This window comes from Procambarus clarkii, chromosome 13, assembly GCF_040958095.1.
Source record: "Procambarus clarkii isolate CNS0578487 chromosome 13, FALCON_Pclarkii_2.0, whole genome shotgun sequence".
In the NCBI taxonomy this organism is placed as follows: Eukaryota; Metazoa; Arthropoda; class Malacostraca; order Decapoda; family Cambaridae; genus Procambarus; species Procambarus clarkii.
The window spans coordinates 11,794,531-11,907,030 of record NC_091162.1 but is presented as its reverse complement, the minus strand read 5'-3'; the positions used below and the strand labels follow the sequence as shown (position 1 = coordinate 11,907,030).

Here is a 112,500-nt window from a genome sequence, read left to right as displayed (position 1 = left end):
AGAGAGAGAGAGAGAGAGAGAGAGAGAGAGAGCAGTCTCTCAAACCGAGCTTCATTTAATAACTAGCTATGCAATATCATATATTCATTATACATTTTCAAAATATAAATATATATGACAAATACTCAGTGCTGCATTATACCAAACTAGTATTAAATTTAGCATTGAACTTTGTTTTCTGTTCTTGAAAAAGCTGACATTTTTTACTCCATACGAGTCATCAGCAGGGTCCTTGGCGCTCTGTTAAAGCAGTGCCAAAAAAAAATATTAAAAAATGTTATGTTTACATTAATTTTCTCTGATTTGCATCTCCCAAGTTTTATATTTTGTGCCCCGCCCACCACGCCCAAAGCTCTCTCAGTCTCCTTACGCTTTCAACTTTGCATTGCAGAATTTCTTTGACCCTTTCCTGTCCAATGAATCTCCAACTCTATCCCTTGGATCGTCAAACATGTGAACTACTTTTAGCTAGCTGTAAGTATTGGCATGATTATGGGACAACACAGATTGTGTGGACCTGTACGTGGGTTTACCTTGCAGGGTAGTTCCTCCAAGTAAACCCCCGTTAGAATCTAGATGTAGATTACTGGAGCCTTTTTCTGTGGATATGCGGAGGGCTTCGTCATTGCTCACTATAGGTTGAGTTATAATAGATATGTTGTTGTACATGATCACATTTTGCTAGTGAGAGAGCTGTTCAATGTGAATATGTAAGTGTGTCAAGATTGTGTTCGACTTAAGTCTCCGCATATTCACCAAAGCTCGCAATTAGTATGTCCTGTCTCTCTAGAGTATTAATATGTAAACATCTTCTTTTCCAGAATTTCATTAACGCTCTCATGTCCAATGAACCTACAACTATACCCCCTAGACACTCAAACATGTGAACTGCTTTTGGCAAGTTGTAAGTATTTTGAGGAAAGACACATTACCAACCGTGGCGTGCCACAGTGTGGGTTGTTACTGCTGCTGTTACTGCTCTCACCCGCTACGTGAATGTTGGCACCCCTGCTCTGGTCTCCACCACCACTCTTGTCTTGCACTCTTGCCACATCAGGTGCCATTCTTGCCACGACAGGGGGGCCACTCTTGCCATCTCCAGACATTCGATGGTGGCAATTGGGACTCCTTAGCATTGGCCATTGACCGAGTGATCCGTGACTAGTGCTTCTCGTCGGCAATGATCCCATTGGCCAGTCATTAAGATAACTGGGACCAGTGGTTGATGTTGGCAAGGACCCCTTTTAATAACAATGAAAGGGGGGGTTCAGGGCGGTGCTTGCTGAAGCGTTTGGGCCCCCCAGGCTAATTTTCTTTTGTCTCATTGCATAGTTGAAATGACACTCGATTTCTGTCAAATTTGTGTTAGACCGAAGCCCAAACACTTCCACAACACACCCGACAATAGGGCTACGAAAGACTTTTGTGATAATGCAGCTTTTGAGACATGTTCCATCCATCAGCGATATTCAGTTATGAGATATTTTACATTCAGTGGAACATCTAGTGACTGTAGATGCCCTCGTATATACATTCCACATATCCAGAGCATGAATATAGTGTCGCCTTTAACTTAGCTACTGAGAGTAGCTGTGCTTCAAGCTATTTCCGTCGGGCGGACTAGACTACACCACCTTGAAGACTTCAGGAAGCAGCTCCCACAACATGAGGTATATCGTGACCTCCTCCCGGGGGTTATAAATATATATATATCTCGGGTATCTTGATACTGATATCAATACCGGCATTACAGTTTGTTCCAAAGCTGTCAAACGCTGCATATATATATAATATATTGTGACCCTCTGTATGACTTTACTGTGACTGTACAAGGGTCTTACCAATGACTTTTGTACAGTCACTGTGGTCGAGTGGTAGGAATAAATCTCTATATAATATGTTGTGACCCTCTGTATGCAGTGGGCAGCATTCGTCACGTTGCTATCACGAACCACCGCAAGTCTCGCTTCACTACCCATAAACGAGGGAGCGGAGAATCACCAAGTCTCGTAGTAAACTCCAGTAAACTAATTTAACCTCTACGGCCTAACATAAATCTTTGAAGTGGACAGTATAGAGGAGCTGAGAGGCTTGTGTAGGTAAGCTGGGCCTGATGTCATCTCCCACTCTAGTACCAGGCAGTGTCACTCTTGTTTTCACACTTGTATGAATGCAGGAGTAGCACTGATGCTCTAACTTACTCTCCCTCACACTACTAACAATCACGGCATCGTTTGTCTCGTCTCTGACAAGATCATGTCAAATGAAAGTCTTTCGTGTCCTATAATCTTAATTATTTCTTCAATCTTCATGTTGGCTGTCATCTTCTCTGTTGAGACTTGCTCTTCCCCTTCATCCTCTGTCTCTGTTTCTCTCTCTCTCTCTCTCTCTCTCTCTCTCTCTCTCTCTGTCTCTTCTCTCTCTCTCTCTCTGTCTCTCTGTCTCTCTCTCTCTCTCTCTGTCTGTCTCTCTCTCTCTCTCTCGTTATCCTCATCTGGCATCCTTCCCAACTGCCAGTTTCCTTTCCTTTGATGTGAGAAGTTCCTTCTTTCTACGCTGGCAGCCCCCAGACCCCCTGCCCCTCCTCTACCCATCCTGGGGTACTCAGATCCAGGCAGCTCCCGAAACCCCTTCCCTCTTTCACTCCCCCTGGGGACCGTCTCCTTTGATCTCAGCTAGACCCACACACACACACACACACACACACACACACACACAGTCACACACACACACCAGAATTCATTCATCTCGTCATGAAAACCTATTTTTCTGCCTAAGAATTTTTGAACCCCCTCCTAGTCCACATCTCAAAAAATGGGCGCAACCTTGTTTGGTTTCCTGTGGCAGGCTACACACCCCATCTTCCATTCCTATTGTATTCCAGTAGTCTACCCATTGTTACATTATTGGGGGACGTGGGAGGGGGATACTAATTCCTTTTTTTTTCTTTAGTCGCCCCCTCGTATTCTAGTCTTATTCACCTCAACTTAGTGACAACCTTCCGTCCCTCCCTCCAGCACCCCTTGACTTGATCTGGGGACCCCATTTTTATGTCTTGTAGTAGCCTACTTGCACCGTAGTATAGAGCTGTTGTTACTCTGAGGCCTCCACGCCACCGTACTCTTGTGTTTACATTTGTTGCTCTCAACCACTGGAGATGGCGACCCTCTTCCATTATGGTACTGCACGCATATCCACCACAGTATCTAGACTCGGAGCACTTGCTTGTTACAGAGACGCATTTTTTTTATTTATTTTAGTCTTTGATGTTCGATAAATTGCCCAAGTAGGAAGGATCGGAGCCTAAAATAATCGAGTCCCACCCCAGATCATGTGTTGTATTAGTTTCTAATTGATTATATTTTCTACTTTTTGAAGCACAACTGTGACTATTGTGTTAATTGCACTTTTATGCATTCATATATTATAATAATTATCATATGCATTTGATTTAAGCTTAATGATTGATTCTGCTGCTTTAGTTCTGTAAGCATCGTACATCTGGGCATTTGCTTAGATACTGTTCACTCCACTCTTCATGCCCCGCCCCCTCTACTCTGATTGGCCAGTTCAAATTCACATCATCTTAACTACATACTCTTTCATGGTTTCAGATGAGAATGTAAACTGATAAATGGTTGGTGTAATTGCTCAAGATTTATATTAAACCCTTATTTTTGTTCTATTTCATAATAACATTAATGAGGGACGATGTTAGAAAAGGAACCTAACTATATGTGGTCCTCTTCCTTACGAAGATGTGTGACTGAAATATTACCGGCTCTCAGAGTTTGCTCTCAACGGCTTGTTGAGAGCAAGCAGTTGCACATACACACACACACAATGTGTGCGTGTGTGTGTGTGTGTGTGTAATTACCTAAGTGTAGTTACAGGATGAGAGCTACGCTCGTGGTGTCCCGTCTTCCCAGCACTCTTTGTCATATAACGCTTTGAAAACGTGTGTGTGTGTGTGTGTGTGTGTGTGTGTGTGTGTGTGTGTGTGTGTGTGTGTGTGTGTGTGTGTGTGTGTGTGTGTGACAAGGCTCCTTGTCACAGGTTGTAGAGTTCCTCCAGCTTCTCGGATGGCGGACAGGAACCATGGATGCAGTGAGCATTTCCTCTCTGGATCACCACACTAAGGCACTGAAAAAGGAAACTGGCGGCTCTAGGGACTCTAATTTCTTTCAATTAGCTTACAATCCAGCTCCTTCAAGAAACTAGCAGCACTTTTACCCCAGCCACCTGAGGCAATGGTGACAATATTGTAGTGGTGATCAAAATCTCCGAGACAGCTGGTCGGTGACACTCCTGGTTTTGGACTCATGACAGAACTGCGCTTTTAAACCACTTGCAAGATTAATTATATAAGGCATTACTGCTGCGCCAAGAATCATTTAGCCCCCTGTGCATTTAAAAATAGTACTGGTGGCCGAATTCTTTTAAATTATAGTCTTAAACTGCTATAACTGGTATTGTGTGGACCCCGAATGTCATATTTAGAATGAACTCAACATACATTTACATTTCTGCCCGAAACGCTTTGCGTAATAGTGGCTTTAGGCATTGTATATACTAGCTCCATCTATAAATCGATCAAATTATGTAAAATCTCTTGTATGTATGTACCTTACCTGAATAAACATTTTATTTTATTTTAAAATATTTTGAGCAGCCATAAATGGTTTTAGGTTGATGTTATTATGATGCTCGTGGAATGGCAAGAGGAGAGTGGGCGGTCACCATGGCAACAAGCCCCGCCCCCCACGCCTGCCGCTGACACCATAACACCAGCAAGAAAACCTCTCCTTATATATCTTGACAGAGACCACCGCCTCTTTAATTATATTGTCATAACAATTCCCCCAGAATAAAATCTTGAAAAGAAGTCAAGTCGTTTACTGGGAAGGGTTTATGTTAGGCTGTAACACCCGCCTTGGGTATAATTTTAATTGGTTATATGTAATTTAGAGAATAGGTCAACACCACTATTATCGCTAGGGAGTGGTAACCCACCACCGCCATCACCACCACCACCACCACCACCATCACCACCACATAGCTGTGCGCCAGGCCTTGGGAACGTGGAAAGGGTGCGTCCCTTGGGGCTACTGTAGCCAAGCATGGAGATCTCGTCTTCAATAGGACAATACGGCTTTGGAGATAGTTCAACACGGGGGCGACCAAAATCCAGTTCAAGGAAGCCACAATGCAGGACTGAGAACAGGAGATGCTCTTTCATCCACAGGGTTATAAACCCATGGAACCGCCTACCCGCCAAAGTACTAGCTCTATCTATAAAGCCAACAAACTTTGTAAAATCTCTTTATGTATGTACCTTTACCTAAATAAAAATTATTATTATTATTATTATTATTATTATTATTATTATTATTATTATTATTATTATTATTATTATTATATAAAGCCATAACTACCTTTACCTTACTGGATAAGATTCATGACAAATAGGTGGACATTTAACAAAGCCACGGGCTTCCTATCCTCCTCTCAGGCCATTAGAGAGAAGTGACCCTCATGTAAATTCAACTGTAGTTGTTTCCCGAAGGAGGTATGGCATTACATTATATTAAGGTCACTCAATACGAGACTGAGAGGACTTGTCCTTAAAGATACTGACAGAATCCTGGGATACTGAATCACAGGATATTGAAAAGTTGTTTCAGTATTCAGAATGGTTTTGTTAAAAAGGCTTTGTAAATTTGTGTAAATCCTACGGATATTTGTTGTCTAGGTCTCTTCTTTATATAAAAATATAAATTGAAAAGAAAATAATAATTAATTTTGTCGGGAGACATGTTGTCTGTGATATATGTGTGTATATATATATATATATATATATATATATATATATATATATATATATATATATATATATATATATATATATATATATATATATATATATATATATAATATATGGGTCATATGTTAAATATGACCGAAAAGGTAAGATTAATAATTCTAACACGAATTTTCTCAATATTTCTTATGTTTCTTTTCACTGTCGATGGTAACTGAAAAATCAATTCTCCAAAAATTCATTTTTATTTTTGAATTTTGGAGAATTGATTTTTCAATTACCATCGACAGTGAAAAGAAACAAGAAATATTGAGAAAAATCGTGTTAGAATTATTAATCTTACCTTTCCGGTCAACACCACTAGAGATGGTTGGTGTTGAACTGCCTGAAGTATATATAACCCTTGAAAATGAAGGAAAACGTCGTGCACCCAATTTGCTGCCCTGTGAGGTTAGGTGTTCCTTCCGTACAAGTCTGTGGAGACTGGTCAGTGGTGTAGGCTGTGGCCCCACACATACACACTACTCACCACGTCCAAGACCTGTGGTGTTGCAACACGCTACTTGAAGGTGTTAGGTTTGCATTAATCAGCTTGATCACTGCACCACCACCATCATCACTATGCTGTCATTATCATATTCCAGTGTCGCAATTTGTTCTTATAGTCACCACAGCCAAGCATTTCTCTGTCTCTCACGATCACTAATGTTTCACCACTACCACCATCATCGCTTCCACCACTACAGTCACCACCACCATCACCAGTATGACCACTACCACCATCATCGCTTCCACCACTACAGTCACCACCACCATCACCAGTATGACCACTACCACCACCACTATTACCACTATAAGCACCACCATTACCACCACCACGTTGCAACCCGTTCTCGCACTTTCTTACAGTCAATATTGACTTATTAAATACGTGCATATGTGACATACTAAACATACTAGTTTACCTTGAAAAGCTTCATAGAAAGCACCGACCTTACCTAACCTTCTTAGTATGTTAAGATAAGCATGTTATTGCTTCGTAATTACAAAGCAATAAGTTTTCTATGAAGCTTTGGTCGGTGTTTTCTATGAAGCTTTTCAAGGTAAACCTAGTATGTTTAGTATGTCACATATGCACGTATTTAATAAGTCAATATTGACTATACGAAAGTGCGAGAACGGGTTGCACCATTACCACTACAAGCACCACCATTACCACCACCACAAGCACCATCATCACCACCACCATCCCCAACACCGCTTCACCAACAGCCCCACCTTCCCCTCCTACAGACGGGTGGACGACTGAAGACTTGGTCTTCCTGTGGCGTGAGGGAGACCCCGTCCAGATCACTCAGAACCTCCACCTGCCTCGCTTCACCCTCGAGAAGTTCCTTACAGAGTATTGCAACAGCAAGACCAACACAGGTGAGCTTTCACGCGTACCGTTAATAGAATTGTAGCAGCAACAGGTGAGGTCTCACTCATATCGTTAACAGTATTGCAGCAGCAGCAACGGGTGAAGTCTCACTCATACTGTTAACAGTATTGCAGCAGCAACAGGTGAGGAGGTCTCATGGGTACCGTTAACAGTGTTGCAACAGGTGAGGAGGTCTCATGGATACCGTTAACAGTAGTGCAGCAGCAGCAACGGGTGAGGTCTCATGCATACCGTTAACAGTATTGCAGCAGCAACGGGTGAGGTCTCACTCATACCGTTAACAGTATTTGCAGCAGCAGCAGGTGAGGTCTCACTCATACCGTTAACAATGTTTGGAATAAGGCTTGTTCGTGAACTTTAATTTTTTTTATCTTTGATTACCTTACAATAAATTATCAGTTTTTATTTTAAATTCGTATTATGCGCCTGTTCACAAGGTTGTCAATATCCCAGAAATGCAGACTATATAATCTATGGCAACTCATCTCTTTAGATTCTTAGGAAATAATTTAAGCACAAAATCATCTGTAAAAGATTGTTCCCACTTACAAAATCTCTTCTACGTGCGATCGATCCCTCAATCGTATAATTGATCTACCCGTTGATCTGTGCTTTCGTGTAATGGAGGTTCTCTCTGGTGTGTCCTCACAGGAGCCTACTCGTGCCTAAAAGTGGACCTGCTGTTCAAACGGGAGTTCTCCTACTACTTGCTCACCATCTACATCCCCTGCTGCATGCTGGTGATCGTGTCGTGGGTCTCCTTCTGGCTGGATCAGAACGCTGTGCCTGCTAGGGTCTCTCTCGGGGTCACCACCCTCCTTACCATGGCCACTCAGACCTCCGGCATCAACCAATCGCTACCTCCTGTCTCATATACCAAGGTATTCCATTTGCTCACTCCTCTTTCCTTCTCTCCCTTCCCCATTTCACTCTCATCTCCTCGTTTTCCCTCTCCCTGCTCCTCCCACTCTCTCTTCTAGTACAAGCCACACCCAACAGAGGGTGACATTGTTCAATCTTCCAGGCCATCGACGTGTGGACAGGGGTGTGCCTGACCTTTGTCTTCGGGGCGCTGCTGGAGTTTGCGCTCGTCAACTACGCCTCCAGGTCAGACATCCATCGGGAGCAGATGAAGAAACAGCGAAGACAGTGGGAACTGGAGCATCAGGCAGCCCTCGAAGCTGAGCACCTCGACTCAGACGGCCCCACCACGTTTGCAATGGTAAGACAAGGTTGTTTGGCTGGCGGGGGGAGGAGGGAGTAAGGCTGCATAGGGAAGCAGATGAAATTACATGAATTACATTAAACCTGAGGTTCTTACTGGAAGAGATAGGCAATGGATACAGAAGCATGTTTTAAGGGGGAGGGGATAGGTTAGGTGATGATTGCTGGACTTGGATGTCGTTGACTCCTTAAGGTAATTGGATAATCTTCAATGAACAGGAAGCAGTACAAATTAAACCTGAGCAGGTAAGAAAGAGTGAGTGAAATTTGAAAGAGGTGATATAGGAAGATAGGTGTTAAATTTGGCAAGCAAGTGATTTTCATCCTCTTGGCTGGAAATTATCTCTAGTGTTAGAGCCAAGTTTGACCCAGGAAGCCACTGAAGTCGTCCAGGGACCTCCCACAGGGACACTAACAATTCAAAGGTATGGGAAGATCTCATCAGGGACTACAGGAGGGAAACTTTACTCTAGGCCAAATAGTGAGCAATTTAATATATCTTTTATAAAAGATGCATTTATAGACCTTATTATATGTGAAAGAATTGATAATCCTAATGGTATTTCTTATTCATAAAGCTCTCTGGTTAAGATGTCTAACTTATACAAAATTATTAAACATCTGTTGATTGGTGCTGTAGGAGCAGCAAGCTTGTATTCCCTTGTGAGAGTTGTTAGTGCCACCTGTCTCAACTTGTGTGAGCTGTGTCTTGTGTTAAACTGTGTCCGTTAGGTTGGCAGTGCTTCGTCTCTCAGAAATTTACATTTTAATAATTTTGTTTTGCTAATTCCTTGTGTGGTAGCTCAACTTAGGTCACATAGCGCCATTCTCTGATGACAATAGATGGAAAGAGCCCTGCATGTCCTAGCATGTCCATATTGATTTATCCCGCCGCCTTGTTCTAAATGTAATTACTGCCGTGTCCATTTTGAGTACCTTTCCTCATTGTTCAAAATCCAAACAGTGGGTTCCTTAAGTCTCGAATCTACCCATGTCCTAACTACATGACTCGGTGCACCCATGTCTTAACAATACTTGTTCACATGTCAACTTTTTTCTGATGTATGCTGTTCTGCCTTTGTGTCCTTGTAGCCTATGCTTCTAATTATTTTCTTAGTGTCAGTATTGCAAAGATTAATAAAGTTAACAAAATTCATGACAAAAAACTAGTAATTATTGAAGTATTTATTTGCTAAAACATTTCATTCCTCTGTTGGACATCTACCTATCCCTTAACCTATGTTTGATCACCCCTATACTCCTTCGACTCCATCACCTTGCCCCGTACTCCTTTCACGTGCGTATTTAATCCAGATTTGTACCTCATGTATTCATTCTTTAACTGAAGATGTTCCATAGAGGAATGAAATTTTGTGGTAAATAAATTCTTCCATAATTACTAGTTTCTTTACCAAGAATTTTGTTAACTTTATTGCTCTTTGTAATACTGACACTAACGAGAAGCATAGAAAGTTTATACTATATCTTCCTATCATTTGCAGCATTATCAATAGTAGGCAGGATATCAATATCTTACCTATTGCAGCAATGCTGTTATATTTTACCCAATACTGCATATGTAGGAAGGAATGCCTGATTTAAATATTACATTAGATTCAGAATTGAAAATTAAGCTCAAGTGAGTATTTTCAAGCCTTGTTGGCCAAAATAAGCATGGCAGCATTTTGCATTATTTTATTTTTAATGATCAATGATATACAGTATTATAATATGACCCTGTTACATTAGGCACGATATTTATAAGACAGTTGCCTAGTAGCTTGTAAACGCAGCCCATGTGTAGAGGAGCAGTAGCCTGGTATGCTCTAACATAGCACCTTGTATATAGAAAATTTTAGTCTAGTAACTTGTAGCTAAATCTCATATAGAGTAGCATACTAATTTGTAGTGTCATTCGCAGAAAAGAAACAGAATTCAAGTAACTTATAGAACTGTCCCATCTAGAAAGATTGTTAACCAAGCAACTTCTAGATATTTGTAGCCTATTTCCTATTACTGCCTCTATTCTAGGTACAGTACTGTATATGTAGACAACTTGACATTTTTTTATAGCCTGTAGCTCTGAACAAGAAGCTTTGTTTAAGTGGCCGGGACCTGTACGCTCTCAATCTTCCTCAAACACTCAATTTTTTGGTGTATAATCCACATGCTCAATGCTCCAACTTTTGTTAACGGATCATTGCTCATAAATGAACAGGAAAATAAAAATTGTTTTAAAAAGTGAAAATTGCAAAAATTCAAATTGCTTTTACGGGTCAAAAATTTCATCAACATTGATGGAAGTAACACACATTGGCATAGGGCAATGTATTTATATGATACATAACAAAATACAGCATAATTACATACTCATTATTATTTGTTATTATGAAATACTCATCAATGATAGAAAGGCACCAGCTGCATATCCAGTTTGTGGACCTTCCTTACTACTAGTCTTCTTCTTTGTGAGTCGGACAGGTGCTTGCATCTCTTTATTACTGCATTATCCCTCTGTTTCATTTTATAGGAGCTGTTCTCCTTATCATCAAAACCTTTTTTTTTGTTTTTTTAATATTCACAAAATCCATTTCTTAATATATTGGGATGAAACTTTGATGATGCTTATGGCAAATAATTTGAGTTTATTTTTAACATTTTCAAGTAATTTTCATATAATTTGAATATTTGTTGAAGTCCCAGCCCCTTAATCATAGTAAAACATTAGCCTAATACAGTATTATTAATTGGTAGCCCAGTGCCTTTACTGTCCCACCATAATATAGATTAGTGATCCTGTCATCTTTTAAATTATAGTGAAGTAGTTATAATTCAGCAGCCCAGCTAATAATAGTGTTATGTATATCAGCCACTAGCTAGGTGTCCACAGTAAAAGCCAAGTAGGCATCACTCTGTAACTAAGTAACCCCATTAGCCCAGTAGTACCAAATATTAGTGCCACCTTCCCCACTACCCCTAAAAGTGCCACCCCCTCCCCTCCCACCCTGGTAGCCCAGAGTAAAGAGTTTTGCATAGCTTAGTTTGAGTGGTGATGCTGATGTTAACAGAAGCCTCTGATGCGACAACATGGGGACGGTCTCTCCCTGGACAAGGCTCGGCAGTGTGAGATCCACATGCATCCCCAGCCTCCGCGTCGATGCTGCGGCTCCTGGCTCTCCAAGTTTCCCAGCAGGAGCAAAAGGATCGATGTTATCTCCAGGATCACCTTCCCACTCGTCTTCGCCCTCTTCAATGTTGTCTACTGGAGCACGTACCTCTTCCGCGAGGAGGAGGAGGCTCCGCCGCACCCTTAGGCAAACCAAAGCGAAGAGGATGCACCTGCCCTTCCCTCGGGTAAGAAAGAGGACAGTAGAACCTCCCGAGGCACCTGAGGGGGAAGGGTGTCTTCCAGGGAGGCACCCATCAAACCCTACGGCATGGGAGAGGAAATAAGAAGCATGTCCACAAGGATTTGACTTCAAGAGAACACCAGTAAGAAAGAAAAAGTTTCGACCAAGAAAGGTAAAAGTGACGGTTTCTCAAGGTACATGTATCTGTCCTCTTTGCCTGTGAATAGGGAATTGTGCGGCCTTTAATACCAAAGGGGAAGTCAGCCTGTCAAACGCTCACTTGCAATACTGTACTTATAACTCTCAACATAGCTTTTAATGTTTATAAACAAGGTGGAGAATAAATGTACTTTATACAGAGTTGATCCTTTATGGAGATATTTTAAAGTGCATAAAGGAATTCTGCTACATGAACATGTAGAGGAAGGGATGTGACATGCATATGTTACATAAACACCACGACACACACTCAGCTTCAAATGTTGTCAAACAAGAGAAAGTAAAACAGCTGTTAAGTGAGGCTGTTATATGTCAATAAACCTCCTTTCAAAGCTAAATCATTGTCTTGTACTACTGTTAAAATGAGACCTTTGTAAGACAATACAATCACAGCAGAAATTCTCAGACCAATGTGGAGGAAGCTTAGGAAGGGAAAATAACTTAAAAAATTAATACAAAAAATTACATTTGCTCACGAAAAAATAGCTCATTTCTAGGTAAACCCATATTCACAGGTTATAAATATATATTGAAGCTCATTACATGAGCCTTTGCATTACAATGTGTGGCAGCACAGTTAAACATGCTACTTTTTTACTGTACATCATTGTCTGGACTCTAGAGAAACATAGTTGTACAATGATCCATTCAACAGTTTTCAACACATGCTAAACCTATCCTGCACCAGAACATTGTCATGTTTATGGTGATCCAAGCTTTGACCAGCTTAGACGATGATAACCATGAAATTGACCCTTGACCATCAATACAGTGATGTACACCACTGTATTACTACTTGCTTGGTTTACACAACACTCAGGTCTTGGTTCATACATGAAACACTACATAATAAAGTGTCCCATTGCACACATCACTGGCACATCAAACACTTACATTATTCCATAGAAATATTGCAGTAAACCAATAAAAGTACAGTATCTCACTTAAAACAAACAACTTTCACAAAATTTTAAGCAAAAAATAGTTCCTGAGGTTCCTCAGCTTCCTCGGCTTCCTCAGCTTCCTCAGCTGGGCTGCGTCAAGAGTCACCAAGCACTCAGTGTCCACTTACCACACCTGTACATCTTTCCTCAATCGTGGGATGTTTGTTTATATTGTTTAAACAGTTTATGAGCTCCAAAGCACTATGAGGTTGTTTATAACAGTAATAACCTTGGGTTGGTTAGCTCCACGCTTGTAAAATATTTAATAAATATAGAGGATCGAAAAAAGGTGTACAGGCTCCATAAGTGGACAAGTAAATGCTTGGAAAATCCATGCCCTGACCTATGACACAAATTTCCATTTTCTAAGATGTTTTCGTTGAGGCTTAGAGTTTAAGGTCTAAAAGCGTCCACCTCCTGAGCACTCCTGCAATGATGGTTGAGTCTACAAAGGCTTAACATATTCTCGAGTGTGCTCCTTGCTTGTTTTGTAATACTTATGACTTGCATTCCTGGTCATACAAACTGTTACTCTTTTTAACAGGTGGTATGGGAATATGGGACGAATACAGAATCATGTAATGCCTTATTTATATGTGGAGAATATAAATGTGTGTGTGTGTATAATATATAATATATATATACTTATATATATATATATATATATATATATATATATATATATATATATATATATATATATATATATATATATATATATATATATATATAATATATATATACTTATATATATAGATAGATATAATATATATAGATATATGATAGTGTCAGACCACGGAGGAAGAATTAAAACAGGAATTTCCTTAAGTACTTTCATATTTAATTATACATCTTCAGAAGGGTGATTTCCTTTTTCAATTCTTCCTCTGTGGTATGACACCGTCACATTTTTCATCACGTGTTAACTTTCGAGATTTACACTTTATATATATATATATATATATATATATATATATATATATATATATATATATATATATAATATATATATATATATATATATATATATATATATATATATATATATATATATATATATATATATATATATATATATAATGTCGTACCTAGTAGCCAGAACGCACTTCTCAACCTACTATGCAAGGCCCGATTTGCCTAATAAGCCAAGTTTTCCTGAATTAATATATTTTCTCTAATTTTTTTCTTATGAAATGATAAAGCTACCCATTTCATTATGTATGAGGTCAATTTTTTTTATTGGAGTTAGAATTAACGTAGATATATGACCAAACCTAACCAACCCTACCTAACCTAACCTAACCTATCTCTATAGGTTAGGTTAGGTGAGGTAGCCGAAAAAGTTAGGTTAGGTTAGGTAGGTTAGGTAGTCGAAAAACAATTAATTCATGAAAACTTTGCTTATTAGGCAAATTGGGCCTTGCATAGTAGGCTGAGAAGTGCGTTCTGGCTACTAGGTACGACATATATATATATATATATATATATATATATATATATATATATATATATATATATATATATATATATATATATATATATATATATATTATATATTTGTATATATTATATATTTGTATATATTATATATTTGTATATATTATATATTTGTATATATTATATATTTGTATATATTATATATTTGTATATATTATATATTTGTATATATTATATATCTGTATATATTATATATCTGTATATATTATATATCTGTATATATTATATATCTGTATATATTATATATCTGTATATATTATATATTTTGCTGGGTGCTGCATATCGTCTTCTTCGAGGACTGAGGGGTCCCTACAAACAACCAGAGGTGGTACCCCCCTTTATATATTTATATATATGTTATATATTGTATATAATATTATATATAATATATATTATACATATACAGTAGTACTGTTAGGAAATACTGAGCTTTGAGTGCATTGTGTAATTAATTTTAAATGGAATGATGCAGAAAACTACTTTTGCATAAGAAAAGTGGCGAGCGGATTTGTGCTTAAGAAAACAATTGCCAGGGTAATGTATAATGTTTCCTACGAGTGAAAGTCCCACACACACGGGGGGGATCGTGCCCTTAATGCACGAGTATTAACAGAAATATGAAAAAGCTTTATATATGAAGTTCCTTTTGTAATGTTGAGCTGTTAGGACGTATCAGAAACTTTGAGCTTCTGTGCTCAGCAAGGAACAGTTAAGAGTAATTATCAGTATCTGGTGGTGCTCAAACTTCAAGTGTCAGTGGTTGGGAGATACATATGGTCATGTGTTCTCTTGAAGGGATACATATGATTATATGTACTGTTGATGCAATACATATGGTTGAACTGTTGATGGGTTACATATAGTCATGTGTGTACTCTTGACGAAGTAGCAAGACAAACTTTCATATCAACCTTATACTGAAGGACTCATCAGGAAGACACGTTGGGTTCAGTGCAGGTGTTGTGTTGCACATGATGTCAACATTACCGAGCCGTGTGTAGGGGGGGGGGGGTCAATAAACACAGTCTTCTCTCTCTGAGCTTATCACACAGGGATGTTCTTGTTGTCTCATGCATGTGTTTACAAGGAAAATGTTCTCCATCTCCTATGTAAACATGTAAATTATTTGTGTATGTGTGTGAGGAGATTAATATTATATATATATATATATATATATATATATATATATATATATATATATATATATATATATATATATATATATATATATATATATATATATATTATGTTGTACCTAGTAGCCAGAATGTCATACTCGGCCTACTATGCAAGGCCCAATTTGCCTAATAAGCCAAGTTTAACTGAATTTATATATTTTATGATTTTTTTTCTTATGAAATGATAAATCTGCCCATTTCATTATGTACAAGTTATTTTGCTTAAATTGGAGTTAAAACTAACGTAGATATATGACCGAACCTAACCAACCCTACATATCTAAACCTAACCTAAACTAACACAACTAGATCAGTAATTTATGTTCTTAATATAATATAATAATAATTCAAATAAACTAATTGGAAACAATTTATTGAAAATAAAAAAAATCACTCGGCCTATTAGGCAAATCGGTCCTTGCATAGTAGGCCGAGAAGTGCATTCTGGCTACTAGGTATGACATATATATTGTGTATGTGTGTGTGTGTGTGTATGAATATGTCTGTGCAGGTATGTGTAAGGGAATGTAGGTGTATCATAATACATTCAGTGCTATACCTTTCACTGCTTCCAGAATATGAATTAATTGTACACATTATGCACCTCTTATCACTGGAACATACCGAGCAGTGGCATCAAGTTGACATAAATGTGCGACATAATTCAGCAATACACTTTCAGGAAGGACTGCTCTTAAATGTCAAGGTCCTCAACACTTCATAACATAGAAAATATTATAAGCATTTTTGGTTCTAAAATCAGCATGAGGACAATAATAGTTCAGTACCTATTTTGGCAAAGTACCACTTCGATGATCAGATCAAATCTAGCTCACCTAAGCTCCACTGCAGTGCCAGCAGTGTGCGTGGCTACAGTGTCCACTGCGGAAAGAACTCTAGCTCTACCCAAAACAAACATTAATCACTGTGTGTGTGTGTGTGTGTGTGTGTGTGTGTGTGTAATTATCTGTGTGTGTGCAGGTGTCAGTCACCAGTCTCACCCCCATCATTCATCACTCTCCATAATCTTAATCTTTAATGTGTATTCCTCTTTATTGACATTTCAGTTTGTGTGTGTAAGCTTGTATTTATTCTGTCAGTATTAGTGGCATACAAATATGTATTTCTTGCTAGGAGTCATCCAATTTCCAGTTTGGGAAAATGATGTGATAGTTCTTAATTTATGCCAAAAGTGATGATATGATGTACAGTATAATTTATCCATGATGTATATTTTGTTCACTATAAATAATCATTATGTTGTTCCATGTGTTTTTTCAGTGTTGGATAATCAGTGTTGAGTTGTTCAATCCATCAGACATATAATAAATATACGCTTAAGCAACTCATACTACTGAACTTGGCTCATCTATAATGTATTATAGCAGATATACAATAGGCCTTTATTGTATTTTATGAAACCATGCCCTGGAACTTGAATGTGTAGTCACAAGTTTATGATGAATACCCTTCCACAGTAGCCCATCCAACACTGCTGCTTTGTACACCACATTACCCTTTCAGTGCCGCTGCCACTCTTGTTACACACCGTCTACGACACAACCTGTATTCTACCTGTAGCGGGTTTGTTTAAAACACCTTAATAGTATCTTAGTGCAATGTCTGTAAGGTTAAGATGTGTAGTTATTTTGGTTGGTTGGTTTGATTTTAGAACACTCTGAGGTAGCATCTAATTTGTCTAGTTCTAGTGTGTTTTAAGAGTTTCATAGGAATTTGAATTACTCCCATGTAAAAAGATGCAAAATTGTTAAGCTTCTGTTCACTTTATATTCACCTCTTTGTACAGTATGCTGTGTATAATACACTGTATATAGTACATTGTGCATAGAATGCTGTGTACAGTACTTTGTATAATATGCTGTGTACAGTACTCTTTGTATAATATGTTGTGTACAGTATATTATGAACTCTAGAGATCTGCTCAAATAAAACTTTGCATTTGTACAGTAATAAATTTGTTATCTAGAGCTCTTAAAGAGCTTCCAGTGTACGTAGATATAACCAAGAGTGAGGCAAACACATTACTTTGCCTCTAATCAACCTGTACTCCTACAAACAACATCACATATCGCTCGTATACGTCACATAAGGCCAAAAATTGTTGTACTAAATAATGGGAGCAGCTCGCAAAAGTGATGTACTGTCCCGTTTTTTGTTTTAGGTTCTCTGGTAGGTTAGGGCACTTTAAAATGGCCGTTTTCTTGATGTTGGGAAACCTTAGGATGGGCTGCTTTAATTACCTAACTACCACTGACTGCAAAACACATTACAGTATTTTTTGAGCAAATGTATTCTATTTGGCAAACAAAAATTTCCAAATACAACTGTGTGAAGTAAATCATTCTAAATCAGCGAGCATTTCCAAAATAGACTTTGGCATCCTTCGGTGCTATAATAGAGAGTTCGTATGAAACAAATTGATGTTAAAAGTATTATTACTTGCATTCTTGTAAGAAAACCATAGGTATAGTAACATTATTTGTAGTTGTGGTTAAGGTCGTGAGGGTTGTTAGACGTGCAGTTTTGTTGTGGATATGAAAAGCAGATCATTCACACATCTCACTCTGTACAACTGGAGCTAATGTGAAACACAATCATCATGATTTGTTCTCTTTATATGAGAACTGGCTTTAGAGTGTACCATGAGTTCTAGATCTGATTGTACCATGGGTCCTAGATCTGAGTGTACCATGGGGTCCTAGATCAGAGTGTACCATGGGTCCTAGATCTGAGTGTATCATGGGTCCTAGATCTGAGTGTACCATGGGTCCTAGATCTGAGTGTATCATGGGTCCTAGATCTGAGTGTATCATGGGTCCTAGATCTGAGTGTACCATGGGTCCTAGATCTGAGTGTACCATGGGTCCTAGATCTGAGTGTACCATGGGTCCTAGATCTGAGTGTATCATGGGTCCTAGCTGTGTATCATGAGGGCTAGATGTTAAGTATATCACAAAGATAAAACAAGAGTGTGTCACACAGCTTGTCTGAGTGTATCACACATGCTGGGTTCGACAGTTCCCCATCAGGTTAGATTAGGTATTTAGGTTCTGTTGATAATTATTTACATTTGAAGTACACAAGTGAAGCATTTATGGAGTTACAATTCCAACAGAGGTCATCAGCAAAGCACTGATGAAAAATGAAAAATGTTTGATCATCATCATCAGCCGAGAGTCATGAATATATAGTTTTTCATTCATAAACAAGGTAGCTTGCAGGCAGCTGCACAGAATGAACATTTGGCCTTTGTTGATGAGGACGGACTAGTTTTGAGCCAGTAGGACAGCACTGGAATGTCCACGTTGGTGGGTTTTGAGTCAATAGTGCAGCCCTGGAGAGTCTAGGAGTGGGTTTTGAGACTATAGGGTAACAGTGAAAGGTCCATTGGTGGGTTTTGAAACGTTGTGACAGCACTGGAAGGTCCATTGGTGGGTTTTGAAACATTGTGACAGCACTGGAAGGTCCATTGGTGGGTTTTGAAACATTGTGACAGCATTGGAAGGTCCATTGGTGGGTTATGAAACATTGTGACAGCACTAGAAGGTCCATTGGTGGGTTTTGAAACATAGTGACAGCACAACCCACCATTGTGTTCATTGGTGGGTTTTGAGTTACCTCCTGGAGGGGTGAGGGGTGGATTTTGAATGAGTTAGGTCACATTACATTCTTCACAAAAGAGAAGATCTGCCGATCAGGGTGTTGCACATTGTGGTCGTTGCTGCTGATCAAGAAAACGGCAAATAATCTTTCATAAGTTACTCTCAGGATTAAACTCTACATACTGTATTGGGTCCTGTGTATGTTTACTCGCCTATTTGTGCCTGCAAGATCAAGCATTAGCTCCTGGACTCCACATTTCCAACCTATGGTTGTCTTAATGCTATGACTGCTGATTTATTTCCCCATCATATCTACTTTTAAAATTATGAATGGAGCTTGCTTCTACATCCTGCTCCTTAAGTTCATTCCATTTTCCCTCTACTCTTATGCAAAAAGAAGACTTTCTAACATCTCTATTACTGTGAGTCTCAAGCTTCCATCCATGTCCTCTTGTACTCAATATTTCCTCTTATTTTTTCCCACTCTGTAAATCTCCCCAAAGTATTTGATATATCTATTATGTATCCCCCTCTCTCTACTTTTCTATGAGGTTTAGTGCCTCCAGTCTCCCTATCTTATCCCTAGGAATTCTGGGATGAGCCGTCTTACAAACTTCTGAATCTTTATGAGTACTCGCCTAATTGTACTTGCAGGGGTTGAGCTTCAACTTGTTGGTCCTGGCTCTCAACCATCTATCAACTGATGTACAGGCTCCTAAACCTATTGGGTTTTATCATATCTTTACATTTGAAACTGTGTGTGGAGTCTACCTCCTCCACATCACTGCCTAGTGCATTCCATCTGTTAACTAAATATTCTTTCTAATGTGTGTGTGACTCATTTGGGTACAAAGTTTTCACCTGTGTCCTCTTGTTTGTGTAACACTCGTGTTAAAAATTTGTCTTTGTGTATCCTGTCAATTCCCGAGAATATTGTAGGTGGTAATCATGTCAACCCTAACTCTTCTGTCTTCTAGTAATGTGAGGATTAATTTAAGTAGTCTTTCCATTCACCTGAGCTGTATGGGTCGCGAACCGTGGAACCCATACATATGAGGCAGACGCTCTATCAACTGGGCTATGAGCAGTCTTAAAAAGTTAAGTTTCCAGAAGCAGCATCCAGCTGCCAAACTGCAATTTTCAACTTTCCCTGAGTACAGTACTACACTTGCTGGAGTTAAACTCTAGTAGCCTTTTGTTGAACCATTCCTCGAGTCTGTCAAGGTCGTCTTGTAGTCTCTTCTTAAGTCCTTCTCGTAATTTTTGCATTATCAGCAGACATTGAGAGGAAAGAGTCTATACCCTCTGGAAGATTATTGATATATATCAAACAGGATATATATTCTGGTTCTGAGTACAGAACTCTGTGGGACACTGCTGGTGACATCTCGCCATTCTGAAGTCTCCCCCCTTGCAGTAACTCTGTTTTCTGTTGCTTAGGTACTTATCCACTGGAGCACCTTACTTGTCACTCCTGTTTCTCCAACTTATGAACCAGCCTCTTATAGGATATTATCAAATACTTTCTAACATTCCAAGAAAATGGAGTCTGCCTGCCTTTCTCTTTAATGCTTAATTTTTGTCACCTGGTCATAGAATTCTATTAACCCTGTGAGGCAAGCTTTGGCATCACTTAAGCATATCAGTAGTGTTACAAAGTCTCTTCTCCAGATATGCTACAAAATCATTCCTCACGATCTTCTCTGACACTTTGGATAGTATTCAAGTTAGGGACACTGGCCTATAGTTCAATGCTTCTTGCATGTGTGTGTGTAATTACCTGTGTGTATGTACATGAATAAAACAAAGGGAGTTGAAAACAGGTGATTTTAATTGAGCTGATTATTAAAGTAGACTAATGCTAGGTAAGGTAGTTATGCACAGGTTTTGTCGTAGATAAAAACAATCTTTTCCTTCTGTACTTCATTCTTGCCCTCACCTTTCCACTCGCCCCTATTACACTAACTCACTCACTTCTCCATCACCCTCCCCTTAACCCTTCCATTCTTACTCCCCACATTCACCCTTCACCATCACCTTTCCCTCCACCCTCACCCCACCCAAATGTATCCTGCTACACATAACTTTCACTAGCCATCCCTCCAACCCCACAAACACTAAATACTGTATAACAGGGCTGAAGTCCTCTGCAGAGACGACCTTCCCTTCATGGTATGTTTTTGAGACTGTAGGGAGTCCGGGATCCGGCCCACGCATTAGAGAGTATTCTAGCTGTATTCCAGAGTAAAAAATACTATTGAAGTATTCTTTAAGATGTTAGGTTAAATATCTGTTGCGTATTTGCAATGATCATATTTTATCGCGTACAGGCTGCTCTACGCATAGGTCAATTTATATGGGTGAAACTTAGGTTTTCAATTATCCAGGTGTTCCTTCTAGTCATGTAACCATTTTGTTTGAGAGATTTTAGAACTAGTTTGGTGACAATAAGTCTCAAATTTGATGCTTTAACAGATAATTTGTGACTGGTTGAACCACAGCCGAAATCTCCAGTCAAGACTATTAAATAATATCCCATTAAGCTGTCAAGTTTCCAGAACTGTCAACAAAATTTTTCTGATATTGTACAGTATATAAAATGTATATTATTTATATACAATATATATATATAATGTTGTACCTTATAGGCCAAGTTTTCCGGAAATTATATATTTAAAAAAAAATCTTATAATGGAAAGCTTTATCATTCAATATTCGAGTTTAATTTTTTTTTTAATTTGAATTAAAACATAGAAATTTGATCAAACCTAACCTAACTAACCTATCCGAACCTAATCTAACATAACTAAATCAGTAATTTATGCTCTTAATACAATATATTAATATTAATTGGAATAAACCAATTTGAAAACCAATACTGTACTGTATATGAAAATAACGAAAATCACTCTTACGTAAATCTGACCTTGCATACTTGGCCAAGTAGTGCAGCCTAGCTATTAGGTACAACATTATTATACAGTATATTATATTATATAATATATATATATATATATATATATATATATATATATATATATATATATATGTACAAAGTACAAAATTCAATAACCTATAGCCAGCCAAGATATTTAAAAAAAAATAACATCTTTATTCTACATTTGATAAACCAACCTCATCTCGGCACTAAAATAGGAGGAATTCTGCTAGCATTAATTCCACCTCTTATGGGACTAAACAAAATATTTTGTACCAGTTAATGAATTTGAAGTACAGGGTACCGAGATAAAAGTAGTGAGCGTCCCTTAGGAGGTGAATGAGATGCAAGCGTGGCATAAACATAAGCATAACCTGGCCGCGTTAGAGTGCCTGTACAGTCATAGCGTATAAAAGTACATTCTTGCGGTCCCGCGACACTTGATAACCAGGGCGGTCAGGGAACACAGGGCCAATACGAATGTATGGCAAATGAACCAGAAAGAGCCTGATTGGTGCACCAGCAAGCAGTGATGAAGCATAGCATTAATAGAAGCTTAAGGCTAATGGACCAGTAAGAAAGCCTGATAAGTACTGGTATATTATTTATAACCAATACATTGAAGATTGCCCAAGATATGGAGGTACGCAATCAACCTTAATTATTTTTCAATGAATTTTCCTCTGTATATTCACAGAAATTCCTGAGTCAATCTTTCATAATATTCATTCACCCTTCTCTTATACCCATTGTGACGGTCTGGTTCTCATTCACTCATTAACGCAGCAATTAACTTTAGCTTCCACAGTACTAATGCCAGATTTCTACAGAGTGCCTTTTAGTTGTTCATCTTAGTTTGTATATAATGTAATCAATGAATTTTGACTACCTATTATTAAACCAAGTAAATTCCTAAATTTTAAAATTTCCAGTATTGTATAATTTTAACCTATTTTTGCACCATGTAAATTAATATGTAGAACACTCTTTGGTGCAACCTATCAGTGCTCTGTTATAATCTAAAGGTACATTTTGTATATAAACTAATAAAACTCCTCTATATAGGCATGTGTGTAGGGGGTGGGAGGAGGCATGGAAAAATATGAGAGGCATGTGTCCAAGAGTTACCCATTTGTGACAGCGGCCTTGTGTTTCTCGCGTGGGTTTGCTCCCAGGACCGCCCAGGTCCTGCTCGTGTCGAACGGGAGCAGACAAGTTCAAAAATTCGGGTCGCTATTTCATGCACTTTCGCTTGAGAGCCCCCTTATCCCAAGTGTGTGTTTGCCTCCAAGTGTGTGTGCGCCTCAAGTGAGTGCTTTGTGTTCCCACTGATCTGTGAGTACTAAATCCTTAGTTTAGTAACTTGATTCTTTTTTCAAATGTGAATTATACTGTATGTACGAGTTTTATTTCTATGCTTCATTTATTCAAGGTTAACAAAGCCTCAGATGATTTTTTTGTTTTTTTTTAATTTTCCTCTTGCTTTGAGCAACCAAATCTCTTTCGTAAAATATTTATTTTTATTGAACAGCACCGTTATTTCCCCCCTCGTTAACTTCATTATTTCCTCAAATTCGTTATTGCCTCCTTGCTACCCTGTAATTATTGAATGCTTGCTTACCTCTTATTATTCTTTCCTTTCTTCCTTTATTATTCTATTCTTGCATATACAGTAACTTAATATTATATCCTTAATATTTTCCCTCCATTATCTTCTTGCTAACCTCTCAATTTGATTTCCTTCACGTCTTCATTATTAATAGTGATGGGACCAATTAGTCAGAATTGGTATCGAGAATCTGAAAAATTAAGCATTTTTCAGTAATTGGAATCTAGAGAAATCTATAATTTTTCCAATTCTTAAACTATTCGTTAACATTTAATAAAATTAATTTTTTGAAGTAATAATTTAAATTTTTTTAATTATTATCATTTAACAACTTTAGTATTATACTCTAAAGTGTTGTTTTATAACCTGGCAACCAGCTTTAAAGTCATTGATAAACAAATAAATGGAATATAAATGACCAAGAGCACATATAATTCATAAATATATTGGATAAATGATAGCTGTTGACTTAGAACCTTTATTGTAGAAGATATGGAGTTTACAAGACTCAAGACTTCAAACTATCATGAACCCAAATTATCAAATTCCTTCCAGAAAATATTAAAAGAATATATTGTGCAGGATATGTATATGAATTTTAGAAACAAGATACAGGAGGAAATTAAGTTCTACACATTTATCCTTTACTTGTGACTGCTGGACCAACAGAAAAGCAAATAATCATTGGATTTATCAATTGTTTTCTATTAAATCTATTATATTATTAATACAGTTACCATGCTCATAATGCCAGTCATTAATTTTTTTCCAAACTAAAATACAAACTTTTCAGAAAAATACATAGCCAATTACATTTTTGGAAAGAATTGGAATCAATAATTTTATTGGAATCGAGACTTTATAGTGGAATTGGCATCAGTATTGGAATCGTTAGAAATTTTAGGATCATCTCATCACTACTTATTATTCCCCTCTTGTCTGTCTTCAACCTATCTCAATTATCACTGCCTCCTTCACTGTTATTATTGCTGCCTCCCTTTCCTTATTTGTGACTTGCTATTTAAGGCAGTTTCAGCCTAAAATATCATTTGACACTCGTGTAAAGTTATACTTAGAAGTTCATTTACTTGGAACCCAAATTGGTTTTAAATTCACATATTATGTTCTTGCTTTGTTATATTACACATCCTGAGCTATAGTTACCTGCGGAAAATTAGCAATAAACAGTTTCTTGCATAAGCAGTTTTTAGTGCAAAACAAAACATAATTTTTTTCCCTCCTAGTGAATGTGAAGATGACTGTGGTTAAAGCTGCAGAGATCTTGTGATATTTCTAAATATTAATAGGATCTATTATTAGGCAAGTTTTTACCAATATGACAAGTGTGTTGCACTCGCACTGATCGTGAATGTTGTGAACATTTGTTTGCAGCCATCATGCTGTTTGTGAGATTTTACAACAATGCCTTCATTGTTATAGGCAACCCATTTTGACTACCAGATTGCTGTTATATTTTTTTAAAAAGATGAACAGGCAGATATGATGCTGCTAGCTTGAGAGGTGGGGGGGGGGGAATTTGTGATGTCATGTATCCAGTAGCCAATCTCCTAATCGACCACCTTTCTCTACTATTTAGTAGCCAATCACATGCGCACTCCTCTTTCTCCATTGAGTCGAGGGCTACGTGGCATAGTTAAAATGTGTTGAACTATAATACAGCAATGATTTATTGAAATTGTGTTGTACAAGACCAATTTCACCAAATTTGCAGGCACTCGCCTTCATAATGAATAAATCACATATACTAGGCGTCTCTTGAAAAAGCCTCATTTTCCTTTTACTTACCACTTCTTGTACACGAGATTTATTCACCGTTTTCAAGTTTCCAAATATTGCACCTTGAGTTTGTGGCTGCTGCAACAAGTGGTGGTGTGTCTATTATGAGTAACATCACTCAAGCCTCTGCACTCAGCATGGTGGTGTGATCATAGTACAGTATTTTGTTAAAACTACACTATCATGAGAAGCTCTCACTGCTTGTTCCATCGACCCCAGTTTGTTTGTGTGTATGTGTATGTATGTATGTATGTATGTATGTATGTATGTGTGTGTGTGTGTGTGTGTGTGTGTAGCCTGTTCCAAACCGTCTTTGTAAATGCACGTAGTCATGAGACTTTTATAAGCATAATGATATTAATCTGGGAAAAGCACGATGATCTCCATCATTTTATATATATTATATATATATATAAATATATAATATATATATATATATATAATTATTATACCTAGACAGATGACCTGGCATTGGTGGTTCTCTTGTTGGTGTAGCTTAGCTCAGGTTGCCTCCATCCGTTACCTCACAATGTTACCGTTTTCTCTCGGGGTGTTTTGAAGCCCAGTCATCCATTTTCTTTAATACATTTTAAAACAAATGTAAACAAAATATGTATTGAATCACAGTGATAGAAAAATATTTTACTTTTATTCAGCAAATCTTTTTATTGTATATATATTGCTTTTAAGACAACCAATGAGGTCCATAGTTCCCAGCAGTACAGAAGGTATTAATGACCGGTACCAACATGATAACCACCAACGATAGCCATATACGTCATTGTGCAGGGGAGTGTTGTCATGTAGGATACAACTGTTGTATTAGGCATTTACACAAGAAGTTTCCGATTCCTCAATTTAGAATTCATTTACCGGTAAATGGTTGTGCTTGCAGGCAGAATGCTCCTTTGTATGGGCCTTGTAAATAACAAGATAAATTTCATTACAATACATTGGTTTGAATTTGTAGTTTTATTCTCCTTTATGCAAGTTAATTTTAAAATATTTGATGGAATGTTTAATGAAGAATGCATCATTATTATACAGTAGCTGCCCATAATCAGGTAAACAATAATAATATTAAAATAATTAAATGTTTATAGTTTCTAAAATTAGAATTGGTTTTAAGAATACAATTTGGTTAGTTTGTAATCAACTTGTATCAAATTCAATTATAAGAATATATAGTAATGACCAAAAAAATTTGTCATCGGTATTTACTCACCTCCGTTATTCTTTTAAATAATTTCTCAAACATCATACTGTAGATTGTTCTGATTGTGAAGAACACACAAATTCAAGGAATTATTGCCTCATTCAACATCCACACCTCCAGAGATTGTCAAGGTTAAGAAAATAAATTCTATCTACAAAATGCATTAAATTATTGTACAATTAAGTAACTCATAAATAAGAAATAAATAAGATATAACAAATCCACAAGTTTAACAGTATAGAAAGTATTTGATTTATACATTTGATTGAAGACATTCTCATGCTACATACAAGTCACAAGTGCATCACAGATGCATCTCTAAAACTCTGCCTCAATCTTACAAGTAATATCAAAAGCTATTGTAGCTTGAGCACGTTCTATGTACAGTTTTTAAAATTAGTACTCGGCAAAATACAACATGGCAAAATAATACTTAAACACACACCCGCAACAAACCATCATCCACAACACCGAGTGGTGCCACCAGTCATCAGTATCGGAAATATCCAGGCATTACATCCAACAATATATGATGAGCATATTTGCAATATCTCATGTCCATAAAATATATTTTAATTTCTTTAATTACAAAAATACAAAGCCTTTGGAATGCTTGAAAGAATTGATAGTAGATGCCTTTAGAATCTACACTTAAACTTATTTACTTAGGACATAAGAAAATAAAAACCATTTTTACTTTATAAATTAGCTGCATGGATTAATAATATTGGTTTTGATATTCTGTAAATTACAAAACTAAAACAGCATGAGAAAAGACGAAGTGCACTTGAAAAATAGCAGCTTAGTTATGTTAACAAACCTTGAAGCACTAAGCTTATGCTGTAAAAATCTTAAAAGTTAATATTCAATATTGTATTATTACCTGTGATGCATACATTTACACATTAGACTTTTAGCTCTTGTGCTAATGCAGTTTACAGTGCTGTTTTGTAGACTATATTAATGCCAATTGTGCTTGAAATTTCCATTTAAATTATTTTCTGGTGGCTATACCTTCTTTGTAACAATTTCCAATGCTCAATTTTGCATATGTATTGTACTGCCCATAATTGTATAAATACTGCAATAACCTTGAGATTCCCCATATAAAAATATTAAAATATATCACTGAATATATTGAACTTTGATCTTTAGGTATATATATTATACTCTAAAATGTAAATGTGTATTAATTTGCTAAATTACATGCAAATATACTGTACTGTATATATAATACTGAATATGACAGACAGGGTGAGATTAATGATTCTAGCATGAATCTCCTCTACATTTCTTACATTTTCTTCACTTTAGAAAGACATTGAAAAGTTAATTTTACTGTTTGATTATGACACTAAGAGATGCATGATGACCAAACCACACACCAGAAAGTGAAGAAACAAAGACGTTTCAGTCTATTCTGGACCATTATCAAGCCTTGTAGAAACTAGACAGAGTGATAATTGTCCAGGATGGACCAAAATGTGGTTTCTTCACTTTACATTGTGTGATTTGGTCATTTTATCTTCAGCCACGTTATTGTGACCCATTGTCTGCCTAAGAGATGCATTTCATTGACCCTGTCAACATTTTCAAAGACTACATACATACAAGTACATACAAGTGAATATAATTTGGCTTGAGCAGCTAAATACATAAATGAGAGTGAGGTGAAGTGTCACATAGACCAATAGGCCCACCACAACTTACCAATCTCCTGTGTTTCATTGATGACTGTTGCCATCCAACTGGGGCCTCAGCCATCATTAGCCCAGCCATACTGCCCAAGTCATTATTGAAACACAGGAGATTGGTAAGCTGCAGTGGGCCTAATGGCCCACTTGATACTTCAACGGTTGTCATATTGGCTGAATATGACGCGATTGAGTATTCAGCTGCAGCAGCCAAATTATATCCTTTGAAAATGTTGACAGGGTCAACAAACTGCATCTCTTAATCAGGCCACCTTACCTTACCTTGAAGCCACAATGAAACTGTAAAATAAACTTTGAAGAGTTAATTTTTCAACTTCCTTTTCAAGTGAAGAAAACCAAATACAGAAAATCTCACCCTTTCTGCCATATTCAATAACATGTTAACATGTATCTACAAGAAAGACTGGTACCAAAATTTATATACTGTATGTATATGTGTGTGTGCGAGTTAAACATATAGTACAGCATACTATATATAAAACTTACCAATTACGATACTTTTTGTGGAATAACTTTTACAACCTTTTAAAATGAAAAATAACAACAATGACATATTTACATAACAAAGAGGTAATTGTTCTGCCAAAGTGGGTCCAAAAATCTAAAGTTGAGCTATATAACATTAACAATATAACTGAACCATTGTACCAAAAGCTCCATATTTATTTGATGCATATACTGTATATACACATATGAATGTCTGTGCAAAGGTGGAGATGAAACACACTGAGCTAGCCTTGCCCAAATTTGTTGGGGAAATGGCCTAGGGTATGGGGTAGACATAGGCTGATCGGGGTAGGCTAAAGTTAAATAATTTTAAAAATACATTATTCGTACTTATTCACACCCATCCATTTCTCATGGATTCAATTCTGATCAAGTGTGAAATATTGGTTGAGATTCCTGAAGAGTTTTTCCATCAGAAAAATTGTCTCCTAAAATCCATACTCTAACTTCACTGCTCTCTAATATTATATTTTACGAAAGGGAAGATGGGCTAGGCTTAGGGAAGGGGCAGGTGTGGGGGGGGGAGGGGAAGAGTGAGGAGGAAGAAGGGCAGGGATTATATTTTATGAAAGAGACAAGGAGCTAAGTGGGATGTGAAAGATGAATGGAGGGAAGTAGAGTGTCAAAAGAATGGGGGGAGGGGAAGTGGAGAGGTTGACGGAAGGGTAGGAAGTACAAGGTTAGGGCACCGCCAGGTATGTGTGTGTGTTTTACCCAACGTTGTCTGGGTCTTTTTGTGTGTTCAGCCGTCCGTTTATATATTCATCTATCTACCCATCTATTTTCTTCTCTCAATATATATTATTAAGAACCACTGAAACAACTGTATGGGTCTAAGAAATTACTGTACATTGTTATGATAACTCCACATTAAACATATGCCATATTTCACACTTGACTATGAAAATGGCCTAGGAGTGTATATAATTGTTAATATTTCTTGAAGCATTTAACTTAGGCCAATCCCAACCAGCCTATGTCCGTCCCATATCCCACATCACTTACCCTGCAAATTTGAGTGAGGCTAGCCCCAGATGTTTGACCTCCAACTTCGAACAGACATTCTTAGAGGTATACTGTATATTCCTTTTTTTGAGGAGGAAGAGGTGGTCAGGAGAGGAGAATGCTCATATAGAACATCTACTGTTATATTTGTTTTAATCTTAGAACAGATTACTTTATTCAGCAGATGAATTGAAGAACACATACAAACCTACATTATTTAAAAAAAAAAATTGTGCGCATTGCCTGCTTTCTACATTACTGTACAAATGAATGTTAAGCTTTGAAAATGTTTCTTTCAAAACTCCTGCCCGGGAAGTGTGTGGCTCCTACTGCCTGATAAGCAAATTTGCAAAAAATACAAATTAAACTGTTTTCATACTTGACTCATTTGTAATTTAAAAGAAATACTGTATGTAAAGGAAAAAAAAAGTTTCTTGTTACACAAATAATTTGTGAAAATCCAAAGTAAACATAAATTAAAACATCGTTAATATCTCTCCACATAATGGGACAAGAAAGGACATGCACACAATTGAAAACTTATATGAAAAGGGTTTACAATTTCCAGGGACACCTGACCAGTCATAACTGCTTCTGTAGTTCATAGCATTGTAAGACACAAGTACGACTACATTTTTGTATTAAAATCTTGAGGACAATTTTTAAATAACAAGAAACCAGCTTGTATATTGCCTCAGGATTGAACATTATTGTTGTAAATTATACAAAATCTCATTTTGTGGATGAAATACAAGAATAGTATTTTTACACTATAAAAAAGTATAATAATAAGAATATATTATGTAGGAACAGAATGATTACAGTATCATAAAAGCAGGATACAGTATAAGAATACAATACAGTACTACTGTATTAAAGAACAGCATATAAATTTTGAGGGATACCTCAGTTTCTAAGTTGACAAAGGGGCTAAAAATAGTATGAAACTGCTAGATATATAAATGACAAGATTTAACATACTAATCAAGTGCAAGAGTGCACTAGAAGCATGTGAGAAGTCAATTATTCTGAATAGGAAACAAAGCTAAACACATTTCCTAAGTAACATCACATGCTTCCTGTAGTAATATTGGGACCAGTTGATCTACCCATAAAATCACACATCAGTATAATTTCAGGCAAAAAGTGCTAGAAATTTTATGTTTAAATAGTTATCTAAACTAATGAAATTTGTTTATATTTTTAATTACAAGATTCTTGTAAGAAACAAAAATTGCTAGTTTAAGCAATTTACCAAATTAAAATCTATTACTGATTAAAAATAGTCTGCATAACAAGTAAACATCAGTGAGAAACGTCTATGCTGCAACATCCTATATTGTTATCTAAGAACCAAACATCTCTTATTGTCCTAAACATCCCCCTTTTTCTCCCACCTAATCTTCCCCCTACAATCACCACATCCCTACCCTTCTCCTAGCATTCTTTTTAATCCCATACAATTTCATACCTTGTTCATTACTCTTGTAGCATCCTCATCATACGAGCCTGCTCATCGGGGTTGAACTGGTTTGCCACAGACCGAACCCCCCTCTCTGTCAGTGTCCAAGCCTTGTTCACGATGTAGTTCTTGAAGCAGAAGTAGGGCGAGAGGACCTCCTCAACGACAGTGTCGTCCACACGACCCAAGGAGCTCAGCCGTGTCACTTCCCTGATAGACGCTACACCGCTCTCGCCAGGCGCCTGAGAGAGGAGAGACAGTCAGAGACACTGAGATACAGTTATGGTAACAGTTACAGTGATGGATGGTAAGAGGTATAATGGTATTGTATACCATTATTGGGGACAGGTCCGTTAGGTCTACCTAGGTGCTTCTAGCCATGCGTGAAGCTGTCCATGCAGTCACCCATCCAGTACTGTACTGGCAATAGTTATATTGACTGACTTGCACAGTGATGTATTGACAATAATCCAGAGACAAACACACTACATGCAGGCTCACTGAGTTATGAAATTTATTAATCAATTCATTGTGTCAGGGGACAGGAAATGAGTGTATTCATACACGTTTGGCTTCTGCTAGGGGAAGAGGCATTAGGTGAAAGGAAATGTTCCCACCTGGGATTCGAACCTGGAATTCTCAATTGCATGTCGAGAACGAACCTGACTGTACTACCGGGATCCTCCTGGTAGTCATGTCAGATGCCTCTTGTGGCATCATGTTTATGATGCCACTTTAAATAATACTGTCAGGTGATTGTTCCAATTATATAGTGACAGTTCAAGTTATACAGTAAACAATATACTGATGATTCCAGTGATATATTAATGAATGAACACAATTTGAAAAAGTGATGCAGATTGTAAGAATTGTAAAAATGTAAGAATAAAGTAAGTAATTATCAAAAGAATTGCAATAATAAAACTAAAGTTAGATGGCATACATAGAAGAGTAGCCATGGTATACAAATTATCTTACTAAGAGCAAGCAAGATATCCAAGATAATCCTGTACCAAAAAATACAAGTTGTTGTTATTATTATAAAATGCTTGACATCCAGTCTAGATCAGCCTGCTGGCATAAAATACAAGAAATACAGGGCAAAGGAAATAATTACAGTACTAGTATACGCTAGTCATTAGTATGAAGGTAATGATTTTCAATAATTGGTAATGTGACTTGTACAGTGGCAGTATTGTGGCTATGCATCATCTCATCTCAAGATAACCTCAAGATGCAGGTTTCTTTCCTTTTTTTTGGGGGGGGGGGATATGTTCCAAAATTTTAATTTTAGAATTAGCCTACACCACAGTAAAGGACTAATTAACCTCCTATTCCCTCCTGTATTGTATTCAAATCCACCAGCATCCATGCTGAGTTCATCAGCACCCACTCTAGACTCAACAAAAGCACCCACCCACTAGACCCACCAAATCCCACCTTTGACCCACCAAATCCCACCTTTGACCCAACCACACCCACCTTGCCAATAATACTGATGAAGACTGGTCGTATAAACTCCAGAACCATGTCAACAAAGGTCTTTGTGTCGTGTTTCTCCAACACCTGAGGCTTCTGTGGCTGTTTCACCACCTGTGGCTTGGGGCGCGAGACCTTCTGAGGACGAGGAGAAGCAAACAGGAGATTGAGAAGGTCGCCAAAACCCGGGGAGGAGGAAGCTGGTTTAGAAGCTGGAGGTGGCGAGGAGTTGGTGACAGGGGCACGTGTCGGTGGTGGAGGCGATGGCTTGCTTGCAGCGTTTCCTAAAGAAATACAAACACTCAAATTAGATTATAATGCATAAGCTTAACAAAATTGATGTAATAATAAAATTGATGGCATTTTAATAATGTTGAAGTAATTTTGTTGAAGGCATTTTAATGATGTTGAAATATATATATTATATATATGTATAATGTAGCTAGTTAATTGTTTTGGGTGTTTAATGGGAGAAATGTCATACTTGTGTTCATCCGAGATACTGTAGTTTAATGGGTAAAATAGGTCCAGGAGCTATAAGCTGGAGTCCACTACAGGTATACCAGCTATGAGATAATAAATGTTATGAACAAATTGTGTATTTATCGAGACAAAAATAATTTGTCGAGAACCATTGGCCAACTCGGACACTTTCAAGTCAAGTAATATCTGAAGGGTAAGTCAAGGGATAAGGTCAGTTCAAAGAACAATCTTTGCCAGAGTAGCAAAAACACATTTGTTATTATGAGAATTCTGTTTAGGTTTTTTCTCATGCATTACATTATATTTCTACAAATTTTCTAAATTATTTCATTTGACCTTGAAGGATAATATTCCACAATGTTTTAACGTGTAACAATGTCATAAAAATCAAAGTTACATTTTTAGCCTAGAAAATTGTAAACAAATTGTGTTGCTAACCAGGTAGAGAAGACAGGTAGTTGCCCATGTAGTATCTGAGGAACTCTAGCACCATGGCAGTAATGGGAGAGGAGGCAGAAGCTCCTCCTGAAGAAGAACTGGATGGTCTAGGTGTGGTCTTGGTCGCAGGGGCAGGCTTCACGCTCAGGTCGGTCCATTGTGTTGGTTTACTGTTGGTGTTGATGGCATTGGAACTCTGGGATGGAGTCTGGACCTATAAATGTAGGCAAGTAACTTAGTATTTTAGTTAGTTTCGGATGTTATTAATAATTGTGAATGATTTCTTTCCAAGGTGTAAAAATGAACATTTTTAAGGTGAGAAAAGACTGCTCATAATCTTGGGGTAACGGGCAAACTCACGTGGGCGAGGTAGGGTCCGAGGGCCTGGGAGATGAAGGTGGTTATAGCTGATGACGGGTCGTCAGAGGTGTACACCTGGAGCACGAGGGGCATCACCTGTCTGATAATATCAGCATATTGCCTGGTGGTGGGCGACCCGTCCAGCATCCCAACCAGCCCGTTCACCACACTCTGTTGGTGGACACGGCTTTACTCAGGAGACAATACTCTGTGCTCACTCAGGGGGAGGAGGGAACCCATTGTGTGCTCACTCAGGGGGAGGAGGGAACCCATTGTGTGCTCACTCAGGGTGAGGAGGGAACCCATTGTGTGCTCACTCAGGGGGAGGAGGGAACCCATTGTGTGCTCACTCAGGGGGAGGAGGGAACCCATTGTGTGCTCACTCAGGGGGAGGAGGGAACCCATTGTGTGCTCACTCAGGGTGAGGAGGGAACCCATTGTGTGCTCACTCAGGGTGAGGAGGGAACCCATTGTGTGCTCACTCAGGGTGAGGAGGGAACCCATTGTGTGCTCACTCCGGGGGAGGAGGGAACCCATTGTGTGCTCACTCCGGGGAAGGAGGGAACCCATTGTGTGCTCACTCAGGGGGAGGAGGGAACCCATTGTGTGCTCACTCCGGGGAAAGTGGGAGGCGTCACTCCTCGTATTCTAACACTTGATACAGAACAAAATTCAGATTGTGAACTGTACATGAAAATAATCACTTAAAAAAAATTAAATGATACCGAAATTGTAATTTTGTTTACATATTGCATAATTACAGTATTATTAAAATTATAATGTAGATTTTACTACACTAATATGTAAAATAGTAATAAAACCTTTGTTAAAATCATATAAATAATTCTTGGTATGAAATGGCATGTATACATAATTAGCTGAAGTACTGTATTACTTGTAAAGTCTACGTGTGGCATTAATCATTTCACAGGGAGGTAAGCAGCACAAAATTTTAAAATTATAAATTTGTATTTCAAATTCAGCACACATTTTCAACATGCCTCACCTCTATAGCAGACATGCCAGGGCTCTTAGAGGCCAAAGCTCTGGCCTCCTGTAGAAGTGCGACGAATTTCTCCTCCAGGTCATGATGTCCCTCCAAGTCCCAGGCCTCCTCCTCCACCACCTCCAGGGGCGTGTGGCGCCGGATACGCTGCAGGGAGGAGAGGGCGCCATCCTGCTTAAAGAGGCTGAAGGTGGTGAACTCCATATAACACTGTCCCATAGAGATCTCGTCATTGTATGTCTGTGGAGAGACGAGACAAAGATCAGTCACCGGGTGGCAGAGAGAGAGTACATAGATTATTCAACAGCGGATATAGAAAGTCAATGTTATTAACATGAGTTATAATTATCAAGTCTGTACATCTTTTGTGTGATCAAAATTGGAATATGCAGCGGTTGCATGGTTTCAAGGCGTCATATGACAAAGTACTGTACTAGGAAGAGGGGAAACCACGAGTTTTCCTGTATTTCCTCTTATCCTGTAACGACATTTATATAATTACACTTGGGTAATTACAAACTACTAGGTAATTAGTGCTAGGTGGTTACTATTGGAGAGTGAGTTCTGGTTAGGCTCACTGACCTTCACTAAGCCCTGGACCTTGCCAGGCAGAGAGAAGATGTCAATATTCTTGACCATGTCGCCCACACTCTTGTAGCCGAAGAACTGTAGGATGTTTGCTAGCCACGATCCACCATCCTGCAGGAAGAAAACACAAGTTGATTATCCTAAAAGCACGTGCTCATTCATCTTCTGGGGCTTACCTGAGGTTTTTACTCACCATTTACTCACTCGCTGCTAATGCTCAGTTAATGCTCACTTACTCTCCTCCCGAGGTGCACTCACTCACTAACCTGAGACTCTGGCTTGGTGGCTCCCTGTATTTCGTTGTTCTCAATGGCGTTCTGGTTGGTATGTGTGTCTATCTTCCGATGGGCCACTGGTGTCTGGCGGTCCGCCGCCCGGCCCTCCTCTGTAGTCTCCTCACACCTGACAAACACATACATTATATGTGTTATACATACGACTGCAGTCTTGTGATGATTTATCGTCTATATAAAGTTAATAAATACCCGCGTGTTGGTCTTGGTTAAAATCCATTAGCCATTTCTCCGACTTTTCTGGAGTGTTTAGCTGATTTTGTAATGTACTGAAGTGCACCCCAGTCGTGATCCTTCTCATTCAGGATCATCAGCAAACACTGATGTGAATAAACGTGTTTTCCTCTATTAGATGATTTGTGTATTCTAGGAACAGGATGGGGGACTGATACTAATCCTTGTGCTGCTCATTACCTCTCGTCATCCTGATCTCTCTCTCCTCTCATGGTAGCTTCCTGCCTCCTTCCTATAAGGTACACTTAACATAGTTAAGAACTTCCCCGAGATAGGAAATGTATATGTTTATCTCTCAGAATGTTCGGTAATATGTTTATTGGTTGTGATGTGTGTATATGTATGTATTAACACGATGTACTGAACGGGGTGAGAATAGCTTGAGCTACCTCATCCCTTTGTGTGTATTTTACCTCAATAAACTTATTTCAATTTTCCCGAGATGTCAGCATAATTTAGTTATGCTGACATATTATTCCTCACAAGCGACACGGAAGTCGCTTGTGAGGAATATTATCAGTCTGCGATACCATCTTCCTCGTGTGTGATTATTGTTGGCGTTGGACTCTTAATATTAAAGTTGGTCAATTTACCTTCACTGAATCCTTATTAATGCTTGAAGACTATGTGGAATACCACAGTGGAGCTCTAGGGAAGAGTTGAGACCTTAGTTGAATACCAGTTAGGTGCTTGTGAAGCCTTTTCTTATTACGAGTATTAGCCCGTCCTCATGAAAAACTGACCAAATGCTCGTTACTCTCCACATATGTCAGTTGCTTAATTTAGAAACTGTACTTGTGGTCGATCTCGAACCCATTTATGATGTGACGACTTGTACTGAATTTTGTAATTAGCTCATCAAGATTGTAACTTGCTTAGCTAAATGAATTGTGGGGTTCAGTCACTGAGCCCATTATGTGCCTCTGTAATCCGTTCCACTACCGCCCACAAGATGGGTATGGGGTGCATAATAAGTGAACTAAACTACTAATTCGTTAATCCAACCATTTATATGACAACATTATATTAAATAACACATTTGTTCAGACTTTCGCCGACTAGCGCATCGCTGCACTCCTGAATGACAGCCGCGCCTCCGTAACTGCTTCACTCACCTACTTCAAATACAATTACCAATAAAACCAAACACTTACCCTAACTTATCCTAGGTCTAAATTGTAATATACAAATATGAATATATATATTCTCGTGAAAATATAGTTTTTGATTACATAGTATTGTACGTTAAAACTAACGAATGTTTCTGAACCTTAAATATCATGCAAGGGATAGAGAACTACTGTGGATAGATACTGCGGGAGAACTACTGTATCTAGCCACTATGATTTGCAATTTTTATGATATACGGTATGTACTGGCTAGTTGTAGCGACCCAGAAGGTCTCAGGCGGATAGAGTAGTAGAGAGTTTGCTATGACGAAGTCTATTATCACTACAAAACAGCATGAAATGTGTTTATCATATTCTGTCACACTACGCAAGTAATCCCTACTCCCCCCCACCCTCCCCTCGGCTTTACCGTTTTATACAGTGTGTGCTATTTGACACATATTTTCCATCGCTGACCAAATGGTCGGGAGGTAAGCGCGGAGACGTTCTCAGCTGTCGACCCTCAGTGCTGTGGTGGAGCTCTCTGCCACACAGCGGTCAGAGAAAGCTGGGCTTGGGGGAGGGGGAGATATCTAGGTGGCACGCACACTGCACATGGCTGCTGGGCGGACTGAGGTGTATTGCAACATGTCTCGCTAGTCTTCCGTAATCAAATCCTTAGCCCCAAACACACAGTATTAGAGTAAATATGATGGGAGTGGCTACGACGCCGACCCTCCCTACAATACACTCAAGTTGGCGGCTTTGTGTCCCCGTCGAGGCCAGAATACAGATGGTGGCCCTACGGTAAATTAAAATAAAACATACTTAAAGAAAATTAACTTCACAACAATACTAACATGGCTACAAATAAGAAAAATCCTGTAAATCAAAACTATTATATTTAAACAATACAATGACAAGGATTGACGAGAAAGTAAAGCGTGATGGACTGCATAATATTAGTCAGAATCACACTAAGAAATCATACTGACGTGATATCATTATGCGAATATCATTGGAGCACTCATGGGACTCGAACCAGCATTTTGGGTCTCCCCAGCTGCACCCTTTAACCCAATGGACCATGATATGCTATTAAGTAATTTAACCTGGAGTTCTACTGAATCCCCTTGGGGGGTTTTGGGGCAAGTGTAACCATCAAGGAAGGCTAAATCTTGGTTTTAAAAGCAGCAAGTCCACACGCTCACTAAATCTTTTTCTCTCTCTCTCCCATCCCTCCTACTAACCAGACAGGGGTGGAGGTGGTATTGCTGCAGCAGACCTGGGCGCTGCGCTGCTCAGAGGCGGGGTACCAGTGCTGGCTCCCGCACACACTGTAGAAGGATGCGGTGTGAGCTGGAAGAGCATCGCACGGCAGTTCCTGGCGTGGGTGGTACTCCTCCAGGATCTGTGGCTGCGTCCTGAACACCTGGTTGAGCGCCACGACCTGCGGAAGATGAACGATTATTATTCACTTTGTTGCTGCAGACGGCCAGGCCACTGAGGCAGGAGGGCGAGAGGCTGGGAACCGAGCGAAGAGAGGCAGTAATAACGCCAAGATAACGCCCTAGAGCTACACAACAAAGATGTCAACAGAAAGATGGAAGAAACCCCACACAAACCAGCGTTAAATATCACTCATTCTCTGAAGTTCGCAGTGATATTCCCTCCTTAGATGCGACAAATGTATCTATCCATTCACCTCAACTATCCTCTCTTATCAAACTTCCCCCGCCCCCCTATCTTAAATGGCTATCTTGAACCATCTCCCCACTCTACCCCTCCCCACACCTGATTTACGACCTACTCAGCCGTTCCAGTATTCCAATCTGGATCAGCTATTCAATCCCCGACCGTCCACAAGTGATTGGCCACCATTCCTTTCCCCTTGACCCATCCCAAATCCTTACTTATCCTGATCCCCTTCCAAGTTCCATATAGTCGTAATGGCTGGGTGCTTCCCCCCCCCCCTGATAATTCCCTCCCTGCTCTAGCGGCCGTCTGGCTCACCAACTATTGTTTACAACCCAGATCCGGGACGAGTACTTGCAAGCAACTCTGGTTCAGTCTACCTCACATCCGGGTCCTCCGCGTCTTCCGCCACCAGCCATCGCTGAATCCACCGACGGTGAATCCACTAACAAATTTGTGCCTTTCTCTTTTAGGTTAGGAGCTACATTTGTTTTTGTTTGCAAACAAGCTTTTAAGAGCAAAAAACTTCCACCAATTAAGAGGTATTACTGGTACACCGGTGAGGTGGTTCGTGTGTTTGTGATTTAGATTTCATGCAATTTGATTTTGATTGTAAGATAGCGATGTTCCAGCCTTTTGTATCTCCGTTTTCTTTAATGGAAGATCTCCCCCCCCCCTTCTTATAGAGAACTGATCTTGACTCAAAGTCACAGCCCCGCTCCTGTGCCAGGTAAGTCCACTACGGGCTCACCATAGCCCGTGCTACTTGGAACTTTGTGTTCCCAGTAGCTGAATCTAAAACAACAACAACAATTGAATCAGATATAGTCAAGCCGGGCACAAAATAATTACTTGAATTTACCCAAAACCCACTAACACTAGTGGCTTCGACGAGGACAGGAAGCTGGCGGCTTGTCAGAGGTCTCCCCATTTGATCTGATGATCTCCCCAGCTGGATTTAAAACTGAACAGAGTTTAGGCATTTAGATAATTAACAGTGAAATTACTGAATATCTGTACAGCCTCTAGTGTTAGTACATTATTGGCTCAGTCACTGATCTAGACTGTGAAGCAGTATCCTCCCCCGCGATAACAGCTTGATGGGTAAATGCAAACTCAATACTGAGAAAAAACAAATTGTACCACTTACGGGCTATTCATGCCCGTGCCACCTCTTAGGTGGCTTAATCTTTATCAATCAATCAGTCTATTTCCATCCTCAATATGCACTGACGCATTCCATCGAGCCAGAATTATGACTATTCCGTCGCAATATTCAGAATTCAGGCTAGAATTAATTTTTTTCCTGAAACATAAAACCCTAATGTTAAATATTTTATGATTATTACTATCATTATCGAAACTTCATTATCATTATTTTTGCATTTATAATTAACACACACACGTTTATTCAAAGTCGAGAGGCGGGACCCAAGAGCCGAAGCTCAACTCTCACAAGCACAACTAGGCGAGTGCATGATGGGAGCTATACAAGTGAGGCCGAGAGAGAGATTTTGATGCCAACTTTACTGATGAAGTAGTGATCCAGCAGGCTGTTCCCACCATGTGACAAGCATACCTGCAGTGTACCTGGTCCATACCTGGAGAGGGTTTCGCAAGTTCTACTACTCCCCGAGCCCGGCCTGGCGACTTGCGATAACTTGGTCCAACAGGCTGTTGCTTGGAGCGACCCGCAGGCCCACATATCCACTACAGCCTGGTTGGTCTGGAACTCCTTGCAAGAAGCTGTCCAAGTGTCTCTTGAATACATCCATCTTCGTTCCGGCAAGCATCAAATGTGTTGTGGTATAGTTGAGCTAGAAGCACACACACCTAGACAACCACCTACACATCCAAGACCTTGATCATCAGTGTGAGAGAGAGAGAGAGAGCGTGAGAGGCGAGAGAGAGAGAGAGTGAGAGGTGAGAGAGAGCATGAGGGGTGAGAGAGAGCGTGAGAGGTGAGAGAGAGAGCGTGAGAGACACTACCACATGAGCGCCCCAACACACACCAGTAACACTCAGTGAGAAGGTGAAGGAAGCAAGGCGCAGGCCATGTCACACAAATAAGTGAAAGTACTACCATTACATCCATGGTAGCGACCATGGCATTTCATCCTCCTCCACTCATGGTAGCTCATCCTTCCCCCACACATCCCCTCATGGCAGCACATCCTCCCCCAGAAATGAGAGATCACCTCCACCTCTTCTCGTGGCGTCTGGAGGAGGTAGAGAGCGTATATACTTTACATTCCTTCCCCTCCTACCCTGCAGGAGCCACAACATGGACAGGAGAAATGAGGCAACACTACCACATGAGGAGAGAGAGAGAGAGAGAGAGAGAGAGAGAGAGAGAGAGAGAGAGAGAGAGAGAGAGAGAGAGAGAGAGAGAGAGAGCGAGAGAGAGAGAGAGAGATAGCAAAGGGCGGTAGGGAGAAACGGCAGAATGGAAAGAAAAGAAGAATAGTGAAGGGAAAGAGGGAGGGAGAATGAAACGAATGGTTGGTACAAGGACAGAAGGGAGGAAAGGTGAAGTGAACCAAGAGTTGTACGGGAGAGAGGGCGAACTGAGGGTATAGGCCTACCTGCGGTACATACTAACAATAACACGATAATAAGCTAAACAACAGCAATTACTGACCATCTTCAAGTAATGACGTTGTCTTAACACGTAACACACACGTGTAACCCCGGGACCAAATGCTCCCTAAACAACCCAGTGATAACACTAGTTTCTTACATTATTTCCATAAAGGGAAAACAAAATGCCATCAACAGAGCACAACACGGCCTTGTTATGGTGGTGTCGAGGACATGTTGAGGACATGAAAACTTCGCTACTTCCCTGCAAACACAAACCAAAACTGTCTCTATTTTCCGCTTGTTACAACTTGACATAAAGTTGTTACATCTTGGCTTAACGTGTTTATGACGTATTAAAACGTTGTTACAACTTGCTAGATTGGTTGTTATAACTGGTTAGGAAGTGTTAAAACTTGTTCGAACGTTGTACCAACGTTATAGTTTCGGTGTGTGTTTGGCGGGTTGGGTATAGGCGCCCTTTTGAGGGTCATTAAGACCACCACAATACCTTAACTGACCAAACAAGTCTACCTTAGTCCTAACATAGTCTAGGGATAAAGTAATTCCCTAAACCTAAATTGTTGTAGCCATGACGACACCCTTAACGGGTGTAAATGGTACTCCCCCCCCCCTCTCTCTCTCTCTCACACACACACACACACCAGTTGATTGACAGTTGAGAGGCGGGATCAAAGAGCCTAAGCTCAACCCCCGCAATCACAATTAGGTGAGTACACACACACACACACACACACACACACACACACACACACACACACACACACACACACACACACACACACACACACACACACACACACACAGGATCCGGGATCCTATTAGGCGGGATCTAAGAGTCAATGCTCAATCCTGCAAGCACAAATAGGTGAGTATACACACACACACACACACACACACACACACACACACACACACACACACACACACACACACACACACACATGTGTCATGGTAACATTCACATTAAAGGTTTTTAATTACAGGAAGTACGTTAGAAATTGCACCCAGCTGAGAGCCTCCAAGCGTAACAACGGCCGGGAGAAAATTCAACTACTCTTAATATTCTTAAGTCTGACCTCCAACCCTATTTTCTTTTAAATCTGTTGTTGCCATTCCAGGCTCCTCTTGAATATCTCTTAAATAATACAAATACTCAATCAATTTCAGACAAAAGCTACGATAAAGGAGGGAACAATCAAAAGCCCATCTACAAACAATCACCGCGTCATTGACAACAGTCGACGTAAACAAGAGCGTGGTGGCGGGACTCCGCCCACTGAATGAATGAAATCACGTTGGTCTTCTTGCCAACACGTGCTCCCATATTTAATTTTCCCTCCCCCCCCCCTTACTTTCTTTTCTGAATTACGACGTCAGCGACTTCCTCCAAACCTTCATCAACCTCTATGTTTTTCTTTTTTTATTGGGGGGGGGGGGGCGAGAACTTTCTCGCCAAAAATATGTATATATTTATTTATATAATCTACAAAATACGTGTACAGCACTAAGTAAAAAAATAAGTCATACATTAACCATGTTTTTTAAATTAATTTGAGCCATATAGAGAGAAAGGAAGGAAAGGAGGGAGAGGGGGAAAAGGGGGGAGAGGTGGAAAGGGGGGAGAGGGGGGAAATGGGGGGGAGAGGGAGGGAGGGAGGTTCTTTCACCCTGATGCTCCTGTTTACCTAGCAGTAAATAGGTACCTGGAAATTAGACAGCTGCTACTGGCTGCACCCAACCACTCGGGGTAGACGGTAGAGCGACGGTCTCGCTTCATGCAGGTCGGCGTTCAATCCCCGACCGTCCACAAGTGGTTGGGCACCATTCCTTCCCCCCGTCCCATCCCAAATCCTTATCCTGACCCCCTTCCCAGTGCTATATAGTCGTAATGTCTTTGTGCTCTCTCCTGACGGACCTCTATTGGAACTATCCAATAGTTCCAATGACCTCTATTGGAACTATCCAATAGTTCCAATGACCTCTATTGGAACTATCCAATAGTTCCAATGACCTCTATTGGAACTATCCAATAGTTCCAATGACCTCTATTGGAACTATCCAATAGTTCCAATGACCTCTATTGGAACTATCCAATAGTTCCAATGACCTCTATTGGAACTATCCAATAGTTCCAATGACCTCTATTGGAACTATCCAATAGTTCCAATGACCTCTATTGGAACTATCCAATAGTTCCAATGACCTCTATTGGAACTATCCAATAGTTCCAATGACCTCTATTGGAACTATCCAATAGTTCCAATGACCTCTATTGGAACTATCCAATAGTTCCAATGACCTCTATTGGAACTATCCAATAGAGGTCTCCGTCGTCCAAGCAAAGACTATGTAAAAGAGGACATTGGACCTCATTTTGACCCCATACCAGGGCTTTGGGAACCAGGTCATGGCCATTAACGAGATAACGACCCTATCTTGAGAGTCATCTTGAGCTTAACGAGCCACAGGGAAGAGTTTGCGAGGTCATTAATCACCGAGGTACTTACTCCCAGTCACAATAACTCCCAAAACACAACAGTGGCTACAATAAGGTCGTCCGTCAACAGGGATTCAGAGGGACTGAACGACCACACTAAACAAGGTCACGAACACCACAAAAAATGACTGGGAAAAGGTCAAAGTCAGAGACCATCACGGAATGTTCCTCTTGAGAGACGTGTAGATAACATGTGCATTTTGTGTAGTGTGTGGAACAGACAGACACGACCTCCATGTCTTGTGCACACTGAGTGTACACTTGTACACCCCTGAAGGTCTAGTCTACACCTTGGTGGTACACACGACTGACAAACACAATGGATAGTTATGATTGTGAGGGTGAGTGAGGGTGAGAAGATGCGTCTGAAAGTTGTTGACTGTATTTGGGTCATACCTCTTCCCCCCCAATCCCCCCCCCATATCCTATACTCCCCCCCTTACACCACACACACACCCCAAGCCCCATCTCCTACACTGCCCCCCTCTATACAATACATACAATACGTAATACATCTGTTATACAATGTATGCACTAATAACCTGAGCTTGTAAAAGCTTAACCACCTTCAGTGGTTACGTGTTTAATATCACACTAGTTTCTATAGAAGCTATCTTGTCCTGTCAAAGATGGAGAGACATAGGTGTATGTATGTATATGTGGATGTGTGTAGGTATGTGTGTTATATGTATATATGTGTGCATTTGTATACAGGGGTATGTGGAAGCTGGTCAGACTTGCATTTCACCTTTGTAAACACACATTACACTGTAAAAAGACACCTCCAACACTGTTTATGTAGGACAGACTGTTACGGACCCGAGCCCAGCGTCCGAGCACGGAGCAGTGACAACCGCGCCATCTGTGGGTCAGCTCCCGAAACACCCTCCGAATGGACGACGCCATCTAGTGAGGACGAGATATACTGGCCACAAGGGCTAGTTTCCCGTCCTGATCAGCTCATAACACAGCCGCTGCTGACCTCTGGTGAGGTGACGCTTAGACAGCAACGCCATCTATGGAGTGGATAGGTGGGCGTTTGTGTCTAAGCCTGTAAGTGAGGTGCCCTAGAGTGTAACTAGTACTGATGACGTGTCTGATTACAGAGTCGACCTGGGACTGCTGTAATGAACGTTGGATCAGTCTACCCAAGGCAGCCGTAGAATCTCCAAGTGTTAGCTGCAGAAGTTGTGAGTCACCCCCCGGATGAACACTGTTGTGTTAGCCTGCCTGTGACGTGGCAGTTGAGGATTTGTCGTACCCGGGGCTGACTGGAGGAGAAGACTAACCACTGGGGTGTTGTGGCGAGGAGAGTGATCTGTGGGATCACACGAGGCTCCTGCCTAGGGCTCGCAACCCTAGTATCGGTCGTGGAGTGGCCTAACCTGTGGAACTGATTGGAACCTGCCAGCTACAGGCTGGATTTGTGGTTGAAGGCCTCCACCACGGTGCCCCCAGTGGAACTGTGATTTGGCTGGCCTGTGGCCAGGGTAGACTCGAGAGAATCGTGATTCATCGTGAGGCCACAAGAGGACCAAGAGCTAAGCATCGTTGAGCACCGTGGAACACTCCGCGTCTTCAGAGGAAGACCAGATTGTATATAATAGTGTTTATACCTCCCCCGTGTGATAAAATATATATTATTTATGGTGACGGTGATAATTATATATTTAAGTTTTTGCCTTTGTCTCCCTTCCCCTTTAATTTACTTGCGTTACGGAACACACCCCTTGAAAGTCACTACTAACTTGGGGCCGGATACCCAAACTCTATTAACATCGGAGAAAGAACCCAATTGCGACCCAAGAGGGCCGTAACACAGACGTAAATCTGTGTGCTTATGTTTGTACGTTAGATTAGCATTTTAAAAGCACTACAGTCACCTTCTGTGGTTGATTGTTCAATACATCACTGAACTATATGTTCATCAGATCTCTCACCCTGTCCATGGAGGACAGAAGAAAATTTTGTAACTAGCTCATCAAGATTGTAACTTGCTTAGCTAAATGAATTGTGGGGTTCAGTCCCTGAGCCCATTATGTGCCTCTGTAACCCTTTCCACTACCGCCCACAAGATGGGTATGGGGTGCATAATAAACGAACGAACGAGAGAGAGAGAGAGAGAGTGAGTGAGAGTGAATGTGTGTGTGTACTCACCTAGTTGTACTCACCTAGTTGTGCTTGCAGGGGTTGAGCTCTGGCTCTTTGGTCCCGCCTCTCAACCGTCAATCAACAGGTGTACAGATTCCTGAGCCTATTGGGCTCTATCATATCTACACTTGAAACTGTGTATGGAGTCAGCCTCCACCACATCTCTTCCTAATGCATTCCATTTGTGTGTGTGTGTGTGTGTGTGTGTGTGTGTGTGTGTGTGTGTGTGTGTGTGTGTGTGTGTGTGTGTGTGTGTTTGTCTGTCTGTCTGTCTGTGTGTGTGTGCGCACGCGCGCGCATTTACCTCATAACAGCGACCAAAGTCATTGTATAACGCGGCTGTCATTTTCTCTTCTAACCTACTTAGCCACGTGGCTGTGTGCCCACCTGACAGCCCCCCCTTTAGAGGAGAGGTGGGGAGGTTATCTTGAGGGGGTGAAGGGGGGGGGGGAGAGTAGAAGAGGGTAAGGGAGGTAGGAATGAAAGGGAAGGGGGTTGGGACACAGAAGAGGGGGAGGGAATAAGTCATTGTGTCGGGGGGGGGGGGGGCAGGAAGCCTGCATGTATTCATACAAGGTGAACACCCCCCCCCCCACCCACACAAGAAGCTGACTAACTCCCCCGTACCTACTTACTGCTAGGTGCACAGAGGCATTAGGTGAAAGGAAATGTGCCCAACCATTCTTGTCCCGCCCGGGATTCGAACTAGGAATTCTCGATTGTGCATCGAGAACGAACCCGACTGTACTACCAGGGCTAGTGGAGGAGGGGGTGAGGGAGAGAGGGAGAAAAGGGAGAGAGAGGGAGGGAGGAAGGGCCAGTGTCGTCGTCCATACTAGACCAAGTAATCTCAGGTCACTAGCCTCTCAGGACACGCACCGTCCTAGTCTATACTGGAGGAAACAAATGCTTACCGCCCTCGCCCCCCCCCCCACACGTCTCGCATTAAATAAATAATAAATAAATATGTTTATTCAGGTAAGGTATATACATACAAGTGATGTTACATTAATGGATTGATATATAGATAGAGCTAGTACATACAATGCCTAAAGCATTACGCCTTATCACGTTACTGAGACAACAATTAACTCCGGCATATACTCACCTCCTCCTCACAGCGCCTCCTACAGTCCTGACTGGCCTGCCGGGCGTCGGAGCAGTTCACCTGGTAGGTCTTACTGGTGGAGAAGGCCAGGTGATCCGGCCGCCATGTTTGTGACGTCACCAGGAAGAGGCCGCAGTGGCAGTGCGCATGCGCGAGGCTGCCCGCCATTCCTATCACCGCTCCCATTAACCACATTAACATGTCTGCTGAAGGAGAACAATTACACATTAACACGTCTGCTGAAGGAGAACAATTACACATTAACATGTCTGCTGAAGGAGAACAATTACACATTAACACGTCTGCTGAAGGAGAACAATTACACATTAACATGTCTGCTGGAGGAGGACAATTACACATTAACATGTCTGCTGAAGGAGAACAATTACACATTAACACGTCTGCTGAAGGAGAACAATTACACATTAACATGTCTGCTGAAGGAGAACAATTACACATTAACATGTCTGCTGGAGGAGGACAATTACACATTAACATGTCTGCTGGAGGAGGACAATTACACATTAACATGTCTGCTGGAGGAGAACAATTACACATTAACATGTCTGCTGGAGGAGGACAATCACACATTAACACAAAACATTCTTCACATCTGAAAGAATTATTGTGTAACATTTTAATGACACATTTAATTGAATGTTGGTAGAGGTCATGAGTAGTTAAGCATATATAGGTCCTAATTGGGGGGTTGAATTTACCGACTATAGGCCTACCGTCCGGTCAGACAGTAAGGACACTGATTAGCGATCGATTTTCTAGAAAAAATGGACAAATTGGATTTTAAAAACGGCATCCGTCAATCATTAACACAGATGTTCTTAAACAGATATATTAGTTCAGCGGTTGATACTCAACATATAGGAATACGTGAGACAGACCCGTCTGTCACAGGGGGTAGTGAGACGGTCTGTCACGGGTGACAGTAGACGGTAGGTATCTTTAAGAGTGAGTGCGACTCCAGATGACACCTTCCAAAGTCACACAAAGTGTTGTCGTAGTTCAACCCGTCTCTGACTCGAGTCCATTCCATCCAGCGGTCGACCCCACGGACGCATTATTAAATTCTTACATGCTGTTCATTCAAAACGGTAATTTTCGCAAATGTAAATATTATATTGGCATATTGTGCATATATATAGGCTTAGGTTAGGTTAGGTGTTTAGGTTCTGTTGGCGATTATTTGTAGTACGTGGGTGAAGTATTTACAACGTTGTGGCTCGAACAAAATTCGTCAGTGAAGCACTTGTTCCGGAAGTGTTCGAACGAAATCAGTTGCGAGTCGTGTGTAAACTGTTTTTCATTCATAAACCATCTGGGAATGAGCGGGTGCATGGAATCACTTTTGGATCTTTGGAGGACGGGCTAGGAGGTTACTAGACTGATTGGATTAAAATCCGCCAGGAGCCGGCGGCTGGTCGGACTGTTACGATATATCGTATCGTGTTATTTCATCGCATAAAGGCACGATTATTTAAGTCATACGTTCATTATTACAGGAAGAACGAGGTTAACAACCATGGAGGTCGTTAACTGTCAGCACGGTATGGCTCGTCCGGTGGCGGGAATTTCTGTTAGCCAATCAGAACCACCGGGCGAGGTAACGTGTGCTGGCCGGAGCATGTGGAGAGACAGACATCTACTCCCCTCCATTGAGTCAACAGGCTGTCGTCGTGTTTGGATGTGTGACCAACGGACCCAACTGTTAGTGTGCTCCACCCTCATGAAGGAAGAGGACCTCGAGGCATGGTCGACGTTCTTGAAAGTTATGGAAGATAACAGCTTTGAGATTTAGAGGTCGGCGTGGAGGTAACGCGCTGATTTTCCTGATAGCGGTACAAATTGCAGGAAAGTAGATGATTTATAAGTGGGAAGATCAATCGGACCAGAGACGACCGTAGCATGGTCGTAGTATCTCTATGTCGTACCTAATAGCCAGAACGCACTTCTCAGCCTACTATTCAAGGCCCGATTTGCCTAATAAGCCAAGTTTTCATGAATTAATGTTTTTTCGTCTACCTAACCTACCTAACCTAACCTAGCTTTTTTTGGCTACCTAACCTAACCTTACCTATAAATATAGGTTAGGTTAGGTAGGGTTGGTTAGGTTCGGTCATATATCTACGTTAATTTTAACTCCAATAAAATAAAATTGACCTCATACATAGAGAAAAGGGTTGCTTTATCATTTCATAAGAAAAAAATTATAGTAAATATATTAATTCAGGAAAACTTGGCTTACTAGGCAAATCTGGCCTTGAATAGTAGGCTGAGAAGTGAGTTCTGGCTACTAGGTACGACATATATATATTTAACTGTACTTGTGTACAATGCACACACACTAATATATATATATATATATATATATATATATATAATGTCGTACCTAGTAGCCAGAACGCACTTCTCAGCCTACTATGCAAGGCCCGATTTGCCTAATAAGCCAAGTTTTCTTGAATTAATATATTGTCTAATATTTTTTTATGAAATGATAAAGCTACCCATTTCATTATGTATGAGGTAAATTTTTTCTTATTAGAGTTAAAATTAACGTAGATATATGACCGAACCTAACCAACCCTACCTAACCTATCTTTATAGGTTAGGTTAGGTAGCCGAAAAAGTTAGGTTAGGTTAGGAAGGTTAGGTAGTCGAAAAAACATTAATTCAAGAAAACTTGGCTTATTAGGCAAATCGAGCCTTGCATAGTAGGCTGAGAAGTGCGTTCTGGCTACTAGGTACGACATATATATATATATATATATATATATATATATATATATATATGTATGTAAAATATTGTATATAAGGTGATAAGAGATATATCCATGATGAAGTTTTATACCATCTTATTTTCTTGTCCTTTGTCAGACCTCAGCACAAAGTGTGTCGCACCTGACAACAGGTCCGGCTGAGGCTGACACCTGTTCAGATTCATGTACCCCGTTGTAGTACAACGAAGCATTAGGATAAACATTCAGAATAAACCTAAATTAAATGTGTTGGGTTGTCAACAGTTCGATCCCAACACAGAACACTTGACGCGTGATCTGTGGTCCCGGGTTCGATCCCGGGCACCGGCGAGAAACAATGGGCAGATCTCTTTCACCCTGACGCCCCTGTTACCTAGCAGTAAATAGGTATCTGGGAGTTAGTCAGCTGTCACGGGATGCTTCTTGGGGAGTGGAGGCCTGGTCGAGGACCGGGCCGCGGAGACACTAAAGCCCCGAAATCATCTCAAGATAAAAAGATTGCCAGGCCAAGATTCATTAAACATTTAAGCAACCACCTTACGAAACCGGTACATCTTTCAACAATCATGGCGGCTTTGTTTACACTTTGTAAACAATTTATGAAGTCTGAAGCTACCCCTAAGCTATTTATATACAACCAACGAGGTTGTTTATAACAATAATAACATTGGGTTCTGAGGTTCCAAACTTGTAAACTGTTCAATATATGTAAACAAAGCCGCCATGATTGAGCAAGATGTACAGGGGCCAGATTCACGAAGCAGTTACGCAAGCACTTACGGACCTGTACATCTTTTCTCAATCTTTGGCGGCTTTTTACAATTATTAAACAGTTAATGAGCTCCGAAGCACCAGGAGGCTGATTATAACAATAACAACAGTTGATTGGCAAGTTTTCATGCTAGTAAACTGTTTAATAAATGTAACCAAAGCCGTCAAAGATTGAGGAAAGATGAACACGTTCGTAAGTGCTTGCGTAACTGCTTCATGAATCTGGCCCCTGATACTTGTACCCCTGTTCCGGCCCAGCCAACCTCCCCCAGCACACGCCAGGTGGCGCCTCGGCTCCCTACGCTGCTAGACCAACCTGTCCTCCTACATAGACCGTCGCATTTCGATCGTATGCGTTACACAAGGCCAAAAATTCCCCCTACTATAAAATGGAAGCGGCTGGCTCAAGTGACGTACTGTCCCGTTTTCTGTTTTGGGTCCTCTAGTAGGCTAGGGGAGACCACTTTAAATTATCCGTTTTCTTAACGTTGTGAAACATTAGAAGAACGGGCTGGATAAACAACACTAGTTTGTTTTTCTGTTACAGAACTGTTCCCGGCAACATGACTGTACCAGGCAATTGGCGAGGATGTGTTGCAGAGATCTGACTCATGTTGACTAATGGCTGAGTGATGTGTTGAAATCTAAAGCGTATTGAGGTGTTTCCTCTCTACCGTCTCATCCCCATTCATTCCTACTTGGCATGAGGTAATTACTGGCAGGAGGGGAGAGGTATGGGCTGGGAGATATGGAGGGGTCGGGGGAGAGAGGTGGGGAGGGGGAGAGAGATGGGGGGGAGGGGGAGGGACGAGGTAAGGGGGGGGGAGCTGCACATTCCTCTCTGTGGGTCACTAACACAAATTATTCTCCACAGACAAGCTCAGAGCACTAGTCCGTGTAAGGGGGGTGGGAGGGGGGATCTTGGTTAGGGGAGGGAGGGTATGAGACGGAGGAGAAAGGAAGATGAAATAGAGGGGAAATGTAGTTAGAGAGACTAAGGGATGGAAGGGAAGAATAATGATGCCAGGCCGCCGCCGCAGACTGAGAGCCACATTAACATGGATGCCGACGGCTCACCAAGCCCCCCCAACCACGTCAACCTCAACCACGTCTCCACACGCCAACCACGTCCTGCCCCCCCCCCCCAAACCGAACCACGTGCCCACACCCTCACCGACGTCTACCTCATGGTGAAGAGCGGAAGAGTTGACAGGGGGACGGGGACGACACAGACGGTGGTGGACGAGGTCGTGGATGCCGCAGGTGCTCTGGCCAGACAACACACCTCTTATACTGGCCCTGGCCCAGGCACCTCCTATTTGAATCCACCCGAAAACTCATTCCTACACCATTTGGTCACCACTTGGTCCGGGAGACATCTCCCGTCACGCAGGGTGCAGTTGCGCCTCCACAGATCTCCAGTATCATCTTTTGATACTGGTAATGGCTCGAAAGGGCCACCACTTACGGGCTATTCATGCCCGTGCCACCTCTTGGGTGGCTTAATCTTCATCAATCATCAATCTCATTCCTACAAGTCTAACCGACGCTTCAAACAACCCAGCGCTGCCCCGTTTATTGTCTTACCGGTAATTTGTACCATAGCTATGGCGGAGGCGAGGGTGGTGGTTGTTATAGATTCAGTTACTCGGAACAAGTTCCAAGTAGCACGGGCTATGGCGAGCCTGTAACTTACCTGGCACAGGAGCGGTGCTCGATGGGATGTGCTCCCTCAGGACAAGTTTATATACACAATGTGGGACAGGAGGCAGGACGCGCCACCTCAACACTCGCTGCTTCCTACCAAAGAAACCACCAGAAATATTTTCCCACTAAGAGACGTGCAATTTACGTACAAATATTTCAGAAATGTCGGTCAAGCTGTTATAGCGTCATTTCTTTTACGTGCACACGCACGCCAACACACACACACACACACAAGAATGTGTACAACACTCTTCGCTGTACAGACTGGGGGGTTGAAATGTCTGGGAACAGTTTCCTAGACAGGAACACGGTGACCCAGTCATTCAAGGGGAAAAAACATGGTGCAATTTTCAGCCACTCGCCAGGCAAAATGACTCCTATCTGGACCGGCTACCGTTATCACCGTATAGCTCCGTTATATCTGGACCAACTACTGTTATCACCATATAGCTCCGTTATATCTGGACCAGCTACCGTTATCACCGTATAGCTCCGTTATATCTGGACCAACTACTGTTATCACCGTATAGCTCCGTTATATCTGGACCAACTACTGTTATCACCGTATAGCTCCGTTATCTGGACCACCCACACACACACACACACACGAGGGAACATTAGTCTCAGTCATGGCCAAAGTAGACAATAAAACAATGTTTATCCTAAACGGGGATAGGATAAGAGCAGTGCGTTTATTTACTCTATTATCGAGGCCATTATCATGCCGTGGGCGAGTCCCAGAAATGTGAAGCCTCGCACAATTGTTCAGGAACTGGACCACAATGTCCTTCAAGCTAAGCAATTTGCATTTGTAACTACATACATACTTTAGTAAGTGTGAATTATTATCCTTTCATTCAGCCGACACCCATCCTGTGTGAGGCGGTGACAAGGTTAGTGATTATTATGAGTTCGCTAAGTCTTATTATTCTTCGTTATATACAAACTTGTGGAATTTGACGATTTGGTGCAATATATCATTTACATTAAGTATGAAGATATTTGTTTAACAGTAATTTTTATTTGTTTTCCTTTGTTTATATTGTATGGGACACTGATTCAGGAAGTGATGATACCTTCCCGCCAATTTCCATTTGGTCAAATCACCCAGATTGATTGATAGAGATTAAGCCACCCAAGAGGTGACACGGACATGAATAGCCCGTAAAAAAATCACCCAGAGGTACTGCAAACTACATTAATAATTGAAAGCTAAAGTATTATTTACATATTTCATTATTACAGTCATTATTATATCATTGCTGTGCTAAATATCCTTTTCAGAAAAATAGTAATAATAGGGATGAAAGCCTATTGATTCTCCAAAATAAATTTAGTTTATCCCAGTACTAGCATTATACCTAATTAGGCTTCAAATATAACATCAAATATATTACTCGTGAAAATCACACACAGCACCGCTCCTGTGCCAGGTAAGTTACGGGCTCACTATAGCCCGTGCTACTTGGAACTTGTTCCGAGTAGCTGAATCTATAACAACATAATACTCGTAAATCATTAACAGAATATAAACTGTACACACATTTAGATCATCATACAGCAGCCTCGTATCTTAAGATAACTCCATTATACCATTCTGTTTGTAATCTGATTTTCCCAGATCAATGACTCTAACCGAGGCTGCTCCAATCATCAAGTATTCTCTAGCGAGACTCGCTACTCTCTCCTAAACGAGGTCTCGCTCATATGAGCCGTAGTTCACTGCTTCAGCGACTGATACCCACATTTATATTCTATCCAAGAGGCAGCTAGTCAAGCCACATTATGGTATAATTATATCTATAATACATACGACAGTGTGTGTGATCTTCCTGTCCGAGTCAATCCGTGTAAGCAATACTGATATATAACACTGTAGAATATCAAGTCATAATTAACTTCTCGATGTTAAACTTCTTCCCCCCAAAGAGTTTTCATTTTAACTCCTCAAAGTTAATTAACAGACCTTACACCAAGCACCAAATGTACCAATAAGCCGAGATTCGTAGCCTAATATACCGTGTATCTTCACAGATTTTAGTATAGTCCTGAATAATATTTAGCACTAAAGTATACTCATTGGTTGGTTAGTAAACTACTCTGGTGGCTTAATCAAAAGCTCCTAAAGTGATGGATTTAACCACACTGCTAACCAAACCAATCAGACTCCTGTGGTGGGCTTAAATATCAAATCCAGCGGTTGATTGGTTTGGTGTTGGGCCTAACACATCAAGATAATCGGTAAACCCGTCCATACCCTACAGGTAGGGGCACGGCGCCCAACTTTCTCTTCTATCTTGGTTCTTTTCTGTCTGTATTTAGACCTTGGGTCAGGGGACACACTCCCCGTCACAGCCCTGATCCCCCCTGTCACAGCCCTGATCTTCCTCCTTCCCCCTGTCACAGCCCTGATCTTCCTCCTAACTTAAGCAAAACAAACACCCTTAACCTAGCTAAGGGGTTAAGGGGCTTGTTTTTTTATTTTACACCGTTAAAATTTCGAATAAATCCCAACTGACCACTTAATACATTAAGGCATCATAATATCAAATATACACGAATGGTACATGTATGATACATATATGCTACATGTATTTATATGCATGATACATATGATATACGTACGATATATACTGTACATACACACATATGTATGGTATATATGCATGGTAATCGTTCTCTATATTTGGTACAGATCATTTAACAAGTCGCAAGCTTATGGAATCACTTATTTCTTCAAGTGAATCATGCAAAAGAATTAACAACGGTGACGCAACATGCGCACACACGTGTAACGTTACGCATCAGACTATTTAGTGCCGTCACTCAACTGCTACTCGCCAAAGAACATTAAAAAACGGTTTAAATTTATTATCATAATAGTGTTGGCCCGGTTCATAGTGGCGGAAGAGCGCCGTGTCCGCTGGCGTCAGTATGTTACCTCTTCAAGTTCCAGTGACTGACTTACTGACTTCTAAAGGGTCAAGGATACGCCGTCACCGTACGACACTTTCTCTAACGCTGCCGTAACGGAAACTGATCCAACAACGCCCTGCCAGACGCGATTTTTGTGAAAATCTACTCGAATGTTTGAAAATAATAAGTAATAATGTTTTCCCTTACATTAAAACATTACTTCTCTCTTCCCAAATGATTACAGACGTTTGGATAAAGTTACATCGTGAAAAAAAATCAACAGAAAGTTTCTCCGGAAAAAGCCTATGGTATCCTAACCGGAAACGTCACCATGATTGGTGAGACTTGAGGGGCCTATCAGCCAATCAGAAGACAGCACACATCTACGGACGTTACTTAAAGACTGAATAAGTAGAAAGTAGACATTATTAGGTCACACAATTATGACGTCACCGCCTAACTACTATAATGGTGGGTGATGACTGATGACGGATAACGCTGACAGCTCATGTCTAGATTCCTGGAGTGTTGGCTATCTACAGTACAAAGGACACATCTCCGGGCTGTGTAGTACACAGAGCACATCTCCAGTACACAGGACACATCTCCGGGCTGTGTATAATACAGTAGACATAACTTTAGCCCCCCCCCCCGACCACACATACACCTACCCAGAGTAAGCGGTCCCTCCCTGGAGCCCGACCCTCTAGAAAGCTCATAAGGAAACTTGAAAAGATACAGTGGTTTACAACGAGGCTCGTCCCGGGATTATCAGGGGAAGGGTATGAAGAAAGACTGAAAGGGCTGGACCTAACGACGCTAGGAAAAGAGGAGGAACATGATAGGGACGTACAAAATACTTAGGGAAGATTGACAGTGGAATAAGAGAAAATGTTCACAATGAACACTACAGAACAAGAGGAAAAAGAGAGATGGAAGCGATTGAGAAACAGGGGCCCAGATTCACGAAGCAGTTACGCAAGTACTTACGAACCTGTACATCTTTCCTCAATCTTTGACGGCTTTGATTACAGTTATTAAATAGTTTACAAGCATGAAAACTTGCCAATCAACTGTTGTTATTGTTATAAACAGCCTCCTGGTGCTTCGGAGTTCATTAACTGTTTAATAATTGTAAACAAAGCCGTCAAAGATTGAGAAAAGATGTACAGGTTCGTAAGTGCTTGCGTAACTGCTTCCTGAATCTGGCCACTGAGACGTTAGAAAGGTTTTTACCGTTATAGTACCGAGAACATGGAATGGACTTCAGCTGCTGGCAGATGGAACTCCATTTATACCTTCAAGAGCAGATTTGATACAAAATTAGATCTGCAGTCATTGCATTAGACGACTGTGTCTGGAAAGGTGGGTTCCAAGCGCTAAAGCCCTATCCTATAGGCACAAAAGGTGAGCACACACAGGAGACTAACTGTAGGTCACCACCACTCTGGGAACTGAAGGGCCCAGGTAGTCCCCCAAGACTGGTAGTGGTGGTTACTATTGAGGCAATTGGAGGCAGACAACAAGAAAATCACAAACCAGCCACAGATGCTATTGTTAGCGTGTTACCGTGCCCCGCAGGCCTTGAATGTGGGACACGTGTGCGCACGCAACCACACGCACACACACACAGGATGCATAAAACGCACACACATTGTGGCCAGCACTTCGCAATTTGTATTCACCTAGTTGTGCTTGCGGGGGTTGAGCTTTGCTATTTCGGCCCGCCTCTCAACTGTCAATCAACTGTTACTGCTATTTTTTTTCCACACCACACACCCCAGGAAGCAGCCCGTGACAGCTGACTAACTCCCAGGTACCTATTTTACTCCTAGGTAACAGGGGCATTAGGGTAAAAGAAACTCTGCCCATTGTTTCTCGTGACTGCATTGAGAGTGGTGAACACAATTGGGATGGGTGGGAGCAAGACTGGGTAGGACTATGGAGTGATTAATTAAGATTACTAGAGTGAATGTGGTGGAGAGAGATAAACAGTAGCTTCCCTTTGCACTCTGGAACCTGGGACCAGATTCCCGAAGCAGTTACCCCAAGCCCTTACGAACCTGTACATCTTTTCTCAATCTTTAGCGGCTTTGTTTACAATTATTAAACAGTTAATGAGCTCCGAAGCACCAGGAGGCTGTTTATAACAATAACAACAGTTAATTGGCAAGTTTTCATGCTTGTAAACTGTTTAATAAATGTAACCAAAGCCGTCAAAGATTGACGAAAGATGTACACGTTCGTAAGTGCTTGCGTAACTGCTTCGTGAATCTGGCCCCTGGAGTCCCCAGTTGACAGTCTGTTACACCGTCTACGATACAGAGGGTACTAATAATGTCAGTCATTATGATCATCGAAGATTCGAATTCAGGTCTCAAAAGAATTAGCGTGTTATCCTACCGACCACTCCATGGACGCTCGCAAAAAGGGAAATAAATCATAGGAGAGAAGAACGAATCCAGCTTTAAAACAACCATTCAGTTACCTGGTTGATGGGGTTCTGGGAGTTGTTCTACGCCCCAAGCCCAGCCCGAAGCCAGGCTAGACTTGTGAGAGTTTGGTCCACTAGGCTGGTTCTTTAAAGGTTCAACCACCAAATCCCACAACAGCACACTGCTGACAGTAATCCCCCCCCCTCTCCCCCATATACCCAAATTGCATCTGCCTTTACGCAACACACCCACCTGTTCTAGACAGGCCAACACCTGCCCCATGTAAGCAGTGCGGCAACAAGAGTGGTTGCCTAATTGCTTTTAGAGGTGAATCTCGACCATATGTTATTGTCGCATGTTGCCATCTCTTTGAGAAATGAGGACACGTTGTTTGCCAGATTACCTTCAATTGCCTTTATTAAATGCTACGGGTATATTTATTTAATAAGGATACAGGTAGGCCCACTTGTGAGCAGGTGTAATTGAAATATAGAAAAATTTAAAAGTTACAACAGGAGGCACAGAATAACAACTTACACCAGCACAAACTTTTACACAATAATAGTACTATTAACTTGTTTTATTATTATTATATCATATACATCTATATATATATATTTTATAAAATCAGCAACCTCGGTCACCACTGATTCTTCAGTAGTGATCAAGCTTACTGGAGACGATCCTTGACCTGGTTGGTAATTATTTTGATTGTAATCCGCCGTTAGGCTATGCTCGTCCAAGCTCCGGCCCATCCAAGGTGTTGTCATGTAATAATTTGGTGTACTGTTAGGCCCAGGGTAGGTTAGGTGTTTAGGTTCTGCTAGCAATTATTTGTATTTGTGAACATTTACAGTGGTGCGATTCGAACACAGAAAGAGAGCAAACTGTATGATCTAGACAATTTCGAACGTCATCAGTTGAGTCGCGTGCAGCGTTTCTCGTTCATAAACAGTAGTAGTTTGGCGGGTGAACAATTGAGCATTTGGCCAGTGTTGATGAGGACGGGCTCAGCATTTGACCATTATTTATGCTCTTCCAGAGAAACAGGTCAGCGACTGGAACTCCTTGGACGCTTGGCTTGTGTGTGTATGAACGACCGAGTCTTGAAGCCGCGGAGGCCGCATTCTCACGGGAAATTCGCTCCTAATGAATTTTTCCCTTACGAGTGTCTACCCACCATTGCCGCCAGACCTGTGCCGAGTGCAGTGCTCCGTCGTTCACGAAAGCTGAAGAAAGATGAACAAATTAATTCGATTATGAAGTTGGACAGATTAATCGCTTAATTTGGTAGGAAGACGTGATATCGACTTCAATCGTCATTTTGCGTATGAATGAACATGCGATTTTTGCAAATCGGTTTACTACTTTGTAACAAAATATATAAAACAAGTAAAAACATATGATTCACGTGGTAATTCTTGGCAGCAAAATCATTATAACAGTTCTCAGTTTAATTTTATGGTGATCAGAGTGATTATTGAGACCTGAGGCTATTGGAGAACCAAAATTGTCTTCTAAAATGATTAAAAAAAGACAAGTTCTTGCGTCAACGAATTATCATTACACTCAATATACCAATTAAATTTTCACCGCACATAACTGCTTCATTAGTAATTATCACTGCAAGTAATTACCAAATGTCACTGAATATATTAGCGTCTCAGCACTACCAAATGCTATTTGAAATAAATCCATAAAGGTCAAGCCTATTCCGCCATATATATCCTACAGGATACTTGTAAACTCTAAAGCTTTAAATCAACACCAAGATGCTACAATTGAACCCAAACAGACAGGATTGGATTCCCCACCGGCAGACTAGAGGAACCAGCGGCCTGGAACCTCCACACTCATGGTCTGGATCACACTGGAAAATGACCACGAGGCTGCTGGAAAGTAGCAGACTCCTTCTCACCCTATAATCATACGCCTGGCACCTCCAGCTCGACATCTTGGGCGTAAAATATGGCGTACGACACAGTAAATGTGGCGTACGACACAGTAAATGGGGCGTACGTCACAGTAAGTGTGGCGTACGTCACAGTAAGTGTGGCGTACGTCACAGTAAATGTGGCGTACGTCACAGTAAATGTGGCGTACGTCACAGTAAATGTGGCGTACGTCACTGTAAATGGGGCGCATCTTACCGTTGACAACAGAGGGCAATAGCAGATGATATCTGTTAAAATGCGTGAGACACAAAGCTGAAATAAGCGAGACGTTAGGATTTACGTTAAAAATCTTGCTTTATGACATAAATTACTAACAAAAGCACATTAAATGCTGATGAAAGAGGTTGATTGATGAAGATTAAGCCACCCAAGAAGTGGCACGGGCATGAATAGATGAATAGCCGGTAAGAAAAAGATAATTAAGCATCTGTATATACATTAGGCTGCGCTGCTTTACCATCTGACTCAGGTTATATAAGCAAGCTTATATAAGTCATTAAACAACTTACATAAACGATTACTAAATAAGACATTATGTAGAAAATGTTGTGAAAATAACAAAAAAAAAGTGGGCAATTTGGCGAAATTACAAAGGAAAACGAGAAGAGAAAATGTGGCTGACTTTCAACACAAGTGACCACCACTAGGCCCCGGCATCACGCGTACCAACCCTTCCGTGACGATCGCACCGGTGACGGATTTCACTCTCTAAGTGATGGCGGCGACAGATGTTCATGGGTCCACATCTGTGTCTGGCTTTACACGCCGTGATTTTAAAACAAACTTTTCACTTTCCTTGGGTATACGATACATGAGGGATGATCAAGTTAAATAAATGTTTTTAACACATCCTCTTAAAATGAAGGTATTTATATTTGCTGGAAAGCACCAACACGTAGCGATGAACCTATCTACTGATCTTTTATTTTTTAATAAACCATAAATGATTTTGAAGAGAGGGTCAAAATTCTCAAATAAGCTTCAAGCACTGTTTAAAGTTTTTTTTTTAAGACCTGTACTATGGTCAACGTTCACATGGGTTTTTGTAAATTGTATAAAAACGAGGGGATAATGAAGCACTTTAAAACAAACTTGGAGACGCATCTTATAAAAGTGCATAGCAAAACCAAATAATATTTGAGTTAACAGGGTTAGAAAGGTTTTGATAACGAAATCCCCGTCTGACGGAGGCTCGTGGTCACTAGGTACCTATGGGGGCGTTCTCAGCCTATCCTCAAGCGCGCCAGTGTGGAGGAAGTAGTACAATGTCACAGCTCCTGATGCCGGCAGGTCTTCGCTACATGTTATTTACCTGCTATATATGTGTCATTGGGTGTCCAGAGATGCGTCGTTTGTTCCACAGTAACCCTGCACTCGACGGCCGGACCTCCACAACGCAGCAGTGTGACAGGATGAACAACTCAGCGGGTTTTCTTCCTTTTGAGGGAGTGTTGTACATGCTGCTATGGCGGCGTGTCCACTCACAAGGTGAGTGGCGCTGCCCAATAAACTCGCCCCTCGGGGCAAAATCTAAAACGCAGCAGTCACCGCGTTTTCCTAACCCCATTCTCTAGATTCCAGTCACAGTTCGTCTTCCTCATTTTGATATTGCGCGCCAGTTCTGGTACAGTTCAAACCGATCTGGAACAGTTATGGCACAGCTCCGGAACAGTTCTGGTGCAATTCTGGTAGTTCATGAAGAGTTCTGGTACAGTTCTCACACGCCGATTGCTTCAGCACAGTTCCCACAATTCTACCAAATGATCCGTCAGATTAGGTATTGTGTACACACCACTGTGGAGGCAAGAGACCAGTGTTCAGAGACCATGTATACAGCACCCCTCCCCCCCGCCCCTCCCTACTCAAAATAAGTCAAAATTAAAAAGGTCTACAAAGGCGACTTGAACCGGACTAATGTAAACGCTTCAGCTCAGGGAAGAGGTTCGCCAGCTGATAGTTAACACAGTTTGATAGTTAATACAGTTTGATAGTTAATACAGTTTGATAGTTAATACAGTTTGTTAAATGTCCCATGCACGCATGGGACATTTACACGAATTTACACGAAATTTTATTTGTGTATTTTCTCACTCATACAAGACCCCAATAGTAACTTACCTGACTTGTTAGGTAATATGTTCACGCAGAGTCCTCGTAGCCCCTACCTGTAGGCTACCCCTAACAGCCTTGGTATCCTACCCCCCCCCCCCACCACTCACATACACCACACCTGCTTAAACACCCAAATCAGTCTTGGTGGTCTCCGCCCCTTATCATTCGGACGGGGTGTGGAGATGGCGTCATTCTAATGACGGTCTCGCTTCATGCAGGTCTGCGTTCAATCCCAGACCGTCCAATGTTTGGGCACCATTCCTTCTCCCGGTCCCATCCCATATCTTTATCGGGACCCCTTCCCAGTGCTATATAGTCGTAATGGCTTGGCGCTGTCCGCTGATAATTCCCTCCCTCCCTCCTACAACATCTGCGCGGGAAACCACATTTCCACGCCACAGACTGAAACAAAAAACTTACCTAAGGATCCCTGGATACCAATCGACTTGAGAATGGTCCAGGACGGACCGAAACGTCGTCCCTTCAACTTCGTGTGTGGTCTGGTCAACATCCCTGGATACTCCCCACTAATACCCACCCACCACATTTTCCTTACAGCCTACCCTTCCCCATTTTCCTTGGGAACTGCCTCGACCACTATACTGTTATCACGTCTGGTGTCGCTCCCCCCCCCCCCTCCCCGCTTCCTTTAACACGTCGTGACCTTTCAACTGTGCCACATTTTCTCCTAAATACACCATCGTAATTGTACCACCTTACACACCACTTCATGCCTCCACTTCCCTGCCCCTCTCCTACCCACCACTACACCCCGCTACACGATCCTACACTGCACACACTACACTTTTTCTGAGAGAGTATGTATCTTGAGGTTATCTTGAGATGATTTCGGGGCTTTTTAGTGTCCCCGCGGCCCGGTCCTCGACAAGAGTTGTTACATTCTTGTACAGCCACTAGTACGCGTAGCGTTTCGGGCAGGTCCCTGGAATACAATCCCCGCCGCGAAGAATCGTTGTTACAACCAAGTACACATTTTACTGTTGCGTTAAACAGAGGCTACAGTTAAGGATTTGCGCCCAGTAAATCCTCCCCGGCCAGGATACGAACCCATGACAAAGTGCTCGCGGAACGCCAGGAAAGTGTCTTACCACTACACCACGGAGACTTTAATCTTCACCTCATTAAACTTCAGTATAGTTCCTTACACTCCCAACATTCCACTACACCCTTAAACCTCTTATCCTCCCAACAAATAACTACAACGGATACAAAATAACTATCCACCATTACCATTACTCGACTCCGCTATCCTACAAACTGCTACACTTAATTCTGGCACTGCTACACTTTGTTACAACACGCTATTTAATCCTGAACACACCTCGTCTCCTTATAAGAAGTTACACACAATTTCACAGTTGGTGTCTAGACTAGAACACTGACCAATACTGAGCCTTTTAGGCGAACCTTTACGTAGACAAGACTTATGTTACTCGAGTAACACTAACATGAGTGACAACTTAATAACACTTGAGTAACATCTGAGTGACACCTGAATGACAACTTTCTCTGCCCTCCCATGTCGGGTTAAACTCGTCTGGCTATTTTTACGAGGCGAAAGTCAGATCATAATAATTAGCAACACTGCAGGCGATGTGTGTGTGTGTGTGTGTGTGTGTGTGTGTGTGTGTGTGTGTGTGTTGTAGGCCTACACAGACAGCCATTTTGCCCATATGTGACAGCTTCTGTTTATATTCATTCATACTCTTGTTACAAATGTCTAACCTAAGCTTGAAACACTCCAGTGATCCCGTCATTATGGTACACGGTAATAATTTGTCCCAGAGATCAACCCCCCCCCCCCCAGGCTCCCTCCTGTACACGTATATATACACATCTGGCCCCGGGGCCTGTGCCAGCGCGCCTGTGTGTGCTTTAAACTACTAATGACTGCTACATTACCTCTTCCACAGTACCGTTACCTGCAAGATGCGGTCATAGCGGCTTAAGATATGGAGAGGGAGGTTTGTGAGGCCCCTGAGGCCTGGTCCCACGCTCTGATGCGCGCCTTAACACGCCGCCGCCGCCCAAAATATGCGCCAGCGACGTAAAGTCAATGTTGAATTGACGCCACTAACGTATCTTTGGCCCTCTGCGGACCTGCTATGATGGTGGCCACCGTGACGACGGTGACCACGACAGTACCACCGATAACAAAATTGTTGGCTTCAACACCATCATCATCACCACCATCACCATCACCTTATGCAGACGATGAGTGACAATAATGTGGCTGAAGATGAGACGGTGACCACACCAGAAGATGCAGAGACGAATAATAACGGTCCAGGACGGACCGGAAAATGACTTGATAATGGTCCAGGAGGAAAAAAGCACTGAAGGCGACACTAGGAGGCTGGTGGTCACGTGGAGGGTGACCACTGTACACAGGACCTCCACTGGGACCATCACACCCCCCCCTCCCTCGACACCACCCCCCCAACACTTCAAACATACATGAATTACCTATTTTACCCACCATCAATTACATTCATGAGAAACATGTTATCTTGAGGTTATCTTGAGATGATTTTGGGGCTAAGTGTCCTCGCGGCCCGGTCCTCGACCAGGCCTCCACCCCCAGGAACCAGCCCGTAGCAGCTGTCTAACTCCCAGGTACCTATTTAGTGCCAGGTAACAGGGGCATCAGGGTGAAAGAAACATTTTACCCATTTGTCTCCACCGGGGATCGAACCCGGAACCTCAGGACTACGAATCCGAAGCGCTGTCCACCCAGCTGTGAGGCGCCCTTACCTACCCCTCCAATCATGGCTTTATCAACATACCTCTCACTCCCAGCGTAGTACACACAAGACAATCATGGCTTTATCAACATACCTCTCACTCCCAGCGTAGTACACACAAGACAATCATGGCTTTATCAACATACCTCTCACTCCCAGCGTAGTACACACAAGACAATCATGGCTTTATCAACATACCTCTCACTCACTCCCAGCGTAGTACACACAAGACAATCATGGCTTTATCAACATACCTCTCACTCCCAGCGTAGTACACACAAGACAATCATGGCTTTATCAACATACCTCTCACTCCCAGCGTAGTACACACAAGACAATCATGGCTTTATCAACATACCTCTCACTCCCAGCGTAGTACACACAAGACAATCATGGCTTCATCAACATACCTCTCACTCCCAGCGTAGTACACACAAGACAATCATGGCTTTATCAACATACCTCTCACTCCCAGCGTAGTACACACAAGACAATCATGGCTTCATCAACATACCTCTCACTCCCAGCGTAGTACACACAAGACAATCATGGCTTTATCAACATACCTCTCACTCCCAGCGTAGTACACACAAGACAATCATGGCTTCATCAACATACCTCTCACTCCCAGCGTAGTACACACAAGACAATCATGGCTTTATCAACATACCTCTCACTCCCAGCGTAGTACACACAAGACAATCATGGCTTTATCAACATACCTCTCACTCCCAGCGTAGTACACACAAGACAATCATGGCTTTATCAACATACCTCTCACTCCCAGCGTAGTACACACAAGACAATCATGGCTTTATCAACATACCTCTCACTCCCAGCGTAGTACACACAAGACAATCATGGCTTTATCAACATACCTCTCACTCCCAGCGTAGTACACACAAGACAATCATGGCTTTATCAACATACCACTCACTCCCAGCGTAGTACACACAAGACAATCATGGCTTTATCAACATACCTCTCACTCCCAGCGTAGTACACACAAGACAATCATGGCTTTATCAACATACCTCTCACTCCCAGCGTAGTACACACAAGACAATCATGGCTTTATCAACATACCTCTCACTCCCAGCGTAGTACACACAAGACAATCATGGCTTTATCAACATACCTCTCACTCCCAGCGTAGTACACACAAGACAATCATGGCTTTATCAACATACCTCTCACTCCCAGCGTAGTACACACAAGACAATCATGGCTTTATCAACATACCACTCACTCCCAGCGTAGTACACACAAGACAATCATGGCTTTATCAACATACCTCTCACTCCCAGCGTAGTACACACAAGACAATCATGGCTTTATCAACATACCTCTCACTCCCAGCGTAGTACACACAAGACAATCATGGCTTTATCAACATACCTCTCACTCCCAGCGTAGTACACACAAGACAATCATGGCTTTATCAACATACCTCTCACTCCCAGCGTAGTACACACAAGACAATCATGGCTTCATCAACATACCTCTCACTCCCAGCGTAGTACACACAAGACAATCATGGCTTTATCAACATACCTCTCACTCCCAGCGTAGTACACACAAGACAATCATGGCTTCATCAACATACCTCTCACTCCCAGCGTAGTACACACAAGACAATCATGGCTTTATCAACATACCTCTCACTCCCAGCGTAGTACACACAAGACAATCATGGCTTTATCAACATACCTCTCACTCCCAGCGTAGTACACACAAGACAATCATGGCTTTATCAACATACCTCTCACTCCCAGCGTAGTACACACAAGACAAAAAAGAAGCGCCTTTTGTGGAATTTTCCACAAAAAGGAAAATTAATCTACAGAAAACATAAAACCCAAACAAGAGAGAAACGGGAGAAGAAGAGCCCAGAGAAACAGAAGACAACTAGCACTAGCCTGCTGGTCTACGCTAAGGTACAAAGCTAGACGCCTTCCATCCGCCGCGCCAGAGAAAGCTAGACATTATGACCTTAGCTGACACAGAAAGCTAACAGAGAAAGCCGGTGACACAGGACCTCCCAGCTGGCAATACTACCGCCAGCTAACACTACCTTACGTCTCAAGCTATCATGAAGGTGCTGGTACTCTTTCTACGGGCTCACCATAGCCCGTGCTACTTAGAACTTTTTGTTCCAAGTAGCAAATCTTAAACAACATGGTACTCTTTACCCTGGAGTAGTGACCAACCAACACGTACGAGCGTACACGGATAGAGACGACAGTCACCGCCTACCATGGTCAGTGAAATTGCTAAATTCCTGAGAGCCGACGTACTTGAAGCTAGGTAATGGGAGGGGGCGAGGAAATGAGTGGGTTGGGGGTGGGAGGGGAGAAGTGGGTTGGGGGTGAGAGTAAGGGAGGGGAGGTGTTGGGGTGGGCAGTGGTCAACATCGCGCTACACGTCCACCGTTTTTTTGTTTGTTATAGATTCAGCTACTCTGAACAAGTTCCAAGTAGCACGGGCTATGGTGAGCCCGTAGTGGACTTACCTGGCACAGGAGCGGTGCTGTGTGCATGGCCATCAACCACTGAAGTAAATGTCCACTTACACTGCCTCCGGTGCACTCGCAACCAATAAAATACTTGCTACAATGCCCATCAAAGTGGTACTCTTTAATACATTTACTTGGGGCTACAATACCGCCTTCTAACACCCCTTAAGAGAATGATAACACACATACCATCCACCCTGAAGCTACAAAGCCCCCCAAACAACCATCCAATTGATAACCTCCCAAACAAACCCTCCAAGGGGCTGATATCCTCCCTACAACCCTCCAAGGGGCTGATATCCTCCCTACAACCTCTCACACACATCAAAACGTCCGAAAACTCATCAAAAGGCTTCACATTTCCCCAAAGCGAGTACATGAGGCAGCCAAACTTCCCTAAACATTCATCAAAAGCTTCCAAAAACAAAAAACACAGCACCCTTTATTCTAGGGGTTCTAAAAACTCCATTAAACAATCTAGAGTACTATATAATGAATTATAACTTGGATTATTTATTATATCTAAGAAAAACTAAATTGTTGGCAAAACAATTATCAACTGTGTGTGTCATTGTTAGACATGTGACCTTGACACTGCCCCTGTCAGGTGACCTTGACACGGCCCCCTGTCAGGTGACGCTTGACAGGGAATGTGACGTCACAAGTATGTGTAAACACAACATAGGAGGGAGATATGAGGAGAAAGTCAATAATTATTACATACCACATGGAAGGAACACAAGGGGCAGGACAGGATATGAATGTAGATAGGGCAGAATGGATGATTAGCGCTCATCCACTTGCACCATCGGGAATCGAACGTCGACCCTGCAAGCAGCGAGGACGTCGCTGTACTGACTAGGCTATGTAGTTGAACCCATTACATAGTTAAGGTAGACGAAGCATAACTCTCCTTACCAAGAATAATCGTTCTTTGCAGGCGATGAGTCACAATAACGTGGCTAAAGTATGTTGACCAGACCACACACTAGAAGGTGAAGGGACGACGACGTTTCGGTCCGTCCTGGACCATTTTCAAGTCGATTGTGACTTGAGAATCGACTTGAGAATGGTCCAGGACGGACCGAAACGTCGCCGTCCCTTCACCTTCTAGTGTGTGGTCTGGTCAACAATCGCTCTTTAATAAGCTGCAATATATTGTCTTCTGGGGAAAAGGCGAGATATTGCTTTCATTTTGGTACCTATTAAACTATTACAAATTATCTTAAAACGCAATCTGGACGTTTTATATATATAAAACCCCTATTTTCATTTTAGTGTCAGAAGCGTTCTTCTTACCCAATAAGTCGCATGTCTTACGGATTTTTAACAAATCCGCTAAAAATGCGACGGATCTGTAATGACAGCACCTTAGCATTGACGTTTTCTGTGCATCGGCCTCGATAAGTTTGGTGGGATGATTGGGTGACGCTGTGAACGCTCCAGAGGACGGACTGGATTGGGTTCGAACGTTTCTGTTTAGGCAAAACAGTTGCCTTTTTGTACGGATTAGCAAGTGGAGAGACCGCGGTGAACTATCTGGCTGCCTCTGGAAAACTATCTTAAACGCTTGTAACTCAAACCAGTTGGAAAATGGTAAATCATTTTCAGTTAGTACGTCCCGACCATGTGAGCTCGTCGGTAAAGTGATAACCTCGCATCTTGCTGGGTCGGGGTTCGATCCCCGATGGTCTAAAGTGGCTGGGTACCATTCCTTCATCCCGTCCTCGTCTCTCTTCCAAGTGGCTCACACTGACTTGGCATTCGCTCCTTTCAATTGCTTTACCTTCTTATCAAAACAACTTCTGAACACAAGCTCCTACACAGGGAAGATAAATCTCTGAATGTTAGTTCGACAGAAATAACATTTTCAATATATATCGCCCCTAAAGCATCACAACACACTCAAGTGTGTCTCAGATGTTGGCCAAAAGCAAACCCATGTAAACCAGACGAGTCTCCGGCCTAGCAACGAGGATCCCAGTCATAGGAAGAGTATGGGGGAGGCTTCCAAACCCGCGCGGCCCTCACCTCCAAGCCTATTAGCGCTTTCAAGACATCCTGTGCAGGTGTGCTCACACCTGCACAGGTATTGTTAGAGGCATAGCGAGCTCGCCTGATAATTAACCTACCCTGTCACTAGTGTTCCAGGCGACTCAGCTCCTGCATCTTTCCCCCCATCGACTGAGGCGTTCCTTTAGGTTTTAATACTCTCCTCCACTCTGGTATCATTAGTCACTAAAGGTGATAAATTCATCTTAAATGCCAGACTATCAACCTTAATGCTGACCCCCCCCCCTTACCCCCTACACTACATTCTTCACTCATCATTCCTCTGCAGCACACTCATCCCACTTTGCATATAAATTGTCTCTAATCTGAACTCTGGTCTACTTTAGCGATATCTGCAACCTACATCAATGTCAGTCAAACCCCCGTTTCTGTACAAATGCCTAATGCGTGCTTAGTACAAAGCTTGAAAAGTTATATTTAGATTTTCACTCCTCTTATGAAAATACATGGCCTTAAAAATCACCGAAATTATCCTGGATAATTATTATCCCGGACAACGTTTTCTGGAGGGAGTGGGAAGAGCGGGGGAGAGGTATAGTAGGCAGGGAAGGAGGCAGATAGGGGGGAGGGTGAAATGAGGAGGAAGGGGTGGGGGAAAGAGGGTGGATGAGAAGGGGGAGGGGGAAGAGGGTGAAATAAGAAGGGGAGGGGGTGGGGAAAGTGGGTGAAATGGGAAAGGGAAAGGGGTGGGGGAAGAGGGTGATATGAGGAGAGGGAGGGGGGAAAAGGGTGACATGGGGAGGGGGAAGAGTGAAATGAGGAGGGGGGTGGGAAAGAGGGTGAAATGAGGAGAGGGAAGGGGGGGGGAAGAGTGTGAAATGAGAAGGGGTGAGGGAGAGGGGGGAAAAGGGTTGGAGTGGGAAGGAGGCTGAAGAAAAGGGAGGTAAGAGAAGGGGGGAGGGAGGGGGGGGGGGTGAGGGAAATGAGTTACCAAATACTTTTCAATTTACTATTATCTTGCCGATAATTTAGTTATAACAAACGGGTCAGGTTTTACAAACACATTAATTCCACGCCAAAGTATGTCGCTCATCCGCAAAGCTCTTCTAGAATTTGGCAGCGAACAGCCCCATTATCGGTCTTAACAAGCCAGCGCTTTTTATACACCAGTACTCTCTTGAAAGTTGGCCTCTCTCACAGCTTTCTCCCGGGAGTCGTCATAGTGGCTCTCAGGTCAGCCTACTGTAGGGGGTCCTACAGGGCCAGGTCTTGGGTCCCTCTCAGTAGCTATTCTGAGATGGCTGACCCGCTCTTAATTACACAGTCTACTCTCCGCTATAGGCCTAGGCAGCATCAATCTGAAAGAGGTCAAGAGGCTTCTAACTACCTTACTGGTGGCAAGCACCACACCTGGGGTGTTCTACCACTCTCCTTGAACTTACCTTTAATTGTGGTGTTGTCCTTCTGTCAATAAATACTTCGGATATCCAGACACGGATTTCACTCAAAAATAAGCAATGCTACCCGACACTACGCTCACCTGCCTCTCACACTGGGCCAAACCCTACTGAACTCGTTAGCTCTCATGCATTGAAGTCATTCGTACCTGTGGTGCCAAATTACGCCCAAACTGTCATACGCTATCACCGATATATTAACGTAAAATATGTTCATTTTTTGCAACATTAAACATCAAAACAATAATGACAAATTAGTTCCGAAATTTCAGCTCACGAACTATATAGTTTTATGTATAACCGATATATAGCCCGATGAATTTTAAGGCTTCACTCGTCTGGCAGGTGCGGCGAACAAGTCTTGGCCCCGCCCCCTGCCCCAACAGGCTAACTACACACTCCAGACAGACAAGCAGGTGTGTGTGTGGGGGGGGGGGGGGAGGGATGCCGGACACCACACTATTAGAAGACCTATACCATGTCTTTCCCTTCAGAATTTCCTCCACGAATTCCAATTCCATTGGTGCAATGGAGCAGGAAGTACGATTCAAAGGAATGTGTTCGTTGCAGTTGTCGTACAGCGGACGCGGTGTTAGGAGCGACTAGTTGAGAAGTTTCTCCCGTCTGGAATCTCCCGGCGATCTTGTAATCTGGTAATCTGTGTTGATCTGCCCACAAAATGCACACTCTGGAGAAATTTCTATTGGTAGCGAAAGTAAAATCCATACACAGAGAAACTGACAGTTAATGTGACGCCCGACAGACTCCAAATAAAAAGGATGGAACTAAAAGGATTTCATGTCAGTCACTGTTTCTTTCGTAACAGATCGAAATATGACGGCACTAGCCTCATTTACCCGTCCTATTGTTAAATATGACGGTACTAGCCTCATCTACCCGTCCTATTAGTAAATATGACGGTACTAGCCTCATCTACTCGTCCTATTAGTAAATATGACGGTACTAGCCTGATCTAGCCGCCCTATTGTTAAATATGACGGTACTAGCCTCTTCTAGCCGCCCCATTGTTAAATATGACGGTACTAGCCTCATCTTGTCGTCCCGTTGTTAAAAATGGTCAAGACTAGAGATGAGTCTTCTTGCCCAGTTCTCCATCTTATCCAAAATGTTGATGAATGATGGGGCCAGGCAGCCCCGGAGAGCGGTACATACTCAAGATGGGAGCGGACTTGTGCTTTATATATAAAAGTTTTACAGCTCCTGCTGTCAAGATGTGAGATGCGTCGTAGGGCTGAAGTTATCTGACTGACCTCCAGAATGCATCCTAAACAACAGTCGTTACACTCCTGGTTACCAATATGCCACTAGGTGAAAAGAAACGTACTTAACCACATCTGTCCAGCATGGGGGTCGAACCCGGGATCCCGGATTGTGAGGAGAGAACGCAAACCAACAAGGTTCGTAAAATGGTCAAAAAGAGTCAATGGTATTTTTTAAATTGGCTGGCTGCGCTCCGCTAAGCCTAATCATGCCTAATCTAAGCAACTAAACTTAACCTCACCTAACCTCTAACCTAAATCCTTTCTAATAAACTCATGAACCCGTAAATAAAACATTTTTCTATGTAGGCATATTAAATTTGTTTTACTGCTTCCTCAGCACTTGTAATGTTTTCCATATTTTCCTCCGATAATAAATACAAACAAATACACACAGCATACATACAGACAGAACAAGTTCAAGTATGTTTATTGACAAGAAAAAATACATTCCAAAGGCAAATAGAGTAGCTTACGCTATTTCTACTCCTCAAGACAGGCACAACATCTTGGACCAAATCTAGAGGCGCGGCCCCGCGGTCTCTACAACAATAACATTACCCCCGCGGGTCCCAGCCTACTGTGTAAACACCCCCCAGGCTGGCCAACCTCACGCCGCGCCCGCAACACTCAAAATACTGTATATTATCTAAGGCCGTAAAATGTATCTTAAGAATATTTAAAATGCAGTATTATAATTAAAATGGATAACTGAGTTTCTCTTCATAGACTAAGGCACAAATTTGACCTAAATATGTATTAAACCCTAAAGGAACGATTACAAATGGCGCCAATTACAAACGTTCCGGGGGCGTTGTGACATGTGCTGTTTATTCTAAGCACTTAGAAACTGCACTAGAAGGCGATTATGCGTCATACAATTTTTGTTTACTTCGGAAAAGAAATTGAAGATGATTTATGGAAATTTTCTTTCCTGATAAATTTATCTGTTTAATGTTAATGTGGGGGAAATTCTGTTATTATTGTTTTTACCTAACATGTTAATATTTACTCAAGATACGTTCAGAAATTATCTTCCTGCTCTGGTGATGGGCTTAAGGTCTTTCAGCCCATGAGGATTGTTAAGGTCACTACAAAAGCTTACTGATCAACTACCAAGTATAGTTAATCCTCAACACTTTTTCAGGACAAAAGTAAACTTTCAGTGAGTTTATTCATAAGTATATTCATATTCATAAGTATACACCGAGAAGCTGGGTACACCTCTCAAGTATACATTCTAATAAGAATATTCTCACTAACGAAAGTTCTCTAGATATTTGAAAATATAACACATAACAGTATGATAACTTTGCAAAGGCTAAATAATTGAGAACAATTCAAGTGCAAATGCGATATACTACAGATCCTAAATCCCAACCAATTTAGATATAAAATAACTCGTTTTGTATTACAGTTATTGAGAATATTAGCGAAGATTTACGGCCTATCCAAAGTTATAATCAGTTCCGTCTTGGAGTGAAAGTAGGAATTAAATTAAATAGCTGAGTATTGAGAGAGAGAGAGAGAGAGAGAGAGAGAGAGAGAGAGAGAGAGAGAGAGAGAGAGAGAGAGAGAGAGAGAGAGAGAGAGAGAGAGAGGAAGCAGAGATACAGATAAAGAGTTAAAGATAAACAGATAAGGAGAAACAGGCATAAAAAGCAACAGAGATAGGGACACAGGAAGAGGCAGAAACATAAATAGATAAGAAATAAAGAGAAAGGGAAAGAGATAAAGAGAAACTGAGTAAGAGCAAGAAAAGCCTCACTCGCTCAGCTTGTCAAAAACATCTTTCGTATCAGAGACGATCTGGCCAATTTAGCTCCCTTCTATACCCATCTACGACCGCAACTTATCTACGACCCCCATCCAGCTACGACTCCTACCCTCACCCCACCCATCTACGACCCCCACTCTACCACCCAACCCACCTACCACTTTACCCATCTAACCACCTCATCCTGATTCATCTACAACATTCAACCTTCCCCCGTCACTGCCGAACATCTTCCCCCATCTATCTACGACTTCACCTACGACTTCTCTCTTTCTCTCACCGACCCTCAGCCACTCCCTCTCAAGGCTGTCACTTGGGGATGGTGGTCCTCGAGGCTGTGATAAACACCAGAAGAGTGAGTCACTAAATATCGTCCTGGTCGACGATTTTCATGTTATGAGTGAGATAATGAAGTGATTGGTGGGTGTTACCGGTGAAAGTGATGAGGGGGAAGGGATTGGGGGGGGGGGGGGGGCAGACATTAGGGGAGTGATAGGGTGAAAGGAGAGGGATTACCGTGCCCTCTTTTATTCCTATTTCCCCGCACAAATTCTTATTTCCGCGCAAAATATCTTCTGGCGACGATAAATCCTATTCAGGATTTATCCTATTCAGGATTTATCCGCCAGCACTCCTTCCTTCATTAAGTATAAAAGAACATACCTCGAACACTGTTTATATAGGGAGAAAGATAAATCTGTGTAATTTATGTATGTAGATTAGATTAACATTATAAAAACTACAATCACCTTCTGTGGTTGATTGTATAATAAATCACTGAACAATATGTTTAACAGATCCCACTAACCCTGTCCACAGAGGACGGGAACATGGAGTGAACACGTACGTACAAGCTTCCTGTTCCCGACGAAACGAATTAATATAATCTTTCTTCATTTATAAGGTTTCTAATTCCTGGCATTAACTTTGTCACACGTCTCGTCGTACTTCTTTGTCGTACCTGTTCCAGTGAACGTATGTCATTTAGTTGTTTACCCAAACGACCTACACATCAACAAACACACTTATGAAAGGAACATTATTAACTAACTGATCAGTCGAAATGAAAACATAAAACAATCAAAAATATTTTTAAGAATTTCCAAACGTCTCTAAGCGACTTTATCCCATAAAGAACACAAAATCAATACATAAATATCGCGATAACGCCGGTTATAGCTACTCTGACTATGGCGTCACAGCACGAGGATAACAGCCCTGTTATGGAGGGACTCGAGTAGTTTATGGTAAGCGTTTTGTCTACAAATCCGAGTAGAAAGTTTCCCTCCCCCCCCCCCCCAACAACTATGTCTAACCCAAACCCCCCATCCACTGTCAATATCGCCTCACCCCCTCTATACCACCCCCACAAGCCCCCACTCCCACCTCCATCCCCTCCTCATCCACATCGTCAAGCTATGATGAGTGAAAGTGACGGTTGCCAGAGAAAGTGATGGAAAACTGGAGAAATTGCATGAGAGGCAGTTGGGGGGGGGGATGGTTGAGGAGGAAGGTAGGGAAGGACTGAGGGAAGGAGGGAGAGAGAGAGACGGAGAGATAGCCTAACCGAGATTAAGTTAGCTTGTTGTCTTCCTTTTATTTCTTCTATTTTTAACGCCTTCCAAAATGACCAGCTCCTCCTCCTCCTAAAATGAGAGTACTTATAGTGACTATGGTCCAAAGTTCCAATATGTCGTGATGGACCTCCAGAAAGTACACTTTTTTAGTAGTGATTTTATACAAACAAGAAAAGTTTTTACATTTATGTTGCTAATGAAACCTAGCCTAACCATCCCCCTAGGCCTAATACGGGAAGGCTCGCATAAACGGGCTACTAATACACGCCATCTGAGGCCTAATATAGTATATATGTGCTATACTACTAGGCCTAACAATATGTTAGCTTGGTTTTTAGTGTAAATGTTTCCGACCTATAAAAATAGTACAAAAAGTGGCTCCATCACTACATTGTGATATGATCGACCACAAAGTTACACAAAGCTCCATCATTTCAGGAGAATGGAATTGAAAACAATTTAGGTACGGGGCAGCAGTTGGAACACAGGCGCGCGCGCGCGTTGTCACGTGCGACATTTTAGGAGTGTAATTAAGACGTTATATAATAATAATAATAATAATAATAATAATATTTTATTTAGGTAACGTACATACATAGATGCAGAGCTACAAACATTGATTGATTTATAGATAGAGCTAGTACATACAAAACCTAAAGCCACTAGTACGCATAGCGTTTCGGACAACACGGGCCCGAAACGTTCGTGTTGTACGTTCGTCAACACGAGGCTCCTAACTAGTGCAATATAACTCCCACTACGGAACTGTTATGCACAACTTAGCCAGTACATCACAAAGGAACTTCCGTTAAGATTCCACAAAGGTTTTTTAAGCATTATGACCTTTCTATGAATATCTCTGACCTTTCCCCTATACTAACCTACGTAAAGATTTGGTTACCGCTTCAATACGCGAGTCACTAGGCTATCAGCCATGGAGGGAGAGACACTTGCCAGTCAGTCCACTTGCCAATGATCTTCCGGAGGGTATAGACTCATTCCTCTCAATGTTTGCTGATGATGCCAAAATTATGAGAAGAATCAAGACAGATGAAGATAGACAGAGACTACAGGAAGACCTGGACAGGCTGGAGAAATGGCTACTAAAGTTTAACTCAGGAAAATGTAATGTGGGCGTCAATCCTTAGCTGTAGCCACTGTTCACCCAACAGTAAAATGGATACCAGGTTGTTAAACGATTTGGCATGTCGTATTCCGGGAACATAGGATTAAGGACCTGCCCAAAACCCTGTGTGTGCTAGTGGCTGTACAAGAATGTAAGAACTCTTGTATATATAAATAAATAAATAAAAAATAAAATAATGAAATTAGGCGAAGGGAGCAGGAGGCTGAACACAAGGTACCATCTGGGAGGTGAAATCCTGCAAGATGGATTTCGAAGAGAGAATGATCTGGGCGTTGATATCACACCTAACCTGTATCCAGAAGCCCACATCGAAAAGATATCATTAGCGGCATTTGCTAGACTGGACAAAAGAACTGCATTTAGAAACTTGTGTAAGGAACCGTTCAGGACCTTATATACCACTTATGTCAGACCAATCCTGGCATATGCAGCTTCAGCCTGGAGTCCATACCTAGTTAAGCACAAGAGAAAATTAGAGAAGATTATAGTCCCAGAACTGAGAGGTATGAGCTACGAGGAAAGGCTACGGGAGTTAAACCTCACGTCCCCGTAAGACAGAAGAGTAAGGGGAGACATGATCACCACCTACAAAATTCTCAGGGGAATTGACATGATGGAAAAAGGCAAACTATTTATCAAGGGTGGAACACAAACAAGGGGACACAGGTGGAAAACTTAGTACCCAGATGAGCCACAGAGACATTAGAAAGAACTTTTTCAGTGTCAGTAATTAACAAATGGAATGCATTAGGCAGTGATGTGGTGGAGGCTGACTCCATACACAGTTTCAAATGTAGATATGATAAGAGCCCAATAGGCTCAGGAACCTGTACACCAGTTGATTGACAGTTGAGAGGCGGGACCAAAGAGCCAGAGCTCAACCCCCGCAAGCACAACTAGGTGAGTACTGTGAGTTGCTCGCCAATGACTTGGACGATGAGCTCCGGGCTCTCTTGTTAAGCCAAGCAATTCTCTTCTCCAACCACATCCTGTACCTCCAGCACAAGTGCATTCATCACCGCCTGAATATGAGCAAGCTTTCAGATCAGCCATGTGAGCAGGCGTGTAGATCAGCCATGTGAGCAGGCTGTCACGGGCTGCTTCCTGGGGGTGGAGGCCTGGTCGAGGACCGGGCAGCGGGGACACTAAAAAGCCCCGAAATCATCTCAAGATAACCTCAAGATAACAAGAGGCGTGTAGATCAGCCATACTTATCAACTACTGCAGGAAGGTGGGTGAAGCCATCCCAGCACCAGCGGAGGCATCAGGAGCGCCTCACACAACAACAATCTTCACAGACAACCTCTCTGAGAATGATAAACAAAGTCGCGCGTTGACAAGATGGAGACACGAGTCGCGACTAAGCCCGGTGGATGGTTCCTGGATCATCTCTGGACACAGACCCTCCACTAAAGTCAATACGATGGGACCCAACGCCATCAGCAGCCAAGAAGAAACCACAAACCAAATAGAGCCACAAAATTCACGAAGCAGTTACGCAAGAACTTGCGAACCTGTACATCTTTTCTCAATCTTTGGCGGCTTTGTTTACAATTAATAAAAAGTTAATGGGCTCTGAAGCACCAGGAGGCTGTTTATAACAATAACAACAGTTGAGTGGGACGTTTTCATGCTTGTAAACTGTTTATTAAATGTAATCAAAACCGTCAAAGATTGAGGAAAGATGTACACGATCGTAAGTACTTGCGTAACTGCTTCGTGAATCTGGCCCCAGGGAGTTAGACAGCGGCTACGGGCTGCTTCCTTGGGGGGGGGGGTAACAAAAAGGAGGCCTGGTCGAGGACCGGGCCGGGGGGACGCTAAGCCCCGAAATCATCTCAAGATAACCTCAGGAGATAGGGAGGGTCTCGCTACATCATGAGACGTGTTTGGTTATCATACGAACACATCAGATGTGTGTGTGTACGCGCGGCTCATCATGACTGTTTCACGAATACAGCCGTACACGAATACAGCTCTACTACAGCCTCCTACAGCTTCACTACACCTTTCTACACTCTCGCTACACTTGCTCACATTCACGCACCATGCATCCTTCTACTGATAGAGACTTTACTTTAAAAAAAAAGAAAAGTCTGCAAAGATGCAATGTAATCCACTCATTAGTGCATATGGTGAGCGACGAAACACTGAGAAACTGGATACAATGACGATAAAAAAGTGAAAGGAGACATAATCATGACAAAATATTTACGGGGAACTGCCATGGTGGCAATCGAGAAAATGTTAACAAGGAATAAGAATAGAACGAGAAGCCATAGATGGAAATAAGGCATAGACGAGCGAAAGTTGAAAAAAAAAGTTCCTTAAGTAAATACGATACAAGTAAAGGCTCACCAGGTTTGATGGCCTAAAGCTGGATACGCTGGGTCCAAGAGCTGAAGTCCGATACTAGAGACACAAACAGGCGAGTACTCACACTAACATACGCGCGCTTGCACGTACGCCAACAAAAAACTCCTACACGGAGAAAGTCTTACCTAGTGAGTGCCACCACGGCCATCACTGAAGCACCACCACAACACAGTACAACACAGCTCATCTGGGACTGACCGAGGAAAGCCTTACCAACAGATCAAAAGCAAAATAATATTTTCTGAGCCCATATTAGTGACTACAAAGTCCCCCCTCCACCCCCCTCCCTGCCTGACCCATCCGGGATCAAACGCCAGATTATGGTCCCAAGAACAACATTCTCTACGCTACGGTCCACAGTTACAGCCCCGCTCTTGTGCCAGGTAAGTCCACTACGGGCTCACTATAGTCCGTGCTACTTGGAACGTTTTGTTCAGAGAAGCTGAGTCTTAAACAGCAGCAGCAGCAGCAGCTAAGGTCCGGTGCTGGCAACACAGTTCCCGTGTGGTCCCTAGTTAGGCTACTTGTGGTCCCTGGTCACTATGCATGCTACTCTTGGTCTCGGTCACGCTACGTATGCTTCTTCTGGTTCTCTGTCACGCTAATTGTGGTCCTGCGTCACGCTACGCACGCCACCGATGCGTCTAGGTCACGCTGCACACGCTACTGATGCGTTTGTGTCACGCTACGCCCGCTACCGTTTCCTACTGATGGTACAAACAATACTGTGACGCATCCGTATAAATCTGAGTGCACACCGTATTACCAAATCTGAAAGTAACGGAAAAATCAGAAATAGGACAGCAAGAGAAAGCGGTTAGAGTACAAGAACGTTCTCACGAAGATTTTGAAGATGAACTCGCTGAATCTACTGCGTTTTTGTAAGTTTTTTTTTTTCAGAGGAGATGGGAAGGTGGAAAGCCCCGTGGTGAAAGTCGTACTGTATTAAAAAGTAATCATGACCTTCAAATATGGCGGGTAATTTATATGTTATAGCGAGATTTTCTTGGCGCTTTAAGGACGGTTGGAAGTGAGGGCTTTGGGGGTGTTAGTTGTGTATATTTGCTTACCTATTTGTGCTTGGTGGTAGCGAGCCTTAGCTCCTGGCACCCATATCTTTACCCTTGACTCTTATTTACTTTCAAAGTTGTGAACTGAATTGGGCTCAACCATCTGTGCTTTCAGGTTATTCCTTGTATTATTTTTACTTGTCCTCGTCTGAAACAGTCTGTTTTTCTCCACTTTGTGTCTCGGAACCTTGTATGTTGTGGCCAAGTCTCCTCTCCATATTATGTATCCTAGTGGTTGTGCCACAACATTGGCAAGTTGCCTTTACTGAACAATGAACAAGATCTACCTCAATTTATTACAATTTATAAGTAGACTAGACGTATAACTTTCAGTAAAACAACCAACTGGGCGCGACAAGCCTCATACAACAATACTTGAGGAACACAAAAATACAATTATGACATTTTTCAACTTACTTTTCAATACTGTAAACTTATATTCATCTCACAACACGTAAAAGGGAAGTAATGCTCCTAGTTTTAGCAATGAGCCAATTAGCTCGCCGTGGGTCGTTAGTAAACTCATGGCAGCTATTCTTCAACGCAACAAACTGCATCATCCACCAACTAGGTGAAAAGTCCAACTACTGAATATAAGACCATCATCGTCCTCGTGACACGTGTTCACCTGTTCACTCAGAACAAAGCGCTGGTGGTTATGTATCTGATTATCATTGAACGTTTATTAAATATCCTCATCAAAACACTATTTTAGAATATAAAAACATGGTTGACCCTGACCACGTGTCTGTGTGGGGCGTCTCGGGTCAGCCTTCACCATCCCAGAGTTGTTATTTATAATTGGTACATGTTTATATATAGTCACGTGGTGCGCGGGAATATGTGGGACACGCACGTGGTGCGCAGGAATATGGCATCATAAATTTCTATATTTATTTTTTTTCATTCCAATGAAAAACCCGTGCAAGATGACGCCAGCAACAGAATGGTCGGTCACAACATTATTAAGAAACAGAAAAGAGCGCACATATTTTTTTTAATCGCGAGTCATCAGAGGAAGACTGCCACCATGTCACTGAATGATGGTAGAAAGTCATCACTTGGTGATCCAAGATGGACGAGGGAGAAAGTCCACTTGGTGATATTTACAAATATATAGACTCACGTTCCCCTTTCTCCGTGACAGTGGTGGAAAACCAGCTCCCTCCCTCTTGTTGCTTCCGGGAATCAATGTCCCCGCGGTCCAGTCTCTTACCACCATTCAACAAGCATTTATGCAATAGGTTGCCGCATCTGTGCATCTATCAACAATTATGGCGGCTTTGTCAAGATGTATTAAACAGTTGATGAGCTCGGAAGCTCTACGAGGTTGTTTATAAGAGCAATGATAACCTAGTGTTGTCATGTTTGGCTCAGACACTGTGTAATGTAAACAAAGCCGCCATGATTGTCGAGAGATGTGAAGGTTCGTAGGTCTTACGAGGCCTTCCTCAGTCAGGTCCTCGGTCAAGCCTCCTGACCTTCCCCAGGCAGCAACACACACTAGTTCTCTCCCTCCTGGCCACCCATTTAACTGCTAGATGAACAGAAGCATCAGGTGAACGAAAAGGTTCCCCCCCCCCAACCCTCTCTGTCATCGGTTAACGGGTCCCTCGGTTGTGAGCCGAAGACGTAGACTACTGCGCCACAGGACCCAACACGTAAAGGTAGACCAAACTTGGGCTAGAGAATAGTAATGAAACAGACAATACTGCTGGAAAACATAACTATAGACTCAAAAATAGGTTATGATACATTCGCCGCCTAATCCAATTAAAATGGGTTATGCAAGAAAGGAATTTATGGTGAGGGAGGAGACGGTGATGGGTCACGTCGCTGGGGAACTCGCACAAGCTCACGGAACTTTATACAATGAATATGTGACAGAATAAATAAATATTAACTAGCTGACCACCTGCTAAACACCTGGTCAACAGCTGACCACCTGCTAAACACCTGGTTAACAGCTGACCACCTGCTAAACACCTGGTCAACAGCTGACCACCTGCTAAACACCTGGTTAACAGCTGACCACCTGCTAAACACCTGGTCAACAGCTAACCACCTGCTAAACACCTGGTTAACAGCTGACCACCTGCTAAACACCTGGTCAACAGCTGACCACCTGCTAAACACCTGGTTAACAGCTGATCACCTGGAGTCCGTCGCCACTGCCGTCGGCGTCGACCAGCTAACCAGCCTAGCCAGGTGCCCTTACATTCTCCACGGGATTTCGCTCAGTTTCATGTGTGTGAACACCATACACCCGGCATTTCCAACCCATCTTGCAATAAACATATGTGGACACACATGTTGCGAACAAGTGCAAAACGTAATGTACGAAATGTGAATGTCAATTTTTCGAAAAAAGAAAAAAAAGAAAAAAGGTTTTGTGCATAGGCTTAGAATAGGTTAGGTTATATGACCTAGTTTTAGTCCAAGTTTTAAGCACTAGGCGAAGCACTGTTTATATAATGTTTGAATGTCATCAACTTTGAGTCAACCTGTCACTGGTGTGGCCCAGGCAACAATTTCTACGAAGTGGCGGATTGAGAGCGCTACTGCAATATCAGAGAGGCTTCAGAGTTAAATCTTTAAAACACAATTTTTTATTTCTTCTGTGCTATCTTAGTTTCAAGCGGCCTCTGTCCTCCTTCACCTGACTGGGAAGGATGGTGTTTGAGGAGGGTATTGGGGTCAGTATTTGGTGTGGGGGGGGGGGGTAGGGTTAATGGGGTCTTGGAGTCAAATACACAAATAATACGAATTCAATAGAAACTAAATTTTCATATGGGCAGCAACTCCTATTTAAGAACCTTTCCTGTGACCAATGTCTCACCCATGACAGGCTCATGTCTGAGGCAGTTCCGATCAACATCTTGGGAAGAACTGCCGATCCAAGTATGTGTAAACACAAACAATTGGCTGGATTAAAAGTAGTAGAAACATATACACATTGAAAGATATTTTACAAAGTTCTCACTAGACTTCGAGATACTTTCACATCTCCAGCAAATAAATACTCGTTCATATTATTTAAAAAGTTATGTATTGCATAGGAAGAAAGGGAGAGATGCACACACTCAGAGATGTTTGCTAAGATGAATTTGCAGATTTGGTTAATGAGAAAAAGTCCAGAATAGCCTTGTCATTTGGTATATAAAATTTCCCATTCTACAGCAATTGGTAAAAATACTACTTATGAAAACAAACTTTCTCAAATTAACATAAAGACTGATAAACATTAAGATAAAATGAATAATGTAACGAATCTATTAATAAAATCCGGTTTGCTAAGCTTTTCAGCATAATATATAATTATTTGTCTCAATGAATGATCTGTAATTGATGTTACTTGTGTTTCCATTCATGGTGATGTGTTGCAGGAAGACCAGCAACACACATGATGGGCGTACTTGGCGGAGAGGGAGAGTGTCCGGGCCCTGAGGGGGGAGAGAGCGGACCCACGTACTGATGGCTGGAGATGAAAGTTGGTCCACGCCAGACGCCGCCGCCGCCGCCGCCGCGGCCCAGTCAATACACTCTGACTCTCCTTGTTGCATCACCATCCCCCACCACAGCCTCACCATCCTATACACATCATCAAACCCACATACACCATCCCACGGACTCGAGACAGAGCATTTTTATATCCATATCAATGGACCTATCGGACCCTCCTATGGTACTCCCCACTCACTTCACAAGTCACCCTACAAAGTTGTGTGAAGCGTCTGGCTTTCTAACCTTGGACATTTTATTTTATAGGTAAATATTGCTGTTTATAGCCAAGGCCAAAATGGAGCCAGTTCGAATATTCAGTGCTCTTTTGTGTTATGCGAATAGATCGAGTAGATTTAAGCTCTTGGGTCATTAGCTGTGAGAGTGAAGGATCTCCTTGGTGTGATCTTTCTAGCCTGGGTCTTCTAACATTTCGATCGTATTCCACACCCTGGTGACCTGGCTGTTGTCGTCTGATGTTTAGTGGCTGTATGTTCACTGAGCTCTTGGATTGTTTGGTTACCTGGTTACCTGGTTGATGGGGTTCTAGGAGTTCTTCTATTCCCCAAGCCCGGCCCGAGGCCAGGGGTTGACTTGTGAGTGTTTGGTGCACTAGGCTGTTGCTAGGAGCGGCCCGCAGGCCCACATACCCACCACAGCCCGGTTGGTCCGGTTATATAATGGCGATGGTTTGCTGCTCTTCTCAATGCCTTGGTTTGCACCGCCTGTAGTTTTGTATGATGGTTTTCTTAAGAGTTGCCGTGTTATTGGAGGGGTATTCAGTATGCTGAATGGCTAGAGCTCAAGTAATAATTATCAAAAAGGCGGCGCCAAGCCGGGAAGACTATGTAGCATCTTCAACGATGCAGAATATTCAAAAGACGCTCTTAAGTGTAGTGGCGTTTTTGTGCAAAGTTCAAATCAACTCTCCTCCCGCGAAAGGCAAGTTTATTGATCGGCGTGACCCATCCTGTGAGTGAACACGCCGCCATTGTAACATGTACAACATCTCCCAGCAAAAAGATCTAAGCTGCTCTGTTGTCGGTGAAGAAGCGAAGGAATGTCGTGAATTTGTGTAGGAGTCGTAAATGTGACATTTTGTATAAAATACCCGTTAGGTAGGAATGTGGCAAACTTCAATATGTCTGGACACATGTAGACAGGCGAGACGTGTACGAAGGTGATGGTGGTGGTGAAGATAGTGAGGGAGACGTGAAGACAGTGAGGGAGACGTGAAAAAGGGGAAAGATGGTGACTGAAGGGTAAGGTAACTGTGGGGAGAAAGCGCTAAGCCAGTAAAATATATGGCACTTGGAAGGCATATGAGGCAAAGGATCTGGGATTGAAAGGGAGAGCGAGTATACACGATGAACCGAGGGAATGGTAGAGATTCTAATATGGGAGAAGGGAAGATAGTGAAGGAGTCGCACAAAGGGAAGGAGAGAAGAATTGAGACGAACGGGGAATGGTAGAAAATGCTGGAACGAATGAGAAGTGCGGGAAGGGCAAATTGGAGGCGAGAGAGGATCGGATGGTTAGGATTGGTGAAAGGAGGAGAGGGGGGGTGGATAAAGGTGAGGATAGAAGAGGAGAAGGGGGAGATGGGGGAAGAGGGATAAAGGGGAAGTAATTATAAAAAGAAAGCACCAAGCATGGAAGACACTAGCGTAGAGGGGAAAGAATGAGAGGGATGAAGAGGGTGATGGGTTGTTTAAAGTGACGCTCACCAGATGTTGATCGGTCAACATCCCCCCCCCCCACTCATCCCATTATGTTTTTCCCACGGTCTTGGTTCATCCTGGGAACAACATACACGCGCTGTCTGCCTAATCTTCTGGAGTTATGTGGGTGCAAGTGGTGTGTGTGTGTGTGTGTGTGTGTGTGTGTGTGTGTGTGTGTGTGTGTGTGTGTGTGTGTGTGTGTGTGTGTGTGGGCTCTGAGCACGCAGCGTGTAAAGCATGCCAGCAGGAACTGGGTCATACTCTGTAAAACTACAGTACTTACCCGTCAAGTCATAACACCCTTTACACCTGCCAATATGAGGTGCCTAGAGCGTTGTTATTACTTTACCCATTCTCGTGGCTTGAGGATATCCTCTCCCTAACCAACGTTGTGCTAGAGCAAACAGCTGTAGCGCGACACAAACTATGTAACCTTTCACGTAATCTGTAGGTATCCGGATGTCATGCTAGTTAAATGTTAACAATAGCAAATTATTATAACCGAGATAAGTTGCATTAAAGATGTTCTTTCCTCCAAGTCTATCTTATAATTACAGTATATTGTACCTGGATGAGGTTCTGGGAGTACTGAAGTTCTACTCTCCAAGCCCGGCCCGGGGCCAGGCTTGACTTGAGAGAGCTTAGTCCAACACTGTCTCTTGAAGCGGCCCACAGGCCCACTACAGCCCGGTTGGTCAGGCACTTCTTGCAAAAAAACTGTTTAATTGTTTCTTGAAAATGTCTACATTTGTTCCGTCACATTGGTGATCAATATGTTCGTATATTTGCCATGTCTAATTATAATTAATGTTTACAAAACATATATTTATTCATTGTGGAAATTATGTATATTGGAAAGACGGTAATTACTTTGTTTCCCAGCTTACAGAAGAGCGCCACTGTCTACATGACATAGGTGTCACAATATCCTTAATTTTGCTAGGCAAAAATGACTAAATTATCCCTATCTGTAATACCCTAATTCACAATGATTCAGTGGCTGTCTGTATAGAATATATCTTACCTGAACGTTACTTGAAAAATTACTGACACTTCGGAAATACCGGAGCTCCGGAAATAACGACCAGGGTACAGCCCCATATAGGCCGTTAAATCGAGTGGATACTGTTGGAGGCAATGGTATTAGAGGAAGGGGAACGGGTAAGTACAGTTGCAGTAGGGTTTGGTTATTTCAAAGAACACAGATTGATTGATTGATAAAGATTAAGCCACCCAAGAGGTGGCACGGGCATGAATAGCCCGTAAAAAGAACACAGAGGGCTGGCATAAATCAGCCTAACCTTACATGTCTGCAAGCTCATGGAGAGAATCCTATACGAGTAAATCATTCACAATCTCTCGGTGAACAATCTAGTATAAAAAAAACTGGCAATGAAATTACAAGCACGTGGAATAAATGGAAAAGTATTAGAGTGGATTAAACAATGGTTAAAGCAAAGAAAACAAAGGGTCGTCCTAAATGGAAACGAATCTGACTGGAGAAATGTTGAAAGTGGGATACCACAAAGGTCCATCTTGGGGCCAACACTTTTTGTCATACATCAATGACATGAAAAATTACAAACCACATTATCAAATTTGCAGACGACACTAAGATCAACGGTGAAGTTGGAAGCAAAAAATGACATCGAGTCCTTCAGAGAGATCTTTATGAATTCTACAAATGGTTAGAAGACTGGCAAATGTTTTTTAACATTTGTAAAAATGAAAGACCTTGTATGAAGGGCATAACAATGAACATCACAACAATCAAATCAACAATATCATGCAACAGACTGAAGAAAAGGATCTTAGGTCAGAATCCGCCAGTTATTAAAAGTTGCAGTAAAATAAACTAACAAACCTTTGACTTCAAAGAAAAAGTGGTTATTCAACTGAACAAGTCTTTGGTGCACCCCTTCTAGGCTATTGAACCCAAGTGTGGAGACTTCATCTACAAATAGGTATATCTGTACTGGAACAACTTCAACGGTGACAAAAAAAATCATCCCAGAACTATGTCGACACCCATACTAGGAACGGTTGAGGGTCAGAGGACTAACAAGAGTGCAAACCAGACATAACAGGGCTTATCTCGTAAAATCTAAGCCACAATGTAGGGTAGAAGACAAGAGACACTTTCTCGCTCATAGTTATAGACCCCCTAAAACTGCCTACCCACCAAATTCATACCTCAAGACAACTGCACTTCAGAATCCAGTTAAAAAAAATTATCAGGAAAAATAGGAAGGGGGGGGGGACCTTTGATAAGCCATTGGGTTCCTCTTCCAATCATGGCCACCAGATGGTGACCTTCAGGTAAATTCAAGTAATTAAATGGATTTAAGTGAGAGACCATTGTAAGTGGGTTAGCCTAGGGCCTTGTGTTGTTTACCATATAAATGATTAAACACAAAATTGAATAGCAATGAACAAATCCACAAAGGCCGTGATGAGGGTTCTAACCTACGCACGGTATGTTCCCAGCTGCGCCTTGGTCAACTGTGCCACGACAAGGTAGAAGAATTGCAACCTGGAGTGCTACTGCCCTCACTAGGATCCCAAAGCTTCTCCGAAGCCCAATCAGGTTTTCACACAATTCCTCCATGCACCTGGGCTCTCAACCAAATGTTTACCGTCCTTCAGTAATTTGATTGACAAGAGCCCGGGTGAATGGGGGAACTGTGAGAAAACCTCATTGGGCTTCGGGAGCCTATTGAGGGCAGTAGTACTCCAGGTTGCAATTCTTTTACCTTGTCATGGAACAGTTGACTAAGGCGCAGCTGGGAACAGCTGTTGATACATCACGCTATTGTGATTTCTGTGTGTATTGAATAGCAATATTTGCAAATTTGCAGAAACAAAAATATGGCAGAAGATAAATTCAGGATACAAAATCACTACAATATGATCTAGATTATTAATACTCCAGTGTTAATAATAGTTACCAGATATCAATTAGACAAATGTTGAAATTGTAAAAGTCAAAAGGCAAGTGAGATCAGTCATGATTAAAAGGGATCTTAAGCCAAAAAATTAAATGCATAAATGTATGGAATAAAGGAAATAGGATTATGGGATTTATTTCTAGAAGCATTAACAAGACATCTAGTATTAATCATAGATTTATCTTGCCCTCATTAGGCCCATATAGATTATGCAGTTGATATAGATATAGATTTATGATTATAGATTCATATAGATTTATGCAGTTTTGGTCAAACTAGAATGGACTTATCAAAAGAAGGCACCAAGCTGGGAAGCTTTGTGCTGATACTACAACGACACTATTACCATCAGTGTTGCAGCACATTTGAAGGGCACTAAATATCAAGGATGCAAATATGAGAAAAAGCACAAAGCGAGCAATATCAAAGGTATCGAGAATGGACAAATTCCCTTTAATGCATACAGAGAATGATGACAATGTTAATATCAGGAATTAGAAACCTCCATTATGAAGATATTAAAAATGCTAAATTTACACTATCTAGAAAGACATTAAAAGATGTAAATGGATAAAGGATATAACAAAGATTTCAAATACAAAAAAAATATAACTCGAAACAATGGATATAATTTGGGCAAGTTTAGAGTCGGGAATAACTTTATAAATACTTGAAAACAGGGTTGTTGATTTATGGAACAAATTCCTGGTTAACATCACAGGATTAATGGATTGTTTCAAGTGTAAGTTAAATATAAACAGTGCACAAGTTTGGGTGGGAATATGTATAGATTGAGAACCTTCAGACAATACTGTTATGCTTCAGTTATATTGTACTGATTAGCCAAGTGACAATGAATCCATCATTCTTCCAGTACAGTATTCACTTTGCTGGTTTCATCCAGTAAATTTGGTACAGACCAAAAAAATTCATTACAAAGCATGCGAGACTGATACACGACCTAACCACAGCTGTTTCCCCACATCTATTACTGTGGTAGGAGAAAAGCAATGGAGAAAGTTAGTTAATTAACTCTAATGCCCAACAGTTACAGAATGAATGACTGGGTAGAAATAAGAGTAAGGAATCCCGTTCCAAGAAGTATAGTACAAATAGCCTCCTTAAAAACAGTGTCTGCAAGTTCATTCAAGGTAACTCCATTATGGCTGGTAACCCAGTGAAATTAGTCATGTATTTCAAACACCACAGAATGCAAACGGTTAAAAAGATGCAAGAGCCATGAGAGAACTGTGAGACTACCACAATGACAAAGTAACATTGACAAAGAAAAAACAGCCGACAAAGAACATACAAAATGGCATGAACTTTCTGGCTTGAAAACATTAATTTATGGAAGGCAGCAGCACAAAGGTTCTATAAAAAAAAATTAAGTATCCAACACCAATATTCCATTTGCAGACTTGAGACCCATTTGAAGAGAGCAACCAAGGAAAAGGTTTTTTGACAGGTGTAGAAGACTTTACCATGAGGGATATCTTGCAAAATTTCACAAAAACAGACATTGCAAATGTGAACAAAATCTTGCAAACTATCCCTGTAAAGGAAAAAAAAGGTAGCAAGAGGGAACAGGCAAGACAGTAGTGATAACTGTCTCGAACAGTATTTTTGCTTCAACATACAAGCTCTGGGTGGGAGGACGAATGAAAAAGACCACCAAGCCGAGGCATAACAATATGGTGTAAAGCACCAGGATGACAAAGAAAGGGTCGAGTGAAAAGTAGAAGATCAGGCAAGGCAGTCAGGGTCTAGTTTAGATAGCATAAGTTAAGTGCAGATAGAGAAATGTAAAAATGTAAAAAATGTAAAAATCTTTACGGGAAATCCATCAAATACCGAGTTTACAAATGGGAAGAACAACTGTCTATAGCCAGTCCTCGGGATCTGTCATCTCCCAAATATGGTTATAGATACTCATCAAATACGGAAAGGCAGAGGGAGATGATGAAATGTCTCCTAGTGAATGCCATACCAAAGATCTGCAGAAGGATAAAAGACACGAGTTCAAAGATCATAGGGTAGTCGAGTGAGATAGTACAAAAGGGGGGGGGGAGAATTCAATAAAGGGCTTACGAGTAAAGAAAGTTGGTTACCACTGGCCGAGAAGAGATCGTCTCTTGAAAACTATAACCAGCAGATACTGAACACCAAATAAACCATCTTATAATTTCAATAAGAATGCAAAATAGATTTTACTATTTTTTATTTTGTTTGTTTATACAAAAAGTATTTAGTTACATACTTATTTACAGAAATAATATATAATTCAAGAAAATATCCTTTAAAAAGTCTATACAACACTTGGATACATTATCCTTAAAATTTTGTTCAAGGAAAACATTTGTAATTATCTGAAAACCACAAAATATCTTTATCTTGGCTTTTCTTTCACCACACAAATATAATAGCCGATTAAAAAAAAAATAGATGTTTAATTGGAAATAAAACATCTTTATACTGCTCATTAATACATTTAATAAACTGCACTTCGCATTTCATTATGCTTCTACTTTTATTTCTGCCTAAATCATGTATACTAAATAGCAGTTTGAAAGATGGTACTGAACTTCAATAAATTGCACTTTCAACATTTCTTCTGAATATGAGAATACACGTAGCATTAACTACCGAGTACATTCTTTAACTTGAGCGAAAACTACTAGTTCAAAAATAGTTGGAGATATGGAAGCCAATTTGACACCATGTTTCAAGTTTGTTATACGAGGCGTTAAAATTAAGCCAAGATGAAAATCCTCAGTATATGGGAATAATGCACGAGACATTAATACTGCGACATGTTGTTGCCAACTTTTCCATGAAAGAAAAGTTGTATAAATTATGGGAACAAACACACTGCTCAATAATTAAATGTCTTATTTTGCTGTCATGACATTTTCATACATTTTAAATTTAATTCATGCCTTAATAATACTAACCAATTTGTACCCAAGTAAAAGCACAGATATTTGCAATAAGGTGTAAAATATGATGACTATTAAAATCTATGTGTATATTGATCTTTCAGTTTATCTCGTGATGAAAAGGCAATGTATACAGCAGATAGGCCTAGTCCAACCAATCCTCCCATGGCACATTTTCTCAGTCCAGCAGTCGATTTATACAGGAGTCCCGTCATAGTTGCAGCCCCTACGGTGTTGACTTCATCCTCGTGGCTACCACGGGCATAGTACAAGAGGCATCCCAACCCAGAGTACATGAATGCAACAACTCCAAGAGTATTAGCAGAGGCAGACCCACGCTTCATCAGACAATTAAGCAACCTGCAAATTAAAAACTTTCACTTAACGCTGCCTGGGAAAAAGGGGGGGGGGGGTTATAATGCAGCATTTACTTCTCGGAAAACTCTGTTTAAAAATTTCCTCGTCAAAACTTACTCCGAGAGAAACCTTGCAACCTATATTTAAAAAATGGTAATACAGTACTTATACTATATAAAAATAGATTGTTGCAAGCAAATTAATTATATTTTGGACTTATTTGCAGTACAGAAAGTAACCAAACCTAAGTGTTAGGTCTAGACTTGCTTATTTAGGCCTAGAACAAATCAGGTTTTTTAGTTACCTATAACTAGCGTACTAAACCATGTAAGTATTTCAATAGTACAAAGCGTGAACATTTGGGCACAACAATCTATTTTTGTACATTTGACCAATAGTTGCCATAAATATAAATTTTTGGAGGATGGGCTGAAAATTGTCTAGTATCAAATGAACAATAGCCAATAAAGCTGAATAGGCAATACAATGAAAAGCAAACCCTTCCACATAGCTCCACAACTTGGTTTGATAAACAAGATCTCCAAATGAAGAAACCAAACCACAAACAATGCTTGTATTGTCAATATCTTTACTGCAAACTGACAATCATAGAAATTCCTCCAAAATATTACAGCAAAACAAGGAAACATTATTTACACTACAATGCAATTCTACTTGAACGAAGTTCACAAAAAGTTACCAGGCCCGCCCACTTAGTGACGATCACGCTTAAAGAATTTCATTGTTTTTGTGCTTTTGTTTTTTTAATATAAAAGTAATTATTATACATCACGCCATGGGGTCCCAAGAAAGTTGGTGGCAAGGTTCAACCACCCAAGAAAATAGTCGTAAGTAGAGGCAGTAGAGGATGTCCTTATTAAGGAACTCTTCCTTATTAAGGAAATGTGTGCAGTATGGGAAGAACTGCAAAGTTTTGTTGAAAAAACTCCCCCAGATAAAGCTATAGCAGGGCATTGCATTGACCTTTTGAATGACAATGTGATGTCTCACTACTGACAAGTGTAAAAATGTAGGGAAAACAAGTGTGTATAGACAGATTCTTAGCAAGACAAGCAAGCAGTGAGCCACAACCAGGTCCAAGTGGTATGCCTGCAAAATGCAGGAGAGAGTACACCCCAGAAAAGTCATCACTTCCTGACTGTTATAATGGAAGGGACTCCCCTTCCAAATAGCAACACCTCTCCGTCCCCCCCACCCATCTCACAAGAAGAGCCCTCAATAACTTGCATTGCCGAGCATAGAAATGTCACTACAGTCTTGCGATTTTCTTGTGTAAATGAATAATGTACTTAAATTTGTCATCAACAAAGCTGTAAATGCACATCCATTTACAAATAGATTTTCAATTTTGTCACCTCTTACTCGTTGCCTTTCTCGAGAAGGTAAATTAAGCGTTCTTAACCTTCAGATGGGAGCTACCTATATCCTAGGATTAACCAATCATCCTCTATATTCATTCAAGTGAATTCATGTCCTTTAGTATGGTGACGTAAATTGAACTGCATAATCTAAGTGTAGGTAACAAGAGCCAGATGAAGCTGAAGAGTACCAGTACGTGCCTGTTTTGTCGCCAAGCCTAGACATTTATTCCAGTATCCAAATTACCTTATTCCATACATTTGTTTTGCTTTTCTTTTTGCTGAACATATCTAGTAACCCCTACATTGCTCACCTTTTCAAGCTGACAACCCCCAGGTGTGCAAGAAATTTCTAATCCATTTAAAATTCATTCCCTGATCACAGGAAAAATTATAACATTTTGTGTCACTTTGAGCATGGAGGTGGTCAGAAAGCTTGCGATATGATTTACGAGTTAGTTCTTCTACGACATTATCATTAAATAATCAGTTTTTTTTATTTATTTATTTCATCATTAAAGTGCTGCTGCGAGCTGCTGCAAGTGCTACTCATTGTCGCTCTCTCAGTACCGAGAGTGTGCGCACACAGGTGACCAAGTTTTTTTTTCACATTCGTTTACGGGAGGCCTGAGGGAGCAGATGCGAGCCCCATATACCCTCAGGAGTCAAATCTTACGCTGTACTTAAAAGCATTCCCGACTGTGTCATGCAGCTTATGAATATTTGCTTAGAACATACCTTGTTGTATCGCACAATGGAAGGGTTAATCATGATGCTTTCATTTACATTTAACAATTTCAACATTAGCCAGCCGATATCTGGTAACCAGCTATACAATTTTTCTTTAAAATTCAAGCAATGACTTTACTAATACTTACTGTGTGCGTCTGATTTTGCCTGTGTGACCTGCTGCTGCCGTCTCCTGGATGCCCCCATACAGCCCTTGGGCTCCACCCACACCAGCACCAAGCAAGCATGACCCTTCAAACAAAACAGTTTACATAGGGGATAAAGATATGTGGGTAGCAACAACCTACAATTCCAAATCAAGAGTATAAAAAGGTTTTATTATAAGACAATATTTATGATTAAAAAATATTTATGTTTTCTTAAAATGCAATAAGATGTTAACAATATTTGCTAAAAAATAACCCATACTAAGAATTACCCAAACATGTAATAGAGTTCTTATTCTGCTTTACAGAGTAAATCATAAACCAATTAATTATTGATTAAATAAGGAGAACTGTTTAATTAACTTCTTCTGAGTAATAGTTAATGAATGTTTGAAAATAAATGCAGATAAACTAAAGAATTGGTTCTATGAAGCACTAGAGAACCTTATACTTCACATCTGTAACAAGACCATACAAAATCTCGACAATTACAGCAGTGAATTTAAAAATATCCATATAAACTTTCCTACAAATTTAATAATTTATAAATAAATATAAATACAAATTTTCACCCATAACCTGACAATGTTACCAATGACTAGCTTCAGTACATAAACTTTTACCAAAGTCTTAACATTAAACTATTATATACCGAGTATTTACTCTTGGGCAGACCCAGGAGATAGTGTACATTGTGATGCTTTTATATAGTGCAACACAAGTTACTTGGCAAGAAGTTCTCGTCTCGCATGAAGTCGAATGTCATTAAACTTTCAGCATGCCGAACAGTCTATTAAATGTCAAACTTTCCAATGTGCAGACGAGGAGTCACAAAAAAGTGGCTGAAATATGTTGACCAAACCACACACTAGAAGGTGAAGGGACGATGACAACGTTTCAGTCCATCCTGGACCATTCTCCAAGAAATGGTCCAGGACGGACCGAAACGTCGTCGTCCCTTCACTTTCTATTGTGTGGTTTGATCAACATTTTCCACTGTGCATTATAGCAGAGTATGACTAAAGTTTCAACAATGTTACAATTTCTAGTGCACATTATATAATTCTGGACTTCAAAACCAAAAAGCAGGCTCTTGTAAATTTATCAAATAACCTCACATAGAGACCTTATAAGTAGGAAAACTAGACATTGAAATGACATGTAATAATGGTGTTTCACTCATATCCACTACAATATCATACATTTAGCTCATACCATTAAAAATCAATGAAAGTGGAAAGAAATTAAGTTCTTGCAAAGGTTTGATATGCAATGGACTTGCAGCCGAATTCCCTCTGGCTTAATATTTACAATGTTAGCAGCCCTCTGCAAATACAAAGCAAGAAAGACCCTGCAGGACAGTCCTAAAGTTTACAAACGACTTTAAATCTCAAAATTATTCGCTTACTTCCTACATTGGTAACTTCAACTAGGGATCCACCTGGGTAGTATACTTATGTAAGAGAGACCAATGCAAGCATTGCATTGGTCATACAGTGCATGCATTGCACCCACACTCTCTCATGCACCCATAAATGCTTGATGTCATATGGGCACCAGTTATGACTCAAATAGCCTAAAGGATGCACGTTATGAACATAGGCTAAAGTAGCTAAATATTACAATGCTAGAGAAAAAACCACCGAGGAAGGGGGGGGGGTTCAATGCCACAACATTGAAGTATCAACAAGATGGGTAACAGGCTGTCTAGGAAGGATAACCAAATAGGAACCGAGAATGCAAATAACCCAGACACAGAAGGGATTTCTTAAGAACTAGAGTACTTTAGTTATTTAACAGAAAACACCAACGTAGAATAGACAAGTCAAATGGTTGCACAACTAATCCAACAGAGTGGGGGAAGGAATCACCTCTCAATACATAGCAAGTGGAGTCCAGCGCCTTAAGAAGCTCAATTTCACTAGACAGGTAGCTAAAGTATACACAAGAAACATACAAAACTCAAGGTGAAACTAACCTCCAATCTGTGAAAATGCAAGTTCAAAACGTCCCCGTTTCTGTGAAGCTCCTTCTAATGCAATAAATTCTGGCTGAGTGGTTTGAAGGTAAGCAGGGTCAAAGTTCAAGTACGGTGACAGCTGAGAAAGTCCAGGATTTGATGTTACTGAAATGCACACCACAATCATTATTCAAGAACATTAAAAACAAATATTGAAAACATTGGGTAGTATAAATATAGTACATTAGACCCTCCAAAAATCTGTATCCTATCCTTCTGTACACATTAAGCATTAATGGGAGATCTGTACAGGTATTTCTAAAATATTGCCTTATTGGGATTATCACCAATTCTCCAATTTTATTTATGGGGAATTTTTTTTTTTTTAAAATACTAGTTGTCAAATGTCTTTCCTAATGCACCAAATTTTCCTCCTAAAGTTGCAATGGTATGGATGCTATGGACAATAGGATAGATGTGTTCTACATATTTATACTGCTATAATTATGTTGGAAATGGGGAAAATATCAATCTGTCCTGAACACTGGTTCTCTGGCATTTAATCCTGTAGTATGCACTGAAACTTTGGACACCGTAAGTATTCCACGTACATCATGCATTCCAGTGTCATTTTAAAGAAAAATGTCCATGCCATAACCCTTAAAAATAATGCAGTAGTATTTTTTAATCCAGCAAAAAAAAAAATGTTTAACCAAGTGTTAGACTGCGTTAATTTTTTTTTATGATGATCCATCACAAAATTTGTATTCGTATCGTGTGGATACACGTTTCAGCCTGTTGATAGGTTTCAGCCTTTTTACCCAAAACACTGTACGTATTAGTGGCTTTAGGCATAGTATATACTAGCTATCTAGAAATCCAACATTCTATTTGTAACACGCATTGTATGCATGTACTTTTCCCAAAATAATAATTATTATTATTATTACAAAATACCCAAAGCCCTTCATCTTAACCCTAATGAACCCCAACCTTATCTAACTCATCATATACTAGTAATATACACCTGTTTAAAAATAATTGTCAAAGTTTCTAAAAAGATTTGACCGTTCCCCAATCTTGCAAAGGCATTTGAACAAAGCTAGTTTTCTAAATTTTTGAAATTCTAAATATTGTTAGATTAGGTAGAATTGGACAAGGTTGACACACTAGGTATATTTAAAATCCATCGGACACCAGCCGAGGAACCAGCCCCAGGCACCACCACACCACACCACCAGCCGAGGCACCAGCAGCCACAGGCACCAGAGGCACCAGCAGCCACAGGCACCAGAGGCACCAGCAGCCACCAGAGGCACCAGAGGCACCAGCAGCCACCAGAGGCACCAGAGGCACCAGCAGCCACCAGAGGCACCAGAGGCACCAGCAGCCACCAGAGGCACCAGAGGCACCAGCAGCCACCAGAGGCACCAGAGGCACCAGCAGCCACCAGAGGCACCAGAGGCACCAGCAGCCACCAGAGGCACCAGAGGCACCAGCAGCCACCAGAGGCACCAGAGGCACCAGCAGCCACCAGAGGCACCAGAGGCACCAGCAGCCACCAGAGGCACCAGAGGCACCAGCAGCCACCAGAGGCACCAGAGGCACCAGCAGCCACCAGAGGCACCAGAGGCACCAGCAGCCACCAGAGGCACCAGAGGCACCAGCAGCCACCAGAGGCACCAGAGGCACCAGCAGCCACCAGAGGCACCAGAGGCACCAGCAGCCACCAGAGGCACCAGAGGCACCAGCAGCCACCAGAGGCACCAGAGGCACCAGCAGCCACCAGAGGCACCAGAGGCACCAGCAGCCACCAGAGGCACCAGAGGCACCAGCAGCCACCAGAGGCACCAGAGGCACCAGCAGCCACCAGAGGCACCAGAGGCACCAGCAGCCACCAGAGGCACCAGAGGCACCAGCAGCCACCAGAGGCACCAGAGGCACCAGCAGCCACCAGAGGCACCAGAGGCACCAGCAGCCACCAGAGGCACCAGAGGCACCAGCAGCCACAGGCACCAGAGGCACCAGCAGCCACAGGCACCAGAGGCACCAGCAGCCACAGGCACCAGAGGCACCAGCAGCCACAGGCACCAGAGGCACCAGCAGCCACAGGCACCAGAGGCACCAGCAGCCACAGGCACCAGAGGCACCAGCAGCCACAGGCACCAGAGGCACCAGCAGCCACAGGCACCAGAGGCACCAGCAGCCACAGGCACCAGAGGCACCAGCAGCCACAGGCACCAGAGGCACCAGCAGAGGCACCACCAACACACCAGCCCCAGGCACCACCAGGCCAGCGGTCACCGTCACACCAACACTCACAAGGAACGTTCATGCCGGGGTCTGAGGCGCCATATGACGGGCTGACGAGGCCGAATAGGCTTCCACTCCTGTTGTCCATGGCCATGGTCACGTGTGGGCGCTATAGTACACCAGCAGGAGCAGCAGCAGGAGGAGGAGGAGGAAGAGGACCGCTGCGCCACACGCCGCCTGCCAAGGGTCGTCTGCGCACCCCCACAATCACCGTTCTCGCAATATAAATAATTCCCGCTGTTTTAGTGTCGATTGTGCTATGATTGTGACGAAATTTTGAATAATTTTGTAGGTATATTTGCTAGGTAATATTGTGCTTTGTGTTTGTACAATGGGTGAGTCAGTATTTAGCCTGGTAAGGAATTAATGACAAGCACGACTGGTGGTACAAGGGAAGAGTGTGATGCGCACCTCGCTCAAGGCTCTTGGCTTGTTATACACTCAGCCTACTTGTAACAATGCTTTGCTTTTATTAACAAGCTTATGTACAAGCAACACACGGCAATGTGCTGCTACCCTATTCTATATGAAAGATTACACAGTGTAGATAAAAAAACTAGCTATAAAGTTCATCTAATATTCCCATCTCACAGGATGGTTATAGTCCATACATGGAGTCAGGAGTGAACATAAAATGCTGAGCTATTAGCCTCCACTAGCAAACAAAATCTGGGTACAGCACAAGAATATCTTCCAATATTCCTGAGTGTATGAAGTAATTACAGAGCTCAAAGTACCTCATGCCGTTTGATCTGAAGTCACTGATAACAGGGCAATCACAGATATAGTGATGTAGAGTATGTCTCAGCTCTTGTTCACATAGTTTACAATTGGAATGTTCACCATTGGGGGATTCATTACCTGCAGCCACCTGCCATAGATATTGATATCCCAGCCTAATTCTGGCAGTTACAATGTCACACTCTCTAGTGGATGTTTTATGCTGCCCGTACATATAATTCTCGGTTCTAAATATGTCATAGCTCTCTATATTCGTGTTTTCTAGCCTTTGAGTGTATTTAACTGTAGTTAACTTACTGTCACTATTATTATTCACACCAAGGTATTTGAATTGCCGCAGTTTTTAATACGCCGATCATTGACTTTAAAAAACAGAAGGATTATTGATTGGGGGGGGATAAGGATCCTAGTTTTACCTGTGGAGACGATAAGCCCACATTTAGTATACTTATTTGCAAGTGTATCAGGGAGAGTCTACAGCTGGTGGTCACTGTTTATGGCAATTGTCGTCTACATAGATGATGACAGATGACAGCCTCATCGATTTGTGTAAGTACATCAGCTGTTAGTCTATGCATCAGCACATTGAAAAGTGTAAGACTGAGGACTCCTCCCTGAAGTGTGCCCAATTCAAACGAGGCATTACAGCCACTCTTAACCACCTTTATAGATGACTGCGGCAGTTGTTACTCAAATTGTGGGGGGTTCAGTCCCTGAGCCCATTATGTGCCTCTGTAACCCTTTCCACTATCGCCCACAGGATGGGTATGGGGTGCATAATAAATGAACTAAACTAACTCATGGATATCGCTTTTAGGAGCTTGAAATATATTGTTTATTTTGAACCATGGAAAGAGGTATGCCCGGGCACTGCCAGTGTAACGTTGATCTTCTTCCCTTATTCTCCTTTATTGGTAATATTTCCTTATAATATTTACCTTATTTGTAATTGAGTGTAACTTTTTATTCCTCCCTCCCCCCTCCCCGTCCCATCCCAAATCGTTATCCTGACCCCTTCCCAGTGCTATATAGTCGTAATGGCTTGGCGCTTTTCCATGATAGTTCCATTCCATTGGTAATACTGGCTTTGGTAGTTTCCACAGTTTTAGTATCAATTCTACTGTCGTACACACTTGCCACACTGGACTGATGATACTGTTAAAGAACAGTTTATCTCAAAGCTGAAAAACAGACTGCCTCCACCCCATAAAATTATGTATTCCAAGATTATTAAATTAGGGAGAGTTCTTTTGATAATTACTAATTAATGGACCGCCAGTGGGTCATGGGGGAAAGTACCGAGCCCTTTTAATAAACCTTCAGGCCTGATGTTGAATTACTTTACGTATTAAATTAATGATTTGATAATTACTGTAGAGGATTAGGGGACTTCCCTGCTCTGTTATTTGATAATTACCTGTGAGGCTTTAGGTTTCTATCATTTAGTTTAGTTTAGTTCATTTATTATGCACCCCATACCCATCTTGTGGGCGGTAGTGGAAAGGGTTACAGAGGCACATAATGGGCTCAGGGACTGAACCCCACAATTCATTTAGCTAAGCAAGTTACAATCTTGATGAGCTAGTTACAAAATTCAATATAAGTCGTCACATCAACACTCGGTTCGAGATCGACCTCAAGTACAGGTTCTAAATTAATATTCTGATGATGTACTCAGCAAAGCATCAGCACTTACAAATTTAGCAATATGTCCCCAGTTGCTAACTGTAAGTTAGCAGTTAGTAGTAAATGCAGGTGACTGTAACCTTTCCACCAATGCCCACAGGATGTGGGGCGGTGCGCATGATAAGCAAATCAAGTTGTGAAACTAGTTCACTGCATATGTAAGCTGCTTGGCTCGAAGTGTATGCTCGTGATAGTTCTCGAACCCACTGTTGATATAATACGGTAAACTACCGCCCACAGGACAGGCATGGGGTCAACTACCGCCCACAGGACAGGCATGGGGTCAACTACCGCCCACAGGACAGGCATGGGGTCAACTACCGCCCACAGGACAGGCATGGGGTCAACTACCGCCCACAGGACAGGCATGGGGTCAACTACCGCCGGCAGGATAGGCATGGGGTCAACTACCGCCCACAGGACAGGCATGGGGTCAACTACCGCCGGCAGGATAGGCACGCCGACAGAGACAAATGGGCAGAGTTTCTTTCTCCCTGATGCCCCTGTTACCTAGCAGTAAATAGGTACACGTGGGAGTTAGACAGCTGTTACGGGCTGCTTCCTGGGGCGGGGGGGGGGGATTGTGGAAAAAATAGTTAGTAATTAGTAACAGTTGATTGATTGACAGTTGAGAGGTGGGCCGAAAAAGCAAAGCTCAACCCCCCACAAGCTCAACCTAAGGGGAGACAGTCTCCGTGGTGTAGTGGTAAGACACTCGCCTGGCGTTCCGCGAGCGCTATGTCATGGGTTCGTATCCTGGCCGGGGAGGATTTACTGGGTGCAATTCCTTAACTGTAGCCTCTGTTTAACGCAACAGTAAAATGTGTACTTGGATGAAAAAAACGATTCTTCGCGGCAGGGGATCGTATTCCAGGGACCTGCCCGAAACGCTACGCGTACTAGTGGCTGTACAAGAATGTAACAACTCTTGTATATATCTCAAAAAAAAAAAAAAGAATACAAAGGGGCAAATTTAGAACAATATATAAGTTACTGTTAAACCTAAGCTGCGAGGTTTTCTATAAATATATGCATTGAAGAAAATGGTTGAGGGGGGAACTTTTGCAGATTCTTAATATACTTCGGGTTTTACCTGAGTTTACCTGAGTGCCACTAATACCTCGATGAGGACAGGAAGCCGGTGGCTTGTCGAAGGTCCCCCCCATTTGCTATGATGATCTTGTCCATCTGTACCTCAAAAGTTAACAGAGTTTTGGCATCTATGGCTTCGGGTAGACGGTTACATGGGTTAATAAATAATAATAAAAATAATTCATTGTGCCGGGAGACAGGAAGCCAGAGTGTATTCATAAACTGAGACTTATCGAGACCCCCCCCCCCCCCAAGGCCGAATTACTGACCCCGCCCAGGATGCACCCCCCCCTCCCCCCACAACAAGCTGACTAACTCCTGAGTACCTATTCACTGCTAGGTGAACAGATGCATTACGCGAAATGAAATGTACCCAACCATTTCTGTCACTTCTATAACCACAATGTAGAGCAGAAAACATGAGGTTCTTTTTCACCCACGGGGTTATAAGCCCATGGAACCGCCTACCCGCCCAAGCCGTAAATGCCAAACTGCTGCAAGTACCGAGACGTTCGGGCACGTTTCCGTTCACCTGATGCACCTGTTCCCCTAGAAGAAAATACGTAAATTGCAGTTTACCTGAAGGCCATTATTTCCCTAGTCGCGGGGTTCGTTATTTCTCTACTTGCAGGGTCGAGCATCTGCTCTTGAGGCCCGCCTTTCAAGCATCAGTAGTACAATACAGTGACTTCTTTTCATTCGGTTTTCTTGTCATGGTTAAATTTAAATCTGTGTATCGAAGTGACTGACAACTTCCTCGTCTGCCGGTTCCACTCATTTACGACCCATAGACTGACAAAGTTTCTTTTGACATCTCTGTGATTTCATTTAACATTTGTGTTCTTTTGTTTTACCGTTCCTCAGTTTGAGAATAGCTTCTGTATCTAAGTATGAACGATGTCTACTCTATTCATTCTATTCTTCAGTGTAGTGAGATCCAGTTACCTTTCTTTGGATAGGTGCGCCATGCCGAGGTAGCACACACAAGAATGGGTCTGGCAGCAAGTTCTGAAGAATAAGTGGAGGTGTGCCAGTGTAGCATATGCTGCCGTCGTTATTGTTGTGGTGTGGTGGAGGGGCGGGCCCCGGAGACGACCAGCGGGCCGGCGGGAGGCTGACATCACCCTCCCCGGCGTGTATAACTACTCAGCAATGACCACACACCGCCAGCCTTCACAATATTGTGACCTGGTGCTCTTGTAGGGGACGCACAAGGCTGGCGACCTACCACCACCGTCTAATCTCTTCACAAACCTCATTCCAGCAAAGTTTCGTCTTCTACAGTGGCAATTAGGGACGTGCTGTTACTGTTGCTGCTGCGGCTTGTTACCTAACCTTGCCGCTGACACCAATCTTCTTGTAAATCTCTCTACTTTTCGATTTTTGTTTTATGCTTCACAAAGTGCGGATTCCATGCCGGCGCTGCATCTTCCGGTATTGTTTTAACAAAAGTTATATAATTGCCTCAAAGGAGTCCTCTTGGCACCTTTTGATAATTACTTTACAAGAAGGAATCCTAATTTAGATTTCTAAACGACGTTCTTATATTTGCCAGCATTCCATATGCTGCTGATGTTACCTTGTCTATGAGTGCCACCGGAGTGATTGTGCTGGAATTATATTCGCTCCCAAATCTCTCTTTATGATTACTGCAGTTGCAGTAATCATGAAGTACGGACAGCTGAAGGTGTGTGTATGGACAGCTACATGTGTGTGTATGGACAGCTAGCTACATGTATGTGTAAGATAGCTGCAGATATGTGTATGGAGAGCTGCAGGTATGTGTGTATAGACAGCTGCGGGTGTCTGGACTGAGCAGCAGTCCGGGTGTCTGGACCGCTGCAGACAACATCTGTGTTGCAGGCTGCCCCGACAGAAGGTTCCCTCTTTAAGAAACCCTTTACACAGGTGAGGAACAAGTGCGGTCCCAGTACTGACCCTTGCGGGACTCTGCTCGTAACCTGTCGCCACTCTCAGGTCTGTTCCCCTTCGTAGTGCTAATGTGTCGTGGCTTACAAGTCATCAAGTCTGCGTCTAAGTGAGGATGTGTCGCCACTTGTGTGTAGAAGTGTTGCAACAGCTCCGGGTTCACAGTGTACAGACGGGATCACATGCAATCTTCACGCTTATATCAACATATTATTTATGCAACTTGCTAGAGACGGGGCAGACAGGTTAAGATCACATGCGATATGGGACGGAGAAGCTCAGCAATGGTTTTCTGAGGACGTACTGAACATATAAAGTGTCTCGAGTGACAAATAAATCATTGATATCATCAGCAAGACGACGTTTATAGGTCGCTTACACCACAAATCATCAGGCTGCATCAACTTTTCCCCGGTTTATTCTGCACTTTTGTGCATAACAAAACAAGAGGGACAAGTGGAGCTGTTTTATTCTACAATTCTACCGACGAGGCATCAACCTCGATGCCATTTTCTTTGTTCATTACTGACAACAACATCGTTTCCATTGTCTTTGTTTATCACAGACAACAACATTTCATATTTTTTGTTTACCCTGACAACAATATTGGTTCCGTTTTCTTTACGAACACTGGCGATGGACGCTAGGTGAGGGGGGGGGGGGGGTGATGTTAATGACTCGTTTAACGTGGGTTAGGCTCGTAGTGCAGGCACAGTGCCACGAGGCTCGTAGTGCAGGCACAGTGCCACGAGGCAGTGACTATCACTGCCACTCTCTCCCCAAATGGGAAGGAGTAAAATCAAAGAAGGGTGAATAGTGAAGAACATGGGAGAGTGAGGTGGACGGGTTACAACTACTCCATGACCCAAATTGCACAACCGGCCGCCTGTCTGTCTGTCTGTCTGTCTGTCTGTCTGTCTGTCGCCAAAGAAATATCAGGGTAGAATCCAGTCATATATTAACGACACTTCCTTTACCAGGAAAACCGTTGGTGCATCTCTCTCTCTCTCTCACACACACACACACACACACACACACACACACACACACACACACACACACACACACACACACACACACACACACACACACACACACACATCTCTCAAGTCTTCCTAAATTATAGCACTTTTTTTTTTAGTCTGGAGGAGATAAGGAGGGTGTGGAGGCACTTCACGCTCAGCTGCTTAAGAATACATTTGTTTGTTTTTCTCCACTAATTTACCCATTAACCATGGAGACACTTGACCTTCTGCTCCGTCATAGAGAAGCACTGACGTCCACACTACGCTGTCTGGTGAACCGTCCTCACAGACACAAGGGCCAGACAGCACAGATGCTGGGGTCAGCCACCACAGACACAGGGGTCAGCCACCACAGACACAGGGGTCAGCCACCACAGACACAGGGGTCAGCCACCACAGACACAGGGGTCAGACAGCACAGACACAAGGGGTCAGACAGCACAGACACAGGGGTCAGCCAGCACAGACACAGGGGGTCAGCCTCCACAGACACAGGGGTCAGCCTCCACAGACACAGGGGTCAGACAGCACAGACACAAGGGTCAGCCACCACAGACACAGGGGTCAGACAGCACAGATGCTGGGGTCAGACAGCACCGACACAGGGGTCAGACAGCACAGACACAAGGGGTCAGCCACCACAGACACTGGCGTCAGCCACCACAGACACTGGCGTCAGCCACCACAGACACAGGGGTCAGACACCACAGACACAGGGGTCAGCCACCACAGACACAGGGGTCAGCCACCACAGACACTGGCGTCAGACACCACAGACACAGGGGTCAGCCACCACAGACACAGAGGTCAGCCACCACAGACACAGGGGTCAGCCACCACAGACACAGGGGTCAGCCACCACAGACACTGGGGTCAGCCACCACAGGACACTGGGGTCAGCCACCACATACTCAGAGGTCAGCCACCACAGACACTGGGGTCAGCCATCACAGACACAGGGGTCAGCCACCACAGACACAGGGGTCAGACACCACAGACACTGGGGTCAGCCACCACATACTCAGAGGTCAGCCACCACAGACACTGGGGTCAGCCATCACAGACACAGGGGTCAGCCACCACAGACACAGGGGTCAGCCACCACAGACACAGGGGTCAGCCACCACAGACACAGGGGTCAGCCACCACAGACATAGGGGTCAGCCACCACAGACACAGGGGTCAGCCACCACAGACACAGGGGTCAGCCACCACAGACACAGGGTCAGCCACCACAGACACAGGGGTCAGCCACCACAGACACAGGGGTCAGCCACCACAGACACAGGGGTCAGCCACCACAGACACATGGGTCAGCCACCACAGACACAGGGGTCAGCCACCACAGACACAGGGGTCAGCCACCACAGACACAGGGGTCAGCCACCACAGACACAGACACAGGGGTCAGCCACCACAGACACAGGGGTCAGCCACCACAGACACAGGGGTCAGCCACCACAGACACTGGCGTCAGCCACCACAGACACAAGGGTCAGCCACCACAGACACAGGGGTCAGCCACCACAGACACAGGGGTCAGCCACCACAGACACAGGGGTCAGCCACCACAGACACAGGGGTCAGCCACCACAGACACAGACACAGGGGTCAGCCACCACAGACACAGGGGTCAGCCACCACAGACACAGGGGTCAGCCATCACAGACACAGGGGTCAGCCACCACAGACACAGGGGTCAGCCACCACAGACACAGGGGTCAGCCACCACAGACACTGCATGGTGTGGGGCGCCTCAACTCTACACTTACATATAAGAACTCTGGGATTTATGCAGCTATGAACCCAAGTAGCGAATAATCGCTTAAGCAGAAAAACTTTTAAACAGTCTGGAATGACGATAAGGTGAGTGAGGCGAGGAAGAGTGTGTGTGTGTGCATATTGTTTGTCCGTATTGCTCCTGGGCCCCGGCTCGCAAGGAATTAACTCTTGAGACCTGTTTTTTAAAACACTTTAGTTAGTTTGTGAATGTAGTTTGCTTCCCTGTTCGCGTGAGCGCGCGCATGTGCTTCTGTGTTGATCATAAGGTCTTGTATGGCTCTTTGTGCCACATCTCAGATGGCACTGGGCAGTGTTGAGAGTCGTGGTGTCTGTGGCACCCAGACTTTCATATGTCCTTGCTACACTTTTCACAGACAACCGAAGGAATTTTCACGATGATTTTCGACTTGTGTGATGAAGTGAGAACTCTAGTAAATAATAATAATAATAATAAATAACAGTAGGATGGGGATAATTCACATTTGTAAAGTGGCCCTTTGATTATTTAATTATAAAACTACTGTTATTTTGCATGAGCAGCTCCACCCCCCCCCCCCCAGACAGCCAACCTGTGGTCTGGAGTTTACATTCCTGGTGATACCTGGCTCTAAGTGAGAGGTATACCAAGCCTTGAAGTAAACCCTTTAACATGTTGGTGGTAAACAGCAGGGGCGAGGCAGGGGCGAGGCAGGGGCGAGGCAGGGGCCAGGCAGGGGCGAGGCAGGGGCCAGGCAGGGGCGAGGCAGGGGCGAGGCAGGGGCGAGGCAGGGACGAGGCAGGGACGAGGCAGGGGCGAGGCAGGGGCCAGGCAGGGGCCAGGCAGGGGCGAGGCAGGGACGAGGCAGGGACGAGGCAGGGGCCAGGCAGGGGGGCTGATGGGGACTGAGATACCATGGTGAGAGCGACAGAAAGTTGGGTTGTAGACGATTCTCCAGATACCCTGGCCTGCTCCTGCTGGCCTGCTCCTGCTGGCCTGCTCCTGCTGGCCTGCTCCTGCTGGCCTGCTCCTGCTGGCCTGCTCCTGCTGGCCTGCTCCTGCTGGTCGTGTTACCTGTGTACTATTCACTGGTGCGTCCTGAGAACACCACACAGCTCTGGTCATCACATTCGAGAAGCCACAAATATTGACCAACTGGACGACGCTGAGTGCCGGTCAGCCAAGATAATATCAGAGCTGAAATTAATCATTCAATAATCGCCTAAATCAACTAAATGTATTCAGTGTGTAATAAAAAGAATAAGTTGTGATTTAATACATGTTTAAAACCTTCAAAAGGACATAATGTTAATTGTAATTTGATGGTAATTTTGTCCAGAGATAACCCGCATCAGTGGCTGTTAATTACCGCTCCAATTTGCAACCATTGTTTCATGTTCTATTTTGTGGTGTTGTATTTAGCCTCTTGAGCGAACTACGAGAAAGTAGGACAAAAGGAGAGAGGTGGAAGCTGGAGACACAAATGAACCGAAGGAGAGTAAGGAGATACTTGTCCCCCTGTACATTCCAAGTGGAATGACCTGAAAGAAGAAGTTGTAGAAGCCACCTCTATCTATGACAGTAAGGCCAGATTGGATGTTGAATCTGAACGTCAAAATATTTCAATTATAAGACCTGAGGGCTGTCCGACCCGCTGACAGCGAGAAGTACCGTTGTCAGTACCTTGAGTCTGGTCTTCCTACACCTTCTGTTGCTTCTTGGATGGTTGTAAATCACAGCCGCCTTCATGTTCCTGGCTACGTCTGGCATGTGTCATGGTTGCACGGAGTCCACTGATGATTGTGTGTGGTGCAAGGGAGCGTCGCGTGTCACTGTGCCAGTGAGGGTAGAGTGCCTCCTCTCAACCCTCTCCTTCCTCCCTACTATATATTCTGTGGCAAGAACGCAACGGTATTGTTACGGGCTATTCATGCCCGTGCCACCTCTTGGGTGGCTTAATCTTTATCAATCAATCGCAACGGTAACACATTTTCTGTCGTTTCCGTTGAGATAAAGTGTGATTATGTGTCATCAGCCTCTCTCTTGTAGCTGAACCTTTTATTGGAGATGCGTGTGTGTGTTGTGTTACAACTACTAATGTTACTCGGCTCCACTTGCTGACTTTGGTTGAGTCGGAGAGGCAATGATTCCGGTTGTTGCTCGTCCAGTGGTGTATGAGTGGGAGATGTGTGTTGATGTAGTCACTCCTGCCACTAGCTGGGTGCCTCATCAGGCGGGCCAACTGCACTATTATGCTGGGTTGCTCTCTCTCTTGTCTGGCTTGCTGACTCTTCTCCACTCTCTCTCTCCCGCTCTTTGCTCTCCTAGCATGTCGTACTTGCATGTACTCACCTAGTTGTGCTTGCGGGGGTTGAGCTCTGGCTTTTTGGTCCCGCCTCTCAACTGTCGATCAACTGGTGTACAGGTTCCTGAGCCTATTGGGCTCTGTCATATCTACATTTGAAACTGTGTATGGAGTCAGCCTCCACCACATCACTGCCTAATGCATTCCACCTGTTAACTACTCTGACACTGAAAAAGTTCTTTCTAACGTCCCTGTGGCTCATGTGGGTACTCAGTTTCCACCTGTGTCCCCTTGTTCGTGTCCCACCAGTGTTAAACAGTTTATCTTTGTCCACCCTGTCAGTTCACATAAGGAAGTGTGTAAGTGCTGATCATGCACCATGAAATCACAATAGCGTGATGTATCAGCGAGAAAATCAGCCAGGAGCCATGAGGAGGATTCGAACCTGCGAAGCAAACCACTGTCAAAACTCAATGCAAACTGGGAGTACCACGTAAACAGGCTCGAATCCGCTTCATGGCTGCTACTGATTTTCTCAGGTGGTGATTGTATCTGCCCCTAGCTGGGTATGTGCGTGCGTGCGTGCGTGCGTGCGTGCGTGCGTGCGAGAGTACGGGCAAGAGTACATTAAGTATGCGAGGCGGAGGCAGTGACCAGCTCCCGCCAGACGACCCTTGAGAGAGAGAAGCGTATGGAGGAACACTGGGAAAGTTCTGCCGGACGAGACGGCCTGACCTCTCGCCCTCCTCCTGAGTGTCCACACACTCACACGCCATCTTCCCTCCTCCTTCCTTCGTCTTGTCTCTCTCTTCTTCTCTATACTTTATTCCTCTCTGGCTATCTTATTTCCCCCTTTGGCCTCCTTCTTCCTTAGTTATCGTGCTTTTCTCACGCTTTTTCTCGTTCCCTTCCGTGATGCTGGCCACTTTGCCTCCATAATTCTGGCTACGTTACTTTCCTAACTTTAGCTCACTTTCTTCTCTTCTTTTAATTGTTTTATGTTCTGTATTTCTGGTTAATTTAATATCACGCATCTGTCTACTTTCTTCTAATAGTTCTGGTAACCGTACGTCGTATATATTGCTACTGTCCTCCTCTGGTGCCAGTTACTGTCCTCCTCTGGTGCCAGCTACTAGTCCTCCTCTGGTGCCAGTTACTAGTCCTCCTCTGGTGCCAGTTACTGTCCTCCTCTGGTGCCAGCTTACTGTCCTCCTCTGGTGCCAGTTACTGTCCTCCTCTGGTGCCAGCTACTATCCTCCTCTGGTGCCAGTTACTGTCCTCCTCTGGTGCCAGCTACTGTCCTCCTCTGGTGCCAGTTACTGTCCTCCTCTGGTGCCAGTTACTGTCCTCCTCTGGTGCCAGCTACTGTCCTCCTCTGGTGCCAGTTACTGTCCTCCTCTGGTGCTAGTTACTGTCCTCCTATGGTGCCAGTTACTGTCCTCCTCTGGTGCCAGTTACTGTCCTCCTCTGGTGCCAGCTACTGTCCTCCTCTGGTGCCAGCTACTGTCCTCCTCTGGTGCCAGCTACTGTCCTCCTCTGGTGCCAGCTACTGTCCTCCTCTGGTGCCAGCTACTGTCCTCTTCTGGTGCCAGTTACTGTCCTCCTCTGGTGCCAGTTACTGTCCTCTTCTGGTGCCAGTTACTGTCCTCTTCTGGTGCCAGTTACTGTCCTCCTCTGGTGCCAGTTACTGTCCTCCTCTGGTGCCAGTTACTGTCCTCCTCTGGTGCCAGTTACTGTCCTCTTCTGGTGCCAGTTACTGTCCTCTTCTGGTGCCAGTTACTGTCCTCTTCTGGTGCCAGTTACTGTCCTCTTCTGGTGCCAGTTACTGTCCTCCTCTGGTGCCAGTTACTGTCCTCCTCTGGTGCCAGTTACTGTCCTCTTCTGGTGCCAGTTACTGTCCTCCTCTGGTGCCAGTTACTGTCCTCCTCTGGTGCCAGTTACTGTCCTCCTCTGGTGCCAGCTACTTGCTTCCCCAATATATTTTACAGCTACTGGCTAGTGCCCTGAGCGTCCAGGGCCCTGAAAGGTCAGTGACTTGAGAATCCGGTGCTCTGAGTGCCACGAGAGGCCAGTGCCATGAACGGACAGTGCCCTGAAGCAGGCCAGCACGTGGTATTTGGCCGCGGTCAATCCCGAGTCTACATTCCAACCATTTCGTGACCTCCACCAAAGAGAGAGGAGCCAGCACCCCGCTGTGAGTGCCTGGCGCCTGGCACCTGGCGCCAGGCCGCCGCCGCCACCTTCCTGACACTCACAGTTATAACAACCACAGTCATCACCTTTCAACTGGACCCGGGTATGACAGGCTCAGACTGCAGCTCCTCCGTGACCCTGTAATATCTCCATCGCTCAAACAATTATATAATAGCGATTGAACCTACCATTAAAGTATAATGATTTACTGTATATATATACCTCTTGAAATAGAGCTTTCTCTGTAACTAGATGACATTGTAAGTATAAGGTGTGAAGGATAGATTAAATTGTTAATGTAATAATCACCGATGAGGTCTGATAAGGACCTTTTGTGCCCTCTGTAATGCTTTTTGCGCTACCGCTCACAGGATGAGTATGGGGTGCACAATAAACTAGCCGCCTCTCGCGGCAACCTTCAAATAAAAAAAAAAGTCACTGGGACGTCAGCCAAACGTTACATAAAACTCGATTTTGATGACATGTTGAAGCAGCCCCGGGGAGCAGTCTTCAGACGAGACGCCCTCCGTCACAAGGAGCTGCTTAGATTGCTGGCCCTCGGACGGTAGGCGTGAGACGGTCAGTGACAGGTAGGGTGGACAGGAGGAGGTAGTTAGTACGGGGCGGGGGAGGTAAATTGACTCGACAAGCCTTACAGAAGCCAGATCTATAATTATAAATATACGCGTTAACACGATTATAGGTTGTAAGACTCGCTGCCTCGTCTGGCCGGCGGCACCAACCCTCGAACTGATAATTATACAACAACACTCATTCATATTAATAAAAAACTTCACTTTTTTTTAAGAGACGGTGAATGTGAATGGCAGAGTGACGAGTGGATTAGTGGGGCCAAACACCACACTTTGGTAAATGGTCAGGAAATTGAGTAATAGACGCGTTTAGTTAGCGCTGTATGGACTTGTTCAGACGTCAAGGACCAACAGTGTTGCAGCTAGGTGTGGGCTAGGTGGGCTAGGTAGCCTCGCTGAAGGAGCCACACAACACCTGTGGTCACTAGCCAGCTGGGGCCAGATTCACGAAAGAACTTACGCAAGCACTTACGAACCTGTACATCTTTTCTCAATCTTTGGCGGCTTTATTTACAATTATTAAACAGTTAATGAGCTCCGACGCACCAGGAGGCTGTTTATAACAATAACAACAGTTGATTAGGAAGTTTTCATGCTTGTAAACTGTTTAATAAATGTAACCAAAGCCGTCAAAGAATGACGAAAGATGTACACGTTCGTAAGTGCTTGCGTAAGTGCTTTCGTGAATCTGGCCCCAGAGCCGCATCAATTACCTCCATCACGGCACCTTAAGAGTGTATTTACTTCATGATTTACGAGGTGAGAAGCGGTGCGAGGTCGTAACTCATACCAGGATGACCTCTTAGCGCTTCGCAGCTCCTAAGTTATTTGGCAAATGGTTTCCCATCGCCTAAACGTCTCGCCGTGTCCAGCGATCGATTCCCGCCCCCGCGCCCGTCCAGTGTAGCGATACTTCCCCCAGGATGAA

The 112,500-nt window shown here is 42.5% G+C and overlaps 4 protein-coding genes across 6 annotated transcripts in view; 2 read left to right on the top strand and 2 right to left on the bottom strand.

Annotated features, from left to right (window-relative positions):
• The window catches only part of LOC123757201 (glutamate-gated chloride channel), a 163,421-nt gene extending 150,883 nt beyond the window's left edge, over positions 1-12,538 (top strand). Inside the window, exons 7-11 of one of the 2 annotated variants that reach the window (XM_069323635.1) lie at positions 392-474; positions 7,115-7,249; positions 7,914-8,143; positions 8,287-8,484; positions 11,555-12,538. In XM_069323635.1, coding sequence (XP_069179736.1) covers positions 392-474; positions 7,115-7,249; positions 7,914-8,143; positions 8,287-8,484; positions 11,555-11,800 — 892 coding nt within the window. In that variant the 3' untranslated portion in view covers positions 11,801-12,538. The remainder of the gene's footprint in view (positions 1-391; positions 475-7,114; positions 7,250-7,913; positions 8,144-8,286; positions 8,485-11,554) is intronic. The other variant, XM_069323636.1, reaches the window with a different exon arrangement.
• A 17,687-nt stretch (positions 12,539-30,225) lies between these two features.
• Positions 30,226-71,383, bottom strand: LOC123757202 (uncharacterized). Of its 2 annotated transcripts, none has more exons than XM_045740670.2 (10): positions 70,994-71,383; positions 47,592-47,797; positions 38,787-38,986; positions 36,167-36,302; positions 35,895-36,011; positions 35,313-35,552; positions 34,307-34,477; positions 33,947-34,160; positions 33,029-33,309; positions 30,226-31,788 (listed from the first exon to the last, which is right to left on the bottom strand). In XM_045740670.2, the coding sequence occupies exons 2-10, from the start codon at positions 47,790-47,792 to the stop codon at positions 31,564-31,566; spliced, it is 1,785 nt and encodes a 594-aa protein (XP_045596626.2). In that variant the 5' UTR covers positions 47,793-47,797; positions 70,994-71,383; the 3' UTR covers positions 30,226-31,563. The 2 variants fall into 2 exon arrangements, with proteins under 2 accessions (XP_045596626.2, XP_069179735.1); XM_069323634.1 differs by having other exon boundaries at positions 47,592-47,794.
• Positions 47,791-48,258, top strand: LOC138364341 (uncharacterized). Its single transcript, XM_069323945.1, has one exon. The coding sequence runs from the start codon at positions 47,791-47,793 to the stop codon at positions 48,256-48,258; it is 468 nt and encodes a 155-aa protein (XP_069180046.1).
• A 19,226-nt stretch (positions 71,384-90,609) lies between the features above and the next one.
• On the bottom strand, positions 90,610-98,503 carry Tim23 (translocase of inner mitochondrial membrane 23). The gene is made up of 4 exons (XM_045740671.2): positions 98,259-98,503; positions 95,955-96,101; positions 93,959-94,061; positions 90,610-91,704 (listed from the first exon to the last, which is right to left on the bottom strand). Exons 1-4 carry the CDS (start codon positions 98,341-98,343, stop codon positions 91,419-91,421), a joined length of 621 nt encoding a protein of 206 aa, XP_045596627.1. The 5' UTR covers positions 98,344-98,503; the 3' UTR covers positions 90,610-91,418.
• Positions 98,504-112,500: the final 13,997 nt, after the last annotated feature.

What these genes read in the sequence shown, in the direction of transcription:
- LOC138364341 (XM_069323945.1), top strand. Translation starts at nt 47,791, where the DNA reads ATGTCTGCTGAAGGAGAACAATTACACATTAACACGTCTGCTGAAGGA.
- LOC123757202 (XM_045740670.2), bottom strand. Translation starts at nt 47,792, where the DNA reads ATGTTAATGTGGTTAATGGGAGCGGTGATAGGAATGGCGGGCAGCCTC. An exon ending in GGAGGCGCTGTGAGGAGGAG is followed by an intron (nt 38,987 to 47,591) that starts GTGAGTATATGC and finishes CATCTTCCGCAG; the next exon opens with GTCGTGGCGCTCAACCAGGT. An exon ending in AGGTCCAGGGCTTAGTGAAG is followed by an intron (nt 35,553 to 35,894) that starts GTCAGTGAGCCT and finishes GTCTCTCCACAG; the next exon opens with ACATACAATGACGAGATCTC.
- Tim23 (XM_045740671.2), bottom strand. Translation starts at nt 98,343, where the DNA reads ATGGCCATGGACAACAGGAGTGGAAGCCTATTCGGCCTCGTCAGCCCG. An exon ending in CCCCGGCATGAACGTTCCTT is followed by an intron (nt 96,102 to 98,258) that starts GTGAGTGTTGGT and finishes TGTGCATTTCAG; the next exon opens with TAACATCAAATCCTGGACTT. An exon ending in GGCAAAATCAGACGCACACA is followed by an intron (nt 91,705 to 93,958) that starts GTAAGTATTAGT and finishes TTTAATTTGCAG; the next exon opens with GTTGCTTAATTGTCTGATGA.